The following is a 144,179-nucleotide window of genomic DNA, read 5'->3' on the forward strand; positions in this document are numbered from 1 at the left end:
GAAAAATCTCAACTCATTTCTGTGCTAAAAGCTCATAAACCAGCTATTGCATGGAAGATTCATGACATTAAAGGAATAAGTCCTTCGTATTGCACACATAAAATCCTTATGGAAGAAGGTCATAAAACATATGTGCAACGACAACGAAGACTAAATCCAAATATGCAAGATGTTGTTAAGAAAGAAATTATTAAACTGTTCGATGGAGGTTTAATTTATCCAATTTCTGATAGTCCATGGGTAAGCCCAGTTCAATGCGTACCTAAGAAGGGTGGCATGACTGTCATCACAAATGAAAAAGATGAGCTTATTCCTACTAGGACTGTAACGGGATGGCGTGTTTGTATTGATTATAGAAAACTAAATGATGCCACCAGAAAAGATCACTTTCCCTTACCGTTCATTGATCAAATGTTGGAAAGGTTAGCCAGAAATAGTTACTATTGTTTTCTTGACGGTTTCTCCGGATACTTTCAAATTCCAATTGCACCCGAGGACCAAGAGAAAACCACGTTCACGTGCCCTTATGGTACTTTTGCTTACAAATGCATGCCATTTAGACTTTGCAACGCCCCTGCAACCTTTCAAAGGTGCATGATGGCGATTTTTCACGACATGATAGAAGAATGCATGGAAGTTTTTATGGATGACTTTTCAGTCTTCGGTGATACTTTTGAAACATGTCTAGTTAATCTTGAACGAATGCTTATTAGATGCGAGCAATCAAATCTAGTACTTAATTGGGAGAAATGTCATTTCATGGTTAAAGAAGGCATCGTTCTTGGTCATAAAATTTCAAAGGAAGGAATTGAAGTAGATAGAGCTAAAGTAGATGTAATTACTAAACTTCCACATCCCACCAATGTTAGAGGAGTTATGAGTTTTCTAGGGCATGCCGATTTTTACCGACGTTTCATAAAAGATTTTTCTAAAATTGCCACTCCTATGAATAAACTTCTAGAAAAAGATGGTCCATTCATCTTTTCGGATGAATGCATTAAATCTTTTAATATTCTTAAAGAAAAACTCACTAATGCACCGATCATGATAACTCCAAATTGGAATCTACCATTTGAACTCATGTGCGATGCAAGTAATTTTGCAATGGCAGCCGTTTTAGGTCAAAGAATTGAAAAATGATTTCAACCTATTTATTACGCTAGTAAGATGTTACAAGGAGCACAAACGAATTATACAACTACTAAGAAAGAACTCCTTGCCGTTTCTTTGCTTTTGACAAATTTCGTTCATATCTCGTTCTAGCAAAAACGGTGGTCTATACCGACCATTCTGCTCTTAGATACCTATTTTCAAAACAAGATGCCAAACCACGATTAATCCGTTGGATCTTACTCTTACAAGAATTCGATATTGAAATCCGAGAAAAAAGGGAGAAGAAAATCTCGCCGCTGATCATCTTTCTCGTCTTGAAAATCCTGAATTAGAAGTTCTAAATGAATCGGCCATACAAGATAACTTTCCTGATGAATATCTCTTGAAGATCGATTATAATGAAATTCCATGGTTTGCAGACTTTGCAAACTACTTAGTATGTGGATTCCTTGAAAAAGGGTTGTCGTACCAAAAACGAAAGAAATTCTTTAGTGATATAAAACACTATTTTTGGAAAGATCCACATTTGTTTAAGAGATGTCCCGATGGAATAATACGCCGACATGTATTCGGAGATGAAGCTAGTAAAATCTTAAACCATTATCACACAGGACCAACAGGAGGGCATTATGGGCCTCAACTCAAAGCAAGGAAAGTTCATGACGCTGGATTCTATTGACCTACAATTTTCAAAGACGCACACCTTCTTTGTAAATCCTGTGATGCTTGTCAAAGGGCTGGAAAAATAAGTCAACGTGATGAAATGCCACAAAATGTCATTCAAGTATGTGAAGTATTTGACGTTTGGGGTATTGACATTATGGGTCCATTTCCAAAATCTCATAATAATCTCTACATTCTCGTTGCCATTGATTATGTATCTAAATGGGTGGAAGCACAAGCTCTCCCAACTAACGATGCACGAGTTGTTGTCAACTTCTTAAAACGTCTTTTTACAAGGTTCGGAACACCGAAAGCTTTAATAAGTGATCGGGGTACTCATTTTTGTAATAATCAACTTGAGAAAGTTCTCAAAAGATATGGAGTAACTCATAAAATCTCAACCGCTTATCATCCACAAACAAGTGGACAAGTTGAAAATACCAACCGAGCATTAAAACATATTCTAGAGAAAATTGTAGGATCAAATCCGAATGAATGGTCCATAAAATTGGAGGATGCATTCTGGGCTTTAAGAACAGCCTACAAAACTCCAATTGGTACTACACCTTTTAAACTCGTTTACGGAAAAGCATGTCATCTTCTAGTAGAAATTGAGCACAAAGCATTTTGGGCTTTGAAGACATGTAATCTTGATTTGCATGAAGCCGGACGTCTACGGTTAAGTCAACTAAACGAATTAGAAGAATTAAGACATGATGCATATGAAAATTCGTTAATCTATAAGGAAAGAACAAAGAAATGGCTTGATAAAAGAATCAGAAGTTCAAAAGAATTTAAGGAAGGAGACAGAGTTCATATTTTCAATTCACGATTCAAGCTATTTTCTGAAAAATTGAAATCAAGATGGTCTGGACCATTTATAGTCAAAAGAGTTTTCCCATATGGAACAATAGAATTGATAAATTCAAATGGGATTGAATTTAAAGTTAATGGTCACAGAGTTAAACATTACATACATGATCCGATGGAAATTGACAATTAAGTGGAAGATTGAGAGATTTCAAATTGGAGTGATGAAAAACCCTCAGAATGAAAACCTAAATATGTTTTCAACAACATGTGAAAAACCAAAAGTGGAAGATTGAGAGATTTCAAATTGGAGTGATGAAGAATAATTTCTATATAAACCTTCCATTTCAAGAAACGAAGAAAAATATGAACAAGAAGTTCAAGTAGAAGTGAAAGAACCAAGAAAAGATCACCCAGAAAAGGTTAACAACCCAACTCTACTTACTAAAGTAATAGACCCAGATGAATTTATCATTTCTTGCTTGCTTAATGATGGTGCTATGTATAATGGGCTCGCAGATTTAGGAGCAAGTGCAAATGTTATGCCTCTTTCCTTATACAAAAGATTAGGTGTGGGTAAATTAAGACCCACCAAAATAGGTGTTCAATTATTTGACCAAACCATTAAACACCCGGTTGGAATAGCCAATAATTTACTTGTTAAAGTGGGAAGTTTGACCTTTGTTGCAAACTTCATAGTTATTAATATGGAGGAAGACCTTGATATTCCTCTGATTTTAGGTCGCCCATTTTTAGCAACCACCGAAGCATTCTTTGATGTAAGAGAAGGTAGAATGACACTTAGGGATGGTGACAAATCAGTCACCTTTGTGAACCAAAAGTTTAAATCTCCACCAACTAAAACTGTTGAACCAATAAAAACGCCTAAGTGTGGGGAAGATGAAGAAACACCTAATGATGACCCGATAACAAAGAACCCCGTTGTTGATACAAAATTAGATGAACCCGTTTTTAACAGTTCAATGAAGAAACTTTATAAACGGATTCAAGATGCTAGGATTAAGAGGAACTTTAAGTTATGTAACCGATTAGTATCCAATTTGTCGCCTAAAGAAAAGGCGATGTTAATTGAATTTGTGAATGTTACAGAGGAAATCAACAAATGGCTTGAAGCAAAAGTTAGAGATATAAAAGTTGTTGATGATCCAATTGAAGTTAATAATGAAGTTAATCACAATTTCGATACCACAGCTAACTAAGTGTGGGGAGATTCAAATGTTTTAAAGGATAATATAATGCTGTCTAGAGTTAGATTTTCTGTTTTCGTGGAGTTCTTGAAAATGGAATCCGAATGGTCTTTCCCTAGCAGACCTTAAAGAACTAGTCTTCTCCCTCCATTCTGAATTTTTGTGTTTTTAGGTTTTACGAGATGAAGAATTCCTTTGATCTGAACCATGGTATACTACTACACGCTATGATTACTTAACATAATAATAACACTTTCCTGAGTGAAGTGGTATCATTCATAAGAGGCAAAATGGACAAAGTAAGAAAAGAATTCAGGAACAATCAAAATAAGATACATTTTGGTAAAGGAAAATCGAAATCCGCAACAAAAAGAGGAGCACGACACCTTGAAAGATGTCATAAATGCGGAAAATGGTCACACGAAGGGAAATGTTCGAACAATCAAACACATTCCAATTTTGAATTCGTTACTTTATGCAGAGAAGGACCGTTCATATGTTTAGAAGAAAAGTTATTGAAAATTCGTGGTTACGCTTACGTAGCTATGGAAAACTAAATCGAACGACTCTCCTATGAGTCGACTAAAGCAGGTCTCTAAGAATTCTTTCTCATAGGTAAGTATGTACAGTTTTTATTTTTATTTTTATTTATTGCTTTTAACCTTTTGATAATAAACGCTGAATCGTTCGCTATAAAGTATTAAATTGATATTCAATAAAATTAGGCATAATAAACCGAAATTATTGATATCATACAAAAAATTTAATGCATCACTGCGAAATTTACCGTTTATTCATAAGGTATAAATATCGTTAATCAATCAATTCAAAATATTTCAGAAATTCGTCAGGAGTAAAACTAGGTAATATATCCGAATTTACTTTACCTAAAAGAGGGACGTATATTTTTGTCAATATTTGATTGATTAAAGTGGGATAAAAGACCAAAAAGATTTTTATTTTTATTTTTACCTTGTTTTTAAAATCAATATATAACTATATTATTTTAAATATAAGTTTTATAAAAGTAATGTATATATTAATAATATTTATATTAATAATATTTATATGAAATTTAAGTTTGGTGTGAATTTAAAATTTTTTTTTTACTTTATTTCATTAAGTTAAAAAAAATCGATTTTTAAAATTCTTCGTGAGTTGAAGACTAGGTCGTTGAACCGAAATTACTTTACCCGAGGGCGGGAAGAGAAATTTTATTATCATTATTTTTAATTTTATTGATCTAAAGTATGCCAAAAACATTAAAAAAACCAAAAATCTTTGCTTTTAAAACAATCGCTTTAAAATGACAAATTTTAAAATTTTGTCGAGGGACGAACTAGGTAAACGTACCGAAACGACCTCAATATAAAAAGAAACGAAATTTTAAAAATAAATTAATTAAATATTTTAATAAGTGAAGGTTTTTATAAATAAAAAAAAACCCAGACCCCATGCGATCGCATGGGGACCAAATGCTGGTCAGGAACAAAAAGAGCAGCTCGCCTGTTCTGTCTCCACAAAATACACACACACAAACACGAACACACTCATAAATCCTCCCTAAAATCTTCAATTTTTCATCAAAATCAACCAAATTTCTTGCTATAATCCGCTCTAATCATGCGTTTATTCAGAAGTTTTTCAAGAAGGTAACGATTCCACCCTAAACCTCTTTAAATTCGAATTATAGTGTTCTTGAGCAAACTTTTACCTAATTTGATTTTGATAATTTACTAGTGTAATTAGAGTTAAATAATTCATATATTATGCATGAATAACCTAGTTTGATACTATTTAACATGATTTGAAGCCTTAAACTTCAAAATTTTTAGAAATCTAGGGTTTGTGTTCTTGAGTAATTTGGGGCTTTTTGATATAAACAGGTTATGGCCGATTTTTGTTATGAATTATTACTAAATTAAGTAGTGTAACATATTTAGGTTGCTAAATGATCCAAGCTTTGATCCTAAACATGATTTTTGAGCATCAAAGTGGACTTTTTAAGTCTAAAATTCATTAACTTGATTATTTTGATATAAATGCCATTTGAAACTTGTTTAATTACTAGTAATGGTTATTTTGACATGTTATTTGAGTTTAATGCTTATGAGCAATGTATACATTTTCATATATGCTTATTTGAAAAAGTGTAGAATTGTTAAAATTATGAAAATGTGTATAAGTTTGATGATAATTAAACATGTCTTTATAATTGTGTTAATTTGTTATTCTGCTAACACTAATGCATATTTGGATGCACAAATTTTGTGTTTAATGTGTTTTGCAGAGAAATACAGATACTGACGGTGCATCATCATCTAGACAACCTGATTCGGAGACACAGCCAGAGATGCAATATTATGAACCGAAGCAACAAAAAGAACAACAACAACATTATGATCAACACGTGCAATATTATGAACCGGAACCACAATTTTTTACTGCCTACATACAATTTTCGGTTCACCAGTTAATAGAACACTCGAGAATTCATGAACAGGAGTTACATCCCAATCTAAGATTTGACCAAAGCTGGGCAAATTACCCGACGTACCAAAGTAACAAATTTAAACTTTGCACCAAAAATGTGGAAGTACTAAGAGTAATAGATTGGGAGCCTTTGGAAAGGGTCAACCAAGCTAACTCAGTTAGGCAGCTACTAATCCAAAGGTATGGCAACTCTTCTTTTCCCGACTGGTGTATATAAGGAGTGGTGTATTGAGCTAATGAGTACTATAGCACTTAATAACGAAGTATCTTTATTAGACGATAAGAGTTTTCTTAGATTTTTACTTGCAGGTAGGATGTACAGGATGTCCATGCTGGACATGGCTAGGCTTTACAGATTTACACCCCCGTTGAATTATTATCACCTGATTGTGCAGCTTTGATTTATAACGGTGATAGGGTAGATAGAGGTTTTGACGCTAACGCCATATGGAGGCGTATGTCAAATTTTAATGTGTTTACACGGGGAGGAAGACACTCCTATTTAGATATTAATAAAACAGAGCTCCGTATAATACATAAATTTTTAGCAAACTTGATTACACAAAGAGGTAGAAACAAGGAGAAAATGACTCTAAACGATTTATTCTACCTTAAGTGCATTCGAGACACTAGAGGCTTTGTTAATATCCCCTACTGTGTTGGTTATTATTTGTCCAAAGTTATGGAAGGTATACAGGATGGGGGAATAATAGGAGGAGGAATTTTTGTTACTCTAATTGGAGAGTATTTAGGTGTAGATAGGGAACACGGGGGTCCAATGATGGTGGTTGAGGAACAAACCGATACTATAGGTTTGCAGCTATATCAAGGTGCAAAGGTACTAACTCGGAGTCACAATCGGCCAATACCATATCGGGGCAACCATCCACAGGTAGAGAGGGATTCGGATGAGGAGATGGAGGAAGCAGATGACATTAGGGATGTCATTAGGGATAGTTATATTGACGTTTATCAGCATATAGATGAGGTGGAAATGAATAACCAGGCTAGGCATCGTCAGTATGAGCAATGGAGAGCCGCGGATTTGTACGAGCAATCCAGGCGACGCCAGCATGAAAGATGGACCTATCATCAGCACCAGATCATGAGCCAGCTATCATATCAGGTACCACATAACTACATCCCGACTCGACCTGCTTACTATCTAGCACATCAGCCTGATATGCGACCGCCCTTTAACCTGTACGATCCCAACCAAGCCTATTAGGACACCTATCACCAACCATGGTGTGACGACCCGGAAATTTTCGACTAAATTTAAACTTAATCTTTATATGATTTCGATACGATAAGCAAAGTCTGTAATGTTGAGTCACAAATATTTCGAACTGTTTCATATATTCATTTGACTATGACTATTACTGACGATTCACGAACCTTTGAATTAAAACACAAATGTATATATATAAATGATTATTTATGTAAATAACTATATATAATAAATTAGATATTTTAATGAACTATTTTTTTTAAAAGATAACTTAAAACAACAAAATTTTTTTAAATATATAGAATATATTGATTTCGAATATAATCTTGTCAACGTTAACAAAGTATTTAATGTATACTCTAGGTTATTTTTTCAATACATGTAATTAATATATATATATATATATATATATATATATATATATATATATATATATATATATATATATTAAATATTAAATGTATGTTACTATATATTATATAAAAATACATAACTAATAAATTGTAATATTAATATATGTAATTACAAGTTACGATATAGTTATTAATTAATATTTTCATTAAACTACAAATATTGACATCAGTATTAATATCAGTATTATTAATATTATAAATTTGAAGCATTTAATCTATTGTATGGATATTAATATTATTGTTATAATTATTAATATCAATATAATTAATATTACTATTACTGTTATAATTATTATAAATATCATTAAAATTATTATTATTATGGTGACTTATTATTATTATTACTTTCTTTGCCCTTGAGAAAACCGAACAGCAACAGCAGTATTTGAGCTGAAATGTGTGATGAAAATGATGACTTAAATCTGTTATTATTATTAATGATGTACTATTGTTATCTTTATGTTATTAATATTATTGTATGATCAGTATTTATAATATTAAAAATAATAATATTATTAACATATTTATTAAATATTAAGATTTATATATATAAGGAAAATAAATAAAATATAAAATACAGATATAATCTGATATATCTATTACGTGTATTATTTAATTGCTTATATCATTATCTGTCCTTTATCTGTGTTTGTTTTCTCTATCTGATTCGATTTCCTTGTCGATCAATGGTATCCTCCAAAACTACCCGTGACTAATTCACTTCCATTATTACATTTCTCTCATAAATATTACAGAATTCGATTCATGAAGATTAAAACAGAAAATTTTACATAAAAAGAACCATACCTCTGTTAATGAACTCAGATTGACATAACGCGAATTCAAGGTAATCCTCACAAACTAATGATGCAGAAGCGTTAGGAATCATATATATTAACTATTTGTAAGTTTCCAGTTTGTAATTTATTCTAATTATTCTGAAATTCGAAGTCAAAGGTTATTTACAAAAAGTCAACTGATTTGCTCATGTTAAAATTCGAATTTCGTTTGTTGTTTCTGGACCAATTGAGGATTCAAAAAGCTTTTAGGAATGATTTAGAATATATTTCATGTTATAAATTTTATTTAAAACGAACTAAATTTCGAGTTTTGATTTCTAGTCTATGTTCTTGATAAGTGAAAAAGCCATTGATCATACCTGAATAAATCTTCAAAAAGTAATAATGCAATTGTGTTAAGAATCTTTTACTGAAACTATTTGCAAAGTTTCAATTCTCAATTCATTGTATCGATTACGAATTTGAGAGTCAAAGATTTTGAAATAAAAAGTCAAACATGGTTCATCGATTAAATTTGAGCCATCTGTTGAAATTCAAGTCGAATTAATGATTTGGGAAGTTTATATAATTAATATAGAACCAATTTCATGTTATAAAAATTGTCCAAAACTAGTTCCGTTGTAAAAATCGAATTCTATTATTTTTTTTGTTACCGTCGAGCAGGCTGCTGTTTTTTTTATTTTTTTTCTTTTCTTGATTCCAAATAATAAGACTTTTGTTATTTATTGTTATTTTTTTAGAATCTAAAAAAATGCTGAATTCATTAGTTTTTATTGTTTTGAAGTTCTCTGGCGAATTGTTTATTTGAAGAAGATGATAGGGAATTCGATCGGGTTATAATTCCATCATTTGGGTTATAAAACAGAAAAACAAACATGGATCAATGGTTGGGTTATGATGTCGGGATTCGAGAGGTCTTGGGTTCAATCCTTGCTTGGGTGCATTTTTTTCTTTTCTAAAGGTAGTTCCTATATCAAAAACTATTATTATTATTATTATTGTTGTTGTTATTAATGGTTATGAACATTATTATTATTATCATCATTATTATTATCATTAAGTTCTAGATTTATAAGTATTATTAGATATTACTAACATTAGTTATTATTGGTACTAATACAGGTATTAGTTGCCCTTTATTATTATTATAATCATAACCTTAGTTACAACTATGATTACTATCATGATTATTGTTACTACTAATATCAATATCATTATATGTATTATTATTATGACTATGATTATTATTATTACTGTTATTAGTATTGTTATTATTATTAGTTATTATCATTACAAATATTAATTATATTTATAAGTATTAGAAACATTAATTATCATTAATATTTTTATAAATAAGATTATTAGAAATTTTGTCACTTTGTATTATTAATATGATTATGATTATGATTAATATTAATATTGATATCACTTTTGTAACTATTAGTATTGTTAAACTTATAATTAGATAAAAAAATATCAATATTAACAATATCATTATTATTAAAATTATCATATTTTTTAATAAAGTTATTATTAGTATTATTGTTATTCCTAGTAAATCATTAATAGCAAAAAACTATCATTTTAAACAAATAAATATTTTGTATATAAAACATATTTATTACATATACTACCATTATATTAATAAGCCCTATAACTATATATAACACATATTAACAGTATTTATATAAAAGCTTTTATACAACAAATTAGGTATTTTTCAGATATAGACATATTAATATAATTATATAAATAATAATCATTTTCAAATATATATATATACAAATTAAATATATAATATATAAAGTTATAAGTTATGAAATTGTTCGATTACGAGTATATATTTTAATATATATACGAATGATATAGGTTCGTGAATCCGAGGCCAACCCTGCATTGTTCAGTATAGTCATATGTATTTTTACTACAAAATACATTAGGTGAGTTTCATTTACTCCCTTTTACTCCTTACATTTTTTGAAATGAGAATACATGAAAATATTTTATTAACTGTTTTACAATATTTATATGCGTGAGTTTCATTTGCTCCCTTTTACTCCTTACATTTTTTGGGTTGAGAATACATGCAAATGTGTTATTAACTGTTTTACAATATTTATATGCGTGAGTTTCATTTGCCTTTTTACACTTTATATTTTGGGCTGAGAATACATGCGCAAATTTTTATAAATGTTTTACGAAATAGACACAAGTACGTGAAACTACATTCTATGGTTGAATTATCGAAATCGAATATGCCCTTTTTATTAAGTCTGGTAATCTAAGAATTAGGGAACAAACACCCTAATTGACGCGAACTCTAAAGATAGATCTATCGGGCCCAACAAGCCCCATCCAAAGTACCGAATGCTTTAGTACTTCGAAATTTATATCATGTCCGATGGAGGATCCCGGAATGATGGGGATATTCTTATATTTATGTTAAACTAATGAACTCAACAACCTTTTGGTTGACACTTTCTCAGGTACGAAAGAAAATCTTCCGCTGTGCTTTTACTCATCTTAGAGATATTAATTGGAGTCATTCATGGCATATTCCAAAAGACGTTGCATTCGAGTCGTTGAGTCCATCAAGATTATTATTAAGTCAATTATAGTTAGATATATTATAGAATGGTATGCATGCCGTCAACTTTTGATGTAATGAAAGATTGTCTTTTTAAAAACGAATGCAATGTTTGTAAAATGTATCATATAGAGGTCAAGTACCTCGCGATGTAACCAACTATTGTGAATCATTTATAATCGATGTGGACTTCGTCTGGATGGATTAGGATGGGGTGCTTCAGTTGGTATCAGAGCGGTGGTCTTAGCGAACCAGGTCTGCATTAGTGTGTCTAACTGATAAGTCGTTAGGATGCATTAGTGAGTCTGGACTTCGGCCGTATCTGCATGTCAAAAGTTTTCCTTATCATTTAGTGTGGAAAATTAATTGCTTATCATCCTTAAAGTCTAGACACATCTTTCTGCCTCTATTGCATAGACAGTGTATAGATAAAATCATATCTTAGCGTATATGTTATTGTTACATTTGTCTGACAGACTCCGTAGATTCCGCCGTAACTTATGGGATTTTACTATTATATATGCATATGTAAATTATGTATTACAGGGTACTAATCTACATCCTATTCTATTTCTTATCAAAAATCCTTCATTTGATCGTACGATATGGATTCCTCAACCAGTTCGAATTCCTCAGATTTTCGACAGTTATTCCGACACGGATATTCAACTAAGCTCCGGAAGCAGCGTCACCAGAATGAATCAACCAATCATCCATTCCCAATTCATCAGATGAGTTCGAAGTCGACTTAATCAATGGAGACGCGAAGAAGGCGATCCTTTCCACCAACCGAATTCACCTCTTGACGATGATCCTGAAGCACTTACCAGCGAACCTGTTCGATACACCATTTTCTCTCTCATTTCCAGAGTATCTCGTCACAATTATATTCTATCCACAATTCTAAACCTTACTCATTCGCTCATTCTGACCGATAATCATCCCGGAATAATAGAAGAACTTAGCAAACTTCGCGCTCGAGTAATCAATTTGGAGAATATGGTGCAAAATTTACCAACTTCAGCAACATCACCGGCACCAACAGTACCATCAATAATAGCACCAGTACCATCAATAATCCATGCTTCAATATCACCATTCAGTACCTCGAGTACAATCATCGTTCTACGTATCGTTCTACATCAATTATCTTCGTTCTTCATGGCAATTATGTAATCTCTAATGTTTTAGAGATTATGTTATCTAGTTATAACGGTAAATCAAATGAGATTAATATTATATTAACTCATTGAATTTATGATTACATCTGAAGAAAATATATATGTATATATGTTTTCATAAAGATTATAATTAAAAAAATTCTTTCGTACAAAGTGTTAATTGTGAAAATATTTTAACGGGTAGGTAATACCCGAGGAATATTCAGATTTCACATTAATAAGTTACAATGTATCTTCTTCGAAGCTGATTCAACAGTCGTTTACTATCCTACTTACATCCACCGATATACAGAACCGTTCACCACAGAATAATCATATTCATCCAAATTCATATTTGGATTTTGATTTATCAGAATTCAACAAGTGGCATAATGAAGAAAACATTTGACAAAATAAAATTTGTTAGAAACAAACAAATTAACTATGAGGAATTTTGTTAAGAATTCACGCTAACTATTCCTAGCTAACTGTTCCTAGCTAACTGATTACATTTTATTTATCGCAGTTTAATTATCGCAATTTAATTTATCGTCATTTAATTTTTGTTATTTATTTTACGCACTTTAAATATCGGGACACGTATACAAGGTTTTGACATATCATATCGACGCATTTATATATATTAATTGGAATCACCATAGACACTCTATATGCAGTAATGATCGAGTTCTCTATACAGGGTTGAGGTTGATTCTCAAATAATATATATACTTTGAGTTGTGATCGAGTCTGAGACATGTACACGGGTCACGATACATATTAATCAATTCGAATATTATATATTAAGCTACATATGAAATATTGGACTGTCAACTGTGGACTATCAACTGTGGACTGTCGACATTGGACAATTAAAATGAATTAAAATATTGATTATAACATATGAAACTAAACAATTCTTCTAGTTTGCCACTTGATTTCGTCTTAAACTTCATTTGTATCTTGACGATTACAATCTGCGATTCAAACTTTTCATAATTCTTGAAAATACCTCGATTGAGAGAATGAACCAACCGCATTTCATATACAGAAGGAAAGGTTGATACATATAGTTATGCACCTGAAAAACTCTTAGAAATCGAGTAAACGTTTGACACGTAGTTGTGCTAATTCCTTTAGTGTTATTATTACCCAAAATAAATTTGCAATTCTTTTTCAAAATAGCCAATTTTATCACAGCTCCAGCAAGACAACTTCAACTTTTCATTCGAAACAACCTTATTATAATTTTGATATATCTGCGTGCCCTCTTATTGTTACCAGGGAATCTTTTATATTCCACCATTTTACCATCAGCATTTAATCATCTAAAAACATAATTCTCTTGAAACCACCTTGGACTGATAACTGATGATTCAGATATGGTAGCATTAATGCAGAGGAAACAGCAAAATCGTAGATGGTCTAAACGGCCAAAAGTATGATAATAAAGAATGAAATGTTGGAAACGCTCGATAGAAAATTGGGTACACCTAAACAGATTGAGCTAACCATGAAGGAGACCAAGGACAAATACAAGGACCAAACCCTATATTCAAAGAATCCAGGTAATTCTAGATCCGATGAAATCTTGAGAGAATATCCTGATCCGAAGACATGTTAAAATCTTGCGGAAAATTTTTTCTTCATCTACCTCCGAACTTAGAAATTTCAAAATATCATCATAAATATCTTCGATATTTCTGAGGATATTTTCATAAACATTCTTGTCCGAAATTATCTACCTCTTCGTGTTTTCTGTATTTCATTATATTGGAAACTTCTGTAAAATCTAAGTATAAATTATGAATGAATTGTAGAGAAGTGTTGAGAATTGAAGCATGAGTTAGTATAATATAATGACGCCAGGCCAACGTGATTATATTACAGTAAGTCATGCTGAGTTTCTAATGAAATGTGATGATGGTTCACAGTAAATCATACCATCATCATGTGTCATGTTACATAACTCTTTCATTCTACTTAACCTCCGAACATATCAAGAAAAATATATTCTTGATAGTTCTATCTTCTGTAATTTTGGTATTTTAACCAATCAAATCATGCTATTACAATTCTTCTGCTTAGTATATTATGATCATTGAAAATTTCATACTTACAAATTCTGGACCATTATTCGCTTGATTTGAAGTCAAGAAGAGAAAACAAAAGCATAGAGCTTCGAAATATAAGAGAGAATATAAAGCCCGATAACAACACATAAATTACAAACCGTGTATATCAATGGTTATCGTAACATAAAGACACGGGAGAATTAAAAACACTATAACCCCAAGGGCGAAGTAGAAGAAAGCAGATTCCTCTGGTGGAAGTTGGAAAAGGAGAATAATTGTTGCGATAGTAAGGATGAAGACAAGGATCAGAACTGGATTAAGCATTTTCACAATCTTTTGGGTGTATGAAACTGAGAAAGAAAGTATAGAAATGGTGAGAATAATGCAATGGAAGAGTTTAATTTATAATTGAAATATCAGACAGAGTAATCGAGGCAGATTACCGCATTTAATTATAAAGATCTTGATTTCTTTACTCGCCGAAGAATCAAATATTTCAGATCTCAACGATTTTCCTTTAAATCCCTTGAATTTCGGAATTCAACCAAGGCAACGTCAAAAGTTAAGACGCGCCTTATTTTCTAAATTCAACCATGACTAGTCAAAAGTTATGATTGAAATTTGTCTTACTTATTGCACTATTTCGTGATAGCATCACTCGTACTCTTCGAATAATCGAATTATTTTATTTGTATTACTCAATAATGATAAAATTCTATTTATCAACTCATATCCGTCATGAAAACATTCCTATTGTTAGCCATGACCACCTCACTCAAAGTTCGGGACAAAATTTCTTTAACGGGTAGGTACTGTGACGACCCGGAAATTTTTGACTAAATTTAAACTTAATCTTTATATGATTTCGATACGATAAGCAAAGTCTGTAATGTTGAGTCACAAATATTTTGAACTGTTTCATATATTCATTTGACTATGACTATTACAGACAATTCACGAACCTTTGAATTAAAACATAAATGTATATATATAAATGATTATTTATGTAAATAACTATATATAATAAATTAGATATTTTAATGAACTATTTTTTTTAAAAGATAACTTAAAACAACTAAATTTTTTTAAATATATATAATATATTGATTTCGAATATAATCTTGTCAACGTTAACAAAGTATTTAATGTATACTCTAGGTTATTTGTTCAATACATGTAATTAATATATCTATTTACAATATATTTAAAACATAATTAAACATGTAGTAGTTGAAGTATCTAGATATATATATATATATATATATATATATATATATATATATATATATATATATATATATATATATATATATATATATATATATATATATATATATATATATATATATATATATATATATATATATATATATATATATACATATATATTAAATATTAAATGTATGTTACTATATATTATATAAAAATACATAACTAATAAATTGTAATATTAATATATGTAATTACAAGTTACGATATAGTTATTAGATTAATATTTTCATTAAACTACAAATATTGACATCAGTATTAATATCAGTATTATTAATATTATAAATTTGAAGCATTTAATCTATTGTATGGATATTAATATTATTGTTATAATTATTAATATCAATATAATTAATATTACTATTATAATTATTATAAATTTCATTAAAATTATTATTATGGTGACTTATTATTATTATTACTTTCTTTCTGTTATTATTATTAATGATGTACTATTGTTATCTTTATGTTATTAATATTATTGTATGATCAGTATTTATAATATTAAAAATAATAATATTATTAACATATTTATTAAATATTAAGATTTATATATATAAGGCAAATAAATAAAATATAAAATACAGATATAATCTGATATATCTATTACGTGTATTATTTAATTGCTTATATCATTATCTGTCCTTTATCTGTGTTTGCTTTCTCTATCTGATTCGATTTCCTTGTCGATCAATGATATCCTACAAAACTACCCGTGAATAATTCACTTCCATTATTACATTTCTCTCATAAATATTACAGAATTCGATTCATGAAGATTAAAACATAAAATTTTACATAAAAAGAACCATACCTCTGTTAATGAACTCATATTGATATAACGCGAATTCAAGGTAATCCTCACAAACTAATGATGCAGAAGCATTAGGAATCATATATATAAACTATTTGTAAGTTTCCAGTTTGCAATTTATTCTAATTATTCTGAAATTCGAAGTCAAAGGTTATTTACAAAAAGTCAACTGATTTGCTCATTTTAAAATTCGAATTTCGTTTATTGTTTCTGGACCAATTGAGGATTCAAAAAGCTTTTAGGAATGATTTAGAATATATTTCATGTTATAAATTTTATTTAAAACGAACTAAATTTCGAGTTTTGATTTCTAGTCTATGTTCTTGATAAGTGAAAAAGCCATTGATCATACCTGAATAAATCTTCAAAAAGTAATAATGCAATTGTGTTAAGAATCTTTTACTGAAACTATTTGCAAAGTTTCAATTCTCAATTCATTGTATCGATTACGAATTTGAGAGTCAAAGATTTTGCAATAAAAAGTCAAACATGGTTCATTGATTAAATTTGAGCCATCTGTTGAAATTCAAGTCGAATTAATGATTTGGGAAGTTTATATAATTAATATAGAACCAATTTCATGTTATAAAAATTGTCCAAAACTAGTTCCGTTGTAAAAATTGAATTCTATTATTTATTTTTTGTTACCGTCGAGCAGGCTGCTGTTTTTTTTTTATTTTTTTTCTTTTCTTGATTCCAAATAATAAGAATTTTGTTATTTTTGTTATTTTTTTTAGAATCTAAAAAAATGCTGAATTCATTAGTTTTTATTGTTTTGAAGTTCTCTGGCGAATTGTTTATTTGAAAAAGATGAGAGGGAATTCGATCGGGTTATAATTCCATCACTTGGGTTATAAAACAGAAAAACAAACATGGATCAATGGTTGGGTTATGATGTCGGGATTCGAGAAGTCTTGGGTTCAATCCTTACTTGGGTGCATTTTTTTCTTTTCTAAAGGTAGTTCCTATATCAAAAACTATTATTATTATTATTATTGTTGTTGTTATTAATGGTTATGAACATTATTATTATTATCATTATTATTATTATCATTAAGTTCTAGATTTATAAGTATTATTAATAGAAGTATTATTAGATATTACTAACATTAGTTATTATTATTACTATTATTACTAATACAAGTATTAGTTGCCCTTTATTATTATTATAATCATAACCTTAGTTACAACTATGATTACTATCATGATTATTGTTACTACTAATATCAATATCATTATATGTATTATTATTATGACTATGATTATTATTATTATTGTTATTAGTATTGTTATTATTATTAGTTATTATCATTACAAATATTAATTATATTTATAAGTATTAGAAACATTAATTATCATTAATATTTTTATAAATAAGATTATTAAAAATTTTGTCACTTTGTATTATTAATATGATTATGATTATGATTAATATTAATATTGATATCACTTTTGTAACTATTAGTATTGTTAATCTTATAATTAGATAAAAAATATCAATATTAACAATATCATTATTATTAAAATTATCATATTTTTTTTATAAAGTTATTATTAGTATTATTGTTATTCCTAGTAAATAATTAATAGCAAAAACTATCATTTTAAACAAATAAATATTTTGTATATAAAACATATGAAAGGACCCGTTCATATACATTATAAACGATTCACAATAGTTGATTACATCGCGAGGTATTTGACCTCTATATGATACATTTTACAAACATTGCATTCGTTTTTAAAAGACAAACTTTCTTTACAACGAAAGTTGACTTCATGCACACAATTTCATAATACATCCAACTATAATTGACATAATAATAATCTTGATGAACTCAATGACTCGAATGCAACGTCTTTCAAAATATGCCATGAATGACTCCAAGTAATATCCTTAAAATGAGCTAATGCACAGCGGAAGATTTCTTTAATACCTGAGAATAAACATGCTTTAAAGTGTCAACCAAAAGGTTGGTGAGTTCATAGGTTTATCAGAACAATCATTTCAATATATTAATAGACCACAAGATTTCCGTTTATAAATATATGTACACTCGCAAGTGTATAAAAGTATTCTATAAGTTGTAGGCACCCGGTAACAAGCCTTAACGTTCATGTTTTACCCTCTGAAGTACACCAGATCAGGTGTGTTTAAAATAACCTCGAAGTACTAAAGCATCCCATAGTCAGGATGGGGTTTGTCAGGCCCAATAGATCTATCTTTAGGATTCGCGCCTACCGTACATAGACAAGTAGTTTAATGTTACCAAGCTAAGGGTATATTTCTGGTTTAAACCCACGTAGAATTAGTTTTAGTACTTGTGTCTATTTCGTAAAACATTTATAAAAACAGCGCATGTATTCTCAGTCCCAAAAATATATATAAAAGGGAGCAAATGAAACTCACCATACTGTATTTCGTAGTAAAAATACATATAACGTCATTTAACAAGTGCAAGGTTGGCCTCGGATTCATGAACCTATATTAATTATATATATTTATATGTTGGTCAATATTTGTCTAACAATTTTTGGTCAAGTCATAGTGTACCACAATCCTAATGCTCGAGACTAATATGCAAAAGTCAACAAAAGTCAACTTGACCCAAAATGACTTCTAAAATTTATACGTGTTTATTATATAACTTAACTATAGTCGTTTTATATATTTAAATATATTTATTAGATTTTATAATAATAAAAGTCATTTATTAATAAAAATTTATATTAACATTTATATATGATAAAATATACTTTTATATATCTAAAGTAGTAAAATTTATAAAGTTCACTTAATATCGTAAAACTATAGTGGTAAGTATTATTAATGTAATTATATTACGCGTGGTGAAAAATATCTTTGTATCCCCTATTTATTTGATAAAATAATATTGATCATAATAATAATAAGTAAAAGTTGTATTATTTTGTAATAATAATTATTATTATTCTATAAAAAAATAACAATATTTATATTTACTAAAAATGTTATTATGATAAAATGATAATACTAACATAATAGTAATAATGATATTTTATAATAACAATGATATTTCTATTAAAATAATAACGACGATAGTAATAATAATCATTTTAACAATAATACTAAAATTCAGTTGACTATAACTTCAAATCCGTTCATCGAAACCATTTGATATCTAAATGAAAAGTTCTTAATTTTTCGCTAGCTTTCCAATGACATGCATATCATATACCCTATCTCAGTAGCATATGTATCTAATTCAGGATTCAACAAACCTATCTAAGGACAATATCGAATGTACAAGCATGCATAATCCTATATACTCGAGCACTAGTCAGGGATACACTATTGATATATAAAAGTTAAGTTATGAGTGCTCACGTATCAATATTGAGATTCAATATTGCAGGAAAGTACGTAGACGTAACGGAGATGATAAACACTAGATTGGCCTCACGAGCATACCCATGAACCATACCCATCACCTCCAAAGCTATAACCCATAATTTCCTTAGCTTCGACTCATTAAAAAAACTATTTTGAAATCACTCGGACATCACTCCGTCGTAATATTTTATGTATACTAATAATATCTAGAAATAATACAGAGCAAATATATATATATATATATATATATATATATATATATATATATATATATATATATATATATATATATATATATATATATATATGTGTAAATCGATTGAGAGAGTTTAGAGAAATATATTTTCAAGTTTCTATGAAATAATGAAACCTATTGAATTCTATTTATAATAGATTTTTGAATTATTAAAGTATGAATTATTAAAGTGAATTATTAAAGTATGAATTATTAAAGTATGAATTATTAAAGTGAATTATTAAAGTATGAATTATTAAAGTGAATTATTAAAGTATGAATTATTAAAGTGAATTATTAAAGTTAAAGTAAAGTAAAAGTAAAGTAAAGGTAAAGTTAAAGTATAGTAAAAGTATAAAAACTATGTATGTATAATACGCGTATAAATATATATAATATTAATTTAAATCGTTATATATATTTAATGAAATAAAATATAAATATCATTATATTTATTATACTGGTTAAGTAATGAGTTGTCAAAAGTGATTCTAGATATTTATAAAAGTTATATACGTTTTAATAATAAAGTTCTTTTTAAACTGAAAACGTTTTTGTACGTTTGAAAATAGATTAATAGAATATTATGGAAACCAATTCTCCACTAGCTTTTGTCTAACTTTCGTAAATGACACTTTTTAGTTTTATTTATAAATAGCTTTACAAATTATTCCGAATATCGTTAAGAGGAATAGATTTTCTCAAATCATAGTAGACCTCTCAACAGAGACTTGTAATCATAATTCAATGTTTCTGATAATTCAATCATTTAATATATATTTTTTTAATTTTGTCGATAATCATATTGAAACAAATACATTCATATAAAGCATTATACATTTAAATACTTTGTTAACATTTTCAATTTATAACATATACACATATACATACATATTCATATATGTTAATTTAATGGTTCGTGAATCATTGGAATTTGGTCGAGGTTTAAATGAATGTATAAAAATAGTTTAAAATCCTTGAGATTTAACTTAACAAACATTGCTTATCGTGTCAGAATAATATAAAGATAAAGTTTAAATTTAGTCGGAAATTTCCGGGTCGTCACAGTACCTACCCGTTAAAGAAATTTCGTCCCCGAAATTTGATAGAGGTCGTTATGGCTAACAATGAGAATGTTATTATGACGATTATGAAGTTTTATCATGTCTAAGAAGTATGGATAAAATAATTCGATTACTCGAAGCGTATGAGGGAAGTTATCGTAAATGAAGGAAATAAGATTATAGTGATTCGTCATATCTTTTGACGTCATCACAATTGATCTCCGAATTTAAAGAAAATCTTTGTAATCTATGTTGGATTTGATGCTTCGGTGATTAAGGAGATTATGATTCTCTTCGAATTAATACGATAATCCATCTTGATTTCTCTGTCGGGTATTTCACTATAAATCTACCTCCTTCGTTTCCTTACAACTCACACCTTCTATTCTTTCTCCCTCAACTCATATTTTAAAGTATTTGTCAATATGCTTCATCCAGTACTGATTCTCGATATACTCCTCACTTTCATATCTGTCGTTCTTCTTTTTCATCTACCTCCGGAAGAATCTATTTACTTCTACTATACTCTCGGTTTTATAGTGTTTTTAGTTCTTCCGTGTCTTTATATTGCTATATGCATCGATATATACGGTTTATAATTTTTGGGTGGTTGTTGGGTTTTATATCTTCCCTTATATTTCAAAGCCCCTGCTTTTGTCTTCTATAATCATTGACATCTACAGTTAATGCTCCCTTCTATTTGCTGCGATTTATACTCCAATTTCTATTTTGGAGTTTTGTCCTTTCATTTCTTCTTCTTGCGATTAAGCAACGTTTCTAATGGTCCAGTATTCGCAGATATGAATTTCAGAATGAACATAGTTAATGTTCTAAGAAGGAAATGGTAATGGCACGATCTTGATTTGTTAATTTACCAGAATACCCTGAAAAGACCGAATCATCAAGAAAATATATTCTTGATATTTTTAGAGATTAAATAGAATACAAGAGTCGTGTAACATGAAACATGATGAAGGCATGGTCTGTGAATCGTCATGTCCCATTAGAAACTCAGCATGACTTACTGTAATATAATCACGTTGATCAAGTGTCATTATATTATACTAACTCATGCTTCAGCAACACTACTTCAAAACATTCATAATTTAAACTCGAAAGTTTATAGAATATAGAAACTAATAGTTTCTTATATGATGTAACACTGATAGCGCAAAGAGATAAATGACTTCAGATAAGATTAGTTGTGAAAATATCTTCAGAAATATCGCGGATATTTATAATGAAAGATACGATAATATCTTAGAATTTCTAATATTGATGGATGATGATGAAGATTTGTCTGTAAAGGTTTAGAATAAAGAGTAAGGTATTCGTTAATGACTTTAGCAGGCACTGAATCATTTGGATTCTTTGAAGGTAGATTTAGTCTTTGTGATTTGTCCACAGCCTCCTTCATAGTCTGTTCAATCCATTTTCCAGTTTCAAACCTTCTCTTTTTCTCAGCTTTACCACCTTACTATTCTTTGTCATCAAACTTTTTACTGTTAAGATCGTTTACAGTTTTTGATGCTTCGTCAGCATTTCAAGAACTAGTTTGCAGTTCAAAATATTTTTCAGAACTTCACATTCAAATTATGTAAGTCCAGGAGATAGAAGTTTTACGTACACATATAACTGTTGGCGTAGACATGCTGCGAGATTTCAAAATACTGGTTACTGTTTTCCGATGATTCATATGACAATTCTCGTTACAAGATGCGAATGAGTAAATGATGTGATTTCAATAAATATAATGATTTTTCGAAAAGTCAAAGATAATTGAAGTTGTTGGTAAGTTTATTGCTAAGGTGGCGAGATATGAAAGGTCCCCAGTAACGATGACGAAAGGGCAACGTATCTATCGAGGTTATAATAAGACTAGTCCGACTTAAAACTCGAAGTTGACTTGCTGGAGCTGTGACAAAACTGTCTACTTTGAAAAGGAATTGAAAAGTCATTTTAGCTAATAAATGCCAAAGGGTCTGACACGGATACGCGTCGAACTATGACTTTGGCTTCGAGAGCATTTTAGGTACATAAATGTGGGTAATATGTAGTTGGATCATCATCTCGATTGTTCATTGTTTGAAGTGTCTTCGAAAACTTCGAAGAGTTTGAACACAGTTTGTAATCGTTAATATACATATGATGTTCTAACATAGTTTTAAAGTCAAAGTATAGCTTTGAAAGATGTAGGAATCTAAGAGTGATGTCTTCTGTTAAATCATGACTTGGATTTTGATTTGTCAAAATCAGAATACGTAATCAAATTTAGGTGAGAATGGTTGTTTTGATTTCTATACAAGAATGTATATTGTTGTGAGATTTTGGGAGTATAGTTGATGATTTGCTTAATCAGATTCGAAAAATGTAACATATTAATTGTGAATTTATATATCTCTCGGGTATTACCTACCCGTTAAATTTTTTTTTTCACAATTAATATTTTGTACAACAGAATTTTATTACAGTCTTTATGAAAATATATATGTGCATATTTTCTTCAGATGTAACATAGATTTAATGAGTTAATATTAAATTAAACTCATTTGATTTACGGTTGAAACTAGAACTGAATAATCCCTAAAGACTTTAGAAATTACATAACTTTTACGGAGTATTTATTCAATAAAATTGAAATTATGAATTAATACTTCGTTATTTGTTGGTGTTTGTAACCCTTGCACCATATTCTCTAAAGCCACTACTCGAGCGCGAAGCTCGCTGACTTCTTCTATTACACCGGGGTGATTGTCGGTTCGGACGAGCGGATAAATAAAATCTAGAATTTGATGTAGTATATAATCGTGACGAGATACTCTAGAAATGAGAGAGAAAATGGTGTTTCGGACCGGTTCGCCGGTAAGTGCTTCAGGTTCATCGTCAAGAGGGCAATGTGGTGGATGGAAGGGATCACCTTCTTCTTGTCTCCAATTATTGAGGAGGCTACGAACCTATCCCCAATTCATCCAGAATAGATGATGGCTAATTGGTTGATCCATTCCGGTCACACTGCTTTCGGAGCTTGAGTGGGATTCCATACGGAATTCGAGGGACTTGAACTAATGACGAATTCCATTTTGTTCGATTGAATAAAGGATTTTTCGATATGAAATGATTTTTCAGCTATCGGGTGGTATTCTAATTACATAGAATATCTATATATATAGCGCAAAAGATTTCGTAGATTATGGAGGAAATTACGTGATATGTCAGGCAAAGTTTACAGTAACAGATACGCTAAGATATGGATTAGCAGATACGCTAATATATGAATTTTGTCTGTATACTATTCATGCAATCAATGCAGTAAGACGTGTCTAGACTAAGAATGATAAGCAGACAATTTCCGACAAAAATGATAAGCAAAACTTTTGACATGCAGACACGGTCAAAGTCCAGGCTCACTAATGCATCCTAACAACTATCAGTTAGACACACTAATGCAGACCTGGTTCGCTAAGACCACCGCTCTGATACCAACTGAAAGGACCCGTTCATATACATTATAAACGATTCACAATAGTTGATTACATCGCGAGGTATTTGGCCTCTATATGATACATTTTACAAACATTGCATTCGTTTTTAAAAGACAAACTTTCTTTACAACGAAAGTTGACGGCATGCACACCATTTCATAATACATCCAACTATAATTGACATAATAATAATCTTGATGAACTCAATGACTCGAATGCAACGTCTTTCAAAATATGCCATGAATGACTCCAAGTAATATCCTTAAAATGAGCTAATGCACAGCAGAAGATTTCTTTAATACCTGAGAATAAACATGCTTTAAAGGGTCAACCAAAAGGTTGGTGAGTTCATAGGTTTATCATAACAATCATTTCAATATATTAATAGACCACAAGATTTCCGTTTATAAATATATGTACACTCGCAAGTGTATAAAAGTATTCTATAAGTTGTAGGCACCCGGTAACAAGCCTTAACGTTCATGTTTTACCCTCTGAAGTACACCAGATTAGGTGTGTTTAAAATAACCTCGAAGTACTAAAGCATCCCATAGTCAGGATGGGGTTTGTCAGGCCCAATAGATCTATCTTTAGGATTCGCGCCTACCGTACATAGACAAGTAGTTTAATGTTACCAAGCTAAGGGTATATTTCTGGTTTAAACCCACGTAGAATTAGTTTTAGTACTTGTGCCTATTTCGTAAAACATTTATAAAAACAGCGCATGTATTCTCAGTCCCCAAAATATATATAAAAGGGAGCAAATGAAACTCACCATACTGTATTTCGTAGTAAAAATACATATAACGTCATTTAACAAGTGCAAGGTTGGCCTCAGATTCATTAACCTATATTAATTATATATATTTATATGTTGGTCAATATTTGTCTAACAATTTTTGGTCAAGTCATAGTGTACCACAATCCTAATGCTCGAGACTAATATGCAAAAGTCAACAAAAGTCAACTTGACCCAAAATGACTTCTAAAATTTATACGTGTTTATTATATAACTTAACTATAGTCGTTTTATATATTTAAATATATTTATTAGATTTTATAATAATAAAAGTCATTTATTAATAAAAATTTATATTAACGTTTATATATGATAAAATATACTTTTATATATCTTAAGTAGTAAAATTTATAAAGTTCACTTAATATCGTAAAACTATAGTGGTAAGTATTATTAATGTAATTATATTACGCGTGGTGAAAAATATCTTTGTATCTCCTATTTATTTGATAAAATAATATTGATCATAATAATAATAAGTAAAAGTTGTATTATTTTGTAATAATAATTATTATTATTCTATAAAAAATAAAAATATTTATATTTACTAAAAATGTTATTATGATAAAATGATAATACTAACATAATAGTAATAATGATATTTTATAATAACAATGATATTTCTATTAAAATAATAACGACGATAGTAATAATAATCATTTTAACAATAATACTAAAATTCAGTTGACTATAACTTCAAATCCGTTCATCGAAACCATTTGATATCTAAATGAAAAGTTCTTAATTTTTCGCTAGCTTTCCAATGACATGCATATCATATACCCTATCTCAGTAGCATATGTATCTAATTCAGGATTCAACAAACCTATCTAAGGACAATATCGAATGTACAAGCATGCATAATCCTATATACTCGAGCACTAGTCAGGGATACACTATTGATATATAAAAGTTAAGTTATTAGTGCTCACGTATCAATATTGAGATTCAATATTGCAGGAAAGTACATAGACGTAACGGAGATGATAAACACTAGATTGACCTCACGAGCATACCCATGAACCATACCCATCACCTCCATAGCTATAACCCATAATTTCCTTAGCTTCGACTCATTAAAAAAAACTATTTTGAAATCACACGGACATCACTCCGTCGTAATATTTTATGTATAGTAATAATATCTAGAAATAATACAGAGCAAATATATATATATATATATATATATATATATATATATATATATATATATATATATGTGTGTAAATCGATTGGGAGAGTTTAGAGAAATATATTTTCAAGTTTCTATGAAATAATGAAACCTATTGAATTCTATTTATAATAGATTTTTGAATTATTAAAGTATGAATTATTAAAGTGAATTATTAAAGTATGAATTATTAAAGTATGAATTATTAAAGTGAATTATTAAAGTATGAATTATTAAAGTGAATTATTAAAGTATGAATTATTAAAGTGAATTATTAAAGTTAAAGTAAAGTAAAAGTAAAGTAAAGGTAAAGTTAAAGTATAGTAAAAGTATAAAAACTATGTATGTATAATACGCGTATAAATATATATAATATTAATTTAAATCGTTATATATATTTAATGAAATAAAATATAAATATCGTTATATTTATTATACTGGTTAAGTAATGAGTTGTCAAAAGTGATTCTAGATATTTATAAAAGTTATATACATTTTAATAATAAAGTTCTTTTTAAACTGAAAACGTTTTTGTACGTTTGAAAATAGATTAATAGAATATTATGGAAACCAATTCTCCACTAGCTTTTGTCTAACTTTCGTAAATGAAACTTTTTATTTTTATTTATAAATAGCTTTACAAATTATTCCGAATATCGTTAAGAGGAATAGATTTTCTCAAATCATAGTAGACCTCTCAACAGAGACTTGTAATCATAATTCAATGTTTCTGATAATTCAATCATTTAATATATATTTTTTTAATTTTGTCGATAATCATATTGAAACAAATACATTCATATAAAGCATTATACATTTAAATACTTTGTTAACATTTTCAATCTATAACATATACACATATACATACATATTCATATATGTTCATTTAATGGTTCGTGAATCATTGGAATTTGGTCGAGGTTTAAATGAATGTATAAAAATAGTTTAAAATCCTTGAGGTTTAACTTAACAAACATTGCTTATCGTGTCAGAATAATATAAAGATAAAGTTTAAATTTAGTCGGAAATTTCCGGGTCGTCACAACATACTTATTACATATACTACCATTATATTAATAAGCCCTATAACTATATATAACACATATTAACAGTATTTATATAAAAGCTTTTATACAACAAATTAGGTATTTTTTAGATATAGACATATTAATATAATTATATAAATAATAATCATTTTCAAATATATATATACAAATTAAATATATAATATATAAAGTTATAAGATATGAAATTGTTCGATTACGAGTATATATTTTAATATATATACGAATGATATAGGTTCGTGAATCCGAGGCCAACCCTGCATTGTTCAGTATAGTCATATGTATTTTTACTACAAAATACATTATGTGAGTTTCATTTGCTCCCTTTTACTCCTTATATTTTTTGGGCTGAGAATACATGCAAATGTTTTATTAACTGTTTTACAATATTTATATGCGCGAGTTTCATTTGCTCCCTTTTACTCCTTACATTTTTTGGGCTGAGAATACATGCAAATGTTTTATTAACTGTTTTACAATATTTATATGCGTGAGTTTCATTTGCCTTTTTACCCTTTATATTTTGGGCTGAGAATACATGCGCAAATTTTTATAAATGTTTTACGAAATAGACACAAGTACGTGAAACTACATTCTATGGTTGAATTATCGAAATCGAATATGCCCTTTTTATTAAGTCTGGTAATCTAATAATTAGGGAACAGACACCCTAATTGACGCGAACTCTAAAGATAGATCTATCGGGCCCAACAAGCCCCATCCAAAGTACCGGATGCTTTAGTACTCCGAAATTTATATCATGTTCGATGGAGGATCCCGAAATGATGGGGATATTCTTATATGTATATTGTGAATGTCGGTTACCAGGTGTTCAATTCATATGAATGATATTTTTGTCTCTATGCATGGGATGTATGTTTATGAGAAATGGAAATATGAAATCTTGTGGTCTATTAAAATTATGAAATGATTATTTATGTTAAACTAATGAACTCACCAACCTTTTGGTTGACACTTTAAAGTATGTTTATTCTCAGGTACGAAAGAAAATCTTCCGCTGTGCTTTTACTCATCTTAGAGATATTAATTGGTGTCATTCATGGCATATTCCAAAAGACGTTGCATTCGAGTCATTGAGTCCATCAAGATTATTATTAAGTCAATTATAGTTAGATATATTATGGAATGGTATGCATGCCGTTAACTTTCGATGTAATGAAAGATTGTCTTTTCAAAAACGAATGCAATGTTTGTAAAATGTATCATATAGAGGTCAAGTACCTCGCGATGTAACCAACTATTGTGAATCGTTTATAATTGATGTGGACTTTGTCCGGATGAATTAGGACGGGGCGCTTCACATGGAACCCGAGCGATGACATGAACTGGAATCCCTATCCAGTTTGATAGTGTTCCATTGGTGATTTCTTATCTTTTATCATTTTTATCTATTATTGTTTAAACATTTGATATTTTGATATTTTTATGTAATTTTTTAACATTTTTATTATTGTGTTTCTAATATTTCATAATTTGAAAGTCGGATATTAAGTCCCATTTCAAATTACCATGTATGTATATATTTGTATTGTATGTATATTGTGAATTGTAAACAACAGGGTAAAACAGCGAACTTTCAAAGACTGGCATTAAGTTCAGCAAAAACAACTAATTTTGACGACAAGATGCAAAATATATGTGAAATAACAACTGCAGGAATGAACAAATGAAGTGCACCATTTATCATTCAAACAAACAACAATATCTTTGGAAACTTTGGTAAAATTTAATCATTTTTCTACGCTAATCACCCTCAATAATTTAAATTGTTACTGTTTTCTTGCAAATGAGGGCATTGCAAGATCTTAAGTGTGGGAAGGGATTAAATTCTTTCAGTTTTAAAAATTTGACTTATACACTTGGTTTAATAGCCACCATTAAATTTTACTAGTAAAGCAGTAGTTGTATTAGAATCTAGTGCTCTCTGATAATAAAGAACAGCCCTAGTCTTATATACTGACTACCAACTTCTAGTAAAAATTTTAAAAATTTTTAACTAAATGAACTCAAAACCATGTTTATACCTATTTATGAACGATAAAACTATGTGTTAACACCGAAATTATTGTTACCTCAGAAAGGACATAAATTGAGAAACAACCCAAAACGCTTGAATTCATTTAGAATGGAATAGAAGAGAATAAAAAGGCAAAGAAAGAAATATAAAATCCAAGTGTGAGAAAAATTTACCAAGTTATTTAGAACATATATCACATATTTTTGTACAAATAATTGAAGATACTTTTGTTTTAGACGATATTAATCAGTTTTACCCAGTTTATTGTAATATAAATGGAATTTAAAGGAAGTAAAGTCTTCCGAGAAAAAAAAGACACGCGCTTCTTGATTTAGGTCAGGAAGTTATCATCCAGACCAGTTGTAGATTCTACAAAAAACCTTAAAAAGTTTTCTTGAAAATCAGCTGGAAATCCACGGACCTCAGCATCAAACAAGGTCGTCATGTGGTCAGACTTATCCTATCCATGAGAGGATCTATCTCGTACAATGGGAGGCACCGTGCAAATTAGCTTATAAGACTAATGAATCAGATCCCCAAAAAGGATAATCTCCTTAAAGATTAAAAATCAGCATTTAAGCCTGATATTACTCAATCCTTGAGATTGACTTTTAAAGATTGAGAATTACAAACTCATAGAATTCGATGATATCTAAACTCGAGCTTGAATGAGAAAATATTTTGATCAAATTACAAGCCGATTTATTTTCTGAAAACCCATTTTCAATGCGTTCATTACCATTGAACGTAAAATCCTAAGAATTCACCGGAATTCATTAGGTCATCTGAACCAAATCGGGTGTCAACTGTAAGAACGGTGGTTACATAACATGGTCGAAGACATGACCTTGTGCCAGACCGAAAAACTATAGGTTGATCTTTGCTATTACTCCTACAAAGGATATTAATTGCATCCGACACGATGTAGACCATAATCAAAAGCATGTCATTAGACAGTGCCTTAACAGTTGCTTGTTCAACGCTTTCCTTTACAACTGGACGGTAGTTTACCGAAAGGTAATATACGGAGCAAGTATACTGGACGTGTTGCTTTCCTAATATAAGGTTAGCAAGTGGATGACACAAAACCATAAGTTTTGAGCTAAAATTTTCAAATCTAAAACCCACAAAACCCACAAAAATATTTTGCAAACATCGGTGAAGGGTTATTCCGGAAAACTTATCTAGGGTAAAAGCTAGATTGAATTTTCAAAAGATCAAATATTTTCATAAAGATATAATTTCCTAACGGATCTAAATTTTTATAGTCATGTGGGACTGTAAACCACAAATTAACTATCATTTTTCATACCGCCGTATCAAAATCACTAATGTACAAAGCGTAAAGAATAAAAAAGTGATTCTAGTAAAGTTTATATTCAAATCCTATATTGCTTGAGGACAAGCAACGCTCAAGTGTGGGAATATTTGATAATGCTAAAAACGAACAAATATTTCATAGCATTATCCTTCCAGAAAGACAAGCTTTTAGTTGCAATTGTTCTATTTCCAAGTGATATTCGTTTAAATAATAAAAGGTGAAGACAAAAGACAGATTCGACGATTTGAATACGCAAACGACCAAAAAGGTGAAATGTACAAAGTACAATCCAAGTGGTTCAATTTATTGATGAGAAACGTCTAAAAGTTACAAGAGTATCAGCCGCGAAACGCAAAGTAGAAGATATTAAATCGTACGAAAGGACGTTCGAAAATTCGGAACCGGGACATGAACCAACTATCAACGCGCAACTCAACGGAACTGAAAGTACAAGTCAACTATGCACATGAATATAATATAATATATATATAATTAAATAAAATTATATATATTATATTATATTATTAAAAACTGTCGGCAAACTAGAAAACAAAGTGATGGCTGCTGATCTAGCTGGCCATGCGATCGCATGGCCTGGAGGAACAAACTGCATGCGATCGCACGGAGTGAAAAGTGTGCCCTGGTCTATAAATTCAGCAATTTTCGTACAAGTATGAGACACCTTCATCAACTCTCTGCTCTCTCTCTCAAATATATTTATATTTATATTTTAATTTTAATATTAAGTTAATAATAATAAGGTTATCGTGGTGAATGTTTTAAGTTTGTAAGTCGAAATTCTGTCCGTGTAACACTACGCGATTAATACTCATTGTAAGTTATGTTCAACCTTTTTAAATTAATGTCTCGTAGCTAAGTTATTATTATGTTTATTTAAGCCGAAGTAATCGTGATGTTGGACAAAATATTAAGACTGGGTTATCGGGCTTTGGACTATAATTGGGGTTTGAACAAAAGACCGACACTTGTGGAAATTAGACTATGGGCTATTAATGGGCTTTATATTAATTAAATGATATCTCATTGATTTAATATAGAGATTTATAATTTGACGTATTTATATATAACCACATACGCTTGACTGGGTACTGTAGGCGGGATATCTATAAATACTAATAATTATTCATTTGACCGGACACGGGGATGGATTAATAGTCACTGGACTCATTAAAACAGGGGTGAATTACATTCAAGGGTAATTGGTGTAATTGTTAACAAAGTATTAAAACCTTGGATTACACGCAGTCGATAACCTGGTGTATTCATTAAACAAAGTATTAAGACCTTGTTACAGTTTAAGTCCCCAATTAGTTGGAATATTTGACTTCGGGAATAAGGTTAATTTGACGAAGACTCTCGCACTTAATAATTATGACCGATGGACTATTATGGACAAAACCAGATGGACATATCGAATAATCCAGACAAAGGACAATTAACCTTTGGTAATAAACTAAAATCAACACGTCAAACATCATAATTACAGAAGTTTAAATAAGCATAATTCTCTTAATTTATATCTCATCGTACTTTTATTTACTGTCATTTTATTTATCGTACTTTTAATTATCGCACTTTTTATCGTCATTTTGTAACAACCCGACTTCGCTTTACCAGAAACACACTACTAAATTTTTTTTCTGGTGCAGCACATCTGGACGGCGTCCAGATTTCTGGACAGCGTCCAGCAATGAAGTGTGGGACGGTGTCCAGCAGATCTGGACGACGTCCAGTTTTCCTTCCAGCTGCTGTTCCCCGGGTCCAACTTACACGAGCGGAAATCTGACTTCCCGACACTTTTAAACGAAAACCTTTTCACAACATAACACAATATAATAAACTAAGAGGTTTTCATCATCAAAACAAGTTTTACATCATCGGGCCCACATCGGCCCGAATTACGCATTTCGTTTAAAAATACAAGTTTCGACCATAAGAGTTTAAGTTTCAAACGACACCTAGAGCACGGTTTTTGGGGTTAAACTACCCGATCTCGATCAAACTTCAAAAGCTAAACACCCAAAAGCATCCCCTATCAATACAAGCGGGAGACCACTAATCCAACCGAATAGCTTTGCCTTTGTCCACTCCGGAGCCTAAAAAGGTAAACAACGAGAGGGTAAGCTAACGCTTAGTGAATGCAATAATTATACATATACATATATAACCTACTTACTTGCATCACTTACACAATACCATACACGGGCTAGAAATTCTACAACCATGCAAAACATTAAGCATATACCAATAACCGCAATTCAAAATGAGCTAGCAATACCAAAAGCATATATTTCATAATTAAATATGCTAACACAAAATTCGTACAACCATGGTTAACCAATCGAACAAGGGAACGGTACTTAAAAGACCGTCAGAGTTCATAACATCCATTAGTGTTACTTAAACACCGCGTAATCACTAATTCCCCCGGGTGATGTCTTGAACAACGCGACTCACTCACCCCCATGACAATGTGGCGTCTTGAACAACGCGATGAATCCACATGTCAATCAAAACAATAAGTGGTGCCTTAAACAGCGCGGCATCCACTCCCATGACAATGTGGTGCCTTGAACACCGCGGCATCCACATGTCAATCGACCAATGAGTAGTGTCTTAAACACCACGACAATACTACTCATTACTTAGAATGTGGTGTCTTGAACAACGCAACAATGCCACATTCATACAACACAAATAAATACATTATATTTGGACACGCATAATTATTCCACTCACCTTATGCCTTTGGTGAATCAATAAACCAAGCTCGCGGCTTCAAGGTAACGTACCTATTACATTATGCACATATATCAATCATTCATTCAAGTTGGTCAACCAACTCACTTACCATCCTTAGGTCATTTTGACCCATGGTGTAATTCCGACCCATTTGCACACTTAACCCTACTATTGGGTCAACTTCACCAAAAACCCTAATCCTAGCCATTTATGGTCTTAATGCACATATAGTCACAATGTTATCTCATTTTCACATTAACAAGATAACTTAGGTCATCAAAGACCCATTTTACCCATTCGAGGTTTCCACACCCATTCGGGTCACCACATACTCAAATAGCACCCATTCACATAACATCTAGGTGTGCTAATGGTTAACTAGCCAATTTAAGACTCATAAACACATTTAACATTTCAAAACCATAGGTTAGTCATCCTTGAGCCCTCATGACTTAACTTACCTAAAACCCACAAATCGTTAACAAATTGGTTTTATGTTCATCGCTAGCCCAAACCCTAACCCTTAAACACATTAAACTAAGGAAATCAAGTTTAAGACTTACCACCATAATCAAAACGTAGCTAGTGAGCAGATGAACAACTTTAATGCTCGAGCTCTAACCCGAAACAAGCTCCTTCCTCTTCTATTTGAGCTTTCTCACACTTGAATCACATTCTCTCTCTAGAATTGAAGTGGATGAGGTTTGGTGGTTGTAAATAGAGTGAATGAAGCTCCAAGAACTGATCTAGGGCTTTAAATTCGGCCCCTAAGTGAAATTACCAAAATACCCACTTTAAATATCTAAAAACAAGGCAGCAGGTCTGTCAGTTAATCTGGACGGCATCCAAATTTCTGGACGGCATTTAGCCCTTTACAACGGGACGGCATCCCACCATTTTAGACAGCGTCCAAAGCTTCTGAGAAAATAGGATCTTACAACTCTCCCCCACTTGAACCGGATTGCGACCTCGCGATCCAAGCCGCATGACAAGCAGGAAGATACACAAGAACAAACTCTTCGGGCTCCCAAGTAAACTCGGAACCTTTACTACGACGCCATTGAACTTTAAAAGTCCTAACTACTTTATTTCTCAATCTTTTGACCTTCTCGTCGGGTATAGCAATCGGCTCCTCAACATACTCCAACTTATTATTTAGCTCAATCTCGTCTAATGGTACCCATGATGAATCATCCGCAAGACACTTACGGAGATGGGAAACATGGAATGTATTATGGATCCCCCCAAGTTCTTCGGATAATTCCAAATGATACGCAACTTCGCCAACCCGAGCTAAAACTTTAAATGGGCCAATAAACCGAGGAGCTAACTTTCCCCGTTTTCGAAATCGAATAATACCTTTCCATGGCGAGACCTTAAGCATCACCATGTCGCCTTCTTGGAATTCAATCATTCGCCTACGTTTGTCGGCATACGACTTTTGTCTATCTTGTGCCTTTTTCAAATGAGCTCGAATCATCTCAATCTTGCTATTCGTTTCCAAAACCAAATCGGTACTCCCGATTTCCTTTTGACCCACTTCACCCCAACAAATCGGGGTTCGACACCTCCGCCCATAAAGCATCTCATAAGGTGGCATCCCAATACTAGTATGATAACTATTATTGTACGAGAATTCCACCAAAGGCAAGTGCTCGTCCCAACTACCACCGAAATCAATAATACACGCCCGTAACATATCCTCTAATGTTTGATTCGTACGTTCAGTTTGACCGTCCGTTTGAGGATGATACGCCGTGCTCAATTTTAATTGAGTACCCATATCGTCATGAAACTTTTCCCAAAACCGAGATGTAAAATGGGTATCTACTTCCTTGATAAACAATTTAGCCAAGGTTTCCGACGATAATAGTTATAGGAACCCCATGTCGAGTGACTACTTCCTTGATAAACAATTTAGCCAAGGTTTCCGACGATATCGTTTCCCGAATGGGAACAAACAAAGCCCTTTTTGTCAATCGGTCAACTATCACCCAAATTGAATCAAATTGGGTTCTCGCTGTCTTTGGTAACTTTGTGATAAAATCCATGGTAATGTGCTCTCATTTCCACTTCGGGATTTCTAATGGTTGTAACTTACCATACGGCTTTTGGTGTTCGGCCTTAACTTGCAAACACGTGACGCATTGCTCAACATACTTAACTACATCACGTTTCATGCCCGGCCACCAATACTCCTTCCTTAAATCAAGATACATTTTTGTTGCGCCCAGATGAATGGAATACTTTGACTTATGTGCTTCATCAAGTAGCACTCGTCGATAATCCCCCATTTTAGGCACCCAGACTCTTCCTTGAAAAGACAACAACCCACGCGATCCCATAGTAATGAACTCCGATTGTCCTACAATTCGTTTCGCATGCTTGTTGTGAACGTAAGCCTCTATTTGGATCACACCAAGTTTTTCAAGAAAATCGTTAGTAATATTCATACGTAACAATCCCAATCGTAACGCCGGGTGATGACTCTTTCGACTTAACGCATCCGCGACCACATTCGCCTTGCCCGGATGATAAAGTATCTCACAATCATAGTCTTTTACCACATCCATCCACCTACGTTGACGATAATTCAAATCTCGTTGATTAAAGAGATGTTTCAAACTCTTATGATCCGAATAAATCGTACTCTTGACACCATACAAGTAATGGCGCCAAATTTACAATGCATTTACAACCGCCGCCAACTCAAGATCATGAGTCAGATATCTCGTCTCGTGTTCCTTTAATTGTCGAGAGGCGTAAGAGATGACTTTACCTCTTTGCATTAGAACACACCCGAACCCATTTAGCGAAGCATCACAATACACCGTCATGTCTTCTACACCTTTCGGCAACACAACACCGGAGCTTGACACAATTTCTCTTTTAGCAATTGAAAAACAATTTCTTGCTCGTTCTCCCAAATAAACCTCGCGTTCTTCCTCGTCAATTTCGTCAACGAAGAAGCGATCTTAGAAAAGTCTTGAATAAACCGATGATAATAACCGGCCAATCTGAGATAACTTCGGATTTCCGTAGGCGTAGTCGGTCGTCTCCAACTCTTCACCGTCTCTATCTTCCCCGAATCTACTTGAATACCATTTTCGTTCACTATATGGCCTAGGAATTGAACTTCCCTTAGCCAAAATTCACATTTGGAGAATTTAGCATACAAATTCTCCTTCCACAACGTCTTTAACACACACCGCAAATGAAGGTCATGTTCTTCATACTCTTCGAATAGACAAGTATGTCGTCAATGAACACAATTACCGACTTGTCCAACATAGGTTAGCACACTCGGTTCATAAGATCCATGAATGCCGCCGGTGCATTCGTAAGACCAAAAGGCATAACTACAAACTCATAATGCCCATAACGCGTTCGAAAAGCCGTTTTCTCGATATCTTCCTCACGGACCCGCATTTGGTGATAGCCGGACCGTAGGTCAATCTTAGAGAAATATGTAGCACCTTGGAGTTGGTCAAACAAATCGTCAATCCGAGACAATGGATAACGATTCTTGATCGTCACTTTATTCAACTCCCGGTAATCGATGCACATCCGCATACTACCATCTTTCTTCTTCACAAACAAAACTGGAGCGCCCCAAGGCGAAGCACTCGGTCGGATAAAACCCTTCTCAAGCAACTCTTGGGTTTGATTTAACAACTCTTGCATTTCCGTTGGCGCTAAACGATAAGGAGTCTTAGCAATGGGGGTAGCCCCCAGAACCAACTCAATACGAAATTCAACTTGTCTTTCTGCCGGAACACCCGGTAACTCGTCCGGAAAAACGTCTTCGAATTCACTAACCACCGGAATTTCACGAATGGGTGATGGCTCATCACGAGTATCAACAACATGGGAAAGAAAAGTCATGCCACCACTAACAAGGAAACGATGTGCCCGTGCAAAGGTGCATATCAGCACAAGTCTTCTATGCTTATCACCGTGAATGATTAACTCTCCCCCACTAGGGTTCTTCACACGAATAAATTTTTCATGGCATGCAATATCAGCTCTATTATGATCGAGCCAATCCATACCAACAATGATATCAAAATCACCCAAAGTCATCGGGATAAGATCAATCTTAAAGTTTTCGGCACCAAAAACGACATCACGATTCTTACACACATCAACCACTAGCACCGTCTTGTCGTCCGCTATTTCGACTTCTACCGGATGACTTAACTTAGCTAACGGTCCATTAAGTTTAGGCACAAATTTTGGAGACACAAACGACAAATTTGCACCGCTATCAAATAGAATCCTTGCCGGATTAGAATTAACCATGAAAGTACCTGAGACAACTTCGTTGGATTGTTTGGCTTCGTCATTGGTCATCAAATAATTTCGACCCCTAGCCATACCCGCCGCCTTCTCCAACTTCTTAACATTATCGGTGCGTAAGTCGGGACACTCCGACCTCTTGTGCCCTTCTTTACCACAATTATAACAAGTGACTTTGGTTGTAGAAGATGGGTTGGTGCAATCACGGGCCATATGCCCCTTTCGTACACAATTGTGACAAGAATAACGAAATTCTCCGGGAACACTCTTCTTCACACTACCGACGCTCTCATTCGCACCTTTACCCTCTTGTTCGAATAACTAGTAGCTTCGAACTTCCTCTTGCCAAAAGTAAAGCCACCCTTTCTCAACACAAGCGCCTCAAAACCTTTGGCCATATTGAACGACTCATTAAAGTTCTTCACTACATTTAAACTTATCTTTTCTTGATAACTATCATTCAAGATTCGATAGAAATCCTCTTTCAACATTTTATCATTCCCGACATACTCCGGGCAAAATTGGGTCTTGGACAAAAACACGGATTTGAGAGTGTTCAAATCCATCGACCCTTGCCTCAAGGAACGTAACTCATCCTTAAGCCTAGTAAGATCGGCCGAAGTTCGGTACTCATCGAAAAACTCCGCCTTGAATTCATCCCATGTGAACTACATACATTGTTCTTCGCCATAAACTTGGATTTTCGCGTCCCACCACAATTTAGCATCACCCCTCAACATACTACACCCGTACCTTGTCTTCTTATCGAGAGGACATTCACATGTACGGAAGGCCCCCTCCATATCGGAGATTCATCGGGCACTCTTAAGAGGGTCTCTTTCACCTTCAAAGGTGGGAGGTTGAGAATCCTTGAAATTCTTATAGAAAAAGTCCCGTCTTCCCACATTATCTTCGTGAAGAACGGCCTTAACTTGTTCCTTTACCACATTGACTATTTGCTCGTCAATCGTGTCTGGGAACAACTTCTTAACATCTTCAAGAAACTTCACTTTTTGACGTTTAAAGATGGCCTCAACTTTGGCCGTGAACTCAATGTCCTCACTCGTACTTCCGTCATTGGTGTCGTGTCCATTTCTCATCTTCATTCTATAAAACGAAAAAGATTAAACAACGAAACGAAAGGACTTAACACATGAGTATATACATATACACCACACTACCCCATCTTGCTTAACATTCGTCGTACATCGCTTGTTTGACACGATTTGAACCCGTAACAATGGTAGCTAATCATTGTTACGTGAGCACGTCACATTAACTTGCTAGTACAACGTCTATCTCGCTTGATGATTGCTAATACAACACAAAAACAATTCGCGCAAGGTTAGTTCACATAACCCTAAGCACTAACAATTTCTGATTCGACCCAAAGTCCTACAAGTCCCGCATAAAGCGTACACACAATAAAGTCTAAGTCTAGGCATGAAAGGACCCGTTCATATACATTATAAACGATTCACAATAGTTGATTACATCGCGAGGTATTTGACCTCTATATGATACGTTTTACAAACATTGCATTCATTTTTAAAAGACAAACTTTCTTTACATCAAAAATTGACGGTATGCATACCATTTCATATTACATCTAACTATAACTGACTTAATATTAATCTTGATGAACTCAACGACTCGAATGCAACGTCTTTCAAAGTATGTCATGAATGACTCCAGGTAATATCCTTAAAATGAGCTAATGCACAGCGGAAGATTTCTTTAATACCTGAGAATAAACATGCTTTAAAGTGTCAACCAAAAGGTTGGTGAGTTCATTAGTTTATCATAATCAATCATTTCCGTAATAGTAATAGACCACAAGATTTCAGTTTCCATAAATATCCTTACACTCGCAAGTGTTTAAAAGTATTCTATAAGTTGTAGGCACCCGGTAACAAGCCTTAACATTCAGGTTTTACCCTCTGAATTACACCAGATCAGGTGTGTTTAAAATAACCTCGAAGTACTAAAGCATCCCATAGTCAGGATGGGGTTTGTCAGGCCCAATAGATCTATCTTTAGGATTCGCGCCTACCGTACATAGACAAGTAGTTTAATGTTACCAAGCTAAGGGTATATTTCTGGTTTAAACCCACATAGAATTAGTTTTAGTACTTGTGCCTACTTCGTAAAACATTTATAAAACAGCGCATGTATTCTCAGCCCAAAAATATATATTGTAAAAGCAATTAAAAAGGGAGCAAATGAAACTCACCATACTGTATTTCGTAGCAATTATGTATATGACGGCACTGAGCAAGTGCAGGGTTTGTCTCCGATTCACGAACGTATCAATATTGTGATTCAATATTGCAGGAAAGTACGTAGACGCAACGAAAATGATAAACGTTAGGTTGACCTCACGAGCAATTACCTCGATCAATACCCATAACCTCCATAGCTATAACCCATAATTTTCTTAGCTCTATCCCGTTTGAAAACTTATTTTGAAATCGTCTGAGTATAACTCCGTCGTAGTATTTTATGTATACTAATAATATCTTGAAATAATACAAAGAAAATATATATATGTAATTCGATTGAGAGAGTTTAGAGAAATATATTTTCAAGTTTCTATGAAATAATGAAACCTATTCAATTCTATTTATAATAGATTTTTGAATTATTAAAGTGAATTATTAAAGTATGAATTATTAAAGTGAATTATTAAAGTATGAATTATTAAAGTGAATTATTAAAATTAAAGTAAAGTAAAAATAAGTAAAGGTAAAGTTAAAGTATAGTAAAAGTATAAAACTATGTATGTATAATACGTGTATAAATATATATAATATTAATTTAAATCGTTATATATATTTAATGAAATAAAATATAAATATCGTTATATTTATTATACTGGTTAAGTAATGAGTTGTCAAAAGTAATTCTAGATATTTATAAAAGTTATATACATTTTAATAATAAAGTTCTTTTTAAACTGAAAACGTCTTTGTACGTTTGAAAATAGATTAATAGAATATTATGGAAACCAATTCTCCACTAACTTTTGTCTAACTTTCGTAAATGACACTTTTTGTTTTTATTTATAAATAGCTTTACAAATTATTCTGAATATCGTTAAGAGGAATAGATTTTCTCAAATCATAGTGGACCTCTCAACAGAGACTTGTAATCATAATTCAATGTTTCTGATAATTCAATCATTTAATATATATTTTTTTTAATTTCGTCGAAAATCATATTGAAACAAATACATTCGTGTAAAGTATTATACGTTTAATACTTTATTAATATTCTCAAGTTATAATATATATATACATATACATATCTATTTATATATAACGGTTCGTGAATCGTCGGAATTTGGTCGAGGTTATAATGAATGTATGAACACAGTTTAAAATTCTTGAGATTTAACTTAACAAGCTTTGCTTATCGTGTCGGAATAATATAAAGATTAAAGTTTAAATTTGGTCAAAAATTTCCGGGTCGTCACAGTACCTACCCGTTAAAGAAATTTCGTCCCCGAAATTTGATAGAGGTCGTCATTACTAACAATGAAAATGTTATTATAATGATTATAGAGTTTTATCATGTTCAAGAAGCATGGATAAAATAATTCGATTACTCGAAGCGTGTGAGTGAAGTTATCGTAAATGAATGAAATAAGATAATAGTGATTCGTCGTATCTTTTGACGTCATCACGATTGATCTCCGAAAAGAAAATCTTTGTAATCTATATTGGATTTGATTATTCGGCGATTAAGGAAATTATGATCCTCTTCGAATTAATGCGATAATCCATTTTGATTTCTCTGTCGGATATTTCACTATAAATTTGCCTCCTTTGTTTTCTTACAACTCACACCTTTTCAACTCATATTTTAAAGTATTTGTCAATATGCTTCATCCAGTGCTGATTCTTGATATACTCCTCACTTTCATATCTGTCGCTCTTCTTTTTCATCTGCCTCCGGAAGAATCTATTTACTTCTACTATACTCTTGGTTTTATAGTGTTTTTAGTTCTCCCGTGTCTTTATATTGCTATATGCATTGATATATACGGTTTGTGATTTCTGGGTTGTTGTTGGGTTTTATATCTTCCCTTATATTTCGATGTCCCTGCTTTTGTCTTCTATAATCATTATCATTCCCAATTAGTGCTCTCTTTTATTTGCTGCGATTTATACCCCAATTTCTATTTCAGAGTTTTGTCCTTTCGTTTCTTCTTCTTGCGATTAAGCACCGCTTGTAATGGTCCAGAATTCGCATATATGAATTTCGGAATGAACATTGTTAATGTTCTGAGAAGGAAATTGTAATGGCACGATCTTGACTTATCAAATTACTAGAATACCTCGAAAAAGGCCGAATCATCAAGAAATATTTTCTCGATATTTTAGAGGTTAAAGAGAATACAAGAGTCGTGTAACATAGCACATGATGACGTTATGATCTGTGAATCATCACATTCCATTTAGAAACTCAGCATGACTTACTGTAATATAATCACGTTGATCAAGTGTCATTATATTATACTATTTCATGCTTCAGTTCCCAACACTACTTCAAAAATATTCCTATTTTAAATTCGAAAGTTTCAGAATTTACAAACTAAAATAGTTTCTTTTATGATGTAATACAGACAGCACGAAGTGGTAAATGATTTCAGATAAGAATAATTATGGAAATATCTTCAGAAATATGGAGGATATTTATAATGAAAGATACGATGATATCTTAAAATTTCTAATATCAGAGGATGATGAAGAATATTGTCCGTAAGAGTTTAGAGTCAGGAGCAAGGTATTCGATAATGACTTCAGCAGACACGGAATCATTTGGATTCTTTGAAGGTAGATTTCGTCCTTGTGATTTATCCACAGCTTTCTTCATGGTTTGCTCAATCCGTATTTTTCAGTACCAAATCTTCTCTTTTTCTGAGCTTTGCCAACACACTACTCTTTATCATCAAACTTTTTACTGTTAAGGTCGTTTATAGTTTTTGCTGCTTCATCAGTATGTCGAGAACTAGTTTGCAGTTTAGGGTGTTTTTTAGAAACTTCCCATTCAAAGTATATAAGTCCAGAAGATAGACACATATAATTGTTGGCGTAGACATGCTGCGAGATTTCAAATTACTGATTGTTAATTTTCGATGATTCGTATGGCAATTCTCGTTACAAGATGCAGATGAGTAAATAATGGGGTTTTGATAAATATAAAGATTTTTCGGAAAGTCAAAGATCAATGAAGTTGTTAATAAGTTTACTGCTAATGTGGCGAGATATGAAAGGTTCCCGGTAATAATGATGAAGGGGTAATCATTATAATAAGGCTTATTCGAATGAACAATTGAAGTTGGTTTGCAGGAGCTGTGACAAAACCGTCTATTTTTAGAAGGGATTGAAAAGTTATTTTAGCTAGTGAATGCCAAAAGGTCTGACATGGATACATGTTAAATTATGACTTTGGTTTCAAGAGTTTTTTAGGTACGTAACTGTGGATAACATGTGGTTGGATCATCATCTCGATTTTTCATTATTTGAAGTGTCTTCAAGTATTTCGAAGGGCTTGAACACATATTATAATTGTTAATATACATACGATGTTCTAACACAGTTTTGAAGTTAAAGTATAGCTTTGAAAGATGTAAGAATCTAAGAGTGATGATACCGGTTATAACTTGAATTGAATTAGGCGATTTCAAAATCAGAATATGTAATTAGATTTTTGAATGAGTATGGTTGTTTTGATTTCTATAAAAGAATGTATATTGTTGTGAAAGTAGGGAGTATAATGGATGATTTGCTGAATCAGATTCGAAGAATGTAACATATTAATTGTGAATTTATATATCTCTCTGGTATTACTTACCCGTTAAAAAAAATGTCACAATTAATATTTTGTACAAAAGAATTTTATTACAGTCTTTATGGAAATATATGTGTATATTTCTTCAAATGTAATATAGATTTAATGAGTTAATATTAAATTAAACTCTCTTGATTTATGGTTAAGGCTAGGATAGATAATTTCTAAACTTTAGAAATTACATAATCGTCGTAGAATGTTTTCCCAATGAAGTTATGAATCAATACTTCATCGTTGTGGTATTCCTTAGTATCTACAGGGCGTATGACGTCGATGCTCATGGGACAGATTGTGAAGTTGAGGTTTGCGATGCGGTTGTTGTTGGTGGTGGTAATGGTACTGTTGATGTTGTTGATGGTGGTACTGGTTATGTTGCTGGTGCTGCTGCTGGTGTTTGTAACCTTTGCACCATATTCTCCAAAGCCACTACCCGAGCGCGAAGCTCGTTGACTTCTTCTATTACACCGGGGTGATTGTCGGTTCGGACGAGCGGATAAATAAGATCTAGAATTTGGTGTAGTATATAATCATGACGAGATACTCTGAAAATGAGAGAGAAAATGGTGTTTCGGACAGGTTCGCCGGTAAGTGCTTCAGGTTCATTTCCAAGAGGGCAATGTGGTGGATGGAAATGATCGCCTTCTTCTTGTCTCCAATGATTAAGGAGGCTACGAACCCATCCCCAATTTATCCAGAATAGATGATGGCTGATTGGTTGATCCATTCCAGTCACACTGCTTTCGGAGCTTGAGTGGGATTCCATTTCGGAATCCGAGGAACTTGAACTGAGGACGAATTCCAGTTAGTACGATTTGATAAAGGATTTTTCGATACGAAATTATTTTCCGGCTATCGGGTGGTATTCTAACTACATAGAATATCTATATATATAGATCAAAAGATTTCATAGATTACGGAGGAATTTACGGAATATGTCAGGAAAAGTTTACGGTAATAGATACGATAAGATATGATTTAGCAGATACGCTAAGATATGAATTTTGTCTATACACTATTCATGCAATCAATGCATTAAGATGTGTCTAGACTAAGAATGATAAGCAGATAATTTTCTAAGGATGGTAAGTAGATGATTTCCGACTAAAAATGATAAACAAAACTTTTGACATGCAGACACGGTCGAAGTCCAGACTCACTAATGCATCTTAACAACTATCAGTTAGACACACTAATGCAAGACCTGGTTCGCTAAGACCACCGCTCTGATACCAACTGAAAAGATCCGTTCATATACATTATAAACGATTCACAATAGTTGATTACATCGCGAGGTATTTGACCTCTATATGATACGTTTTACAAACATTGCATTCGGTTTTAAAAGACAAACTTTCTTTACATCAAAAATTGACGGCATGCATACCATTTCATATTACATCCAACTATAATTGACTTAATATTAATTTTGATGAACTCAACGACTCGAATGCAACGTCTTTCAAAGTATGTCATGAATGACTCCAGGTAATATCCTTAAAATGAGCTAATGCACAGCAGAAGATTTCTTTAATACCTGAGAATAAACATGCTTTAAAGTGTCAACCAAAAGGTTCGTGAGTTCATTAGTTTATCATAATCAATCATTTCCGTAATAGTAATAGACCACAAGATTTCAGTTTCTATAAATATCCGTACACTCGCAAGTGTTTAAAAGTATTCTATAAGTTGTAGGCACCCGGTAACAAGCCTTAACATTCATGTTTTACCCTCTGAAGTACACCAGATCAGGTGTGTTTAAAATAACCTCGAAGTACTAAAGCATCCCATAGTCAGGATGGGGTTTGTCAGGCCCAATAGATCTATCTTTAGGATTCGCGCCTACCGTACATAGACAAGTAGTTTAATGTTACCAAGCTAAGGGTATATTTCTGGTTTAAACCCACATAGAATTAGTTTTAGTACTTGTGCCTACTTCGTAAAACATTTATAAAACAGCGCATGTATTCTCAGCCCAAAAATATGTATTGCAAAAGCAATTAAAAAGGGAGCAAATGAAACTCACCATATTGTATTTCGTAGCAATTATGAATATGACGGCACTGAACAAGTGCAGGGTTTGTCTCCGATTCACGAACGTATCAATATTGTGATTCAATATTGCAGGAAAGTACGTAGACGCAATGAAAATGATAAACGTTAGGTTGACCTCACGAGCAATTCCCTCGATCAATACCCATAACCTCCATAGCTATAACCCATAATTTTCTTAGCTCTATCCCGTTTGAAAACTTATTTTGAAATCTTCTGAGTATAACTCCGTCGTAGTATTTTATGTATACTAATAATATCTTGAAATAATACAAAGAAAATATATATATGTAATTCGATTGAGAGAGTTTAGAAAAATATATTTTCAAGTTTCTATGAAATAATGAAACCTATTCAATTCTATTTATAATAGATTTTTGAATTATTAAAGTGAATTATTAAAGTATGAATTATTAAAGTGAATTATTAAAGTATGAATTATTAAAGTGAATTATTAAAGTGAATTATTAAAGTTAAAGTAAAATAAAAATAAAGTAAAGGTAAAGTTAAAGTATAGTAAAAGTATAAAACTATGTATGTATAATACGCGTATAAATATATATAATATTAATTTAAATCGTTATATATATTTAATGAAATAAAATATAAATATCGTTATATTTATTATACTGGTTAAGTAATGAGTTGTCAAAAGTGATTCTAGATATTTATAAAAGTTATATACATTTTAATAATAAAGTTCTTTTTAAACTGAAAACATCTTTGTACGTTTGAAAATAGATTAATAGAATATTATGGAAACCAATTCTCCACTAACTTTTGTCTAACTTTCGTAAATGACACTTTTTTTTATTTATAAATAGCTTTACAAATTATTCTGAATATCGTTAAGAGGAATAGATTTTCTCAAATCATAGTGGACCTCTCAACAGAGACTTGTAATCATAATTCAATGTTTCTGATAATTCAATCATTTAATTATTATTTTTTTAATTTCGTCGAAAATCATATTGAAACAAATACGTTCGTGTAAAGTATTATACGTTTAATACTTTATTAATATTCTCAAGTTATAATATATATATATATATATATACATATACATATCTATTTATATATAACGGTTCGTGAATCGTCGAAATTTGGTCGAGGTTATAATGAATGTATGAACACAGTTTAAAATTCTTGAGATTTAACTTAACAAGCTTTGCTTATCGTGTCAGAATAATATAAAGATTAAAGTTTAAATTTGGTCGGAAATTTCCTGGTCATCACAAGGCACCTATCTCAAGTCGCCTAAATCCCTTAGACCATGCTCTGATACCACTTGTAACAACCCGACTTCGCTTTACCAGAAACACACTACTAAATTTTTTTTCTGGTTCAACACATCTGGAAGGCGTCCAGCAATGAATTGTGGGATGGCGTCCAGCAGATCTGGACAGCGTCCAGTTTGCCTTCCAGCTGCTGTTCCCCGGGTCCAACTTACACGAGCGGAAATCCCCCTTCCCGACACTTTTAAACGAAAAGCTTTTCACAATATAACACAATATAATAAACTAAGAGGTTTTCATCATCAAAACAAGTTTTACATCACCGGGCCCACATCGGTCCGAATTACGCGTTTCGTTCAAAAATACAAGTTTCGACCATAAGAGTTTAAGTTCCAAACGACACCTAGAGCATGGTGTTTGGGGTTAAACTACCCGATCTCGGTCAAACTTCAAAAGCTAAACACCCAAAAGCATCTCCTATCAATACAAGCGGGAGACCACTAATCCAACCGAATACCTTTGCCTTTGTCCACTCCGGAGCCTAAAAAGATAAACAACGAGAGGGTAAGCTAACGCTTAGTGAATGCAATAATTATACATATACATATATAACCAACTTACTTGCATCAATTACACAATACTATACACGGGCTAGCAATTCTACAACCATGCAAAACATTAAGCATATACCAATAACCGCAATTCACAATGAGCTAGCAATACCAAAAGCATATATTTCATAATTAAATATGCTAACACAAAATTCGTACAACCATGGTTAACCAATCGAACAAGGGAACGGTACTTAAAAGACCATCGGAGTTCATAACATCCATTAGTGTTACTTAAACACCGCGTGATCACTAATTCCCCTGGGTGATGTCTTGAACAACGCGACTCACTCACCCCCATGATAATGTGGCATCATGAACAACGCGACGAATCCACATGTCAATCAAAACAATGAGTGGTGCCTTAAACACCGCGGCATCCACTCCCATGACAATGTGGTGCCTTGAACACCGCGGCATCCACATGTCAATCGACCAATGAGTAGTGTCTTAAACACCGCGAAAATACTACTCGTTACTTAGAATGTGGTGTCTTGAACAACGCGACAATGCCACATTCATAAAATACAAATAAATACATTATATACGGACACGTATAATTATTCCACTCACCTTATGCCTTTGGTGAATCAATAAACCAAGCTCGTGGCTTCAAGGTAACGTACCTATTACATTATGCACATATATCAATCATTCATTCAAGTTGGTCATCCAACTCACTCACCATCCTTAGGTCATTTTGACCCATGATGCAATTCCGACCCATTTGAACACTTAACCCTAATATTGGGTCAACTTCACCAAAAACCCTAATCCTAGCCATTTATGGTCTTAATGCACATATAGTCACAATGTTATCTCATTTTCACATTAACAAGATAACTTAGGTCATCAAAGACCCATTTTACCCATTCGAGGTTTCCACACCCATTCGGATCACCACATACTCAAATAGCACCCATTCACATAACATCTAGGTGTGCTAATGGTTAACTAGCCAATTTAAGACTCATAAACACATTTAATATTTCAAAACCCTAGGTTAGTCATCCTTGAGCCCTCATGACTCAACTTACCCAAAACCCACAAATCGTTAACAAATGGGTTTTATGTTCATCGCTAGCCCAAACCTTAACCCTTAAACACATTAAACTAAGGAAATCAAGTTTAGGACTTACCACCACAATCAAAACGTAGCTAGTGAGGAGATGAACAACTTTAATGCTCGAGCTCTAACCCGAAACAAGCTCCTTCCTCTTCTATTTGAGCTTTCTCAAACTTGAATCACACTCTCTCTCTAGAATTGAAGTGGATGAGGTTTGGTGGTTGTAAATGGAGTGAATGAAGATCCAAGAACTGATCTAGGGCTTTAAATTCGGCCATCAAGTGAAATTACCAAAATACCCACTTTAAATATCTAAAAATAAGGCAGCAGGTCTGTCAGTTAATCTGGACGGCGTCCAGATTTCTGGACGGCATGCAGCCCTTTACAACGGGACGACGTCCCACCATTTTGGACGGCGTCCAAAGCTTCTGAGAAAACATGATCTTACACATTTACTTTACGCTTTAAATTAAGTTGTATTTATATTTAATATTTTACATTAGGTTTTAATTGTGACTTAAGACAAAAAAAAGCGACAAACCGGTCATTAAACGGTAAAACCCCCCCTTTATAATAATAATAATAATAATACTAATAATACTACTTATATATATATTTATACAAATATAGTTAATAAAAATATAGCATTAAACTCAGCAGATCCCTGTGGAACGACCTAGACTTACTAAAAACTACACTACTTTACGATTAGGTACACTGCCTATAAGTGTTGTAGCAAGGTTTAGGTATATCCATTCTATAAATAAATAAATAACTTGTGTAAATTGTATCGTATTTAATAGTATTTCGTAATAAAAATTAATAGTATTACGTACCCCTTCTCTTTAACATCAGCCTTCAAATTGGGGCACCAGTATAGTGCTTTAAGATATTGATACATTTTGGCGGATCCGTGGTTGCCTCATCTAGCACGAGTTCCCTTAACCCGCCAAATTTTGGTACCCAGATTCTATTAGCAAAGTAGTGATTTCCATCATCTCTAATGACAAACTGCTTATATAGGCCCTTGAGAGATTCAGTAACAATATTCTCTTCCGTTAAAACCTCTAGTTGTTCATCGCGAATTCGATTCTACTGATATCTTAAAAAATACGACCCTAGGTCATACTTCCCTTACTCACCATAATAAGGAGTAGTACGATTTAGGCCTCGCTAAATATAAATTTAAAACTATTGCTTCCTCTCTCGATAGCTAATTCTGACGCCTTGCGGCCTAACAACACTGAATAAATAAAACCGTCTGTTTCGGTCATATCAGGAGGGAGTGAGTTTTTGGCGCCACTGCCGGGGAACTGGTATCAGACAATACTGCTTTTATCAAACCTATTTGCAAGCATTTAGTGGTGTCTAAGAAAGACAATTATACACGAACTTGGTTGTTGGATTTTTTGAACAGTCTCCAATTATATTGGAACCAAAAGAATCCTGCCTCTACGTAGTCGGCCTGGCCACTTGGTTTGTTAAATAGTTAGTGCAAAGTTCTGTTATCAAAATACCAGGGAATCAGTAGCAAGAACCAAAAACCTAATTAAACCTAGGATAATTACCTTAGATTACCTTAGACTACCTTAGATTGCTTTTAGACTTAATTAGGAACTTAGCTTATCTACTTAAAATTTAAAACAAGAGGGCATACTCAGTGTATGACCCAAACCAGATCTAGACCAGGGCCTTTGTTATTTGTACCTGATCCAGACGCAATAATCTCTAAAGCACGTAAAGAAGAACGATTTAGAAATCGAATGGCATTACGCGTTACTCTAGCAGAAAACACAAAATCTTCGATTGAAGTTCGAGGACGACCAATCAGATTTCCAGAGATTCAAGGACACTCGTTCGAGTTAAAACATCATATTATACAGCTCATCCAAAATGGCTATCAATTTCATAGATTACCGAATGATGATCCTAACTCTCACCTTGATAAATTCATATCTCTTTCGAACTCCTACAAACAGCCAAGGATAGGACAAGATATAGTCCGGCTATACTTGTTCCCCTATTTTCTCACTCATCATGCACAAACATGGTTTGAAGGACTGGAAAAAGATTCTATCACATCATGGATGGAGATGGCTACTTAATTGCTAACCAAATATTTCCCTCCTTCTAAAAAACCAAGCTTAAGAATGACATCATCAACTTTAAACAAAGTTATGATGAATCTCTTTACACCTCATGGGAGCGAATCAAAACCCTGCTGAAGAAATGCCCTAATCACCAGTTAGAACGGTCAGCCCAAATCTGTACCTTCTACAATGGTCTTACGGTAAATCATAGGGCAACGATCGATGAAGCAGCTCAAGGGAATCTGATGAACCAAACTGCAGATGAAGCATGGGAGTTGCTCGAGAACATGACAATGAATCATCATGACTGGAACAGTGGTGAAACAACTTCATCATCTGCGCCACTCTCCACACTTAATAATCAAACGGAGGCCATCAAATCTCTCACGGACAAGATGGAGTCTCTTGCCAAACAACTCGGAGAATTGAAGATGCAACTGCAGCAGGTTAACCAGGTTCAGGCCTGTGTTAATTGTACCAACCCTCAACCCACTGAAGAATATCAAGTTGAGTACAAGAAATCAGACGGTTCAGTCTGTTACGTTTAATACCCAGCTCGTCAATCAGATCTCAGATTAAATTAACAACCTAGATGTAACCAATTTCAAATAAACAACCAGCCTTTTCGCTATCATTACCCACTTTATCCAACCCAACAATCTCAATTGACTTACGATCAACCACATCCACTCACTGGACCACCAGCTGAAGAAAATTCCCTAACCACCTAAATTACGAAAGTAACCAACCCTGCTCTCGGGACTGAAGATCAGTTGACTCAGTTCATTCAAGGACAACAACAACTAAATCAGAGAACTGCGTCTAGACAAGACCAGATAGAGATACTCATGCAAACCAATTGGCTCTACTCAAAAGTCTAGAAATGCAGTTCGGGCAGTTATCACAACGCCTTGAAACCCGACCACAAAGAAGATTACTTAGTAATACTATCCAAAATCCCCACACAGAGGAAGCAAAGCAAATAGATTCCATAATCCCAAGGGAAGAACCGCCGAGAAGGTCAGCTAGGCTCAAGAAAAAATTGACATATACTCAGAAGCTGCCCACTCAAATTCCAGTTCGTGTACCTTACCCTAGAAGGCTACAGGAACAACCATCCAAGCTTGATACCTACAAACTTGGTGGAAGCTTCCTGGACACCATGTCCAAGGTGCCCAACCAAAAGAGATATATTCGAAGGCTTCTATCTACAAAGGAAAGGATACAAGATTCCAACAAAATACCACTGAGTGAAGAATGCTCGGTATTACTCAGAAACTTTCTACCGTAAAGCTAGGAGATACGGACCGATTCATTTTTCTGTGTTCAATCTACTAATCAGGAACCATTCATGAGCTAGTAGATATTGGAGCAAGTATCAACCTAATTCCCTACTCTCTTTACAAGAGATTAGAGTTAGGAGACTTGTCACCAACCAAAATGACAATCCAACTTGCCGATCACACAACCCGATATCCAAAGGGCATAGTTGAGAATGTTTCGGTGAAAGTCGACAAATTCTTGTATCCTACGGATTTCGTTGTGATGAACATTAAGGAAGACTTTCATACGCCGATAGTGTTAGGAATACCATTAATGAACACGGCTAGGACCGTCATTGATGTGTACAATCAAACCTTGATCTTGCGATCACATGGGGGAGAGTGTTACCTTCAAAATTGACCGACCTACCGATCTTTCTGGACAGGCATAGATGTTTGCTATTTCCACCAGACGGATCACTTCCGATGATGAGTCTCCACCACCAGCCAATGATATCGAGATGGGTGTCAAATCATAGTCTGTTGATGACCCAGAAATGGAAGAAGAGGATCCCAATGAAGAAATAGAGTAAGAGGAAGAATCTGAGAAGGAATAGGAAATGGGAGACGTAAAAGAAACTGCGATAGTACCCTCTCTAAGTTTAGAAGCCAATCATAATCGTCACGAAGAATTAATGAGGCTAGAGACAGAGGATCACAGTTTAATTATTCGTTTCAAAAAGAAGACATATAAGGCTGAGGTTAGAGATATGGAGATTGACCCTGCAAGTGTCGAGGTGAAGCACCAGAATACTGAATAAACATGTTCATCAGACGAATCCACAGAAGAAAACTATACCGATGATGACGAGGAAGAGCAACAAGAAGACATTCTGGATAATTCATATTCTCCACCCGAACCTGATCAGGAGGAGCCGGACTCTTCTCCAGATCAGATTCCGGTCATATCTAATCACGCCGACATGATAACCTTCATCAATGACACTGATGAATTTGATGATATTCTCGAAGCCATCTGTAAATCAACAATTGATTTTACACCATGCTTAAAGGAACAGATCAAGGCTATCGAAGATGAATACAACTTCTATCTACGGAGAGAAGATGATAATGTTGAAATCTTAGAAGAGCGGATTCAAGACTTTATCAATACTCTTCACGATCATATCTACCATGAAGAAAGGCAACGAGAGCACAATTCAGTGGTTCGCACTATTCTTGAGACAAGATTTTGTCGAGATCAGAAAATCATTTACTCTAAGGTTTACAATGCCTTAGCCGGATCTGCACTTCCGTTCTCAGCAAACCAACGAGCACTACTGACTCTCATCAGGAAGCACATGAATCTTTCCACCGGACGCCCGACTTATCACTCTGATTTGCAAATGATCGAAGATATTCACAGCCTCTTCATGCTCTTATAAAAAGATAATTTTGAAAGCACACTAGACAGGCTAGTGATTTACTTAACAATTAATCTCCACTCTAATCTGATTATCAAGGAGTTACGAGACGTAGTAGCGGAAGACGCAATAATCCTTTCTCGCATATAGAACCAGACCGAGTCAACATTGCCACCTATGTTATGAAGCAGATAACACGTATCTTCCCCGAATCCACGATCCTAATTTCACATTTAAAGCAGGATGTCGAGAGATATATTCCAAGACAGTGACATTAATGCTTGGGGTCAGGACTGCTTTTCTCTTCTTTTCAGCTTCACCTCCTGACAAATTTGTGCAAAGCTACAGACTCCTACTGTGGAGATTACCGTTCAGAAGATTTTGAGATACTGAAGATACAATTTCTGATGCTATTTAAAGACTTCTGAAATGAGCATCCTGTTAGAGAAATAATCACCACCAGCACTGCCTCGATGATTGACATTCATGGATCAATCAGCAGAGATGTGGATCATATTCTCATCGGACTTCAAGATTTGTCAAGAGCTGAAATCGCACATTATATCTCCTTTAGAAGATCTACAAGAGAAGTACCGGATCTGCTATCTCTCTTGGTTCGACACTTTCTCCGAATCTATCCACCAAGACTCATATTCCCCCAAGAAGACCACGATTACAACTACCGGAGGGGAATGTCTGCTTTTTAGGCATCATTATGGTCGAGCCAACGACCTTAAACAAAAGCGATTCTCATGAGGCAACCCGTGCAATAAAGTAGAGTAGAAGAATAATGGATGACAAATGAGCCAATCAATAAAGGACGTAACTTCCAAGATTGCTGAAATAACCTGTCTTCACAAGCCAGCCAGTTTTTCCACAAGCAACCACGACCATCCGCTGGGGGTACTCCTTTCTCCTCGATACTAGCTTGAATTTTTAACTATACCACATCCTAGCTAATCACTAAGTGCGGGATTCCAACCCAAATAAACACTCGACAATTATTCTCAAAATCTTTAACTAAAACTCCTAAGTGTGGGATACACTAGGAACATTGGGGACAATGTTCGTCTAAGTGTGGGATGTTGGTATAATCTTTTTATGCTGAATTTAAATAAACCATTACAAAGATTCCGAGTTCTTAAGCCAAATTTCAAATTTTTTAACAAAAGAAAGCCTTTCCGAAAAAGTATTTTCAAAAACCTAAAAAGTTTGTAAATAGAATTAAGGCATACGTAAGGTAGAAATCTTGTTGGGATGAACCGAATCTCTAATAGAGCATTGCATGACTAGGCATTATCGACCTAAATTGATTATGGTGAGGCACCCAAATAAGACCATATAAGCATTCATCTTTAATGCTTCACTATTTTCCATTGAGAGTGCCGATGTCTGCACTCAAAATCAGAACTTACTCTAGATATGCATTTCCAAGTAACGAAATGTGATTCATGTATAATTAGAAGAGCTAGCCATTTGTCAAAATAAGCCTTCCACACCTTCACCACTTCTACCACATCAAACCTTCATCATCTTTACTATCACTCGAAAAATCCAAAAAATGAGATTCCTTTCGAAAACCCGATGTTATAAACCTCTCAAGTATCATGGAAAAAGTCTTAAAAAAGTTTACCGGCAGAAAATTTCCCGAGATAAAATATCCAAAAAAATGTATTTTCAAAGTTCTGAGAAAAGGAGCAGAACTTAAAAAGAGAAACGTCGAGGAAGAACTTGACCATAAATGCCTATCACTCCAAAAGGAGAAAAAGTCAAAGTGCTTCTCAAAAATATCAGCACTCCTATCTATCTTAAATTTCCTAAAATTCCGAATAAAAGTCTTTAAAAATACTACATCACCCTTTTCTCACCCCTTAAAACAACTTCACAACCACTCCAAAATACTTTCTCATCCTTCTAAATTGACAAATGACCTAGCAGCTATGGTTATTACCGTTTTCACTTTAGTAGCAATGATTTGAGTCTTTATCAAGCCTATGAAAATGGGTGCAACATGACTAGGCTATGAACGAATTCATTTCTTAGATCTATAGGGAACCATAAACACTTGTTTTATTACTACCAATGTTGTTTACCTAGTTGCATCCAATCCAATTACCAAGTTTGATTGACTAGATCGAAACAAGTAAAGTGAATCAAATAATAAATCGTTAGATTAAGTGTTAATCAATCTTAGAATCATGTTATTTAATCATTAAGCATGGCAAACAAGTTTATTAAAACATAGCAGATTCAAAACAATTTAAATAATCATCACAGAAACACAATTATGCAGATCTGGAAAGAAAACCAGAAACTGTACGGATTGAAGCACGAAGCCGATGGCTTTGCTCAGCTAAGCCAGCAGCTTGAACTTAAAGAAGCCAGCGGCTTTATCTGATTCTCAGATAAAGATCAATTTTAGTTCACGTAACTACTATGAATGTTTAGTTCATAATGGTAGACTAACAGTAATTAAAAACAGTAAATAAAACGAAAGAATGACAACAAAATAAGATAGACATGTACCTTAAAGGTAATATGAAGATAAAACTTGAATTAAATTGATACTTGAAAGATAATTCTTGAATTACAACTTGAAAACTTGAATAAAACCCTAGAAACTAAGGATTTTTGAACTGGCTAAATAAATCCTAAAAAACTCTGTAACTTATTTAGACTGAAGAATACGACATCTATTTATAGCGTAAAATTTCGGTTTGCCAAGCCAGCAGCTTCCCTTGGTCAGTTACTCCCTCTCCAAGCTAAACGTGAGCCTTAAGCCAAGAAAACGTGTAACTGTGCAGGGCAAGCCGGCGGCATTGGTGACAAGCCAGCGACTTCAATGATAAGTGATCTTTCTAATTTTGTTTCCTTTTATAGCTATTTCTTAGGGTTTAAGTACACGAAACTGCCACTAAGCTGGCGGCTTATGTGCCAAGCCGGTGACTTCATTGCCTTTTATTCAAGCCATTCGAATATATGTGTTTTCTGGAATATTCTGGTATTCATCTTCATGTCGGCGGCTTCTCTTGATCCTAGCCGGCGGCTTCCTCATTATTTCTGCAACTGTATCTGTTTTTGATCATGTTTAATACATAACTCAAATAAAACATTAAAAATACTTTTTCCTCCATTTTTACCCATTTTGTGTGTTTAATTATTGAAATTGTCTTTAAAATACCAAGATAACTCCTTAAAATGTTATAAAAAACTTGTATAATTTAGGAGTTATTAGACACTTCGTGATGAATGTTGTTATTTTTGCGGGAAAACGCTCAAAGAAATAAATGATAACATTCATTGCAATGAATGTTTTGCTTCTGAGGTTTTCTATTTGGGTTTAAAAATTAGGGTTTAGAAATAAGGGTTTTAAATTTAGGGTTTAGCTATTAGGGTTTAGAAATTATGTGTTTTGGGTTTAAAAATTAGGGTTTATGGTTTAGAAAGTAGGGTTTAGATTAAATGTTTAACATGAACAGTTTAGAGTTTAGGGTTTAGGGCTTAGGGTTTAGGGTTGTAGGTTTAGTCCCTAAACCCAAAACCCCAAGCCCTAAACTCTAAATCGGTCTTTTGTCTTGCGATCGAAAAAGATAGACGTTGATGAAAGCTTCAAGATGTATCACAACTAAGTCAAGGGGGAGGTTACTCGATAGTGATCGACGGTGACAAAGTTGGTGATTTAATAATTCATTCGTTTGTGCACCACTCTGATAAGACCGTTGAAGAATCAAGATGAAGATCAAATCTGGGATTCAAGATTCGACGGCACATACTTAATATGAATAGGAATTAGTTAGTTAGCTCTAGTGATTCCTTGTATGTATTTTTTGTATGTAAACTTGACGGGGAGCAATTTTTGAAACATAATCTATCTCATGGGGAGAGATTGTTGGCATCTTAAAATGAGCCAGATAATGTTTCCAAGTCATGTAATGTGGGTCTTATATATGTGGCTATATATAAGACCCCATTGCTCCCTTTGTTAAGTGCTTGCCCCATTTGAGCCACATAATAATAAATGAATGGTTGATTAATTGACTTATTCTCTCAACATTCATATCATGTTCATCACATATTCATACATATACATATTTATGGGACTAACAATTGGTATCAGATCGGGTGTAAGCTCTTTGCATAGAAGATCTGTTACTTGAAGGTCTCCATCGCGTTCTTGAAGTGTTTATGCTCATTTTCGGTTTTGGTAACTCGAAAACTCAACTCACTATCTTATTCTTGTTGGTTTTAGTGCTTCTCATAACTTATATGTGTTATTAAAACCTCTTGAATAGATTTTTATATCTTAAAACACCAACAGATTCATCCTATTTTAAGTTATTCTTGTTGTGTGAACTTGCAACTTGTATATGTAACCCAATTTTCGTTATTAAAGGTTGAATCTGTTAAATATGCTCGTGTTTGTTTAGAATTTGTTGCAAGAACACATTAAATCTGCTTGTGTTTATGAAGAATATGTTGTAATAACACTAGAAATCTTCTTGTGTTTGTCAAATAATGTGTTTTTCTCTAAATTCAGACTGCCTGAAAACATGCATTGCATGCTCGAAAACCTGAAATTTGTGCTCTAAAACCTGAATTTAGTGCCTTAAAATACGATTTCTCTTGCTCAAACACTTGAAACTGATCAGATATTTGTGCTCGAAAACATCAATCTCTGCAAAATTCGTGCTCGAAAACCTCTGATTGTGCACATTTTTGTCCGAAAACCTTGTAATTTTGGCTCCAAGTTTGACTTAGTTTTGGCTCCAAAGTTTTATCCCTTAGATAATACCCACTGAAAATCATTTATTTTGTGGATATTACCCACCGAAAAAGCATCTTTGACCTTGTGTGTCATACTAGTACAAAGGACCAAGAGGACAGAAAATTGACAGCTACTACTCAAAAATTTAACTGCTCGAAAACATAGTGCTCGAAATCTTAGTGCTTGAAAAACTATGTGCTCGAAAACCTGTTTGAAAGTTGCTCGAAAACTTTTCTCGAAAATCTCTCTGCTCGAAAACCTCTTTGAAACCATCTACGTGAAAACTTATTCAAAACCATTGCACGAATACATCCTGCCTGAAAACCTCCTACATGAACCTCATAAAGTTAAAAAAAAAAGATCATTTTTACGCGAGATTTAAATTTTCATGGCAGAAAATTTTTCGACCCCAAAAACCACCCGAAAACGCACGATTTTGAACGAAATTTGCTAGAAAATTTCGGAAAAAGTCAAAATTTTTCCTCAACCCCTCGGTCACATATTAGTTCATATCCCAAAAGTTTACGACATTAATTTTTGTTGAAAAATTTTGGAGGGAAATTCAAATCGTGCACTTAACTGACACTTAACGGACAATTAACGGACACTTAACGAAAAGTTAACGAAAATTAATGAAACCTCATTTTCAAAATTTGATTCACTTGAATCATATTTTGAGGGGAGAAAAGTGATATTTCTTAAGTTTATTTGTCATTTTGTGGTTTGCTCGTAAACCTTGTCTGTCCTGACCTACTTGTTGAACACCCGTCCTGTTAAATCCAACATGAGTTCCATCCATAATGGCTTCTACATACTTCTGTGTAGAACCTTCGTCTCAAAATGGTGTCAAACACACTTCAAGGTGGTGTTAAACATCAAAATGACTTTTGCACAAATAACAGTCTGAAACCCGTATTTTCACACATAACTCTCCCAAGAAACCAAAGCTAAAATATCCAACTATCAAGGGGGAGTTTAAAGATTCAGATGTCAGCAATGACGGAGGATGTGTCCAAGTGACTGCCTTAAGAGGATGTGTCTAGATGACTGCCTCAAACAAAACAGTCATCAAATGTGTCCTAGTGACTGCCTCAGGAGGATGTGTCTAGATGGCTGCCTCAAATGTGAATGACCCAACAACTTTATGCAAATTAAGTGTTTGGAGTTTCGAACTGCTGAAGGGGTTTTGAAAAATCATGAATGGGAACCCTGCGTATCAGCCGGAAATCCTCTATCAACACCTTATTTTAGAAGGTGGGACTTCAAACAGGGTCCAGAGGTCAGACCTATCGTGATGAGGGAGATCTGTCTAGTTTAACGGAGAGGCAATATGACAATACTAAGGCTTACCTTGGTAGATTTATCAGACCTCTGGAAGGATGATCACCTTAACAATCAATCAGCCTTTAAGCCTGATAACACACACTCCTTAGAGAGTGCAACAACTAAAAGAGATTTGTCACCTCATGACATATCAATGACTTCAGGACGCGATGTAACATCTTCCTACATTACATTGATTTCTACCAACACCAATGCGGTGTTTGGTACAGTTGGAAGGCTTGGTATAACCAAGAGCGGCATAGTCGCACAAACGTCCCATGATACTTTAATCATGGAGGTGAATAGCTTGCTAACGCTGACTAGAACTTCGATGACCGGTCATTCTCAACATCCACCGAGGTTAAACTTGGACCTACCAATACCGGTGAGGTCCCCAAGTCCGGAAACAGTTTGGGTTTCAGAAAACTTGTCTAGTGTAACAACTAGCATGCCTGATTTAAACCTGTCTAGTATAACAACTAGCTTGATTTTTACAAAACCAAAAACAGCTTCTGAATATCCTGTTTTACCCACGGATCAAACCTTTACCTTAACCTATTTGTCTCTTCTTAGCAGGTACACGTTCCCTCTCTAATGATAATTATATATGCTCTCTCTGTTGTTTTGCGATGAACACGGGATGCCATATTCATGCTACACGTGTTGAACACGGTACACCATATTCATCATGAGGAGAGAATGAAACACGAGTCAAAAACAAACCAATCATGATCATGAAAAAGGTGACTCAACATTTGAGGGGGAGGAAAAGAGGTTTACACAAGATCATATCAAGCTACTTTCAACTCATAAAGATGGTCGAAGGTTAAAGATCAAGACCTCATCGCCCGCTCGAACTATAGAAGAAGATAGAACAAATCAACCATAACACTCCCAGATCAACTCATCCTATGTGTAAAAGTTCGTGTTCAAAGCTGATAGCAACAAAAGCTTCATAGCTTCAAACCGAAATCAATGCCCTGAAGAAGGCTGCACAAGAAACTGTAAGAGAATTGTTAGGACCCCGATGTTGTATAGTGTTAATGTGAAATAAGCTTAAATGATGGTTCCTTAGAAGAGGGCTATATAAGGAACCTAAGTAGTCCTAATTAGATAGTCATTGCATTGTAACCGAGTTTTAGAAGCTGCGGAATGTAAATCTTATTGATTCTCTCTCATACCGAGTCTCCTTTACACTTACCAAATCTCATTCTAACTTGTCTTTTCTTCTAATCTCAACATGATCTGACCTATCATTTGGTATCAGAGCTTCCTGGGAGTGATATTACATCACTAGATCGATCCGTAGATTGAAGATTACAGAATTTGAGCACTCTCGGTATATTGAATCAGATTCGGTATAATCGAATCTGATAATCTGGCGTTCAAATTCTTGTGATAAGTTCAGCGAAGGTGTATTAGGTTGATTAGAAAGAGTTTCAATCATCATTACAGGTTTTTAACATCAATTATGAAGAATCAAGTTGATTTTTAGAGTTCGTGGCTAAAACTCTCGGTATTCATCATTTCCAGCTTGATTCTGTAGTTTAGTAAAGGTTTGAGGTTTCAACTGTGATCGTGAGGTGTTTAATCACATTTCTGACGGTTTAATTTCATCAATTCTTCAAGTTTTGAAGATTTGATCTACATTAGGTATCGTAACTGCCATACCGAATCTGCTTTAAAGCTATTAATTCTCAATCAGTGTTGCAGATTGTGGTGTGTTTGTGATTCTATCACATTCGGTTTGGTCATATGCAGCTAATTGGTGTGATTTGAGAAAGGATTCGTTTGAATTCTAAGTTTTCATACACAGACTCGGTATTGTCAACTGCTACAGTTGACATTCGGTATCCTATACATTTGGTATCTTTGATATTTTGTGTGTTACTAACTTGTTTCCTTGTGCAGCAAGGTTACAGAATCTAATTCAAAGGAATTGAATTGTGTTTGAATTCAAATTCATACAGAATCTGACTACCGAGTCAGATACCGAATCAGAATCTCGGTATCACTTAATTCATTGGTTTTAAGTGTTCTCAGGCTACAATTCATGTGGTTACCGAATCTATACTGAATCTGGGTGTGTTACTTGTATTTCTGATCAGTTTCTGATACAGAATCTGGTTTACCGAATCTGCTACAGTATAGAATCTGTACCGAATCTGCTACAGTACCGAATCAAATACCGAATCTGACATTTTTGTTAGATTGTTGTGATTTTTCATCCTAGATTTTTGTAATACCGGATCTTTACCGAATCTACCTCATTTTCAAGATGTCTACTCAAGATACTTTGATCATTGGATCAGATTCCCGTCCTCCAGTGTTGTTTGATGGCAAGTACACTCAGTGGCTTCACCGAATCACTCAGTACATACACTATAAGGGTGAGAAAGCAAAGTACATATGGGCTTCTCTGAGAGATGGTCCAGTTGTAGATTATCATCCGGATACTCATATGCCAATTCCAGTCTATGAACTTTCTAGTAATAAACGTGAGAGAGCTCAGGGTGACATAGAGGCAAAGAACATTAGTATGCAAGCTATCCTGTATGAGTTGTTTAGAAATGTTGATAGCAACACTACTGTAAAAGATATATGAGATGAGATCAAACGACATCAAGAAGGTTATGACATGTCAGATGTTACTAAACTGAATAAGGCTCTAGGATTTTATGAAGATTTCAAACAGGAACCTGATGAACCACTCAAGGATACCTACCATCATTTCAATGGTATTCTCAATGAGTTGAAAAGGTGCAAGATCATAAAATTAAATGCTGAAGTCAACATGAAATTTCTCAATAAGCTCAATGTTGATTGGCTTCCTTATGGAACCATTGTTCGATCTACCAAAGAGATTGACAAGTTGACTATTCATGAGCTTGTTGGAGTTCTTACACATTACCAACCTGAAGTGTCTAAACTTCAAGAAGGAAGGAAAGAGTCATCTCCAAGTGATCCTCTTGCTCTCATTGCCAAAAAGAAGAGCAAATCATTTACGACTTCCAAAAGTTTATCCAAGAAAGTGCTTGTTGAAGAATCAACTGATTCTGAATAGTTGAATCTTTCTGATGTTGATGATTCTCACCTTGAATTAGTCAAAATGGCAGCCATGTTCACAAAAGCCTTGAATAGACACAAGTTTAAAGGCAAATCAAGCAATCAACGCAAGAACTCATCATCTTCCTCATACTACAAGAAAGCTGATTACTCAAAACAACAAAAACGTGCTAATGATTCCAAGAAGGATGAATCAATCTGTTTCAATTATGGCAAAGCTGGTCATTACTCTCGTGAGTGCAAGATGCCTAAGAAGAAGGATGCAGCTTACTACAAAAAGAAAATGTTGATGGCTAAGATTGTAGAAACTGGGGGAGAGCTGAAACCGGTTGATGATACTTGGTTTAACTGGACTGACGATTCAGATTCAGAGGTGGAACATACAAATGTTTGCAAGGTGACTAAGCTCATCAAAGCTAATGAAGCAATGGAGAATTCTGACTCAGCATCTGATGATGATGAGGTACAATCATATGAAATTCCACCTGATTTTATAAAAGTGCAAAATGACATGATGAAGAATTTGGTCTCAATGTCAAAAGAAGTCAAAGGTTTAAAATCTAAAAACAAGGTTTTAAAAGATAAAATCAAACTTTCTGAGACCAAACCATCTTCATCTAAATTACAATCGGAATTGCAAAGATTGACTGTCCAACTCAGCTCCACGGAAACTGAGTTGGAAGATCTTAAAAAATCAATTCATCCGATTAAGGTCGAAAGGACAGATTATCGTCTAAAATCAGAACGACTTGTAGAAAAAGTTTAATTTCTAGAAAAAAGATCTTCCTGATTTGAAAACTCAACATGAACCCACACTTTCAAAGCTAAACAAGAAAATTATTCAATTGGAAAACACCATAATTGAAAAGAACTCTGAAATTTCTTCATTGTCAAAAGAGTCTTTTCAAATGAAAGCACAACTTGCTCGATATGAGGAAAAACTCTATCGAACATATCAATCCAAAGCTATCATGAATATGGAACTTTCAAAACAAACGATTTTCGTGAATAGACCAAAAACAATTTATGGTGAAAAGTGGGGGTTGGGTTATGAAGATCCTAAGATCTTAGATAATGCTTCCAAAAAGATTCCAGGATTATATCATTCTGATTACTTTCAATCTGGTTTACCATCTCATTTTGTGCATGCTTCTAATGCTGATTTTGATGATGTTATTGTTAATCGCAAATCTAGGAAATACCATCAAATTAGCTTAATGTGTGAGAAAATTAATGCTAAAATGGGTAAATCAAATCCTGATTTCTTGAAGGAACTTGTTGAAACTGAAAAGAATATGCAACATGAAAATTATGTGCCTAAACGTAAACTGGTTTATATCCCAACACTCATGCTAGAGAAATACATTTTAATGCTTGAGAATTAAGTGCTTAACAAACCTAGTTCTAGCATTATTGCCATAGATGAGTGTTTGATGAACCAACTTTTGATGTGAAACCAATTCTACCGGCCTTACCTGCGTGTTCTGATAATGTTTTTTGTGAAGACCTAGCACATGAACTAACTGTCTTCTTTGAGACAGAATCCCTAGGTCAAATTGATTTAGATGTAAAGGTAGAACCTCGAGATGAACCAACTGTTGAAAACTTGATAGACTTTAACATAACAATTGATCCTTTGAATGAATTTTACGCAAACATACCTGTTGTACGAAACTTGAAACGTATATTAGGTATAGTTGAATAGGAAAACGTTGATTTGCAACTTAAGTGTCAATCATTAGAACAAATGCTTGCTTTGTGTAATAAGTTACCTCTACTTTCTAAGAAAGAATGTACTTATGATTTTAAGGAAGGTGAAGTGCTAGTTTCTGCAGAGGAATTATGTCTTGAGATTAAGATCTTAAAACAAAAAATAATTCAACTGAAATAGGCTAACACACTTAAGCAATCATCTACTGTTGAAACCAATGTGCCTGAATGTGTTGGTGGGATTACTAAGAAAGGGAAGGGAACAACAACATCTACGGATGCAAAACCCATTACTATTCTTAAAAACCCAGTACATTCTCAATTTGGTAAACGTGTTTCAAAAGTTGCACCTTCAACCCAATTTGTTGTCAAGAGAGTTCATTCTCAAAAATGGTTCTGTGTTAACTGAAAAGATTCCTATAATTCCTATGTCAAATCAATCAAAGGAAAGTCTTTTAATGAAATCAGTCAAGTCAACATAACACATGAGTCTAAAACCTGATTTGAGTGAGTATGATGCAAAAGGAACGTAAAATCAAATTGGAAATTTTGCAAAAACAATCCTCTCATGTGTCAACTGAAAAGTTTGGATGTCTAACTAACAGAGGTGTTTTTCGTGTCACAGGTCATAATCCAAATTTGACTTACAAGTCTGTATGGGTTCCTAAGTCCACGACTAAGAAAGTAGCAACCAAACCAAAGCAATCTGCTACTCGACCTAGGAAATCATCTCATGTCTTTCAATTTTTGTCTGTGAACAAAAACATCTACTTGGAATAAGTTGTGTGTTAAGACTTCTGATAATGATGTAAAACTTGATATTGCGTACGATGCTTCATGTAATGTGGTTTTAAATGATGCTTTATTGTCTTAATTGCATGTTGCTTTACGTGATTATCTCGTTGTTGATCCAAAGTTTATTGTTGGTACTAACCGTAGAGGACCCAAGAAACTTTGGGTACCTAAACTCTAGGAAATTAATGTTTTCAGGGTTTCGATGTCTATGTTTGGTATATCAATTTCGATTGCTCTCGACACATGACGGGCGATAAATCCTTGCTTGTCAATTTCGTTGACAAATTCCTAGGAACGGTTATATTTGGAAACGATGAGATTGCAGCAATAACGGGTTATGGAGATTTTGTGAAAATGGCATAACGATCAAACGGGTCTCATATGTTGAGGGTTTGGGGTGCAGTTTATTTAGTGTCAGCCAATTTTATGACGGAGATATCAAGGTTTTGTTTGAACATCGTCAATGCTCGGTGCAATCCACCGATGGAAACGATCTCCTTGTTGGTAAACGTTGTGCTTCACTTTATACTATTGACCTCAATGATGCACCCTCACATGCAACCATGTGTTTGGTTACTCGTTCAACAAAGGAAAATTCATGGTTATGGCATCACCGGATGTCACACCTGAATTACAAGGGTATTAATCGATTGGTCTCCAAAGACTTAGTTGATAGTATTTCGTACTTTCAATATGATAAGCATCATGTATGTCCATTATGTGCGATGGGTAAGCTGAAACGGACTAATCATCTGCTTAAGCAAAACCCCGGTACTTCATCGTCCTTGCAATTATTACATATGGACTTATGTGGACCCATGCGTATTTCTAGCCTTGGTGGCCGGAAACATGTGCTTGTCATTGTAGATGACTATACCCAATTTACATGGATTTTCCTTCTAAGAACTATGTCAGAAACCTCCGCCATTATCATTGAGTTTATTAAAAAGACTCAACGCTCTTTTAACAAACATGTTAAGAGTATTCGAACTGATAATGGGATGGAATTTAAGAATGACCTGCTTGATAGTTATTTGAAAGACCAAGGCATTGAACATCAGTTCTCTGCTGCACGAATCCCTCAACAGGATGGAGTAGTCAAACGACGTAATCGTACGTTGTGCGAAGCAGCTCGAACGATGCTTGCTTACTCCAAACTACCTCTGAAAATGTGGGGGGAGGTTATTTCCACTGCATGTTATACCCAAAATCGCTGTATCATTAATAAACGTTTTGATAAAACTCCTTATGAGTTACTATATGGTAGACACCCGAATGTCAAATATTTCCGTGTCTTTGGTTGTATATGCTATGTGCTTAATGATTTTAACAGCCTCAGAAAGTTTGATCCTCATAGCGATCAGGCCATATTTCTCGGTTATTCTTTGAACAAAGTTTCCTATCGTGTCTATCACAAACGGAAAAAGACGATCAAGGAAAGCATTAATGTAAGGTTCGATGAGTTATCGGGAATGGCTTTTGAACAACTCAGTTCAAAATCCGATCCTAACCTGACTACTTCTTCTTCTGCACAAAATTCAATTTTCTTGAAGAAGTGTGTTCCTATGGTAACAACAGAGGAACTGGATATCTTGTTTGATAGTCTTTATGCTCCTCAACGGAATTTGAATGTTCAAGCTGTACCGGTTACACCATCACAGTCAACTACTGTGGAGACTCAACCAAGTCTTTTTGATGAAGATACAACACCAACTGATTCACCCATTACTTCTTCATCCTCCCTCCCACCTCCTGATGCTAATCTTGAATCAATTCAAGATACATCTGTTAATACAACTCCAGTTGTTTCTCCAGATACTCAAATAGATCCATTGGAAAGTGTTACATCAGATCAAGCGGATCAAAGCTCAACGTCAACAACGGTTGATGTTTCAATGGATACCACTGATGTACAACCTCTTCCACATAACAATTGATGGACTAAAAGTCATCCAATTGATCTTATCATTGGTGATGCATCTGCTCAAGTCTCAACTCAAAGGGCAACTCAGAATATGTGTCTATACACTGCCTTTCTTAGTAAGATTGAACCAACAACGGTTGCTCAAGCTTTACTAGATCCGAACTGGGTGGCAGCAATGCAAGAAGAGATCAATCAATTTGATCGTTTGAAAGTATGGCGATTAGTTCCAAGACCAACATGTCAACGACCAATAGGAGTTAAGTGGATTTTTAAGAACAAGAAGGATTCTGATGGAATTGTGGTTCGAAATAAGGCACGTCTTGTGACCAAGGGATATCGACAACAAGAGGGTATTGATTATGACGAAATGTTTGCTCTGGTTGCTAGGATTGAGGCTATTCGTCTTTTCCTTGCATTTGCTTCTCATATGAAGTTCACGGTGTTTCAAATGGATGTCAAAACTGCTTTTCTGAACGGTCATCTTCAAGAGAAAGTTTATGTTGATCAACCAGAAGGCTTTGTTGATCCCATTCATCCAAACCACGTCTACTACTTGGAGAAAGCTTTGTATGGTCTGAAGCAAGCACTGCGTGCATGGTACGAGACCTTAACAAAGTATTTGCTGGATAATGACTTCTCTCGTGGAACGATTGATACAACGATATTCATCCGTAAAAACCACTGTCACATTCTCTTGGTTCAAATTTACGTTGATGACATTATTTTTGGTTCCACGTCCCCGACCTTATACAAAGAATTTGGTGACCTTATGGCCAACAAATTTGAAATGAGCATGCTTGACCAGTTAAATTTCTTCTTGGAGTTACAAGTAAAACAATTACCAAATGGGATTTTTATCAGTCAAATAAAGTATATCAATGATATGCAAAAACATTTTAAAATGACTGCTTTAAAACCAATGACAACCCCAATGAGGACATTAGTGGATGCTGATGCTAATGGGGAACCCTTTGACATTACACTTTATCGAAGCATGGTTGGTTCTTTAATGTATCTGACTGCAAGTAGACCCGACATTACACTTGCTGTGACTGTCTGTGCCCACTTTCAGTCCAACCCTAAGAAATCACACTCCAAAGCGGTTGTTAGGATTTTTCAGTACCTTAAGGGTACACCTAACCTTGGGATCTGGTATCCTCATGGATCCGATTTCAATCTCACTTCTTATACTGATGCGGATCATGGCGGTTACCATGTTGATAGAAAGAGCACATCTGGATCAATTCAGATGTTGGGGAATACGCTAGTTGGTTGGTCATTCAAAAAGCAGAACTGTGTATCTTTATCAACAGCTGAGTCTGAGTACATTGCTGCAGCTCACTGTTGTTCACAAGTTTTGTGGATGCAAACTCAACTTTTGGACTATGGCTTTAAGATTTTTAAGACCCCAATTTACTGTGATTCACAAAGTGCTATAGCAATTACAAGCAACCCGGTCCAGCATTCTAAGACTAAACACATTGATATTCGTTATCATTTCATTAAGGACCATGTAGAAAAAGGAGATGTTGTGACAACCCGGAAATTTCCAACCAAATTTAAACTTTAATCTTTATATGTTTCCGACACGATAAGCAATATTTGTTAAGTTAAATTTCAAGAATTTTAAACTATGTTCATACATTCATTCAACCTCGACCAAGTTCCAACGATTCACGAACCAAGCGTAAACAAAATATTAGATTAAATACTTTATATGATTGTATCTGTTTCAAAATGTTTATCAATGGAATTAGAAGATAAGATCAAATGATTGAATTATCATATATATTGAATTATGATTACAAGTCTCTGTTGAAAGGCCCACGTTGATTTGAGAAATCTTTCCATTTTAACAATATTCGAAAAATGGTAAAGTGATTTATAAATAAGAACAAATTGTCAATCATTGAGAACTAGACAAATGATAGTGGAAGATTGAATCTTATAAAGACTCGATTGATCTATTTAGTTTCAAACGTACAAAAACATTTTCAGTTTAAAAAGAACTTTATTATTAAAATGTATATAACTTTTATAAATATCTAGAACCACTTTTGACAACTCATTACTTAACTAGTATGATAAAGATAACGATATTTATATTTTATTTTATTAAATATATATAACGATTTAAATTAATATTATATATATTTATACGCGTATTATACGTATATAGTTTTATACTTTTACTATACTTAAACTTTACCTTTACTTTATTTTTCCTTTACTTTAACTTTAATAATTCACTTTAATAATTCATACTTTAATAATTCACTTTAATAATTCATACTTTAATAATTCACTTTAATAATTCACTTTAATAACTCATACTTTAATAATTCACTTTAATAATTCAAAAATCTATTATAAATAGAATTCAATAGGTTTCATTATTTCATAGAAACTTGAAAATATTTTTCTCTAAACTCTTTCAATCAATTTACATATATATATATATATATATATATATATATATATATATATATATATATATATATATATATATATATATATATATATATATATATATATATATATATTTACTCCGTATTATTTCAAGATATTATTAGTATACATAAAATATTACGACGGAGTGCTGTACGAGTGATTTCGAAATTGTTTTTAGAGTAGGATAGGATTACGGAAATTATGGGTTATAGCTATGGAGGTGATTGAGTATGGTTCATGGGTATGCTCGTGAGTTCAATATAGTGTTTATCATTTTCGTTGCGTCTACGTACCTTTCCTGCAATATTGAATCTCAATATTGATACGTGAGTACTCATAATTTAACTTTTACATACTAATAGTGTATCCCTGACTAGTGCTCGAGTATTTAGGATTATGCATGCTTGTACTTTTGATATTGCCCTTAGACAGGTTAGGTTGAATCTTGAATTAGTTACACTTACGGTTGAGATAAGGTATAAGATATGCATTTCCTTGGAAATCTAGCGAAAAATTAAGAACTTTTCCTTTAGATATCGAATGGTTTCGATGAACAGATTAGAAGTTATAATCAATTGAATTTTCGATATTTTTATTAAAAATGATTATTATTATCATCGTTTTTATCGTCGTTCTAGTTTTATCTTATTATTATCATTATTATTATCTTTATCAATAAAAGGGATTTATCATTAAAAATTGTTATTTTTTTTTATTATTACTATCGTTATTATCGTTAAAGTTATAATTAGTATTATTATTATTATTCAATTATTATTATTATTATTATTATTATTATTAGTATTATTATTATTATTATTATCATTATTAATATGTATATCATTATTTAAAAATGGTTATTATTATTGTTATTATTATTATTACTATATTATCATTAAGATAATTATTAGTATTATCGTTAATAATGTTATAGTAACTATCATTATTAATATTAGTGTAATTAAAAAAATATTTGTAGCACCTAATTATTTTGATTACTATTATTATCATTATTATGAACACGATATAAAAGACGATTAAAAGCTATTAAACGAAATGATTAGGAAATAATGAGTAAGAGTATCATGATGAAATTAAAATATTATAAGATATTGATTAATATAAAATTATCGTTCTTATTATTTTTATCATTACTATTATTATTAAAAGTATCGTTAGTATTAAAATTATCATTTTAACAAAAAAATTATCATTTTAATAGAAATGTCATTGTTACTATAAAATATCATTATTATTATTATTTTAAATAGAATTATTATTTTAAAGATAATATTAAAAATTATCGTAAATATTTAAGTTATCATAATTAGAATTATCGTTTTATCATAATGTCATCTTAGTAATTATAAATATTGATATTTTTATAATAATAATTATTATTACAAAATAATACAACTTTTACTTACTATCATTATAGATATTATTTTATCAAATAAATATGTGATACAAACATATTTTACTACGTGTAATAACTTACTTTAATAATACCTATCATATTATCTTTATGATATTAAATGAACCCTACAAATTTTATTACTTAATATATATAAAAGTGTATTTTATTATATAAATTTAATATAAAATTTTATTTATTAATAAATAAATTATATTATTTGCTCTAATAAATCTTTCAAAAATATTTAAAAATATAAAACGACGATATTTAAACTATATATTAATCATGTATAGATTTTTGGAAATTATTTTGAGTCAAATTTACTTTTGCTGACTTTTGCATATTAGTCTCGAGCATTAGGATTGTTGTACACTATGACTTGACCTAATTTGTTAGACAAATATTGACCAACACATAAATATATATAATTAATTTAGGTTCGTGAATCCGAGGCCAACCTTGCACTTGTTCAATGACGTTATATGTATTTTTACTACGAAATACAGTATGGTGAGTTTCATTTGCCTTTTTACCCTTTATATTTTTGGGACTGAGAATACATGTGCTTTTATAAATGTTTGACAAAATAGACACAAGTAATTGAAACTACATTCTATGGTTGATTTATCGAAATCGAATATGCCCCTTTTTATTAAAGTCTGGTAATCTAAGAATTAGGGAACAGACACCCTAATTGACGTGAATCCTAAAGATAGATCTATTGGGCCTAACAAACCCCATCCAAAGTACCGGATGCTTTAGTACTTCGAAATTTATATCATGTCCGAAGGAGGATCCCGGAATGATAGGGGATATTCTTATATGTATCTAGTTAATGTCGGTTACCAGGTGTTTACTATATGAATGATTATTTTTGTCTCTATGCATGGGACGTATATTTATGAGAACTGAAAATGAAATTCTTGTGGTCTATTAAAATGATGGAAATAAATGATTATGATAAACTAATGAACTCACCAACCTTTTGGTTGACACTTTAAAGCATGTTTATTATCAGGTGTTAAAGAAATCTTCCGCTGTGCATTTGCTCATTTTAAAGATATTACTTGGAGTCTTTCATAGCATATTTCGAAGAACGTTGCATTCGAGTCATTGAGTTCATCAAAGATTATTATTAAATCAATTTATAGTTGGATAGTGGATATTATGAAATGGTATAAATGCCTGTCAATTTTCGATGTAAAGAAAGTTTGTCTTTTAAAAACGAATGCAATGTTTGTAAAATGTATCATATAGAGGTCAAATACCTGGCAATGTAATCAACTATTGTGAATCGTTTATAATGTATATGAACGGGTCCTTTCAGTTGGTATCAGAGCGGTGGTCTTAGCGAACCAGGTCTGCATTAGTGTGTCTAACTGATAAGTCAATAGGATGCATTAGTGAGTCTGGAATTCGACCGTGTCTGCATGTCAAAAGTTTTGCTTATAATTTTGTGTCGAAAATTAACTACTTATCATCCTCAGGAAATTACCTGCTTATCATTTTTAGTCTAAAATACGTCTTGCTGCATTGATTGCATGAATAGTGTATAGACAAAAATTCATATCTTAGCATATCTGCTAAATCATATCTTATCGTATTTGTTACTTTAAACTTTGCCTGACATATCCCGCAAAGTCCTCCGTAATCTACAAAATCTTTTGATCTATATATATATATATATATATATATATATATATATATATATATATATATATATATATATATATATATATATATATATATATATATATATATATATATATATATATATATATATATTCTATGTAATTAGAATATCATCCGTTAGCCAAAATCATTTCATATCGAAAAAAAATAAAAAAATCCTTTATCCAATCGTACGAAATGGAATTCGTCATCAGTTCAAGTTACTCAGATTCTGAAATGGAATCTCATTCAAGTTCCGAAAGCAGTGTGATCGGAATAGATCAACCAATCAGTCATCACCTATTCTGGATGAATTGGGGATGGGTTCGTAGCCTCCTCAATCATTGGAGACATGAAGAAGGTGATCCCTTCCATCCACCACATTTCCCTCTTGACGAAGAACCTGAAGCACTTAACGGCAAACCTATCTGAAACACCATTTTCTCGCTCATTTCCAGAGTATCTCGTCACGATTATATATTACATCAAATTTTAGATTTTATTTATCCGCTCGTCCGAACCGACAATCACCCCGGTGTAATAGAAGAAGTCAACGAGCTTCGCGCTCTGGTAGTGGCTTTGGAGAATATGGTACAGAGATTACAAACACCAGCAGCAGCATCAGCAGCATAACCAGTACCACCATCATCAACGCCAACAGTACCATTACCACCTCCAACCACAACCGCGTCGTAAACCTCAACTTCACAATCTGTCCCACGAGCATCAACGTCATACGCACCATAGATACCAAGGAGTACCAACAACAATAACTGACGAAGTATTAATTCATAACTTCATTGGAGAAACATTCCGCGGCGATTATGTAAACTCTAAAGTCTTAGAGATTATCTAATCTAGCCCTAACCATAAATCAGTTAAGCGAACCAAAATGATAGAAGGAAGAGTAGAAACCCTGACAAAAATGGTGTGTGATTAACAAGCTAAACTTGCTTTACCAACAGCATCAACAGTACTGTCAGCGTTACCAGCATCGTCAGTACAGTCAACATCCGAATCAACAACACCGATAACATCACAAACTCCGTCAGTTCAAGAATCACTGTGGACATCATTACGAATCAATAACGTGTATATTGTATCAACGAGTTATGAAGAATTAACTCATTCCCTCTGAAGAAATTATATGTATATTATATATATATATATATATATATATATATATATATATATATATATATATATTTTGAAATAAATCTTTCCGTGCTAAGCTATTGTGTGTGAATCTTAACTACTCGGTTAATTCATATTACAAATATGCAATAATGTACGTCCTTCAGCCGCAACTTAACCAGCGTTAACTACAATCTCTGTCGCAATTCAACAAATTCCAATTCATAATAAATCAAGTGTATATTTGATTTTACACTTTCATCATCGATGTACCCGAAACTTTTCAGATAACATCATTCGTACTTTGCGAAATTCACCAGAATTCCACGAACCGAACATCATACATCAACAAATAACGAAGTATTGATTCATAATTTCAATGTCATTAAAGAAATACTGCGTAAAAGTTATGTACTTTTTAAAGTCTTTAGGGAATATTCAATTCTAGTTTCAACCGTAAATCAAATGAGTTTAATTTAACATTAACTCATTAAATCTATGTTACATCTGAAGAAAATATACATATAAATCTATGTTACATCTGAAGAAAATATACATATATATATTTTCATAAAAACTGTAATAAAATTCTTTTGTACAAAATATTAATTGTAAAAATTTTTTTAACGGGTAGGTAATACCCGAGAGATATATAAATTCACAATTAATATGTCACATTCTTCGAATCTGATTCAGCAAATCATCCATTATACTCCCTACTTTCACAACAATATACATTCTTTTATAGAAATCAAAACAACCATACTCATTCAAAATTTAATTACATATTCTGATTTTGAAATCTCAAAATTTAACTTGAGATATGACCAAAATCATCACTCTTAGATCCTTACATCTTTCACAAGCTATATTTTGACTTCAAAACTGTGTTAGAATATCAAATGTATGTTAACGATTACAATCTGTGTTCAAACCCTTCGAAAATTTCTGAAGACACTTCGAATGATGAGCAATCGAGATGATGATCTAACCACATGTTACCCACAGTTATGCACCCGAAAAACTCTTGAAACCAAAGTAAAAGTTTAAACAACGTATCCGCGTCAGATTCTTTGGCATTTATTAGCAAAAATAACTTTGCGACTCCTATTCAAAGTAGCCAGTTTTGTCACAGCTCCAGAAAGTCAACTTCGACTTTTCAGTCAGACTAACCTTATTATAACCTTGAGATATACACCATCGTTACCAGTGAACCTTTTACATTCCACCACATTATTAGCAGATGTACCAACAACTTCATTACCCTTTGACTTTAGTCTCTCCAAAAAGTCATTATAATTATTCATTGAAACCCCATCATTTACTCATTCGCATCTTGTAATGAGAATTGCTATACGAATCATTGGGAATTAGCAATCAATATTTTGAAATCTCGCAGCATGTCTACGCCAACAGTTATATGTGTATATATAACGTCTATCTTCTGGACTTAATTTGAATGTGAAGTTTCTGAAAAACACTCCGAACTACGAATTGGTTCTCCTAAAATGGAAAAAATGCTGATGAAGCAGCAAAAACTCTAAACGACTTTAAACGGTAAAAGCTTGATGATAATGATGAAGTGTGCTGGCAAAGCGCAGAAAAAGAGAAGTTTTGGAACTAAAAAATGGATTGAGCAAAGTAGGAAGGAGGCTGTGGACAAATTACAAAGACTGAACCTGACTTCAAAGGATCCAAATGATTCAGTACATGCTGAAGTCATTAGCGAATACCTTGCTCCTGACTTTAAACCCCTGCGGACAATATTCTTCATCATCCTCTGATATTAGAAATTCTAAAATATCATCATATCTTTCATTATAAATATCCTCCATATTTCTGAAGATATTTTCTTAATTTTCTTATTTGAAATCATTTACCTATTCGCGCTATCTGTATTACATCATAAAAGAAACTATTTTAGTTTCCAAATTCTGAAACATTCAAGTTTAAAATAGGAATATTTTGAAGTAGTGTTGGGAACTGAAGCATGAATTAGTATAATATAATGACACTTGATCAATGTGATTATATTACAGTAAGTCATGCTGAGTTTCTAAATGGAACGTGATGATTCACAGATCATAACATCATCATGTGCCATGTTATACGACTCTTGTATTCTATTTAACCTCTAAAATATCAAGAAAATATTTCTTGATGATTCGGCATTTTCCAAGGTATTCTAGTAATTTGACAAGTCAAGATCGTGCCATCACAATTTCCTTCCTAGAACATTAACAATGTTCATTCCAAAATTCATATCTGTGAATTCTGGACCATTACAAGCGGTGCTTAATTGCAAGAAAAAGAAACGAAAGGACAAAACTCCGAAATAGAAATTGGGGTATAAATTGCAGCAAATAAAAGATAGCATTAACTGTGAATGATAATGATTATAGAAGACATAAGCAGAGACTTTGAAATATAAGGGAACATATAAAGACCAACGACAAACCAGAAATTATAAACCATATATATCGATGCATATAGCAATATAAAGACACGGGAGAACTAGAAACACTATAAACCCAAGAGTATAGTAGAAGTAAATATATTCTTCCGGCGATAGATGAAAAAGAAGAATGACCAATATAAAAGTTAGAAGTATATCGAGAATCAGAACTGGATGGAGCATATTGATGAATACTATAAAATATGAGTTGAGGGGGAAAGAATAGAAGGTGATGAAACATGACTATGAACTTAGAAATCAATAGATTTAACTCACACAATGGCGGAATAAGTGAATCAAACCCTCTAGTGAATAGGTTAAGTTTTTTTTTTGATTAATTTAGTCAAACCACAACTAAATCAAGTGTGATTAGATCAACACCTAGAGCTATTATTCACCACCTGGGTGATTTGGACTGAGAGAGAATCGGAGGAGCTCACTAGATCTGAGTGTGTGTAACAAATGAGAGGCTTAACCTAAAATGAAGAACATAAGACTTTATATACCCCTGCTGTTGACTCACCCATACGATTCATTCATCACACGTACGAGTTGGCTTCATCAGCCATACGGGTGATCACTCACTCGTGTATTCTCATTTAGGTTGTAATTATGACTTAGCTCAGCATCAACCGTGCGTATGAGCCTGTCATCCGTACTAGTGAGGCTTCACTCATACGTCTGACTAAGTCTAACATAGTCAAACATCTAAATCTCGTTCCTGCAGTTCCTGTAACCACATACAAACACGGATAGGATAATAACGAGCAATCATGGTGGCCTGTAAACTGTTGTACCTACAATGAACGTGGGTAGATGTCTAGGGACTTGCATAAAATGCATCAACAGAAGGTGTGAGTTGTAAGGAAACGAAGGAGGTGAATTTATAAGAAAATCTCTGACAGAACAATTAAAATGGACGATCATATATAAAGCGGATCCTAATTCCCTTGATTACCGGAGAGTCAAATCTTATTAAGAAGATTTTCTTCAAAACCCTTGAAAGCTGGGAATCAATCATATCTACGTCAAATGATAAGATGAATCTACACTTACTCATTTCACTCTTCTATGTTAGCTTCATTCGTACTCTTCATATAAATGGATTGTTTATCTAAATTATTCGCTGATGATAAAACTCTAATTTTCAGCCCGTATGCATCATGAAAACATACTTATTATCATTCACGACCTTTCCACTCAAATTTCGGGACGAAATTTCTTTAACGGGTAGGTACTGTGACAACCCGGAAATTTCCAACCAAATTTAAACTTTAATCTTTATATGTTTCCGACACGATAAGCAATATTTGTTAAGTTAAATTTCAAGAATTTTAAACTATGTTCATACATTCATTCAACCTCGACCAAGTTCCAACGATTCACGAACCAAACGTAAACAAAATATTAGATTAAATACTTTATATGATTGTATCTGTTTCAAAATGTTTATCAATGGAATTAGAAGATAAGATCAAATGATTGAATTATCAGATATATTGAATTATGATTATAAGTCTCTGTTGAAAGGCCCACGTTGATTTGAGAAATCTTTCCATTTTAACAATATTCGAAAAATGGTAAAGTGATTTATAAATAAGAACAAATTGTCAATCATTGAGAACTAGACAAATGATAGTGGAAGATTGAATCGCATAAAGACTCGATTGATCTATTTAGTTTCAAACGTACAAAAATATTTTCAGTTTAAAAAGAACTTTATTATTAAAATGTATATAACTTTTATAAATATCTAGAACCACTTTTGACAACTCATTACTTAACTAGTATGATAAAGATAACGATATTTATATTTTATTTTATTAAATATATATAACGATTTAAATTAATATTATATATATTTATACGCGTATTATACGTATATAGTTTTATACTTTTACTATACTTAAACTTTACCTTTACTTTATTTTTCCTTTACTTTAACTTTAATAATTCACTTTAATAATTCATACTTTAATAATTCACTTTAATAATTCATACTTTAATAATTCACTTTAATAATTCATACTTTAATAATTCACACTTTAATAATTCACTTTAATAACTCATACTTTAATAATTCACTTTAATAATTCAAAAATCTATTATAAATAGAATTCAATAGGTTTCATTATTTTATAGAAACTTGAAAATATTTTTCTCTAAACTCTTTCAATCGATTTACATATATATATTTACTCCGTATTATTTCAAGATATTATTAGTATACATAAAATATTACGACGGAGTGCTGTCCGAGTGATTTCGAAATTATTTTTCGAGTAGGATAGGATTAAGGAAATTATGTGTTATAGCTATGGAGGTGATTGAGTATGGTTCATGGGTATGCTCGTGAGTTCAATAGAGTGTTTATCATTTTCGTTGCATCTATGTACCTTTCCTGCAATATTGAATCTCAATATTGATACGTGAGTACTCATAATTTAACTTTTACATACTAATAGTGTATCCCTGACTAGTGCTCGAGTATTTAGGATTATGCATGCTTGTACTTTTGATATTGCCCTTAGACAGGTTAGGTTGAATCTTGAATTCGTTACACTTACGGTTGATATAAGGTATAAGATATGCATGTCCTTGGAAAGCTAGCGAAAAATTAAGAACTTTTCCTTTAGATATCGAATGGTTTCGATGAACAGATTAGAAGTTATAATCAATTGAATTTTTGATATTTTTATTAAAAATGATTATTATTATCATCGTTTTTATTGTCGTTCTAGTTTTATCTTATTATTATCATTATTATTATCTTTATCAATAAAAGAGATTTATCATTAAAAATTGTTATTTTTTTTATTATTACTATTGTTATTATCGTCAAAGTTATAATTAGTATTATTATTATTATCCAATTATTATTATTATTATTAGTATTATTTTTATTATTATCATTATTAATATGTATATCATAATTTAAAAATGGTTATTGTTATTGTTATTATTATTATTACTATATTATCATTAAGATAATTATTAGTATTATCATTAATAATGTTATAGTAACTATCATTATTAATATTAGTGTAATTAACACAAATATTTGTAGCACCTAATTATTTTGATTACTATTATTATCATTATTATGAACACGATATAAAAGACGATTAAAAGATATTAAACGAAACGATTAGGAAATAATGAGTAAGAGTATCATGATGAAATTAAAATATTATAAGATATTGATTAAGATAAAATTATCGTTCTTATTATTTTTATCATTACTATTATTATTAAAAGTATCGTTAGTATTAAAACTATCATTTTAACAAAAAAATTATCATTTTAATAGAAATGTCATTGTTACTATAAAATATCATTATTATTATTATTTTAAATAGAATTATTATTTTAAAGATAATATTAAAAATTATCGTAAATATTAAAGTTATCATAATTAGAATTATCGTTTTATCATAATGTCATCTTAGTAATTATAAATATTGATATTTTTATAATAATAATTATTATTACAAAATAATACAACTTTTACTTACTATCATTATAGATATTATTTTATCAAATAAATATGTGATACAAACATATTTTACTACGTGTAATAACTTACTTTAATAATACCTATCATATTATCTTTATGATATTAAATGAACCCTATAAATTTTATTACTTAATATATATAAAAGTATATTTTATTATATAAATTTAATATAAAATTTTATTTATTAATAAATAAATTATATTATTTGCTCTAATAAATCTTTTAAAAATATTTAAAAATATAAAATGACGATATTTAAACTATATATTAATCATGTATAGATTTTTGGAAATTATTTTGAGTCAAATTTACTTTTGCTGACTTTTGCATATTAGTCTCGAGCATTAGGATTGTTGTACACTATGACTTGACCTAATTTGTTAGACAAATATTGACCAACACATAAATATATATAATTAATTTAGGTTCGTGAATCCGAGGCCAACCTTGCACTTGTTCAATGACGTTATATGTATTTTTACTACGAAATACAGTATGATGAGTTTCATTTGCCTTTTTACCCTTTATATTTTTGGGACTGAGAATACATGCGCTTTTATAAATGTTTGACGAAATAGACACAAGTAATTGAAACTACATTCTATGGTTGAATTATCGAAATCGAATATGCCCCTTTTTATTAAAGTCTGGTAATCTAAGAATTAGGGAACAGACACCCTAATTGACGCAAATCCTAAAGATAGATCTATTGGGCCTAACAAACCCCATCCAAAGTACCGGATGCTTTAGTACTTCGAAATTTATATCATGTCCGAAGGAGGATCCCGGAATGATATGGGATATTCTTATATGTATCTAGTTAATGTCGGTTACCAGGTGTTCACCATATGAATGATTATTTTTGTCTCTATGCATGGGACGTATATATATGAGAACTGAAAATGAAATTCTTGTGGTCTATTAAAATGATGGAAATAAATGATTATGATAAACTAATGAACTCACCAACCTTTTGGTTGACACTTTAAAGCATGTTTATTCTCAGGTGTTAAAGAAATCTTCCGCTGTGCATTTGCTCATTTTAAAGATATTACTTGGAGTCTTTCATAGCATATTTCGAAGAACGTTGTATTCGAGTCATTGAGTTCATCAAAGATTATTATTAAATCAATTTATAGTTGGATAGTGGATATTATGAAATGGTATGCATGCCTGTCAATTTTTGATGTAAAGAAAGTTTGTCTTTTAAAAACGAATGCAATGTTTGTAAAATGTATCATATAGAGGTCAAATACCTCGCAATGTAATCAACTATTGTGAATCGTTTATAATGTATATGAACGGGTCCTTTCAGATGTAGAGTTATACTTTGTGCCTACCAAAGTGCAATTAGCTGACATGTTCACTAAGCCTTTAGATGAACTTAGACTAAAGCTTTTGATCAAAGAGATTGGCATGGTAGAGTATAGTGCTTGACATTCCTTATATCTGTTGGGACTTATACTTGGGATCTTGTGTTTAGGGGGAGTAGATACTTTCTAGGGGGAGCAACTAATTTCTTATGCTTTAGTTAACATCTTTCAAGGGGGAGCCTTTTAGATCCGTGTTAACTTCTTGGGATTAAGTTTCAATGGTTACAAAAAGGGAGAGGTAACTCATTGATATCATATTTCAAGAGGGAGTAATTTCATTTTCTTGGGAAAATATCAAAATGGTGATTTACTTTCTTGTATATCACATTTTGAGGGGGAGAAAATGAAAAGAAAGTTATTTTTTCAAAAGTGAATTTCATAAATTCTTTGTTTATATCTGAAAATAATTCACTAAGGCTTGTATACATCTCAGTATGCAACCCGTTTTAACAATTAGTATCACTGAAGATTTGTACTTTGTACATAATTCAAAATTTTCTAAGTGCAAATCTTGTTTTATAAAATTCATAAAAATTAGAAAAGATAAAATCCAAAAAGATGTGAATTTTAAATGAATAAATGCTAATTTTAGTATTATACCGAATCTGACAACCAACAGTACAGATTCGGTAAGTCCAAAATTTTCATAAATTGTCTCAGAAATGTTTTTTATAAAAAATGTGATAGTCTTAAATGATTTTTGATAAAGATTTGTCAAAATTTGAAGTCAATATGTTTAAATCTGAAATTGGACTGTATTCGGTATTTAAGGCCCATTCGGTAAAGCCCATGTCTTCAAAACATTCGGTATCTATAAATAGCATGGTCAAAGTCAAACTTTCGATCACTTTACTCTAATTGCATACCGAATCTGAACTAATCTACTGAGTCTACCTAATCTATCGAACCCGTCTCTCTGTATCTTCAAATCTTTGGTATATTCTTGTTTTAATCAAATTTAAGTATCACATGTTGTAGATCTGAGATGAAAGAACATTTATAAACCAGAAAATAATGCAAATAACATGATTGTGACACTTAATATTGAAAAAGTGTTGATTATACCGAATCTGAGTCGAGTTTCTTAATTCTTAGATTAAACTCATCTGATTTGGTTAATTAACATAAATTTTTGTCAAATCTATGTTAAATTAGTTGATCTATCAATTGACCGAGTCTGATTACATGTTTAATTGAGCATTTGATGGATTCTGTACATACCAAATGTGTTCTTGCTACAGTACCAAGTCTGTTCAAATGATTAACATGCTTTTCTGCTTTGATTGAGTTGTTAATTGATTATGATCATAATTTTGCATGATATAAGACTGAATATGCATGTTTGAATGATTATGTGTGATTTTTGAAGATACCGAATCTGTTCTTGGCATTTTACCGAGTCTGTAAATTGGTACTTTAAAAATAATGTGTTTTTCAACTTGATAAATCTTGCATGCTTTATTTAAGTCTTTGGTATGAAAACTCAAGCTTATTTGGTTACAGAATCTCAAGTTTTCATGACTATCGAATCTGCTTGATTTGTGCTTAAATATGACTAAGTGTTGTTCTGATTCTTTGTGTTATATAATTGGCTTTGCATGATGATTTTATACTGTAATAAATATCATATGAATGTCATGTTTGTCAATCACTTGTTCATATTTGGAATAAATGATTTTTATAACTTAGAAAAACCATAAAAATTATAAAACTTGAAAAATACAAAGGATTTCAAAAGGCAAATATGAATAGAGATATGTGCTTTATGTTAAACATCTTGTGGTCTTCTATTTCTTATTTATACAGCTAAATGGCGAACAATCACTTTATCAACTCTGAAACCAACATTCCCTGCAATTACTAGACTACAATACTAGAGAGGCATACATTGTGGCCTACTCTAAGCTCAACTGTCAGTGTGCCTGTAACAGATCTGGAGCTACTGAACAGAACTATTAGGTTTGTGGAAGCTACACAACCTACTGCTACAAATCCAGAGGGTACACAAGCTCGATTTGAATTTGAGCTAAGAGGAGTTCAAGGGATGAGGAGTATTACAAAGGCTGATTTCAGGAGGATCTTTCAGCTTCCTCTTGTTCAAAATGCTCCTGCTTTCTCTGCTACTCAGCAGATGATGTCTTCAATTTTTGATCTTGATTATGTTGGAGCTACCAATGTTCCACCCGCTAAGTTTCAGAAGAAATACTTGCACTCAAGGTGGTATGTGATCTTCTCAATCATCAACAGATGCTTGTTGATGACAAGGAGTGGATCAGACAGCTTGACGGTGCCAATACTGAGGCTGTTCTACTCATTCACAAGAGTAGAGACTCCTGACTATGCAGAGCTTCTATGGGATTTGGGTCAGGCCCAAGTTGAAAAGCCAAGGGGTTCATACATCACTTGTGAAAGGTTTTTCTGTATCTTTACCCATGATGCTATAAATGCTTGCAGAAATGAAAATATATTTGTACCAGGTACACATGGATTACAGATGAAAAGATTCGGGGAGCCGAAGATGAATACCTCGATGGTATCTAACAATCAATTCACTGCGTTGATTCCAAATTGGCTTGTAAGGCTAGCTACACCCCAAGACGCTAGAATGCGTTCATATTTTGAGGCTGTAGGAATACCTCTTTCGAACCCGATACAACAAGAACAAGTTGAACCCGCCGTGGTTCTAGCCTTTGAGGTTGTAGAGGAACCTGTAGTACAACCACCTGGGCCAGCTAATCCTCCACTTAGGGTGAACTTCAAACGTTCTAGGGTAGCACACCATGCTCACCTCGTGAGGATCAGGGAACCTAGATCATCTAGGATTGAACCAACCCTTTCAACAACACTCGAAGAGAGCAGTGACACTGATTCTTCAGCAACTAAATCATCTCTTGAACATTCTCCTAAGAGAACTCGATTTATGCCTGATGAGATGATTCAGACTCCGCCAACCCAACGAGTAACTAGATCTAGGACTTCGACACCCATCGTCCGCCAAACAGTTACTCTAATCATTGGTGATATGGACCAAGACCTAGAGCTGATTAGGTCACCCTCACCCATCTCCGTATCACATCCAATAATAACAGTAAGCCCTACGCTAAATGAAGCACAAGCTTCGGTAGGCAAGAGAGCTAAACGCACGGATGGTAAAAAGACCAATAAGCCCATCCAATCTAAGAAGGACTTAATAATAAATCCGACACAGCAAGACGCTTCAACATCTAAGGAAGTAAAGTCTTCCTCTGCATTAAAGTTTGCGTTGACTCAATCGATTGAGGAAACTCAATCATTGAAGTCCAGAATGGCCGAAGAGGAGCCAAAAAGTCTTGAAAAGGCACCCTGCGTATCGGCTGGAAATCCTCCTGTGCCTCAATGTACAATAGGGCCTCGAGGTCCGGCTTATCTTGATGAGGGAGATCTACCACGTCCCATGGAAACGAGTCAACATGACAATCCTTCGGGATATTTATCAGACTTCTAGCAGACTGATCCCTTGGTTCATGAAAGTGATCCATTGGTTCAAACCACTTCTCTTCCGGATTCTGAATCTCAGGGTCTGGAGGAAGAGTCGTTAACTGAAAGAGATGTACCACCTCATGGTATATCAATGATTTCAGGAGTCAGAGATAGCAATATCTCTGCGAGATCTAAACCGACGGGTAGTTCTACTACTTTGTCAGAGTCCCATGAGACTAAAGTCATGGAGGCAGATGCTTCGAAAGAAACTTCGCCGGCGAAAACTCCAGTTGTTGCCCAACCTCCATCAGAAGGGGATATCACGAATCTAACTAGTAGTATGTACAGCCCTACATATAAGTATAATACCGCACGTATATCCTTACCTGCCCTCACGGAAAATCAAACACTTCCACCGACATCGCCTCCAACCGCTGCTGCTGCTGCTGTTCCTATTGTCACTTTACCACCATCACCCTCGCATTCACCAAATTTCTATGATGCTTTGGAGCAAGAATATTTCAGTCGTATGTTTTCTCGAGTTAATCTTGATGTTCTTCGACGCACTTCCCTTCAAGCATTGTTTCGCGCTCGAGTACGATATCCACTTACTTCCTGCTCTTCTCCAATAAGTCCTTACCGTGATAATGAGCATGACGATTCTGATCCTCAGAATAGTCATGAGGGGGAAATAGGAGTAGGTGGAGATTATCTAACGGTGAAAATTTCAACTAAGGGTGGTGGTGTGAGGTCTTCATCAGCTTCTCAAGCTCAACAGGTTCAGACAGAATCAGAAATGATTTCCACTCATGATGAAATTGATGATAGGGAGCCTGAGCAAGTTATTATTCCAATTGTACATTCAGAGGCTGATAGTGGACCGGTAGATGAGGATTTGAACTTAAGTGATTTTTATCTTGAAGAAACAGATGATGATGGGTTTGTCATTCTAAGCAAATTATCTTCAGTATCTTCGATCCCGGAAAATGTAGAGATTGTAGATGAAGGGAATCCTGATCCAGTAACTGAAAGTGATGATGAAATGGATTCTTCTGATGATGATGAAAACAATCTTTATGTTAATCCAAATGATGATGATATCTTTGATCATATTGAAGATGATAATGTTCCAACTGATGATGCGACAAATCCTACTGATCATTTGTCAAATTCTACACTTTCATCGAGTTCAAATCCAACAAATGCTAATGAAAGCTCAACTTCTGGTACATCTACATCAAGTGAAACAGTGAATTCCAGATTCAAATACAACCATGGTATATTCTTTAAGAATCAGGAACAAAGATTGTTATTGGGAGTTGAACATGATTTCATAACTTTACGAAACACATTCATCTAGGAGAATTCTTACAAGATCTTTCGCATTAACGAAATACCAAGGAGTAAAAGATTTACTTATATAGGTTCACGATTGCTTCCAGTAAGTGAAAGAAACTGGTATGAGTTTATGTGGAGGAAACACATCAACAAAGATGAAGATGATTTGTGGCTTCAAAGAAAATACCGTATTTCAGAAGTGTTGAATATTACTCGAGTCGGAGTAGAGATAAGCGAAAAAAATACGTCCCATTTCCACATTATTAGAGAAAATGAGAAGATATACAAGTTCACAGAAGCAGATTTTCATAATCTAGATATGCTTGATATCATTCACACCTACAACTACCTCCGTATCATCACCATTCGACCTTTTGCTAAGGCTTAAGCTTTGGAAGCTGTGAAAAGATACATGATGGAGACAATCGAACTGATGAGACGTGAAGATTTTCAAATTGGTCTCGAAGCAAATAGGAAAAAGATTCGAATTACCTGTTCGAATCAATACACAGAGGGACTAAAGGATATGAGAATGTTTCAAATGCAATTCGAACCCGAAGGGTTTGTATTTGTGAATTCTCAGAAAGAAAAAGTGTTCATCCGCACTGAAGAGTTGAACAAATACTCAGATGGTACACTCAGGGCTGCACTGAAGTATCTTAAAATTTGTCAAAGAAAGTTTGATGACATTGACATGAAAATGGGTCTTGGAGAGTTTATAAAGCATATCAGAGATCGTCTGAAGCTCCGGATCTGTACAAGACAGTTTGAGATTCTTCGTGGCCAGAGAAAGAAAAGGTATTTCAAAGAAATGGATGAATATCCATTACATGAGGGAGATCCAAGAAAAGCGTGGGGCGTCTGGAAACCTTCTAAGCAGATTTCAGAAAATCAAGTAGAAGTTTCGAAACCAGATGGCACACAATGGAAACTAACGTTTGGACCTCTCAAGATTACTCAATAGGATTATATTGTAAAGTTCACATTTAACACTAAGGGGGAGATTGTTAGGACCCCGAAGTTGTATATTGTTAATGTGAAATAAGCTTAAATGATGGTTCCTTAGAAGAGGGCTATATAAGGAACCTAAGTAGTCCTAATTAGATAATCATTGCATTGTAACTGAGTTCTAGAAGCTGTGGAATGTAAATCTTATTGATTCTCTCTCATACCGAGTCTCCTTTACACTTATAGAATCTCATTCTAACTTGTCTTTTCTTCTAATCTCAACATGATCTGACCTATCAAGAATGATCAAGGGGAAGATTGTTGACAGAGGGAAAATTGTTGGCAATCAACAATGTTTTGAAAACCCCATGCCATGGGGGAGATTGTTGACAATGAATATTGTCTATTATATGTGGCATGCGGTTTTACTTATGTATTGATGTAATTGTAACTGTGTAATAGTTAACTAGCTACTTTAACCATGGTAAATGTATTTACCACTCTTGTAACTAAAGGAGGTTGCTAGTATATAAAGCAACCTCCCACCCATTTTATCTTTAGTTGAGTTAATTACTAGTTGAAGTTATTCTCTCTCACACATTATCTCTAACTTCTCACTAGTTCATGACATCTTCAAGTAAATCACTACCAAAACCCATAAACACTTAATCTAAATCGATCGGACCCTCAAATAGGGACTAACATGGTCTATATTTTGAAAAAAATTCACATATGATAGAAAAAACGCTCGAAGAATAACATTCAGTAATAACATTACACATGATGCATGTTATCAGTTTTTTCTTCGAGCATTTTCCCGCCAAAATAATAACATTCATGACAAACTTTCTTTTTTCAATGTTCATATTTTCGTGTGCTCTTAATGTTGGGATAACTTCTTGAATTTCTTGCAGGAATGCTTGATGTTTTTTTCTATTTGCTTTTTGTCTACTCCAAGTGATCAAATCTTCCTTTTTAGAATGAGAATGGTGAAAATATTGTAATTGTTGGTGATATTTTTAGTGATTTTTTGGGTGGAAGTGAATGGAAACAGAAATGGAGGTCTTTGTTAGGGGAAGTTTTTTTCGCGGATATCTAGGTTTCTAATCATTGCAAACTATCATGGATGTTATCTCGAAATGTAGATCAAGAACAAGTTATGATAGCACAGTCATCGACACATTCAATAGAAATATAGTGAAACATTTAAAATGAATGGTTTTTAAAGCGTTTATTTTGCAGCCTCATAGAAATTATAATGTGTAACATTTTGATTTCAAAAAAAGTGCAATGGCGCAACACACCGTGCCAGTTTTCTGCGCGCCACGCGGATCAATGGGCTTGGAGGACTGTTTTGTAAAATAAATAAATTAAGAAGAGGGACCTTTTTGCAATTTTGCATGACCAGTTTAGGGAGTTTATGGATCAGTTCTAGAGCAATTCTTCTTCATTCCTACTTAACTCAACTCACACACTTAGAGAGAGAGCCAAACCCTAGAGTGAGAAAGTTGAATTTAAAGAAGAAAAGATCGTTTCAACCCGAATTGAAGACCTAACCTTTTTATAGCTGCTATCTAGAGTTGCACTACACTTGTAGTAAGCTCCAAATCCGAATTTATGTTATTAATTTCGTGTTTGGGTTAGGGTTTAGGTTGGTGGTTCTTAACAACTATTTCCTTATGAGGTAAGGCTTAGTGTGCCAACACGATACTAGAAGTAATCTAGCTTTAGGTGGGCGTGTATTGCCGATTGATGTTTGTCCTCGGGAAATAATCCATGCAGACTCAGTTCACAAGTGTAGAAACTTGTGGGGTGGCTTAATCAATCTGTCGTCCGTAGAGCGTAAAAGTGCTAGCCGGATGACTTCTAGTGAGAGAAAGTACTAGAGAGAGAGAGGTGAAGTCTCTGCTCTCAAATTTGTCAGAATGTCTAAACTGTGTAAAATGACGACCCAAGGGGTCTATTTATAGTGTCAGATCCACTGGATTGTTCGGGGACACGTGTCAGATGATGATACGTTCTGTTACTTGTGATCCAAAATTTATGCTGAAAGTGGCGTTCTCCGGCCAGGGCTTACGCGTTAGGCGGCCTTTAGGGTTTACGCATGACGGAGCCACCTGTTCAGCGGAGAACACTGAATGGACAGTCTCATAAAACTGTTGTTCTCAGTGCTTCTGATGGTAATTTTATGCGATCATTATGCCTTTTATGCGTGTATTCGATAGGATACACCATTAAGTCCCCCCAGTTTAATGACTTAAGCATTTGAAAAATGATTAAGTTATTAAACTTTTGATAACACATCCCAACCAAGTCTTCACGTTTCCTTTTTGCATCGGGGAGCATATTACAGGCATTAAATGATAGGCGAATTTTACTGTCATTGTGATGATTGCTTTTTTCATGGCTATAATACCCCACGTGCCTCTAGCTGTAAAAAGGCATTTCGATGTACTCGCCTTTAATCGTGTCCTTACATGTGTGTGGTTGAAAATAAAATCCCCAAAATCACCACCGATCACAGCTGTTATATCTTCTCCCTCTTTAACCACCAAAAACCCTAATCAATTTTTCACTTTCACAGCTTTTTTCTACAGTTTTTATCATTTACTATCAACATCTTCTTTACTTCCTGTTTCATTAAAACTTTAATCGCAGCTATAAAGGATGTTACAGCTATTCATAGCAGAGTAAATGAGAAATATTTGGGCGAGCTACTGCAACGGTTTCCTAGATTAGCTGGTGTTGAACCAATAATTCCTGCAACTAATGCCAGAGCCTGCTCACCACCCCCTGGAAAGGTTGCTATTTATGGCCATTCAACTTTTGTTTGCGACTGCCATTTACGCCATTCTTTTTAGAAGTTTGCAAGTTCTACGGTGTTGCCATTGGTCAATTCGAACCAGCATCAATTCGAAAGATTCTTATTTTTGAAATGTATTGCCACGCAAGGAATATAGAGCCATCCATTCGTATATTTTGCCATCTGGTGCGTATAGCATCCCACGAAAAAGGTTGGTTTACATTCAACAAAGTTCATGGATTCTTGAGACCTGCACTTGATCATCCCAGTAATGATTGGTACGCTTCATTTATCTTTATAAATGAAGATGAAATTGATGATAAATACTCAGCTGCTCGAGTTTGGCGTAAATACTTGCATACCGTATCAGTTACCTTTCCAAGACTAAAGAACAAGGAAAACATTTTGTTTAAGAGAATTAAAGCTGAACAGATCAACGACATTAAATATGGGGAACACATGCTTTCGTTGACATCTGTAAGCCAGGATTGGGATATCACATAAGGTTATGCATGTGTTCTTGCTGGGAGGAAGAGTAAGTGCTTACTTTTACTATATATGCTTAATAAGATGCTCCCCTTTATTTATCCAATTAACCACTGTGACTTATAAACTTCTACAGAAATTACTCCGCTTACCACCATGCGATCGTCGTCTTACTCGCAACTTACCTTTACCACTCAAACCATTATTGACGATACTCCCATTCCCGAAGAGGATGCTGTAAGGGAGGAGGAAGATGAAGAAGAAGAAGTAGAAGACATAGGTATGAACCGAGTTGCTTCTAGGGAACGTCGTGCCTCGGGTAATGATAACACCGAATTTAGTAAAATACCAGACCACAACCTGTATTTGTTTTCTTTTAGGCCCAGTACTGGTGGATTTTATAATCCTGACCCTTCTTTATACATTATGCCACCCTTGAAATCTTGTGAAGCATATTGGAACTCTTTTATAAGTAACAATTTCCCTTTATCTCCAACAGCTAGTGCACCGCGCCAGGACACTACATTAGTGACTCTTCCGCATTTCGCCAAGAGAAGAAGAACTGGTCAAAATCCTCCGTCATCTGCTCTACAAGGAGCTGGCACTAGTTCTTCTCAGCAACAAATTATGCTTCCCAATCTTGATACAAATACACTTTCCTCCTTTTTAAAAGGACCACCACACTCTTACGAGGATTTCATGAATTTTTTGAACGCCATGGTGTGTCCTTCACTAGTCCAATTTTTTAGCAGCCTATCTGATGCAGATGCTAAGAAGGTTAAGGCACAAAGTATCATTTTTAACATTGCTTCCTGGTTAAATGACCTTCAACGCCTATCTGAGTTGCAAAGCAATGAAATCACCACAAATAAGGAACTATCTGTTGAAAAAGAGAAAGTAGCCAGGACTGAACAAGTAGCTACATCCTTAAAAAAGGAATATGATACGATGAAGAGGCTTTATGATAATAGCAAAAAACATAGGGCGGAGTATAAGGAACAAGTAAAAGAACTATCCTCCAGAGAAAAGCAACACTTGAGCAAAATTGATGAACTAGTAAAGGAAAATGAAAAAATACTTGAGTAGAATAACGCGCTGAAAGAACAGCTTAAAGCTAAAGAGGAGAATGAAAGACGTATGATAGCTGGGATCCCTGCTCTTGTAGAGCGTATCTTTAATTGCCAAGATCTATCTCACAGGATACGTGAGTTTGTCCGTCTTGCGAAGTCTGCTGAACGACTGAATTTTTTCAACTTTATGAAAAAAAAACTGCCAGAATTGCTAAATTCAATGCCTGTTGTTATTACATCGAAGATTAATGAAAACGCCATGAAAGAAGCTGATGCGGCTGGTGCACTGATAGAAAATATGAAGTTTGCTGATCTCGAAAATATTTGTAAAAAACCAAATGTAACAATAGACGATGTACTGAATTATACTCCTCAAGATGAATGAAATACTATGTTTATATTCATATGCTTTGCATAACGTTTAATATTGTACTTGGTTGCAATTATTAGAAAGATGCTGTAATTTAGTAAGATTTTTGGAATGAACAATGCACAAGATATTGATATTGTACTTTGCAACCGTTATGCTTGTAAATATTGAAATTATATTCTCCGTTATACGCTTTCCGTCATGAAACTTGTGAGGAAAAGTTATGAATTATTTTCGCCTTTAAATATTTTGCTGGACGCCATGGTCCGTTATCCGTTTTGCTCTGGATTTTGTATACATAAGTTGTGTCATGACATTTTTTGTAGATTCGTTTCATCGCTTCGATGCTTTAGTGAGTTCTACAAGTCTCACTATCGATACAACCATTTTGAGTATGATTGCACTTCTACCACCGAAAGGCTATCTTTCTTTCTGCGAGTAGGGATGACACACAGCTATGTGACACCTGGGCTAAAAAATCCTTGGCCGGATAAAATTTATGAAAAATATTGCCATAAGAATAATTGCTATTATTCATATTCTTAAAGAAATTTTTACATTTATGACTATATTGTGATGACCCGGGAATTTCTAACAAAATTTAAACTTAATCTTTATATGATCTCGACATGATAAGCAAAGTCTACTTAATCAAATCTCAAAATGTTTTGAACTATTTTCATGTGATCATTTGACCTTTGACTATTCCCGACGATTCACGAATAATTGTTTGCAAATAAATATGTATATATAAATGTAAGTATATGTATATTAACTTGGAATTGTAAAATATAATATAATCAGTAGAAATAAATATGTAAAACAAAATATATGATACTATATTTCTATTGATATATATATATATATATATATATATATATATATATATATATATATATATATATATATATATATATATATATATATATATATATATATATATATATAAGAAATTACTATCCAATATAAGTTATTATATAATATAGATTATAAACGATAACATGTAATATTAATATATTAACCATTAATACAACAATAATATTACTCTCATTGCTAAAAGAAGAATTAATGGTAATATATATAGACATGAAGTGTGATAATTTTAAATTATTATCATTATTATTAACAATATTATTGTTATAAAACTTATAGATATTATTATTATCAATGATATAATTATTATTACCGTTACATTATCATAAAGTGTTATTATTATCATTTATAATATTAATAAGTATTATTATAGTTATATTTAACAAGATTAAATATAATACATATACGCACATAGATATATATATATATATATATATATATATATATATATATATATATATATATATATATATATATATATATATAAACAGATATATTTAAATACAGTAATATAAATACAAATATATATATATATAAATATATATATATATATATAGAATTACAAGTTATAATAAAATTGACATGATATTATTATTACAGTTATTATCAATAATATTAATGTGTATATTAATATTAGCATTAAAAATCAGTATTATTACTAATTGTTTTTAGATATTATCATTATGAATTATTATTATAAATTATTATCATTATCAATAATTTTAGTTATTAGAAAATAACACAATTTAATATCTTAAATAATATTATTATTAGGATCATTAGTAATATCATAGTTATAATTATTATTATCCTTACTATTATTTATTATTATAATTAGTTATTTGTGTTATTAATAATATACTTATTAATCATTAAAAATTAATTACAATAAATAAAAACTGTTATATAAAGCGTGATTTACTGTTTCACATCCCTATCGACTCAAATTAATTTCTGTATCCAGTCTGTAGTCAGTTAATCAACGAATTCAACTCTCAAAACAAACAAAAGATGTTGAAAGTCCTTTTCGCCTTTTATTTTTTTATATATTATTCGTACTGATAGAATATATGGGTGTCGAGTAAATCAAGCTACAAAACAAGTGTGGTTGGAGTCAAATTAACTGTAATAAGATCACTTAATCGTTATATAACTCTTTACTAATGCAAATCGAGAGAAAAACAGATGAATTAAATTTAATTTCCATTAAACTGCACAAACGACTCTGTTCTTCTTTTCATTTTCCAAAAACACGAAATTTGAATGGGTTTTCAAAAAGTAATAATGCATAAGTGTTAGTAATCCTTTACTAAAACTATCTGCAAATTTAGGGATTTCAATTCCTCGTATTCATCATGAATTCTCGAGTCAAAGTTGAAGTTTTAAAAGTCAACTATTTTGTTCTTGGGTAAAATTTGAATTTATTTTGAGGTCTTAGATCAAATTGACGAATCAGATACTTTTCAAGAACGATTTCAAACACAATTCATGTTACAATCTTTGTCTCAAATGCTTTAAAAATCAAAATAGGTGTTTGAGTTTTTTTTTCTCCCACTCGTCGAACATCAAGCTGCTGTTTTAATTTATTTTTTTTGATTAACCTAATTTAATCACTTGGGTTGTTTCTGAGTCCATTTAAAATCTTAAAACCAGTAAACAAATTAATTACGATGATTATGGTATACTCTGGTCGAGTGAATTTAAAGAAGAAGGAGATGAAGAGAGTGGAAACAGAAATGAGTTAAGTTAATTTGAGTTTAGAAATAAAACAGAAAAGCAAGCGGGTTCAGGTGGCTGAGTGATGTGTTGTGTAACCTAGAGGTCTCGGGTTTGATCCTCACTGGATGTATTCTTTTATTAGAGGCCTTTAAAGGTAGTTCCATTATCAATTTATTTTATCATTATTATTAGTTTTATTATTATTATGATTGTAATGTAATTATAATTATTATTGTTAATGTATGTATTATTATATTTAAAATGATTAGGATTATTGTTAGTATTATTTATTAGTTATTAAGAGTATTATTAATATTAAACTAGGTGTTTTTATCATTAATATTAGTATATTAGGGATACCCTTTAACATTAATTTCAGTATTATTAATTATGAACACATGTAAATCATGATTATGAATACAAAGTAATATTAAAAGAAACTATTGTCATTAGTTTATAAATTAAACAAGAATGTTATGATTATTATAACTATGAATATACAAGTTTAATAATATTGTTAAGATTAAAAAAAATATAGAAATTTTAGATATAAATATTATTATGAAAAATTATTAAAATCTTAATTATAGTATGTTTTAAAAGAATTATTATAATAAATATTATCATATATACTTTAATACAAGTTAATATTATTATCATTACTAGGTAGTATTAGTATTATTAATATGATTAAAATCAATACAAGTATTATTATTATGATTATGATGATTATTATTAGTGTTATTATAAAAATAACACAAATTATTATTATTTTCATTAATATTAGCATTAGTACCATTTTTAGTATTATTAGTATTATTATTATTAACAAAAATATTATTTATATGAATATCATTAGTAGTAATGTTATTATCAATATAATTAAATACAACTTTTATTATATATATCAAACATTATTATCTATGTAAAAATATACTTAAAAGTACATTACATATATGTGTAAATTAATAAGATTAACAACCTTTATATAAATATCCATATATAATAAATCAAGTATTTTTAATATATATATATATATATATATATATATATATATATATATATATATATATATATATATATATATATATATAACTAAATAAATAATAATCATTATCAAATATATATACAAATTAATTACATAAAGTTATAATTATTTGATTACGAGTATATATTTTAATATATATATATATATATATATATATATATATATATATATATATATATAGTAATGATATAGGTTCGTGAATCGAAGGCCAATCCTTACATTTGTTCAATGTCGTTATATGTATTTTTACTACAAAATACAGTATGGTGAGTTTCATTTACTCCCTTTTTAAATGCTTTTGCAATATATATTTTTGGGACTGAGAATACATGCGCTTTTATAACTGTTTTACGAAATAGACACAAGTAATTGAAACTACATTATATGGGTGAATGATCGAAGCCGAATATGCCCCTTTTGCTTGGTAACCTAAGAATTAGTAAACCGATCTACTAATTGACGTGAATCCTAAAGATAGATCTATTGGGCCTAACAAACCCCATCCAAAGTACCGGATGCTTTAGTACTTCGATGTTGTTTATCATGTCCGGAGGATTTCCCGAAATGATAGGGGATATTCTTATATGCATCTTGTTAATGTCGGTTACCAGGTGTTCAATCCATATGAATGATTATTTTTGTCTCTATGCATGGGATGTATATTTATGAGAACTGAAAATGAAAATCTTGTGGTCTATTAAAATGATGGAAATGATTATTTATGTTAAACTAATGAACTCACCAACCTTTTGGTTGACACTTTAAAGCATGTTTGTTCTCAGGTATTAAAGAAATCTTTCGCTGTGCATTTGCTCATTTTAGAGATACTATTTGGAGTCATTCATGACATATTTCAAAAGACGTTGCATTCGAGTCGTTGAGTTCATCAAGATTATTATTAAGTCAATTAGTTGGATATATTAAGAAATGATATCTATGTCTGTCAACTTTTGATGTGAAGAAAGTTTGTCTTTTAAAAACGAATGTAATGTTTGTAAAATTTATCATATAGAGGTCAAGTACCTCGCGATGTTATCAACTATTGTGAATCGTTTGTAATCAATATAGACTTCGTCCAGATGGATTAGGACGGGTCTTTTCAGTTGGTATCAGAGCGGTGGTCTTAGCGAACCAGGTCTTGCATTAGTATGTCTAATTGATAGTTGTTTAGAAGCATTAGTGAGTCTGGAATTCGACCGTGTCTGCATGTCAAAAGTTTTGCTTATCATTTCTAGTCGGAAATCACCTGCTTATCATCCTTAGGAAATTACCTGCTTATCATTCTTAGTCTAGACATGTCTTACTGCCTTTATTGCATAGACAGTGTATAGATAAATTCATATCTTAGCGTATCTGTTTTTGTTACCTTTGCATGACAGCTTCCGTAGATTCCTCCGTAATTTATGGGATTTTAGTATTATATATGCATATGAAAATTATGTATTTCAGGGTACTAATCTACATCCTATAATCTATTTCTTATCAAAAATCCTTCATCTGGTCGTGCGAGATGAATCCCTCAACCAGTTCGAGTCCCTCAGATTTCGATAGCTATTCCGATAGTTATTCCGACAGCTATTCCGACATGGATATTCACCTAAGCTCCGAAAGAGATGTCACCAGAATGAATCAATCAACCAGCCATCTCCAATTCATTTGATGGGTTCGTAGCCTTCTCAATCATTGGAGACAAGAAGAAGATGATCCCTTCCATCTACAAAATTCACCTCTTGGCGAAGAACCTGAAGCATTTACCGGCGAACCTATTCGAAACACCATTTCCACACTCATTATCAGAGTATCTCACCACGATTATCTTCTATATAAAATTCTAAACCTTATTCACCCGTTCATTCCGATCGACAATCATCCCGAGATAATATAAGAAATCAACGAAATTCGCGCTCGAATAATCAATTTGGAGAATATGGTACAAAATTTACCAGATTCAGCAACACCACCGGCACCAAGAGTACCATCAGTAACAGCACCAGTACCATCAACAATCCATGCCTCAACATCTCATTATGTACCTCGAGTATAATCATCGTTCTACGTATCGTCCTACATCAATTATCTTCATTCTTCATGGCGATTATGTAATATCTAAAGTCTTAGAGATTATTTATTCTAGCTCAAACCGAAAAGCAAATGAGATTAATATTATATTAACTCATTAAATCCATGATTACATCTGAAAAAAAAATATATATGTATATATGTTTTCATAAAGATTGTAACCAAAAATTCTTTTGTACAAACTGTTAATGGTGAAAATATTTTAACGGGTAGGCAATACCCGTGGAAATATTTAGCTTTCATATTAACATATTATACTGTACAATCTTCCAACCTGATTCAACAGTCATTTACTATCCTATTTACAACCACCGATATAAGTATCCGTTCACCGCAGAATAACCATTTTTATTCTATTTTATATTTGGATTTTGACCTATCAGAATCCAACAAGTGGCATAATGAAGAAAACATTTGACAAAATAAAATTTGTTAGAAACAGACAAATTAATTATGAGAAATTTTGTTAAGAATTCACGCTAACAAAATCCTAGCTAACTGTTCCTAGCTAACTGTTAATTCCGTATTACATTTATTTATCGCAATTTATTTATCGCAATTTAATTCTCGCAATTTTAATTCTCGCAATTTTATTTATCGTCATTTATTTTTTGTTATTTATTTTACGCACTTTAAATATCGGTACACGTATACAAAGTTTTGACATATCATATCGACGCATGTATATATATTATTTGTAATCACCATAGACACTCTATATGCAGTAATGATCGAGTTCTCTATACAGGGTTGAGGTTGATTCTCAAATAATATATATACTTTGAGTTGTGATCGAGTCTGAGACATGTACACGGGTCACGATACGTATTAATTAATTAGAATATTATAAACTATATATGAATTATTGAGTTAGTGACTGTGGACTGCTAACTGTGGACTACCTAGATTGGAAAATTAAAATGAATTAAAATATTGATTATAACATATGAAACTAAACATTTCTTCAAGTTTGCCACTTGATTTCATCTTAAACCTCATTTGTATCTTGACGATTACAAATCTGCGTTCAAACCTTTCATGATTCTTGGAAACACCTTAATCAAGAGGATAAACCAACCGCACTTCATCTACGGAAGAAGAGATCAATGCATATAGTTATGCGCCTGAAAATACTCAGAACCTGAGTAAACGTTTAACATGTATCTGTGCTAGCTCCTTTGGCGTTGTCATTACCGAAAATCAATTTGCAATACCTTTTCAAATTAGCCAATTTTGTCACAGCTCCAACAAGTCAACTTCGACTTTTCACTCGGATTAGCTTATTATAACCCTGATATATAAGTTGTCTTTCGTCATCGATACCGGGAAACTGTTTATATCTCACCACATTAGCAGTAAATTTACCAACAACTCTGTTGATCTTTAACTTTCCGAAAATTCACTATATTTAGTGAAACCCACTCATTTACTCATTTACATCTTATAACGAGAATTACTATACCAATTACCGGGAATCAGCAAATCTGTATTGTGAGTCTCGCAACGTTTTCACATCAACAGTTATATGTATCCATATAACATTTATCTCTTAGAACTATGATCTTCCATTCTGAAATTTTGAAAAGCACCCAGTCTGTGAATTAATACTCTAAATTTTGAAAAGTTGAATGAAGCAACAAACAAACTTTAAACGACCTCTTCAGCCAAAAGTTGATGATAAAGAATTATATGTTGGCAAAGCTCAGAAAAAGTTTGAAATTGAAAAACTGATTGAGCAAACTATGAAGGAGTCTCTGAACAAATCACAAGGACTAAACTTGTACATTAAGAATCCTGATGATTCTGTTTTTGATGAAATCTTTAGCGAATACCTTGCTTCTGACTCTAAACTCTTGCGGACAAATTTTTCTTCACCATCCTTCGATATTAGAAATTCCAAGATATCATCGTATCTTTCATTATAAATATCCTTCATATTTCTGAAGATATTTTCATAACTATTCTTATCTGAAATCAATAATCTCTTCGTGCTATCAGTGTTACATCATATAGAAACTGTTAGTTTCTATATTCTGTAAACTTTCGAGCTTAAAATATGAATATTATTGAAGTAATGTTAGGAACCGATGCATGAGTTAGTATAATATAATGACACTTGGTCAACGTGATTATATTACAGTAAGTCATGCTGAGTTTCTAAATGAAACATGATGATTCACAGATTATAACGTCATCATGTGTCATGTTACATAACTCTTTCATTCTGCTTAACATATAAACATATCAAGAAAGTATATTATTGATAGTTCTATTCTCAGTGATTTTGGTAATTTGACAACTCAAATCGTGCTATTACGTTCTTTCTTGTTTAGAACATTAAGTCCATTCGAAACTCCATACTTACGAATTCTGAACCATTACTCGGTTTACTAGAAGTCGGGAAGAGAAAATAAAAGCACAGAGCTCCAAAATATAAGAGAAAATATAAAGCTCAATAACAACACGGAAGTTACAAACCGTGGATATTAATAGGAATAACAATATAAAGACACGGCATAATTAAGAATAGTATCACCCCAAGGTTATATTAAAAGTAAACAGATTTTTCTGGTGGATGATTGAAAAGAAGGATGACAGAAATGATAATTAGGAAAATATTAGGGGTTAGAACTGGACTAAGTATTTTCACAATCTTTTGGATGTATGAACTAAGAAAGAAAGTATATAAATGGTGAGAATAATGGAACAGAAGAGTTTAATTTATAATGGAAATATCAGACAGAGTAATCGAAGCAGATCACCGTATTTAATTAGAGTGATCTTAATTTCCTTATTCGCCTAAGAATCAAATCTTACAGATTTCCAAGATTTTCTTTTAAATCCCTTGAATTCCGAAATTCAACCCCGACTCTGTCAAAAGTTAAGACGAATCTTTACTTTTCCTATTTCAATCTTTTGCGATAGCTTCACTCATACGCTTCAAGTAATCGAATCACTTTATCTAAATTGCTCACTAATGATAAAACTCAAATTTCTAACTCGTGTGCATCATGAAAACATACTTATTGTCAGCCATGATGATCCCACTCAAATTTCGGGAAGAAATTTCTTTAACGGGTAGGTACTGTGAAAACATACTTAAATGAGTTGTGCTACTTATCTTAGACTTACACTTGATTTATGATGGTCAAAACTTGGTAAAGATGATGTAAACACATCAACGATGAAATGTCCCGTTCATATTGATTATAAACGTTCAATATTAATTGATTTCGTCGCGAGGTTTTGACCTCTATATGAGACGTTTTTCAAAGACTGCATTCATTTTTAAAACAACCATAACCTTTATTTTATCTATAAAGGTTTAAAAAGCATTACGTAGATTATCAAATAATGATAATCTAAAATATACCGTTTACACACGACCATTACATAATGGTTTACAATAAGAATATATTACATCAAAAATAAGTTTCTTGAATGCAGTTTTTACATAATATCATACAAGCATGAACTCCAAATCTTGTCCTTATTTTAGTATGCAATAGCGAAAGCTCTTAATAATCACCTGAGAATAAACATGCTTAAAATATCAACAAAAATGTTGGTGAGTTATAGGTTTAACCTATATATTATCAAATCATAATAATAGACCACAAGATTTCATATTTCAATATACATCCCATACATAGAGATAAAAATTCATTCATATGGTGAACACCTGGTAACCGATATTAACAAGATGCATATAAGAATATCCCCTATCATTCCGGGAAATCCTTCGGACATGATAATAATGAATTCGAAGTACTAAAGCATCCGGTACTTTGGATGGGGTTCGTTAGGCCCAATAGATCTATCTTTAGGATTCGCGTCAATTGGTAGATCGGTTTACTAATTCTTAGGTTACCAAGCAAAAGAGGCATATTCAGCTTCGATCATTCACCCATATAATGTAGTTTCAATTACTTGTTTCTATTTCGTAAAACATTTATAAAACTGCATGTATTCTCATCCCAAAATATTAGATTTTAAATGTGGGACTATAACTCACTTTCACAGATTTTTACTTCATCGGGAAGTAAGACTTGGCCACTGGTCGATTCACGAACCTATAACAAATATGTGCATATATATCAAAGTATGTTCAAAATATATTTACAACATTTTTAATATGTTTTACTGTTTTAAGTTTACTAAGTCAGCTGTCCTCGTTAGTAACCTACAACTAGTTGTCTACAGTTAGATGTACAGAAATAAATCGATATATATTATCTTGAATCAATCCACAACCCAGTGTATACACGTCTCAGGCTAGATCATAACTCAAAGTATATATATATTTTTGGAATCAACCTCAACCCTGTATAGCTAACTCCAACATTACTGTATATAGAGTGTCTATGGTTGTTCCAAATAATATATATACATGGGTCGATATGATATGTCAAAACATTTGCATACGTGTCTATGGTATCCCAAGATTACATAATATATTAGAATACATGTATAATACAATATAAGTTAGCTAGGATATGATTTGTATAGAATTGTTACAATATTTCCCGTAGCTACAACAATCAAAAAATATCCAATCTTGTTTTACCCATAACTTCTTCGTTTTAAATCCATTTTGAGTGAATCAAATTGCTATGGTTTCATATTGAACTCTATTTTATGAATCTAAATAGAAAAAGTATAGGTTTGTAGTCAGAAATATAAGTTACAAGTCATTTTTGTAAGAGGTAGTCATTTCTGTCGAAAGAACGACGTCTTGATGACCATTTTGAAAAACATACTTCCACTTTGAGTTTAACCATGATTTTTGGATATAGTTTCATGTTCATAAGAAAAATTATTTTCCCAGAAGAACAACTTTTAAATCAAAGTTTATCATAGTTTTTAATTATCAAACCCAAAACAGCCCGCGGTGTTACTGTAACATCCCGCATTTTTCCGTTAAATTATTTTAACGCCCGTCTTTTTATTTTAATAATATCCTCAGTATCTCGATTCGTATCCTCCATTAGCTTACATTCTTAAAATATTTTCGTCATTGGATTATAACATCTCTCGTTCTCTCGTGTAATTTAAAAATATTCGTTCGGTTAATTCCCACACCCGATTACAAACTTGAGGGACTAAACTTTCCAAAGTGTCAAAGATTTGACTAGGTCAAAGGAGTTAAACACCACCTCCTCCATTAATTATTTTCATTTTCATTTTCATTTTCTTCTCATACTTTCACTTTTTCTCTAAATTCTCCAAACAAAGAATTCATCATCCATTCATGATCTAGCAAGTGTTTCACAAAACAAATTACATATTTGGAATCCTTGCAACTTCCTCTTCGATTCCATACCGATCTCATTATATTTGGGTAACTTTCTAAAATCACTATATTTTGTGTTCTTGATGTTTTTGAATTATAAAAGTGTTACTTAGTGTCTATGGCTCGTGTATAACATGAATATATGTCTTGTTTGTTCGATTTGTTGATTTGAGCAACTAGTTTGAACACTTGAAAATGGGTTGCTTAATCTTTGATTTTGGAAGATTAAATGTTGTTAAATTGTTAAAGTTCATGTTTTAATTGTGTTACTAGTATCACTAGCTTCATTTTGATGTGTAGGTTGATTGGTAAAACTTCAAAAACATGATTAATGATTTTGTGATTCTTGATTAGGGTTTGATAGTTCTTGAGATGAACTTTTGATGCTTGAATGCCATGAAATGCTAATTGTAAGTGTATAATTGTAATGTATGTTTCATTACCTTCGAAACGGCATATCATTCATGTAAATTGGTTGCCGAATCATCAAATTTCATTTATGAACTTGAATTCATTTAATGAGGAGCTTTGAATGTGATTTTGGTTGTTGTAAAAGTAAATGTGATTGATGAAATGTGTTTAGTTATTTTCCTTGTCAAAATACCTTTCCGATGATATAAGATACATGCTTTGGTTGTTTGCGGGTCATAAATGGTGATTGTTTGAAGTTAGGTTCGTGCATAAAACTTAAAAACTGCCAGATTTCTCTGCACAGGTAATGGCGCGGCGTGCCATATACCCGCGCGGCGCGCCAAAGTAGGCTGTCCAACTTTGTCCATTTTTGGAAAATGTTTTCTATGCTACGCACCTCCGATTCACATGAGACTTGTTCTAACATGCTTACACATGAATAAAAACCTCAGAAAAATAGTTCAGGACCCGACCCGAACGTGTTGACTTTTTCGTTGACTTTGACCGACCAAAGTTTGACTTTTTATCAAACTTAACCAAATGATTACACAATCTTTCTTACATGATTCTTTACTTGTATCATGCATGAAACTTGACAAATTTGATTCACATGCTTTATAATCGAGTCGTAACGAGCCATAGGACTAATTGAACATCTTTGACCTATCGTGTTTACCGTTATTGATACAACCCTATTTGTTTAGGTCAAGACTAGCGTTGTACTTGGTACGTTACTTGTTGAAGTGTCTTTGTACTCTTGCACTCAAGGTGAGATCATAGTCCCACCTTTTACTCTTTTGAACTTACTTTTGGGATGAGAAAACATAAACGCTTCTTTTAACTAAGTGAACACAAGTACATGAAAACAAACATTCTACATACGAGTTTAGAACGAAATCCTCAATTCGATTATCATTAGTTATACTTGCAGGGTGTAAGTGTAGGCATGAACTTATGTTGTATGGCCATATGGGTTTGACAAACCCTCATCTCGGACGGTTCGCTACCGTCTATGGATGAAATATATTTTCGAGAAACAGTGTTGTTCTAGCACAATTATGATGGGGTTCAACGGACGGAATGTTAAGCCTTGATAATTGGGTGCTCGTGAATATTAACTTTTAGAATGTACTATTATTTTATCAATGTTGCAAATCTTGTGGTTAGACTTACTTTTGCTCACTTACTTTTACTCACTTACTTACTTAAACCTATGATTTCACCAACGTTTTCGTTGACAGATTTTTATGTTTTTCTCAGGTCTTTGAACGATATGTGAAACATGCTTCCGCTCATTATTTGATACTTGCATTGGATGTCGAGTGTACATGCATTTCATGGAGCGTCTTTTGACTTTCTTTAAAACTGTGTCGCATAGGTTTCACATGTAACTATAACTTTGTAACGTAACCTTTGGATGAACAATTCTTGTAAACTTTGAAACAATCTTTATTTTTGAAAGGAATGCGACATATCTTTGGTCAAACGTCACGTTAAAGACCTATGACCACACAAAGGGACCTAAGTAGTTGACGCCGTCAATGACGATTTGGTCGGGTCGCTACAGTTACTACGACGGCGTATGTCCGGTTTTACGGTGTTTTTCGTGTTTCCAGGTTTTAAATCATTAAGTTAGCATATCATATAGATATAGAACATGTGTTTAGTTGATTTTAAAAGTCAAGTTAGAAGGATTAACTTTTGTTTGCGAACAAGTTTTGAATTAACTAAACTATGTTCTAGTGATTTCAAGTTTAAACCTTCGAATAAGGTAGTTTTATATATATGAATCGAATAATGTTATGAACATCATTACTACCTCAAGTTTTGTGGATAAACCTACTGGAAATGAGAAAAATAGATCTAGCTTCAAAGGATCCTTGGATGGCTTGAAAGTTCTTGAAGCAGAATCATGACACGAAAACAAGTTCAAGTAAGATTTCCACTCGAAATAAGATTGTTATAGTTATAGAAATTGAATTAAAGTTTAAATATGAGTATTACCTTGTATTAGAAAGATATATTACTGTAAATAAGAAAGATTTCTTGAGGTTGGATGATCACTTTACAAGATTGGAAGTAAGCTAGCAAACTTGGAAGTATTCTTGATTTTATGAAACTAGAACTTATAGAATTTATGAAGAACACTTAGAACTTGAAGATAGAACTTGAGAGAGATCAATTAGATGAAGAAAATTGAAGAATGAAAGTGTTTGTAGGTGTTTTTGGTCATTGGTATATGGATTAGATATAAACGATATGTAATTTTGTTTTCATGTAAATAAGTTATGAATGATTACTCATATTTTTGTAATTTTATGAGATATTTCATGCTAGTTGCCAAATGATGGTTTCCACATGTGTTAGGTGACTCACATGGGCTGCTAAGAACTGATCATTGGAGTGTATATACCAATAGTACATACATCTAAAAGCTGTGTATTGTACGAGTACGAATACGGGTGCATACGAGTAGAATTGTTGATGAAACTGAACGAGGATGTAATTGTAAGCATTTTTGTTAAGTAGAAGTATTTTGATAAGTGTCTTGAAGTCTTTCAAAAGTGTATGAATACATATTAAAACACTACATGTATATACATTTTAACTGAGTCGTTAAGTCATCGTTAGTCGTTACATGTAAGTGTTATTTTGAAACCTTTAGGTTAACGATCTTGTTAAATGTTGTTAACCCATTGTTTATTAAATCAAATGAGATGTTAAATTATTACATTATCATGATATTATGATGTATTAATATATCTTAATATGATATATATACATTAAATGTCGTTACAACGATAATCGTTACATATATGTCTCGTTTCAAAATCATTAAGTTAGTAGTCTTGTTTTTACATATGTAGATCATTGTTAATATACTTAATGATATGTTTACTTATCATAATATCATGTTAACTATATATATATATATCCATATATATGTCATCATATAGTTTTTACAAGTTTTAACGTTCGTGAATCACCGGTCAACTTGGGTGGTCAATTGTCTATATGCAACCTATTTCAATTAATAAAGTCTTAATAAGTTTGATTGCTTAACATGTTGGAAACACTTAATCATGTAAATAACAATTTAATTTAATATATATATAATCATGGAAAAGTTCGGGTCACTACAAACGAGTTGTACACTTGAAGCTATATGCATCAAGGATGAGAACCGTGATGAACATCAAGCACCAAGAACCCACCGAAACCTACTGTTTACTGTTTTATGGAATGGATCAGAATACCTGGGCTACTGTAAAGTTTATTTTCAGTTAGCTCTGTTCGAGTAGATAATCTTTCGTTTAAGACTCATCTTAATCCGAGTTACGGTTTAGGATCTATGGCCCTCCGAACGTCACTATGTCCTTTTAACGTTGTGCTGAAAATTCTGACCTACTCGCACTTAAACCGTCGCCACGGTCAAACGAAGACGAGTTTGGTTCTGGAATTTTTACAGCAACTAAAGGACTTATATACGAAGCTACGACCACTGGTCTCACCTTATTTCAGTTGGTATAGAGGCCGTGGTGACTGATCGAAGTCAGCCTTTGTTTTAAACTCTTTTCATGAACGAAACTTACTTTACACCTTTTGTTTGATGATGATTGATGATGACCTTTAAGACCTAATTTACATACTTTTAAACCTATTGGGACGATTTACCGACTTAGTACTTTTGACTTAGGTTGAGGACTTTCCGGACCTACATACTTTCTTACCTTCCCGAACCAACTTTACTACTACTTTTCCACTGTGAGTTATAGCATCTCTTTTTACTTTAACTATTTTGGGAACTGAGAATACATGCGCATTTTATGTTTTACATACTAGGTACGAGTACTTAAACTTTATATATGTGTGGGTTATACAACGGCATAAACATTCCCTTTAGCTCGGTAACGTTTAGTCATTGTTTTTTGAACCGGTGAACGCGAATCTTAGATATGGATCCATAGGGTTTGACATCCCTAATCGGGCTAGTAGCGCTAGCATTTAATGGGTGTTTAATACTTCGTAAACATACGCACTCGCCAAGTGTACATTCAGGGGGTAATAAACGTTAAGTTAGTTACCAAGTGCCCACGGTTAAACATATACTTTATCATACTGTTTTGAAACGCTCTTTGTAGCACTGAAATCTCGTGGCCTACCTTACATTACTGTTATACTTAAACTATAGCTCACCAAACTTTGTGTTGACATTTTCAAGCATGTTTTTCTCAGGTGCTTAAGGTTGCTTGCTTCCGCTGTTGTACTAGTCATGCCTCGTAGACTTCCGCTGTGCTTTACTAGAGATGTCACCGCATGAAACACTTTATCTTGCATTCAAACTTTAATACTTTTGAAACAATGATTTGTAACGACCTAAGGGTCACGCACTATTATCTTTGCTTCTATTCATAGAATCATACTTTTGATGTAAAACATTCGACGTTAGTTATGACGTCACCTTTTATCATGAATGCAAACTTGTTTTGAAAACGCATATAGTGTTTGACCTTGTAATGATCCTGTTGTTGATGGTCCGTACATGTTGATTTAGTACAGGGCGTTACATTTGGTATCAGAGCATTGGTTGTAGAGAATTAGGTCGCATTAGTGAGTCTAGACCGACCTGAGTAGGATTCACTAATAGGACTAATCTACAACTTGCTAGTTTACTTGTTTTCGCTGAACTTACTGCATGCTACTGTTTACTTTTACTGCTATATGCCGCATGCTACTTGTTTTCACTACTGCATGCTATTATTTACTTTCAATTGCATGCTACTTATGTACGATTCATTATTATTGCCATGCTATTTACTGCTATGCATGATTTAGACTGTCGTAGTTACTTTGCCTAATACGTGCTTGCTTTATGACTTACTGACGTGGAAAAAGTTATCTTTTCCTTGTTCAGATGTCGGATATTCCACCTGTCATCATTTTGGACAGCGACACAGACTCATCAGCCAATTCACCGACCGTTGTTGTCGATTCCCAGATGCCGTCGTCGACACCCACCAGTGACCCTGGCGCTTCATCCTCTGGTGCCAGTAGTCATGAACCTGCCCCAATGGTTACCTCTGACGGAGCTGAGGACCTCCAAGAGATTCCAGCTCCACTTGCCCCCGGACCCTCGGAGCCACAGCACCATCCCGGTGGTGCTGTGATTCCCGCGGATCTTGGGGAAGGTCCAGTCCGTAATGAGCATAACCATTGGTGCTGGCGCACTCCTGATGGACGTCTCGTGCTGATCGGACCCGCCAGATACCGACAGATGATGGCCTCCCCAGGAGAGCCAGTACAGCCACCCGTTCAGCCACCTCCACATGATTCAGATGACCCGTCGTCTGACGACTCATCCACAGATGACTCAAGTGATGATGACTCTGACGAGGAGGACCCTGATGATGCACCTGTACAGCCACCCTCCACCCCTCCGAAGAAGCGGTACCGTTTTTGATGGTACCGTCATTCCAGGGATCAACGGAGGTCGAGCATTCACTGACGCATATGGTCGGCGTCGTAGGGTTACCGCCCGAAAGTGGCTTGTGCCGTATCCTACTGACCCCTTCATCCGTATGCCTTACCGCTTCGCAGCCTCTACTTCTGGAGCCGGACCGTCTGCACCACCAGCTCTACCAGCACCACCCATACCGACTGCACCACCTGCCCCACCATCTCCCTCTGTCGAGGAACTGATGAGGGAGGTGGAGATCCTCCGTGCTCGGGTAACTGAGCTCGAGGACCAGATGTCCCACGTATTGGACATCCTATACCCACCGTCATCGTAGGGCTTTTGTAGTAGATTTCATCATGTAATCTAGTTGTAGTTTTATGTTTCACTTATGTATTGTACGAAACTATGCGAATGTATGCAACTTATTATTAATGAATGGAACTTTGCGTTATTTAATTCTTGTACGATGTTCTGTTTACTTTACTGTATGATGATTCTGTGGTATTTGTACCTGGTTGCATTACTTAATAAACATGTGATGTGTTGATTCCATGTTGGTTACCATATACTGTATTATTACTATTTGAATACTGGATTTTGACTTGAGTCAAAATTTTTGTTTAGAACACTATGGCCAACGGACGATCAACACCTACCGCAGCCCAAATCGAGGATATGATCAATGAACGAGCCGCCGCAGCTTTAGCAGAAAGGAACCTCCAAGCTCTATCGCCACCGGTTAACCAGCCCATTCGTAATGGGTGCACATACAAAGAGTTTCAAAGCTGCAAACCCCACAACTTTAGTGGAACGGAGGGGCCAATTGGTCTCACTAGATGGTTTGAGAAATTAGAATCTGTGTTTCGAGTTAGTAACTGCTCAGAGGCGAATAAAACCAAGTTTGCTTCATGCACGCTGTCTGACGGCGCATTAACTTAGTGGAACACTTTGGCTCAAGCAAAGGGTATTGATGAGGAGTTTGCTACCCCATGGGAGGAATTCAAAGGGGCCCTGATTGAGGAATATTGCCCTAGGACCGAGATCCAGAAGATGGAGATTGAGTTTATACAGTTGAAGGTTGTGGGAAACGACCTCGATGGTTACAATCGTAGGTATTTGGAGCTAGCCCTGATGTGTCCTACCATGGTTACCTCGGAGTTCAAACGTATGGAAAGGTATTTGTGGGGACTTCCTAAGTCCATTAAGGGAAACGTCACCTCGTCTAAGCCAGCCAATGTCCCAGAAGCAATGCGCATGGTGCATACTTTAATGAATCAAATTATCATCGATGGACCAGAGAAGGCTAAGTCTGAAGCGGGTAGTAGTGATAAGCGTAAGTGGGATAACAACAAGGGTAGAGCCTATGATCAAAAGCCGGTGAAGCGACATGAGGGTTTCAAAGGAAACAACAACAGTGGGAATCCCAATCCGAACATAAGCTCAAACTCGAACTACAAGGGAACCTTACCACAATGCAAGCAGTGCTACAAGCACCATACCGGGTATTGTAATGTTGTTTGCGAAAAGTGCCAACGGACTGGACATATCGGTAAGGACTGCAAGGTTACCACCCTGAATGTGAAGGCGAACCCCAATGGACCGGAAAAGTGCTATGAATGCGGATAGACGGGCCATTTCAGAAATGCGTGCCCCAACAAAAGAAAAGACGGCAGATCACCGCGTGGTAGAGCTTTCAATTTTAATGCAAGGGATGCACGCGAGAACCCCGACTTGGTGACAGGTATATTCACTATCAACAATCTATTAGCTTCTGTCTTATTTGATACTGGTGCCGATAGGAGTTATGTATGTAGACACTTTTGCGATAAGATAAATTGGTCGTTAGTTCCTTTAAAAGAGAGTATGCTTGTCGAGGTAGCCAATGGTAAACTTGAGAAAGTTGACCAAATTAGTCGAGGAGTTATTATCAACATAGCTGGTGTGGATTTCGAGATTGACTTGATACCCATTAAGTTAGGAAGCTTTGATGTTCTTGTCGGTATGGACTGGTTGACCAAGATAAGGGCTGACATTATCTGTGGAGATAAAGCTCTTCGTATACCACACGAAGACGGTGAGCCACTGATCATTTACGGAGAGAGATGTACCTCGAAGTTGAACCTCATTAGTTGCGTGAAAGCGCAAAAGATCATGAAGAAATGACGTCTTGCCGTGCTTGCACATGTGAAGACGATAGAAACCGAGGTGAAGAGTGTGAACGATGTACGTATTGTGAACGAGTTTTCAGATGTCTTTCCCGAAGAATTGCCTGGATTACAGCCACGTAGAGCAGTAGATTTTCAGATCGATTTAGTACCAGGAGCAGCACCTGTAGCTCGCGTACCTTATAGACTCGCACCCTCCGAGATGCAAGAATTACAAAGCCAACTACAAGAACTACTTGACCGTGGATTTATCCAACAAAGTTTCTCGCCTTGGGGCGCACCTGTATTGTTTGTGAAGAAGAAGGATGGATCCTTCCGTATGTGTGTCGACTACCGTGAACTCAGCAAATTGACAATCAAGAATTGGTATCCTCTCCCCTGCATTGACGATCTTTTTGATCAACTACAAGGATCGAGCTTTTACTCTAAGATCAATTTGCGATCTGGTTATCACCAGTTAAGGGTGAAAGAGAGCGATGTGATGAAGACTGCATTCAGAACTCGTTATGGTCATTATGAGTTTCTCGTGATGCCATTCGGTTTAACCAACGCACATGCCGTGTTCATGGATCTCATGAATCGTGTCTGCAAGCCATACCTGGATAAGTTCGTTATCGTTTTCATAGATGATATCCTCATCTACACCAAGAGCGAAGAAGAGCATGAACAACATCTTCGTCTAGTGCTTGAACTCTTGAGACAAGAGCAACTTTATGCCAAATTCTCCAAGTGTGAATTTTGGTTGAAGGAAGTCCAATTTCTGGGTCATGTTGTGAGTGACCAAGGTATCAAAGTTGATCCCGCCAAGATTGAAGCTATCAGCAAGTGGGAGACCCCCACTACACCGACGCATATTCGCCAATTTTTAGGTCTCGCTGGTTACTACCGAAGATTTATTGAAGGTTTCTCTCTGATTGCGCGTCCTTTGACCGCGCTGACTCACAAGGGCAAGAAGTTCATTTGGGAACCTGAACAGGAATCTGCATTTCAAACCTTGAAAAAGAAGTTAACCACCGCACCTATCTTATCACTTCCTGAAGGCAGTGATGATTTTGTCATTTATTGCGATGCTTCGAAAAGTGGTTTTGGTTGTGTACTGATGCAACGCACAAAGGTTATCACTTATGCTTCCCGTCAATTGAAGATTCACGAGCGAAACTACACTACTCACGATCTTGAACTTGGAGCCGTTGTCTTTGCGCTCAAACTGTGGAGACACTATCTTTATGGAACTAAGAGCACTATTTTCACTGATCATAAAAGCCTCCAACACATCTTTGATCAGAAGCAACTGAATATGAGACAGCGTCGATGGATCGAGATGCTAAACGACTATGATTGTGAACTTCGTTATCATCCTGGCAAGGCTAATGTTGTAGCTGACGCTTTGAGCCGAAAGGAGAGGATGTTACCTCTTCGTGTTCGGGCACTGAACATCACCATTCATTCAAATCTTAACAGCCAAATCCGAGTAGCCCAAGATGAGGCTCTCAAAGAGGAGAATATATCTCATGAACATTTGAACATTCTTGTCTCTCGATTCGAGGTTAGGGAGTCTGGACTCCAATGTTATGCCGGAAGGATTTGAGTACCTCTTTATGGAGATCTACGGAACCTTATACTAGATGAAGCACACAAGTCGAGATATTCGATTCACCCCGGAGCGGGCAAAATGTACCACGATCTTAAGGAACAGTATTGGTGGCCCAATCTTAAGAAGGACGTTGCAACTTATGTGGGTAAGTGTCTGACTTGTTTGAAAGTTAAGGCCGAGCATCAGAGGCCCTCTGGATTACTTCAACAACCGGAAATCCCACAATGGAAGTGGGAAAGGATAACTATGGATTTCATCACCAAGCTACCAAAGACGGTGGGCGGATATGATACTATTTGGGTTATTGTTGACTGCCTTACTAAATCTGCACATTTCTTGGCTATGAAAGAAACGGATACGATGGAGAGACTTGCACAATTATACATCAAAGAGGTTGTATCTCGTCATAGTGTACCTTTGTCTATCATCTCAGATCGAGATCCCTGTTTTGCTTCTAGATTTTGGCATTCCTTGCAAGAAGCCTTGGGAACCCGTCTCGACATGAGTACTGCTTATCACCCACAGACTGACGGGAAAAGTGAACGAATGATTCAGACTTTGGAGGACATGTTGCGTGCATGTGTCATTGATTTCGGAAAGGCCTGGGAAAGGCATTTGCCACTCGCTGAATTTTCTTACAACAATAGTTATCACATGAGTATTAATGCTGCACCTTTTGAAGCGTTGTATGGCCGCAAGTGCTGATATCCTATTTGCTGGGCCGAAGTAGGCGAAAAGCAAATCACTGGACCCGAGGTAGTCCATGAAACAACGGAGAAGATTGCTCAGATTCAAGCGAGACTTAAGACTGCCCGTGATCATCAAAAGAGTTGTGCAGACCTCAAACGTAAAGACTTTGAATTCAACGTGGGCGACCGTGTAATGTTGAAGGTTGCACCTTGGAAAGGTGTGATTCGTTTTGAAAAGCGCGAAAAGTTAAACCCGTGATACATCGGTCCTTTTAAAATATTGGAACGTGTTGGACCCGTTGCTTACTGTTTGGATCTTCCAACTCAATTGAGCTTAGTTCATCCTACCTTTCATGTATCGAATTTGAAGAAGTGTCTTGCTGCACCCGAACTTGTCATACCACTAGAAGAACTTACTATTGATGATAAACTCCACTTCGTGGAAGAGCCTGTTGAGATTATGGACCGTGAGGTCAAAAGTTTGAAACGCAAAAAGATTCCAATCATTCGGGTATGATGGAATGCCAAACGAGGACCTGAGTTTACCTGAGAGCGAGGGGATCAAATGATGCAAAAGTATCCTCACCTTTTCCCGACTCCACCATCTACCTCAGCTTAAAATTTCGGGACGAAATTTTCTTTAACAGGTGGGTAATGTAACGACCCTGGATTTTCCAACGTTTACTTATTAATATTTATTATTAATACTTATGATTTAATGAATGTATTGTTTATATACATTTACTTGTTACCGCGATTGACTATTAATTGCCCGACACGTCTTTGTTTTGTGACACAAGAACTTTACACTAATAATATTTCGGATATTATTTACATTCATGATTAAGTTTTATTAATTATTTTTAATTAACTATGGTTACTAGCTAATTATTTGGGCTTCATTGGATTATTTGTTACATACTTGGTCTTGTATTAATGGACTCATGATTAATGGACTTAGAAGCCCACCCTACTTATCTTAATGGACTAATTAGCCCATCTTTCATGTAAGTATTACATTTGAACTTAACTAGTTTGATTAATACATATGGAATCTAGTTACAAGTTACTTACACCACTTTCCAACACCATGCAACCTTATAACCATCTTTTTGAGCCAAATACATGAAGGATCTAGTGGACTTCTCCCCTTCCCCCCTTTTGTTGAAACCGTCGGCCACCCTAGTGTAAAAGGAGGGTTTGTTTCATTTTTTGTATTACTTACTCACTCATACTTCCTCACATTTACACACACAAACTTACTTGCTATCATTTTTCTCTCATTTTTCTCTCAAGACTTGTAAGTAACAAGCTTACTTTTCCTTCTTTTTCTTTAGTAAAAACCGAATATATAAATATACATCATCATCATTTTTTGTTTTGTTACTTTTTCTTGTTGTTGATTAATTACTTGTTCTTTTGTTATTGTTATATACTTACTAGTAATTAAGAATCAAACTCTCTAGTTTGTTCTTCATTTTATCTTGTTCATACAAGAACATACAAGAACAAAACTTTCTAGTTTATGTTCTACACTTAATGTTTTAAAAGATTGTAAGTTCATGAGTTATAATCATACTTGTGTTCATGATGTAAATTTAAATTTTACTTTCTTAAGGATCAAAGCTTAGGCTTGAATCTTTCCAAGTATGAACAACCATGAACTTATTACTTGTAGATTTAACTTACTTCTTCATTTTATGTACTTTAAAGTTATGATTTGGTCAAGTGTTACTAGTTAATCTTTTTCTCATATTTCTTGGAACTAAAAGTTAACTTTGTAAGTTCAAGAACATGGAAGTATAACTTTTTAGTTATAACTTCATATACTTGTGTTGGATTTTACTTAAGAGCTCTAGATCTAGACTTTTGGGTCTTGGATCTTCAAGATCTAACTAAGAACTATGTTCTACAACTTAAGATCTTGATTATTTAGTTTACTTTCAAGTTTGTAATTCAATATTACTTTTATAGTTCATGTATGTGTCGGATCTAAGATTTTGATGTAACTTTAGTTCATCAAGCTACTTGCAACACTTAAATGAGTTGTGCTACTTATCTTAGACTTACACTTATGTTATTATGGTCAAAACTTGGTAAAGATGATGTAAACACATCAACGAGTTGTACACTTGAAGCTATATGCATCAAGGATGAGAACCGTGATGAACATCAAGCACCAAGAACCCACCGAAACCTACTGTTTACTGTTTTCTAGAACTGATCAGAATACCTGGGCTACTGTAAAGTTGATTTTCAGTTATCTCTGTTCGAGTAGATAATCTTTCGTTTAAGACTCGTCTTAATCCGAGTTACGGTTTAGGATCTATGGCCCTCCGAACGTCACTATGTCCTTTTAACGTTGTGCTGAAAATTCTGACCTACTCGAACTTAAACCGTCGCCACGGTCAAACGAAGACGAGTTTGGTTCTGGAATTTTTACAGCAACTAAAGGACTTATATACGGAGCCACGACCACTGGTCTCACCTTATTTCAGTAGGTATAGAGGCCGTGGTGACTGATCGAAGTCAGCCTTTGTTTTAAACTCTTTTCATGAACGAAACTTACTTTACACCTTTTGTTTGATGATGATTTGTGACGACCCGGAAAATTCCGACTAAATTTAAACTTTATCTTTATATTATTCTGACACGATAAGCAATGTTTGTTAAGTTAAATCTCAAGGATTTTAAACTATTTTTATACATTCATTTAAACCTCGACCAAATTCCAATGATTCACGAACCATTAAATGAACATATATGAATATGTATGTATATGTGTATATGTTATAAATTGAAAATGTTAACAAAGTATTTAAATGTATAATGCTTTATATGAATGTATTTGTTTCAATATGATTATCGACAAAATTAAAAAAATATATATTAAATGATTGAATTATCAGAAACATTGAATTATGATTACAAGTCTCTGTTGAGAGGTCTACTATGATTTGAGAAAATCTATTCCTCTTAACGATATTCGGAATAATTTGTAAAGCTATTTATAAATAAAAATAAAAAGTGTCATTTACGAAAGTTAGACAAAAGCTAGTGGAGAATTGGTTTCCATAATATTCTATTAATCTATTTTCAAACGTACAAAAACATTTTTAGTTTAAAAAGAACTTTATTATTAAAACGTATATAACTTTTATAAATATCTAGAATCACTTTTGACAACTCATTACTTAACCAGTATAATAAATATAACGATATTTATATTTTATTTCATTAAATATATATAATGATTTAAATTAATATTATATATATTTATACGCGTATTATACATACATAGTTTTTATACTTTTACTATACTTTAACTTTACCTTTACTTTACTTTTACTTTACTTTAACTTTAATAATTCACTTTAATAATTCATACTTTAATAATTCACTTTAATAATTCATACTTTAATAATTCACTTTAATAATTCATACTTTAATAATTCATACTTTAATAATTCACTTTAATAATTCATACTTTAATAATTCACTTTAATAATTCATACTTTAATAATTCATACTTTAATAATTCACTTTAATAATTCATACTTTAATAATTCACTTTAATAATTCAAAAATCTATTATAAATAGAATTCAATAGGTTTCATTATTTCATAGAAACTTGAAAATATATTTCTCTAAACTCTCTCAATCGATTTACATATATATATATATATATATATATATATATATATATATATATATATATATATATATATATATTTGCTCTGTATTATTTCTAGATATTATTAGTATACATAAAATATTACGGCGGAGTGATGTCCGAGTGATTTCAAAATAGTTTTTTTTAATGAGTCGAAGCTAAGGAAATTATGGGTTATAGCTATGGAGGTGATGGGTATGGTTCATGGGTATGCTCGTGAGGTCAATCTAGTGTTTATCATCTCCGTTACGTCTACGTACTTTTCTGCAATATTGAATCTCAATATTGATACGTGAGCACTCATAACTTAACTTTTATATATCAATAGTGTATCCCTGACTAGTGCTCGAGTATATAGGATTATGCATGCTTGTACATTCGATATTGTCCTTAGATAGGTTTGTTGAATCCTGAATTAGATACATATGCTACTGAGATAGGGTATATGATATGCATGTAATTGGAAAGCTAGCGAAAAATTAAGAACTTTTCATTTAGATATCAAATGATTTCGATGAACGGATTTGAAGTTATAGTCAACTGAATTTTAGTATTATTGTTAAAATGATTATTATTACTATCGTCGTTATTATTTTAATAGAAATATCATTGTTATTATAAAATATCATTATTACTATTATGTTAGTATTATCATTTTATCATAATAACATTTTTAGTAAATATAAATATTGTTATTTTTTTATAGAATAATAATAATTATTATTACAAAATAATACAACTTTTACTTATTATTATTATGATCAATATTATTTTATCAAATAAATAGGGGATACAAAGATATTTTTCACCACGCGTAATATAATTACATTAATAATACTTACCACTATAGTTTTACGATATTAAGTGAACTTTATAAATTTTACTACTTAAGATATATAAAAGTATATTTTATCATATATAAACGTTAATATAAATTTTTATTAATAAATGACTTTTATTATTATAAAATCTAATAAATATATTTAAATATATAAAACGACTATAGTTAAGTTATATAATAAACACGTATAAATTTTAGAAGTCATTTTGGGTCAAGTTGACTTTTGTTGACTTTTGCATATTAGTCTCGAGCATTAGGATTGTGGTACACTATGACTTGACTAAAAATTGTTAGACAAATATTGACCAACATATAAATATATATAATTAATATAGGTTCATGAATCCGAGGCCAACCTTGCACTTGTTAAATGACGTTATATATATTTTTACTACGAAATACAGTATGGTGAGTTTCATTTGCTCCCTTTTATATATATTTTTGGGACTGAGAATACATGCGCTGTTTTTATAAATGTTTTACGAAATAGGCACAAGTACTAAAACTAATTCTACGTGGGTTTAAACCAGAAATATACCCTTAGCTTGGTAACATTAAACTACTTGTCTATGTACGGTAGGCGCGAATCCTAAAGATAGATCTATTGGGCCTGACAAACCCCATCCTGACTATGGGATGCTTTGGTACTTCGAGGTTATTTTAAACACACCTGATCTGGTGTACTTCAGAGGGTAAAACATGAACGTTAAGGCTTGTTACCGGGTGCCTACAACTTATAGAATACTTTTATACACTTGCGAGTGTACATATATTTATAAACGGAAATCTTGTGGTCTATTAATATATTGAAATGATTGTTATGATAAACCTATGAACTCACCAACCTTTTGGTTGACACTTTAAAGCATGTTTATTCTCAGGTATTAAAGAAATCTTCCGCTGTGCATTAGCTCATTTTAAGGATATTACTTGGAGTCATTCATGGCATATTTTGAAAGACGTTGCATTCGAGTCATTGAGTTCATCAAGATTATTATTATGTCAATTATAGTTGGATGTATTATGAAATGGTGTGCATGCCGTCAACTTTCGTTGTAAAGAAAGTTTGTCTTTTAAAAACGAATGCAATGTTTGTAAAATGTATCATATAGAGGTCAAATACCTCGCGATGTAATCAACTATTGTGAATCGTTTATAATGTATTTGAACGGGTCCTTTCAGTTGGTATCAGAGCGGTGGTCTTAGCGAACCAGGTCTGCATTAGTGTGTCTAACTGATAGTCGTTAGGATGCATTAGTGAGCCTGGACTTCGACCGTGTCTGCATGTCAAAAGTTTTGCTTATCATTTTTGTCGGAAATTGTCTGCTTATCATTCTTAGTCTAGACACGTCTTACTGCATTGATTGCATGAATAGTGTACAGACAAAATTCATATATTAGCGTATCTGCTAATCCATATCTTAGCGTATCTGTTACTGTAAACTTTGCCTGACATATCACGTAATTTCCTCCATAATCTATGAAATCTTTTGCGCTATATATATAGATATTCTATGTAATTAGAATACCACCCGATAGCCGAAAAATCATTTCATATCAAAAAATCCTTTATTCAATCGAACAAAATGGAATTCGTCATTAGTTCAAGTCCCTCGAATTCCGATATGGAATCCCACTCAAGCTCCGAAAGCAGTGTGACCGGAATGGATCAACCAATTAGCCATCATCTATTCTGGATGAATTGGGGATAGGTTCGTAGCCTCCTCAATAATTGGAGACAAGAAGAAGGTGATCCCTTCCATCCACCACATTGCCCTCTTGACGATGAACCTGAAGCACTTACCGGCGAACCGGTCCGAAACACCATTTTCTCTCTCATTTCCAGAGTATCTCGTCACGATTATATACTACATCAAATTCTAGATTTTATTTATCCGCTCGTCCGAACCGACAATCACCCCGGTGTAATAGAAGAAGTCAGCGAGCTTCGCGCTCGAGTAGTGGCTTTAGAGAATATGGTGCAAGGGTTACAAACACCAACAAATAATGAAGTATTAATTCATAATTTCAATTTTATTGAATAAATACTCCGTAAAAGTTATGTAATTTCTAAAGTCTTTAGGGATTATTCAGTTCTAGTTTCAACCGTAAATCAAATGAGTTTAATTTAATATTAACTCGTTAAATCTATGTTACATCTGAAGAAAATATGCACATATATATTTTCATAAAGACTGTAATAAAATTCTGTTGTACAAAATATTAATTGTGAAAAAAAAAATTAACGGGTAGGTAATACCCGAGAGATATATAAATTCACAATTAATATGTTACATTTTTCGAATCTGATTAAGCAAATCATCAACTATACTCCCAAAATCTCACAACAATATACATTCTTGTATAGAAATCAAAACAACCATTCTCACCCAAATTTGATTACGTATTCTGATTTTGACAAATCAAAATCCAAGTCATGATTTAACAGAAGACATCACTCTTAGATTCCTACATCTTTCAAAGCTATACTTTGACTTCAAAACTGTGTTAGAACATCATATGTATATTAACGATTACAAACTGTGTTCAAACTCTCCGAAGTTTTCGAAGACACTTCAAACAATGAACAATCGAGATGATGATCCAACCACATATTACCCACATTTATGTACCTAAAATGCTCTCGAAGCCAAAGTCATAGTTCGACGCGTATCCGTGTCAGACCCTTTGGCATTTATTAGCTAAAATGACTTTTCAATTCCTTTTCAAAGTAGACAGTTTTGTCACAGCTCCAGCAAGTCAACTTCGAGTTTTCAGTCGGACTAGTCTTATTATAACCTCGATAGATACGTTGCCCTTTCGTCATCGTTACTGGGGACCTTTCATATCTCGCCACCTTAGCAATAAACTTACCAACAACTTCAATTATCTTTGACTTTTCGAAAAATCATTATATTTATTGAAATCACATCTTTTACTCATTCGCATCTTGTAACGAGAATTGTCATATGAATCATCGGAAAACAGTAACCAGTATTTTGAAATCTCGCAGCATGTCTACGCCAACAGTTATATGTGTACGTAAAACGTCTATCTCCTGGACTTACATAATTTGAATGTGAAGTTCTGAAAAATATTTTGAACTGCAAACTAGTTCTTGAAATGCTGACGAAGCATCAAAAACTGTAAACGATCTTAACAGTAAAAAGTTTGATGACAAAGAATAGTAAGGTGGTAAAGCTGAGAAAAAGAGAAGGTTTGAAACTGGAAAACAGATTGAACAGACTATGAAGGAGGCTGTGGACAAATCACAAACACTAAATCTACCTTCAAAGAATCCAAATGATTCAGTGCCTGCTAAAGTCATTAACGAATACCTTAATCTTTATTCTAAACCTTTACAGACAAATCTTCATCATCATCCATCAATATTAGAAATTCTAAGATATTATCGTATCTTTCATTATAAATATCCGCGATATTTCTGAAGATATTTTCACAACTAATCTTATCTGAAGTCATTTATCTCTTTGCGCTATCAGTGTTACATCATATAAGAAACTATTAGTTTCTATATTCTATAAACTTTCGAGTTTAAATTATGAATGTTTTGAAGTAGTGTTGCTGAAGCATGAGTTAGTATAATATAATGACACTTGATCAACGTGATTATATTACAGTAAGTCATGCTGAGTTTCTAATGGGACATGACGATTCACAGACCATGCCTTCATCATGTTTCATGTTACAAGACTCTTGTATTCTATTTAATCTCTAAAAATATCAAGAATATATTTTCTTGATGATTCGGTCTTTTCAGGGTATTCTGGTAAATTAACAAATCAAGATCGTGCCATTACCATTTCCTTCTTAGAACATTAACTATGTTCATTCTGAAATTCATATCTGCGAATACTGGACCATTACAAACGTTGCTTAATCGCAAGAAGAAGAAACGAAAGGACAAAACTTCAAAATAGAAATTGGAGTATAAATCGCAGCAAATAGAAGGGAGCATTAACTGTAGATGTCAATGATTATAGAAGACAAAAGCAGGGGCTTTGAAATATAAGGGAAGATATAAAACCCAACAACCACCCAAAAATTATAAACCGTATATATTGATGCATATAGCAATATAAAGACACGGAAGAACTAAAAACACTATAAAACCGAGAGTATAGTAGAAGTAAATAGATTCTTCCGGAGGTAGATGAAAAAGAAGAACGACAGATATGAAAGTGAGGAGTATATCGAGAATCAGTACTGGATGAAGCATATTGACAAATACTTTAAAATATGAGTTGAGGGAGAAAGAATAGAAGGTGTGAGTTGTAAGGAAACGAAGGAGGTGGATTTATAGTGAAATACCCGACAGAGAAATCAAGATGGATTATCGTATTAATTCGAAGAGAATCATAATCTCCTTAATCACCGAAGCATCAAATCCAACATAGATTACAAAGATTTTCTTTAAATTCGGAGATCAATTGTGATGACGTCAAAAGATATGACGAATCACTATAATCTTATTTCCTTCATTTACGATAACTTCCCTCATACGCTTCGAGTAATCGAATTATTTTATCCATACTTCTTAGACATGATAAAACTTCATAATCGTCATAATAACATTCTCATTGTTAGCCATAACGACCTCTATCAAATTTCGGGGACGAAATTTCTTTAACGGGTAGGTACTGTGACGACCCGGAAATTTCCGACTAAATTTAAACTTTATCTTTATATTATTCTGACACGATAAGCAATGTTTGTTAAGTTAAATCTCAAGGATTTTAAACTATTTTTATACATTCATTTAAACCTTGACCAAATTCCAATGATTCACGAACCATTAAATGAACATATATGAATATGTATGTATATGTGTATATGTTATAAATTGAAAATGTTAACAAAGTATTTTAATGTATAATGCTTTATATGAATGTATTTGTTTCAATATGATTATCGACAAAATTAAAAAAATATATATTAAATGATTGAATTATCAGAAACATTGAATTATGATTACAAGTCTCTGTTGAGAGGTCTACTATGATTTGAGAAAATCTATTCCTCTTAACGATATTCGGAATAATTTGTAAAGCTATTTATAAATAAAAATAAAAAGTGTCATTTACGAAAGTTAGACAAAAGCTAGTGGAGAATTGGTTTCCATAATATTCTATTAATCTATTTTCAAACGTACAAAAACGTTTTCAGTTTAAAAAGAACTTTATTATTAAAACGTATATAACTTTTATAAATATCTAGAATCACTTTTGACAACTCATTACTTAACCAGTATAATAAATATAACGATATTTATATTTTATTTCATTAAATATATATAACGATTTAAATTAATATTATATATATTTATACGCGTATTATACATACATAGTTTTTATACTTTTACTATACTTTAACTTTACCTTTACTTTACTTTTACTTTACTTTAACTTTAATAATTCATACTTTAATAATTCACTTTAATAATTCATACTTTAATAATTCACTTTAATAATTCATACTTTAATAATTCATACTTTAATAATTCACTTTAATAATTCATACTTTAATAATTCACTTTAATAATTCATACTTTAATAATTCATACTTTAATAATTCACTTTAATAATTCATACTTTAATAATTCACTTTAATAATTCAAAAATCTATTATAAATAGAATTCAATAGGTTTCATTATTTCATAGAAACTTGAAAATATATTTCTCTAAACTCTCTCAATCGATTTACATGTATATATATATATATATATATATATATATATATATATATATATATATATATTTGCTCTGTATTATTTCTAGATATTATTAGTATACATAAAATATTACGACGGAGTGATGTCCGAGTGATTTCAAAATAGTTTTTTTTTAATGAGTCGAAGCTAAGGAAATTATGGGTTATAGCTATGGAGGTGATCGGTCTGGTTCATGGGTATGCTCGTGAGGTCAATCTAGTGTTTATCATCTCTGTTACGTCTACATACTTTCCTGCAATATTGAATCTCAATATTGATACGTGAGCACTCATAACTTAACTTTTATATATCAATAGTGTATCCCTGACTAGTGCTCGAGTATATAGGATTATGCATGCTTGTACATTCGATATTGTCCTTAGATAGGTTTGTTGAATCCTGAATTAGATACATATGCTACTGAGATATGGTATATGATATGCATGTCATTGGAAAGCTAGCGGAAAATTAAGAACTTTTCATTTAGATATCAAATGGTTTCGATGAACGGATTTGAAGTTATAGTCAACTGAATTTTAGTATTATTGTTAAAATGATTATTATTACTATCGTCGTTATTATTTTAATAGAAATATCATTGTTATTATAAAATATCATTATTACTATTATGTTAGTATTATCATTTTATCATAATAACATTTTTAGTAAATATAAATATTGTTATTTTTTTATAGAATAATAATAATTATTATTACAAAATAATACAACTTTTACTTATTATTATTATGATCAATATTATTTTATCAAATAAATAGGGGATACAAAGATATTTTTCACCACGCGTAATATAATTACATTAATAATACTTACCACTATAGTTTTACGATATTAAGTGAACTTTATAAATTTTACTACTTAAGATATATAAAAGTATATTTTATCATATATAAACGTTAATATAAATTTTTATTAATAAATGACTTTTATTATTATAAAATCTAATAAATATATTTAAATATATAAAACGACTATAGTTAAGTTATATAATAAACACGTATAAATTTTAGAAGTCATTTTGGGTCAAGTTGACTTTTATTGACTTTTGCATATTAGTCTCGAGCATTAGGATTGTGGTACACTATGACTTGACCAAAAATTGTTAGACAAATATTGACCAACATATAAATATATATAATTAATATAGGTTCATGAATCCGAGGCCAACCTTGCACTTGTTAAATGACGTTATATGTATTTTTACTACGAAATACAGTATGGTGAGTTTCATTTGCTCCCTTTTATATATATTTTTGGGACTGAGAATACATGCGCTGTTTTTATAAATGTTTTACGAAATAGGCACAAGTACTAAAACTAATTCTATGTGGGTTTAAACCAGAAATATACCCTTAGCTTGGTAACATTAAACTACTTGTCTATGTACGGTAGGCGCGAATCCTAAAGATAGATCTATTGGGCCTGACAAACCCCATCCTGACTATGAGATGCTTTAGTACTTCGAGGTTATTTTAAACACACCTGATCTGGTGTACTTCAGAGGGTAAAACATGAACGTTAAGGCTTGTTACTGGGTGCCTACAACTTATAGAATACTTTTATACACTTGCGAGTGTACATATATTTATAAACGAAAATCTTGTGGTCTATTAATATATTGAAATGATTGTTATGATAAACCTATGAACTCACCAACCTTTTGGTTAACACTTTAAAGCATGTTTATTCTCAGGTATTAAAGAAATCTTCCGCTGTGCATTAGCTCATTTTAAGGATATTACTTGGAGTCATTCATGGCATATTTTGAAAGACGTTGCATTCGAGTCATTGAGTTCATCAAGATTATTATTATGTCAATTATAGTTGGATGTATTATGAAATGGTGTGCATGCCATCAACTTTCGTTGTAAAGAAAGTTTGTCTTTTAAAAACGAATGCAATGTTTGTAAAATGTATCATATAGAGGTCAAATACCTCGCGATGTAATCAACTATTGTGAATTGTTTATAATGTATATGAACGGGTCCTTTCAGTTGGTATCAGAGCGGTGGTCTTAGCGAACCAGGTCTGCATTAGTGTGTCTAACTGATAGTCGTTAGGATGCATTAGTGAGCCTGGACTTCGACCGTGTCTGCATGTCAAAAGTTTTACTTATCATTTTTGTCGGAAATTGTCTGCTTATCATTCTTAGTCTAGACACGTCTTACTGCATTGATTGCATGAATAGTGTACAGACAAAATTCATATATTAGCGTATCTGCTAATCCATATCTTAGCGTATCTGTTACTGTAAACTTTGCCTGACATATCACGTAATTTCCTCCATAATCTACGAAATCTTTTGCGCTATATATATAGATATTCTATGTAATTAGAATACCACCCGATAGCCGAAAAATCATTTCATATCGAAAAATCCTTTATTCAATCGAACAAAATGGAATTCGTCATTAGTTCAAGTCCCTCGAATTCCGATATGGAATCCCACTCAAGCTCCGAAAGCAGTGTGACCGGAATGGATCAACCAATTAGCCATCATCTATTCTGGATGAATTGGGGATAGGTTCGTAGCCTCCTCAATAATTGGAGACAAGAAGAAGGTGATCCCTTCCATCCACCACATTGCCCTCTTGACGATGAACCTGAAGCACTTACCGGCGAACCGGTCCGAAACACCATTTTCTCTCTCATTTCCAGAGTATCTCGTCATGATTATATACTACATCAAATTCTAGATTTTATTTATCCGCTCGTCCGAACCGACAATCACCCCGGTGTAATAGAAGAAGTCAGCGAGCTTCGCGCTCGAGTAGTGGCTTTAGAGAATATGGTGTAAGGGTTACAAACACCAACAAATAACGAAGTATTAATTCATAATTTCAATTTTATTGAATAAATACTCCGTAAAAGTTATGTAATTTCTAAAGTCTTTAGGGATTATTCAGTTCTAGTTTCAACCGTAAATCAAATGAGTTTAATTTAATATTAACTCGTTAAATCTATGTTACATCTGAAGAAAATATGCACATATATATTTTCATAAAGACTGTAATAAAATTCTGTTGTACAAAATATTAATTGTGAAAAAAAAAAATTTAACGGGTAGGTAATACCCGAGAGATATATAAATTCACAATTAATATGTTACATTTTTCGAATCTGATTAAGCAAATCATCAACTATACTTCCAAAATCTCACAACAATATACATTCTTGTATAGAAATCAAAACAACCATTCTCACCCAAATTTGATTACGTATTCTGATTTTGACAAATCAAAATCCAAGTCATGATTTAACAGAAGACATCACTCTTAGATTCCTACATCTTTCAAAGCTATACTTTGACTTCAAAACTGTGTTAGAACATCATATGTATATTAACGATTACAAACTGTGTTCAAACTCTCCGAAGTTTTCGAAGACACTTCAAACAATGAACAATCGAGATGATGATCCAACCACATATTACCCACATTTATGTACCTAAAATGCTCTCGAAGCCAAAGTCATAGTTCGACGCGTATCCGTGTCAGAACCTTTGGCATTTATTAGCTAAAATGACTTTTCAATTCCTTTTCAAAGTAGACAGTTTTGTCACAGCTCCAGCAAGTCAACTTCGAGTTTTCAGTCGGACTAGTCTTATTATAACCTCGATAGATACGTTGCCCTTTCATCATCGTTACTAGGGACCTTTCATATCTCGCCACCTTAGCAATAAACTTACCAACAACTTCAATTATCTTTGACTTTTCGAAAAATCATTATATTTATTGAAATCACATCATTTACTCATTCGCATCTTGTAACAAGAATTGTCATATGAATCATCGGAAAACAGTAACCAGTATTTTGAAATCTCGCAGCATGTCTACGCCAACAGTTATATGTGTACGTAAAACGTCTATCTCCTGGACTTACATAATTTGAATGTGAAGTTCTGAAAAATATTTTGAACTGCAAACTAGTTCTTGAAATGCTGACGAAGCATCAAAAACTGTAAACGATCTTAACAGTAAAAAGTTTGATGACAAAGAATAGTAAGGTGGTAAAGCTGAGAAAAAGAGAAGGTTTGAAACTGGAAAACGGATTGAACAGATTATGAAGGAGGCTGTGGACAAATCACAAAGACTAAATCTACCTTCAAAGAATCCAAATGATTCAGTGCCTGCTAAAGTCATTAACGAATACCTTACTCTTTATTCTAAACCTTTACAGACAAATCTTCATCATCATCCATCAATATTAGAAATTCTAAGATATTATCGTATCTTTCATTATAAATATCCGCGATATTTCTGAAGATATTTTCACAACTAATCTTATCTGAAGTCATTTATCTCTTTGCGCTATCAGTGTTACATCATATAAGAAACTATTAGTTTCTATATTCTATAAACTTTCGAGTTTAAATTATGAATGTTTTGAAGTAGTGTTGCTGAAGCATGAGTTAGTATAATATAATGACACTTGATCAACGTGATTATATTACAGTAAGTCATGCTGAGTTTCTAATGGGACATGACGATTCACAGACCATGCCTTCATCATGTTTCATGTTACACGACTCTTGTATTCTATTTAATCTCTGAAAATATCAAGAATATATTTTCTTGATGATTCGGTCTTTTCAGGGTATTCTGGTAAATTAACAAATCAAGATCGTGCCATTACCATTTCCTTCTTAGAACATTAACTATGTTCATTCTGAAATTCATATCTGCGAATACTGGACCATTACAAACGTTGCTTAATCGCAAGAAGAAGAAACGAAAGGACAAAACTCCAAAATAGAAATTGGAGTATAAATCGCAGCAAATAGAAGGGAGCATTAACTCTAGATGTCAATGATTATAGAAGACAAAAGCAGGGGCTTTGAAATATAAGGGAAGATATAAAACCCAACAACCACCCAAAAATTATAAACCGTATATATCGATGCATATAACAATATAAAGACACGGAAGAACTAAAAACACTATAAAACCGAGAGTATAGTAGAAGTAAATAGATTCTTCTGGAGGTAGATGAAAAAGAAGAACGACAGATATGAAAGTGAGGAGTATATCGAGAATCAGTACTGGATGAAGCATATTGACAAATACTTTAAAATATGAGTTGAGGGAGAAAGAATAGAAGGTGTGAGTTGTAAGGAAACGAAGGAGGTGGATTTATAGTGAAATACCCGACAGAGAAATCAAGATGGATTATCGTATTAATTCGAAGAGAATCATAATCTCCTTAATCACCGAAGCATCAAATCCAACATAGATTACAAAGATTTTCTTTAAATTCGGAGATCAATTGTGATGACGTCAAAAGATATGACGAATCACTATAATCTTATTTCCTTCATTTACGATAACTTCCCTCATACGCTTCGAGTAATCGAATTATTTTATCCATACTTCTTAGACATGATAAAACTTCATAATCGTCATAATAACATTCTCATTGTTAGCCATAACGACCTCTATCAAATTTCGGGGACGAAATTTCTTTAACGGGTAGGTACTGTGACGACCCGGAAATTTCCGACTAAATTTAAACTTTATCTTTATATTATTCTGACACGATAAGCAATGTTTGTTAAGTTAAATCTCAAGGATTTTAAACTATTTTTATACATTCATTTAAACCTCGACCAAATTCTAATGATTCACGAACCATTAAATGAACATATATGAATATGTATGTATATGTGTATATGTTATAAATTGAAAATGTTAACAAAGTATTTTAATGTATAATGCTTTATATGAATGTATTTGTTTCAATATGATTATCGACAAAATTAAAAAAATATATATTAAATGATTGAATTATCAGAAACATTGAATTATGATTACAAGTCTCTGTTGAGAGGTCTACTATGATTTGAGAAAATCTATTCCTCTTAACGATATTCGGAATAATTTGTAAAGTTATTTATAAATAAAAATAAAAAGTGTCAATTACGAAAGTTAGACAAAAGCTAGTGGAGAATTGGTTTCCATAATATTCTATTAATCTATTTTCAAACGTACAAAAACGTTTTCAGTTTAAAAAGAACTTTATTATTAAAACGTATATAACTTTTATAAATATCTAGAATCACTTTTGACAACTCATTACTTAACCAGTATAATAAATATAACGATATTTATATTTTATTTCATTAAATATATATAACGATTTAAATTAATATTATATATATTTATACGCGTATTATACATACATAGTTTTTATACTTTTACTATACTTTAACTTTACCTTTACTTTACTTTTACTTTACTTTAACTTTAATAATTTACTTTAATAATTCATACTTTAATAATTCACTTTAATAATTCATACTTTAATAATTCACTTTAATAATTCATACTTTAATAATTCATACTTTAATAATTCACTTTAATAATTCATACTTTAATAATTCACTTTAATAATTCATACTTTAATAATTCATACTTTAATAATTCACTTTAATAATTCATACTTTAATAATTCACTTTAATAATTCAAAAATCTATTATAAATAGAATTCAATAGGTTTCATTATTTCATAGAAACTTGAAAATATATTTCTCTAAACTCTCTCAATCGATATATATATATATATATATATATATATATATATATATATATATATATATATATATATATATATATATATATATATATATATATATATATATATATATATATATATATATATTGCTCTGTATTATTTCTAGATATTATTAGTATACATAAAATATTACGACGGAGTGATGTCCGAGTGATTTCAAAATAGTTTTTTTTAATGAGTCGAAGCTAAGGAAATTATGGGTTATAGCTATGGAGGTGATGGGTATGGTTCATGGGTATGCTCGTGAGGTCAATCTAGTGTTTATCATCTCCGTTACGTCTACGTACTTTCCTGCAATATTGAATCTCAATATTGATACGTGAGCACTCATAACTTAACTTTTATATATCAATAGTGTATCCCTGACTAGTGCTCGAGTATATAGGATTATGCATGCTTGTACATTCGATATTGTCCTTAGATAGGTTTGTTGAATCCTGAATTAGATACATATGCTACTGAGATAGGGTATATGATATGCATGTCATTGGAAAGCTAGAGAAAAATTAAGAACTTTTCATTTAGATATCAAATGGTTTCGATGAACGGATTTGAAGTTATAGTCAACTGAATTTTAGTATTATTGTTAAAATGATTATTATTACTATCGTCGTTATTATTTTAATAGAAATATCATTGTTATTATAAAATATCATTATTACTATTATGTTAGTATTATCATTTTATCATAATAACATTTTTAGTAAATATAAATATTGTTATTTTTTATAGAATAATAATAATTATTATTACAAAATAATACAACTTTTACTTATTATTATTATGATCAATATTATTTTATCAAATAAATAGGGGATACAAAGATATTTTTCACCACGCGTAATATAATTACATTAATAATACTTACCACTATAGTTTTACGATATTAAGTGAACTTTATAAATTTTACTACTTAAGATATATAAAAGTATATTTTATCATATATAAACGTTAATATAAATTTTTATTAATAAATGACTTTTATTATTATAAAATCTAATAAATATATTTAAATATATAAAACGACTATAGTTAAGTTATATAATAAACACGTATAAATTTTAGAAGTCATTTTGGGTTAAGTTGACTTTTGTTGACTTTTGCATATTAGTCTCGAGCATTAGGATTGTGGTACACTATGACTTGACCAAAAATTGTTAGACAAATATTGACCAACATATAAATATATATAATTAATATAGGTTCATGAATCCGAGGCCAACCTTGCACTTGTTAAATGACGTTATATGTATTTTTACTACGAAATACAGTATGGTGAGTTTCATTTGCTCCCTTTTATATATATTTTTGGGACTGAGAATACATGCGCTGTTTTTATAAATGTTTTACGAAATAGGCACAAGTACTAAAACTAATTCTACGTGGGTTTAAACCAGAAATATACCCTTAGCTTGGTAACATTAAACTACTTGTCTATGTACGGTAGGCGCGAATCCTAAAGATAGATCTATTGGGCCTGACAAACCCCATCCTGACTATGGGATGCTTTAGTACTTCGAGGTTATTTTAAACACACCTGATCTGGTGTACTTCAGAGGGTAAAACATGAACGTTAAGGCTTATTACCGGGTGCCTACAACTTATAGAATACTTTTATACACTTGCGAGTGTACATATATTTATAAACGGAAATCTTGTGGTCTATTAATATATTGAAATGATTGTTATGATAAACCTATGAACTCACCAACCTTTTGGTTGACACTTTAAAGCATGTTTATTCTCAGGTATTAAAGAAATCTTCCGCTGTGCATTAGCTCATTTTAAGGATATTACTTGGAGTCATTCATGGCATATTTTGAAAGACGTTGCATTCGAGTCATTGAGTTCATCAAGATTATTATTATGTCAATTATAGTTGGATGTATTATGAAATGGTGTGCATGCCGTCAACTTTCGTTGTAAAGAAAGTTTGTCTTTTAAAAACGAATGCAATGTTTGTAAAATGTATCATATAGAGGTCAAATACCTCGCGATGTAATCAACTATTGTGAATCGTTTATAATGTATATGAACGAGTCCTTTCATGATTGATGATGACCTTTAAGACCACATACTTTTAAACCTATTGGGACGATTTACTGACTTAGTACTTTTGACTTAGGTTGAGGACTTTCCGGACCTACATACTTTCTTACCTTCCCGAACCAACTTTACTACTACTTTTCCACTGTGAGTTATAGCATCCCTTTTTACTTTAACTATTTTGGAAACTGAGAATACATGCGCATTTTATGTTTTACATACTAGGCACGAGTACTTAAACTTTATATATGTGTGGGTTATTGATAATGCTAACAACGAACATATATTTCATAACATTATTCCTCAAGAAAGACAAGCTTTTAGTTGCAATTGTTCTATTTACAAGTGATATTCGTTTAAATAATAAAAGGTGAAGACAAAAGACAGATTCGACGAATTGAAGACGCAAACGACCAAAAAGCTCAAAAGTACAAAATACAATCAAAGAGGTTCTAATTATTGATAAGAAACGTCTCGAAATTACAAGAGTACAAGATTCAAAACGCAAAAGTACAAGATATTAAATTGTACGCAAGGACGTTCGAAAATCCAGAACCGGGACCAGAGTCAACTTTCAACGCTCGACGCAACGGACTAAAAATTACAAGTTAACTATGTATATAAATATAATATAATATATAATTAATTATATAAATTATATTTATATTATATTTATATAATAAACCGTCGGCAAATTAAAAGACAAACTTGTGTGAGCTGGTTTTGCAAACTCCGCGACTTGCAGAGTTTGAAGAAGAAAAGGGCCACGAGTCGCGGAGCCCCAAAATATGAAATTGCCTATAAAGCTCGCGCATTCTGATCGTAAAAAAGATCCATAATCTATCTCTCTCTCAATATATACGTAAATATATATATATATATATATATATAATTTATATTTTAATTTTAATTTTAATTTTAAATCCTAATAATATGGGTATGTTAGCGAATGTTGTAAGGGTGTAAGTCGAAATTCTGTCCGTGTAACGCTACGCTATTTTTAATCATTGTAAGTTATGTTTATATTATTTTCATTAATGTCTCGTAGCTAAGCCGTTATTATGCTTATTTAAAACGAAGTAATCATGATGTTGGGCTAATTATTAAAATTGGGTAATTGGGCTTTGTACCATAACTGGGGTTTGGACAAAAGAACGACACTTGTGGAAATTAGACTATGGGCTATTAATGGGCTTTATATTTGTTTAACTAAATGATAGTTTGTTAATTTTAATATAAAGATTTACAATTGGACGTCCCCATAAATAACCATATACACTCGATCGGACACGATGGGCGGGGTATTTATATGTACGAATAATAGTTCATTTAACCGGACACGAAAATGAATTAATAGTCTATGGAATTATTAAAACAGGGGTGAAATTATGTACAAGGACACTTGGCATAATTGATAACAAAGTATTAAAACCTTGGATTACACGCAGTCGATAACCTGGTGTAATTATTAAACAAAGTATTAAAACCTTGTTACAGTTTAAGTCCCCAATTAGTTGGAATATTTAACTTCGGGTATAAGGATAATTTGACGAGGACACTCGCACTTTATATTTATGAATGATGGACTGTTATGGACAAAAACCAGACGAACATATTAAATAATCCAGGACAAAGGACAATTAACCCATGGACATAAAACTAAAATCAACACGTCAAACATCATGATTATGGAAGTTTAAATAAGCATAATTATTTTATTTCATATTTAATTTCCTTTATTTTATATTTAATTGCACTTTTAATTATCGTACTTTTTAATTATCGCAAGTTTATTTTATCGCACTTTTATTTATCGCAATTTCATTATCGTTATTTACTTTACGCTTTAAATTAAGTCTTGTATTTATTTTTAATATTTTATATTTGGTTTTAACTGCGACTTAAGTTTTTAAAATCGACAAACCGGTCATTAAACGGTAAAAACCCCCTTTTTACAATAATAATATTACTTATATATATATTTGTATTTTTATAAAATAAAACTAATATAGCGTTAAGCTTTGTTTAAAGATTTTTTCCCTGTGGAACGAACCGGACTTACTAAAAACTACACTACTGTACGAATAGGTACACTGCCTATAAGTGTTGTAGCAAGGTTTAAGTATATCCATTCTATAAATAAATAAATATCTTGTGTAAAATTTACCGTATTTAATAGATTTTCCTAGTAAAATTTAATAGTATTTTATACCCCTTAGCTTTAACTATCAAGTATTTTTGGCGCCGCTGCCGGGGACTCAATTTCTTGCTTAAACGCCGGAAGCGCAACGCTAAATATAAAAAAAAAAAGATTTTTATTTTTAGTTTACTTTTATAAAAAAATAAGCTTTTGTAAAAATACGTTTTAAAAATTCGAAAATATAAAAAGAAAAACAAAAATATAAATATTTTTAAGAGTTTGTTAAATATTTAAGTTTTATAAAGTTTCTTTATTTTTATTTTATAAAAATATAAGTATTATCTAAATATTTTGTTTTTATTTAAAAAATATAAATAAATATATATATATATATATATATATATATATATATATATATATATATATATATATATATATAATCTATTTTTAAGATTTTTATAAAATTATAAAGTATCTTATTTTTTTAAAAAATAAGTTTTTATTTCATTTATATAAATATTTTATTTAATTATTAAAAAAGAAAATTAAAAACAAATAATAAAAAAAACGAAACCTTTGGAAACCAGCCTGTCATCTGAATTTTCATATCTCGCGACTCGCGGAGTTTGAAGAAGAAAATACCGCGACTCGCGGAGCCGTCTGACAGGGGCACACAGCAACCCTAATTTGGCATTTATTACGGAGTTTTAATTATTATTATTAATTAATTAGTATTTAGGGTTAATTAATTTATTATTTAGTTTAAGATTTAATTAATTTGTAATAATTATTTTTAATTAGTTTTATTTATATATATAAAAGTAATAGTTTTATAAAATAAATTAAATAAAAATAATATTTTTTATAAAAATTGTACTTTTTACAACTTTTAGTATATTTTTATATTTTGTCCCTTTTTATTCGTTTTTAGCATAACTTTTGTATTTTTCGCTCGTATTTAATTTTAAATATAGTTTTTGCCATAGTTATTTTTATTTCTAGATTTTTAGGCCTTGCCGTAAAATCCCTTAAGTGCTTATTCCTTAGACTAAGATCTAGGTGCTTTAGAATTTTGCGACGCCTTTTTAAGTTTTAGTACCTTTTTAAGTTATTGCCATTTGAGATATAGTTTTACTTTTAAGCTTTAATATTTTTAGACGCAACTTTTAATTTTTAGTTTTTAGTTCCTTTTTAAGTTTCAACACGCTACTTTCTTATTTTTATTTTTCGACGCCTTTTACCTATGTATCAATTATCACTCCAATTAGTAATCTCAATTTGCAATTTTAATTTTAAGTTAGTGATAGTAATAAGGTTGGGTTAGTCGAGTGTTTTAAAGTTTTATAGTCATTTTTCTTTCTTTCTTATTTTTCGACGCCTTTTCTTTTTCAACCCTTTTCTTTTTCGACCTTTTTCGACGCGATCTTTTTCTTTCTTATTTCTCGCTATTCTAGTTTTAGGACATAGATTTTATTCTACTTCTTATCTAAATTTCTTAAAATTACGAAAATTTATTTTAAGTGGTTAAATTGATAGACATCAAAATTTTCTGGTTCGTAGTAATAGTTGGATTTGTACGTAGACCGGGTTATTGGAGCCAAAAATTACTCAATTATATTGAGACCAAATGAATCCTGCCCTTCTGCTGCATCTTTTGGCTATTCGAAATGTGGGCAAAATCAGAAAAGTCTATTAATTGGATAACTTATATAATTTTTCTTTCCTTTTTAAAACTAATAGGATATTCAGTGAATGCACCGAGAAAGACGTTCACCACCTTTTGTACGTTCACCACCTGTAACTAGATCAAGACATTTAGCAAATATTACCGCCGTTGATTTTTCTTTAGAATCATCATCTAGTCGACCAAGTACTCCAATTCAAATTTCCGATAATCCATTTTTTGAACCAGACCTCACAATTGAGAATCCGGAGAATATTCAGGGACAGTTCGTAGATCCTGAACCATTAATTTTTCCTCCGGAACCACCAATCATTCAAACAGAGATTGTTGAGGAACGAACCATTAAATCAGAATCTTCTAGTGATTCCGATTCAACAAATTCAATTATGGAGAATCTAGAACCTTTAAGTATGGAAGACCGAATGAGAGCTAAACGCACTGGCCAAGGTCACGCAATTACTCATCCAGACATTAATGCGCCAGATTATGAAATCAAAGGACAAATTCTACACATGGTGACTAATCAATGCCAATTTAGTGGTGCGCCGAAGGAAGATCCAAATGAATATCTTCGTACCTTTAATAGGATCTGCACTCTATTTAAAATCCGAGAAGTTGAGGATGAACAGATATATCTCATGTTATTTCCCTGGACTTTAAAGGGAGAAGCCAAAGATTAGTTGGAATCGTTACCTGAAGGGGCGATTGATACATGGGACATTTTAGTTGAAAAATTTCTTAAACAATTCTTTCCGGCATCTAAAGCCGTAAGACTTCAAGGATAAATTGTTACGTTCGCACAGAAACCAAATGAAACTCTATATGAGGCGTGGACAAGATTTGGAAAGTTATTAAGAGGATGTCCGCAACATGGTTTAGACACTTGTCAAATAGTACAAATATTCTACCAAGGATGCGACATCACTACAAGAAAAGACATAGATATAGCAGCTGGTGGTTCTATTATGAAGAAAACCGAAACTGATGCTTACAAAATTATTGATAACACTGCTTCCCACTCACATGAGTGGCACCAAGAAAAAGATATCGTTAGATCATCTAAAGCAGCTAGAGCCGATTCTAGCCAAGACTTAGATTCCATTTCAGCAAAGATAGATGTTGTCGAGAGACGAATGGAAAAGATGACTAAGGATATACACTCAATATGAATTAGTTGTGAGCAGTGTGGAGGACCACATTTGACAAAAGATTGTCTCAGTATTGAACTAACAATGGAACAAAGAGATAATATTTCATACATAAACCAAAGGCCTGGAAATAATTATCAGAATAATTATCAACCGCCAAGACCGATTTACAATCAAAACCAGAATTATAACCGAAATGTTCCATACAACAACCAACAAGGTCCTAGCAATCAACAAGTATCCAATAATACTTACAATCAGCAAAGACCTAATTTTCAAAACAAACCACCACAACCCGATGATAAAAAGCCGAATTTAGAAGATATGATGACGAAGCTAGTTGAAACTCAAACGCAGTTTTTCACATCTTAAAAACAAACCAATGAACAAAATGCTCAAGCATTTAGAAATCAACAAGCTTCTATTCAAAATTTGGAACAAGAAGTAAGTAACCTAGCAAGATTAATAGGTGAAAGAAAACCGGGAAGTCTACCTAGTGATACAAATGCTAACCCCCAGAATGAAACAGCTAAAGCCATTACCACAAGAAGTGGTACAACACTTAAACCACCTGAAATACCTGAAATTCCTGATGAAGCTATTCCTACTCCACAAGAACCACAACCTGATCAAGATAAGGAAAAAGAACCGGTAGTTGAAAAGGTTAATGAAGATAACACAGTTAAGACTAAACCTTATGTTAAACTATACCAACCACCACTTCCTTACCCGAGTAAAATGAAGAAAGAGAAACTTGAAGCCGAGCAATCCAAATTCTTGGATATGTTTAAACAGATAAATGTAAATCTTCCTTTCATTGATGTAATTTCACGAATGCCTAGATATGCTAAATTTCTGAAAGATCTAATCTCAAATAGAAAGAAAATGGAAGAACTCTCGGCCGTTACTATGAATGCTAATTGTTCAGCAGTGCTGTTGAATAAGATTCTAGAAAAATTATCTGATCCAGGAAGTTTCACAATTCCATGTTTTCTGGGTAGTCTTAGTTCAATAGAAGCATTGGCAAACTTAGGTGCTAGTATAAATTTAATGCCATATTCACTATACACTAAACTAGACCTTGGAGAATTGAAACCAACAAGAATATGTATACAACTAGCCGATAGATCAATAAAATATCCTAGAAGGATAATGGAGAACATGCTAGTTAAAGTTGGTACTTTAGTATTTCCAGTAGATTTTGTTGTTCTGGACATGGAAGAAGATTCTCAAGTTCCACTCATATTAGGAAGACCATTCTTAAACACGGCTAAAGCAATGATAGACGTGTTTGGTAAGAAACTGACCCTAAGTATTGAGGACGAGAGTGTTACCTTTTCAGTTGATAGAGCAATGCAACAACCGTAATCTGCAGATGATACATGTTATTATATTCAAACTATGGAATCACATGCAGAATTGTTAGAAGAATTTCCAGAATTACAAGGAACAAGAGATTGTTCTTTAGGAGAAGGAACTGAACCAATTGATGAAGCTAAAATGTTAGCTACACTAATAGCTAATGGATATGAACCAACAACAGAAGAAATTCAAATACGCTTATTTACATGGTGAATCTGAATTACCTGTAATAATATCGTCTTCTCTTACTGAAAATGAGAAATCATAACTCATTTCGGTGTTAAAAGCTCATAAACCAGCCATTGCATGGAAGATTCATGATATTAAAGGAATAAGTCCTTCGTATTGCACACATAAAATCCTTATGGAAGAAGGTCATAAAACGTATGTGAAACGCCAACGAAGACTAAATCCTAATATGCAAGATGTAGTTAAGAAAGAAATTATTAAACTGCTTGATGCAGGTTTAATTTATCCAATTTCTGATAGTCCATGGGTAAGCCCAGTTCAATGCGTACCTAAGAAGGGTGGCATGACTGTCATCACAAATGAGAAAAATGAGCTTATTCCTACTAGGAATGTAACAGGATGGCGTGTATGTATTGATTATAGAAAATTAAATGACGCCACCAGAAAAGATCACTTTCCCTTACCTTTTATTGATCAAATGTTGGAAAGATTAGCCGGAAATAGTTACTATTGTTTTCTTGATGGATTTTCCGGATATTTTCAAATTCCAATAGCACCCGAAGATCAAGAGAAAACCACATTCACGTGCCCTTATGGTACTTTTGCTTACAAACGCATGCCATTTGGACTTTGCAACGCCCCTGCAACCTTTCAAAGGTGCATGATGGCAATTTTTCACGACATGATAGAAGAATGCATGGAAGTTTTCATGGATGACTTTTCAGGCTTCGGTGATACTTTTGAATCATGTCTAGTTTATCTGGAACGAATCCTTATTAGATGCGAACAATCAAATCTAGTACTTAATTGGGAGAAATGCCATTTCATGGTTAAAGAAGGCATCGTTCTTGGACATAAAATTTCAAAGGAAGGAATTGAAGTGGATAGAGCTAAAGTAGATGTAATCGCTAAACTTCCACATCCCACCAATGTTAGAGGAGTTATGAGTTTTCTAGGGCATGCCGGTTTTTACCGACGTTTCATAAAAGATTTTTCTAAAATTGCCACTCCTATGAATAAACTCTTAGAAAAGGATGCTCCATTCATCTTTTCAGATGAATGTATCAAATCTTTTAATATTCTTAAAGAGAAACTCACTAATGCGCCGATCATGATAACACCAAATTGGAATCTACCGTTTGAACTAATGTGCGATGCAAGTGATTTTGCAATGGGAGCCGTTTTAGGACAAAGGATTGAAAAATGATTTCAACCTATATATTATGCTAGTAAGACGTTACAAGGAGCACAAATGAATTACACAACTACTAAAAAAGAACTCCTTGCTATTGTCTTTGCTTTTGACAAATTTCGATCATATCTCGTTCTAGCAAAAACGGTGGTCTATACTGACCATTCTGCTCTTAGATACCTATTTTCTAAACAAGATGCTAAACCAAGATTAATCCGTTGGATCTTACTCTTACAAGAGTTCGATATTAAAATCCGAGATAAAAAGGGAGCAGAAAATCTCGGCGCTGATCATCTTTCTCGTCTTGAAAATCCTGAATTAGAAGTTCTAAATGAATCGGCCATACAAAACAACTTTCCTGATGAATATCTATTGAAGATAGATTATAATGAAATTCCATGGTTTGCAGACTATGCAAACTACTTAGTATGTGGATTCCTTGAAAAAGGATTGTCATACCAAAAACGGAAGAAATTCTTTAGTGATACAAAACACTATTTCTGGGAAGATCCACATTTGTTTAAAAGTTGTCCCGATGGAATAATACGTCGATGTGTGTTCGGAGATGAAGCTAGCAAAATTTTAAACCATTGTCACACAGGACCAACAGGAAGGCATTATGGGCCTCAACTAACAGCAAAAAAAGTTTATGATGCTGGATTCTATTGGCCTACAATTTACAAAGATGCACACCTTCTTTGCAAATCCTGTGATGCTTGTCAAAGGGCTGGAAAAATAAGTCAACGTGATGAAATGCCACAAAATGCCATTCAAGTATGTGAAGTATTTGACATTTGGGGTATTGACTTTATGGGTCCATTTCCAAAATCTCATAATAATCTCTACATTCTCGTAGCCATTGATTATGTATCTAAATGGGCGGAAGCACAAGCTCTCCTAATTAACGATGCACGAGTTGTAGTCAATTTTTTAAAACGTCTTTTTGCAAGGTTTGGAACACCAAAAGCTTTAATAAGTGATCGGGGAACTCATTTCTGTAATAATCAACTTGAGAAAGTTCTTAAAAGATATGGAGTAACTCATAAAATCTCCACCGCATATCATCCACAGACAAGTGGACAAGTTGAAAATACCAACCGAGCTTTAAAACGTATTCTAGAGAAAACCGTAGGAACAAATCCGAAGGAATGGTCCATTAAATTGGAGGATGCACTCTGGGCTTTTAGAACAGCCTACAAAACTCTAATTGGAACCACACCTTTTAAACTCGTTTATGGAAAAGCATGTCATCTTCCAGTAGAAATTGAACACAAAGCATTTTGGTCTTTGAAGACATGTAATCTTGATTTACATGAAGCTGGACGTCTATGGTTAAGTCAATTAAACAAATTAGAAGAATTAAGACAAGAAACATACGAAAATTCGTTAATCTATAAGGAAAGAATGAAGAAATGGCATCATAAAAGAATCAGAAGTTCAAAAGAATTCAAAGAAGGAGACAGAGTTCTTCTTTTCAATTCACGATTCAAGCTATTTCCTGGAAAATTGAAATCAAGATGGTCTGGACCATTCATAGTCAAAAGAGTTTTCCCATACGGAACAGTAGAATTAATAAATTCAAATGGGATTGAATTTAAAGTTAATGGTCATAGAGTTAAACATTACATACATGGTCCGATGGAAGTCGACAACGAAGTTAATCACAATTTCGATACCACAGCTAACTAAGTGTGGGGAGAATCAAGTCTTTAAAGGATAATATGTATTTCTGTTCGAGTTAGATTTTCTGTTTTCGTGTAGTTCTCGAAAATGGAACCCGAATGGTCTTTCCCTAGCAGACCCTAAAGAACTAGTCTTCTCCCCCCATTCTGAATTTTTATTTTTTTTTAGGTTTTTACGAAATGAAGACTTCCTGTGAATTAAACCATGGTCTAATGCTACACGCTTTGATTACTAAACGTAATAATGACACACTACCGAGTGAACTGGTATCAGTAATCAGAGAAAGATTGGACGGAGTAAGAAAAGAATCCAGATGCGAAGATAATAAGTTACAATTTGGTAAAGGAAAATCAAAATCCGCAGCGAAAAGAAGAGCACGACACCTTGAAAAATGTCACAAATGCGGAAAATGGTCACACGAAGGTAAATGTTCAAATAATTAAACCTATTCAAACACCGAATTTGTTACTTTATGCAGAGATGGACCGTTCATATATTTAGAAGAAAAAACGTTAAATGTTCGAGGTTACGCCTATGTAGCCATGGAAAATCAATTAGTCCGACTATCTTATGAGTGAGCTAGAGCATATCACTAAGAATTATATTTCACAGGTAAGTTTGTACAGTTTTTATTTTTATTTTTATTTTTATTTTTAACCTTTTGATAATAAACGCTAATTTGTTCGCTATAAAGTATTAAATTGGTATTCGATGAAATTAGGTCTTGCGACCGAAATTATTGATATCATACAAAAATTTATTACATCACTGCGAAATTTAACGTTTATTCTTAAGGTATAAATATCTTTAATCAATCAACTCAAAATATTTCAAAAATTCGTCATGAGTTAAATTAGGTCATGGAACCGAAATTACTTTATCGAAAAGAGGGGTGCATATTTTTGATAATATTTGATTGATTAAAGTGGGATAAAAGCCAAAAAGATTTTTAATTTTATTTTTACCATGTTTTTAAAATTAATATATAAATATTAAATTAATATTGTGCAATTTTTAAAATTAATATATTTAAAATTGTAAATATTTGGAAAATTAATATTTTTAATTTAAGTTTGTATGTATAAAAATAAAAATATAATTTAAGTTTGGTGTGAATTTTTAATTTTATGCATTTTAAATTTAAGTTTGGTGTGAATTTTTAATTTTATGCATTTTAAATTTAAGTTTGGTGTGAATTTAAAAACAAAAATTTACTTTATTTCACTAAGTTAAAAATATGATTTTTAAAAATTCGTCGTGAGTTGAAGACTAGGTCGTTGAACCGAAATCGCTTTACCCGAGGGAGGGACGAGAACTTTTATTATCATTTTTTTTAATCTTATTGAATTAAAGTATGCCAAAAACATTAAAAAAAAACCCAAAAATCTTTGCTTTTAAAACCGCACTTTAAATTGACAAATTTTAAAATTTTGTCGAGGGACGGACTAGGACATCGATCCGAAACGACCACGTCCAAAATAACAAGGGAAACAAAATTTTAAAATTAATTACTTAATTGTTTTATAAGTTAAAGATTTTTATTAAAAAAAAAAAAAGTCAAACTCCGCGACTTGCGAAGTTTGAAGAACAAAAGTGCCGCGACTCGCAGAAGGTCTAAAATTAAAAAAAAAAATATAAGGGATCGATCAGACAGTCCCCAACAAAAACACCCCAAATAATTGCGAAAAACACCCGAAAAACACACACAAAATTCGCAATTTTTGACCATTTTTCATCAAATCTTTCACAAAATCATGTTGAGAAGGATGCTATCAAGGAATTACTCAAGAAAAATGGTAAATTTCTACACCAAAACACCATTTAATCCGAAAATTAGTGTTCTTGAGCAATTTTATACCCAATTCGATTTTAATGCTTTTTAGTGTAATTATACTTAAATTGTTTGTGTATTATGCTTGTATAACCTAGATTGATGCTATTTAACATGATTAGAAACCTTAAACTTCAAATTTTGAGTAATCTAGGGTTTGTGTTCTTGAACAAATTTGGGGCTTTTTGATATAAACAGGTTATGGTCGATTTTTGTCATGAATTGTTGCTAAATTAAGTAGTGTAACATGTTTAGGTAGTTAAATGATCCAAACTTTGAGCCTAAACATGGTTTTTGAGAATTAAAGTGGACTTTTTCAAGTCTAAAATTCATGAACTTGATTTTGAGAGATAATGCCATTTGAAACTTGTTTAATTGCTAATAATGATTATTTTGACATGTTATTTGAGTTGAATGCTTATGAACTTGGCGAAAATTTTCGTATATGCTTATTTGAAAAAGTGTAGATTTGATAAAAATATTAAAATGAGCATAAGTTTGATATAAATTGAACATATCATTGTAATTATTTTGATTGATGATTTTGCTGACACTAATGCATATTTGGATGCACAAAAATTGTGTTTGATGTGTTTTGCAGACTGAAAGGGGTGAATCTTCATCCCAAGCTCGCAATGCTCCTCCTGAGAATGCGGAACAACAAGATGTTGATAACCATTACAAACAAGATATACCTCATCCAGTTATGACATTTTCATATATGCACGTGGAAAATTTGCACCCAAACTTGAGATTAGACAGACGTTGGATAGATTATCCAAAATACCAAAGGAACTTGCACACTCTTCATTCTAAAGCTGTTGAA

Source organism: Rutidosis leptorrhynchoides, chromosome 9 (assembly GCF_046630445.1).
Source record: "Rutidosis leptorrhynchoides isolate AG116_Rl617_1_P2 chromosome 9, CSIRO_AGI_Rlap_v1, whole genome shotgun sequence".
Lineage (NCBI taxonomy): Eukaryota > Viridiplantae > Streptophyta > Magnoliopsida > Asterales > Asteraceae > Rutidosis > Rutidosis leptorrhynchoides.